This window comes from Saccopteryx bilineata, chromosome X (genome assembly GCF_036850765.1).
Source record: "Saccopteryx bilineata isolate mSacBil1 chromosome X, mSacBil1_pri_phased_curated, whole genome shotgun sequence".
In the NCBI taxonomy this organism is placed as follows: Eukaryota; Metazoa; Chordata; class Mammalia; order Chiroptera; family Emballonuridae; genus Saccopteryx; species Saccopteryx bilineata.
This window is the reverse complement of record NC_089502.1, coordinates 149793-293971: the sequence shown is the minus strand read 5'-3', so window position 1 is coordinate 293971 and position 144179 is coordinate 149793.

The window sequence follows — 144179 nt, the reverse complement described above, 5'->3', positions numbered from 1 at the left end:
TTTTCATCTCCAGTTACAATCACTCCCATTGAGAGTCTAGCTGTGGGGTTTTTCTAATTTGTGAAGACTGCATTGTCTTGCCCAGGAGCAAGAGTGTTTATCCCTGTGAACCATCTGGAAGTAGTGCTGAGAGCAGCAAGTGTCTGTAGAGATGTGTGTGCCTCAAGGAGACTTGAGGAGTTCAGTGCTTTCAAGTATGTGTTGGTATTTTAAGCTTGTTGTAATGGGGGGAAATGTGGGTGAAAAACTTGAGCAGTAAGAATAGGAATTTATCAAAGTTTTCAGTTGTTTGGTGGTTTGCATACACTTCTGAATGGAATGGATATTGGATAACTCAGAGGAACTAGGCTGAAAGTGGAGGTATGTGAAGTGCGTGGACACTGAGCCAGAGTGTATGCATCCAGCGCCATGATTTCTGTAGGGTGCATGTGATGGGACCTTGAAGAAGACATTTCTGGATAGAATGGTGGGTCTCCTGGGATGGATCTCTTGCCCGTTCTTTTTATGCAGCTTTTCTATTCCAGGTTGGTGAGCTAGGGAGGGAAGGAGAAGTTTTAGGTGCTCTAAGGAGCATAGGGTTAGCCATATAGGCTGCTAGGAAAAGGAATGGAAAATATCTCCAATCATTCCTTCTGTTTGCATTTGGTGAGTCAATTAGGGGAAAGAAGGACATGGATTGTATAGGTGAGGAGTTGAGGGATGTTTCGAGTAGACATGGGGTAGATTTCTAATGTAGAGGCCACAGTGCTCATGGTGAAGGTCTGTGTGATTCTAGAGTGAGGTTACATTGTACTTGGTCTTGGAGTGTCAGTCTGTACCTGTGAGCATATGTGAGGAAGGGCAAAAGAGGATTTACTAGCTCTTCCTGTTTTTACCATGAACCTTAAGCCTGGGTGTTGTCAGGTAGGTTTTCGTGCTTTTTTGATATTTAGTCTAGGTCCCATTTCCTGCTGCTGAAATGGACAGGAGAATATATCATTATGGAGTAGGGTTGGGTGAACACATGTGCAATCTACTGAGTGTGTGAGATTTCAGAATGGTGAAGTGTCCAAAGGAAACAGGAAGAAGTGAGGTGACTTGATAAAGAAAGTTGGTGTTGTGAGTCCTTTCATGCCTAAGTTAAAATGTGGTATCCTTCTTGGAATCCAAAGAGAGAGGTAGGAATTGGTTGTGTGGTGTTTCATAAGTCATGGCAAGATTAGTCACAGAGGATGTAGTCCATGGTGGTGATCTTAAAGAGTGGGCCACATGGCTAAGGTTTTAAGTTTGGAGGAGGAATGCTTTAGTCAATGAGGTGTGCAATGGAAACAGTGTGATGGAAAGGTGTATGGTGGTAAAGGTGTCACAGAGCCCTATGTGAGGTTTGAGAAGAGGCTGTGATTTTCTGATGTCTCTGGTTTGTCATTGTGTCACATACTGTCTGAAGAGACTGTGTTTATCTGATATCATCCAGTGATTCGAGTGTGACATCAGCCCAGAAAAGGAGTCCTTATCATTTTCAGGGTAGTGCAGACCTTGTTTTCCAGGTTTCAGCATGTGAGGTGTGTGCTGTAGGGGGAGATATTGTTTCCCATTATGTGTGTGTGATGATGCCTCCTTTGTATTCCAATGGACTCCTTTCCAGCTGTTCTTCACCCAGATGGTGCTGTAATTCAGGGATCATTTGCATTGTATTCAGTGATCATCATTCATTATTCCTGTCTCCTCCCTTAATGTTAGCCTTATGATAACCCCAAAAGGTCGGGGAGGAGTGTTGAATATTACCTGGGGGAAAATCAGGATTAATAGAGAAACATAGACTTTGATGTTTCCATGATTCCTACCATAGGATGTGATGTGGTCATGACATAGTGTAGTGTCACAGTGGTTCTGTGCAGTTATTATTAGAAATGTAGGTGTTATGAGTTTGTGGGCCATACTGAGAGGTGTGTGGCAAAGCTCTCCTGTTTCAGGAGGATGTCCTTGTGTTTGTCATGGATTTATGATTTCTCATCATCATTTCAAAGAGTAGAAGGAAGAGATCCATAAAGAAGTGTCATTTTATTGTCATACTAACTTTTTCAACCTAGTCGTGCTGTCAGCACTTGTTTTTTTCCCTGTGCCTAGAATTGATGACTTTGCCCATCTTTGGTGACATTGTTTGTTTTAGGCAGTTTGCCGTAGAATGTGTTAGTCTTGCTTGAGTGAACTCATCATTCACAGCAGTGAGTATTCTATGCGTGTTCAGTGAGAGGGAGATTTTACCGAGGAGTGCTGTTTCTGTATAAACAGTCCTTAGAAAAGGAGTCTCTTGATGCAGAAAATGGTGAGGTCAGTTAGGTTTTTAGTGTGCAGTGTGGATTGAGGTGATGTGGCTCTGTTATGCAGATATCTGTCTGCTTTCCTTCCCATTAGAGCGGTAGCAAGCAACGGGGCTGAACAGATTTCCCTGTAAGGAAGGTCTGCTGGACACTGATGTTCACCTTTTTACAAAGGTTTCATAAAGCGAGTGAGCCTCTGAACAGGCTCCTTTAGGCTGAACAGCATTGGCATCTCTGCCACCCTCTTGTGGACACATTGGGAAGGGCAGCATTTGATAGGGTTTGTTGGCTTATCCTTTGGAAAGAATTCTGGAAATTTCAAAGGAAGCTTTTGTCAGTGAGGAGAGAGGATGGCTTCAAGCTTTGTGGAGCATTTCCGTGTGTAGATGTGTCTTTCCTATGGCATTTCAGAGTTTGTTTTGTGCATTGCCTTGTCATAGATTCCTCAGTATTGCTTTGATTCCTGTGGATTGCTGTCTTTATGTTCCTTTTTGTTTATAACTGAATCAGCAAGAAACATGAGGTTGGAGGGGAGGCTGTCTCTCCCATAGTTAAAAAAGGCAGCAGACAATTTTTTTTAACAAAGACAGAGACAGAGAGAGGTACAGATAGGGACAGACAGACAGGAAGGGAGAGAGATGAGAAACATCAATTTTTTCTTGTGGCTCCTTAGTAGTTGTTCATTGATTGCTTTCTCATATGTGCCTTGATGGGAGGGCTACAGCAGACTAAGTGGTACCTTGCTTGAGCCAGCAGCCTTGGGCTCAAGCTGGTGAGCCTTGCTCAAACCAGTTGAGCCCACGCTCAAGCTGGTGACCTCAGGGTCTTGAACCTCTGTCCTCCACATTCTAGCCTGATGATCTACCCACTAACTACGCTACCACCTGGTCGGGGGCAGTAGACATTTTTAAAGAAAGAATTGTTACCTTGCTTGTGTGTTATTCTGTCTGTTAGGTGGTGTTGGGCAGATAAAATATCTTATGCTCACTTTGTTAAAGATGGCACTGCCCACTTGGAAGCCTATGCCCAGGTGATATTAATGTGTGTTGGGAGTGGGCTGTGGGCAGGCAGGATTCTTGTAGCCTGGAGCTTGCTTTTAGGACTAAACCTTTCCCACCCTTTTTGATGTGGGGTAGTACGATCCCAACATGCCTCAGATAAGTGACTTTGTATCAGAGACTTCCCTATTTTGTACATCGGATTAAAGGTTTTGATTTCTGCACTATAAAGTGGGGCAGACTGGGAGCTTGCTCTCTCTCAGTTTCTGAGATTAGCATTAGAGAGGAGAGCAGAGAAAGGCCACGTGGAGGAGGCCAGGAAAAGTTGCCAAGATATTTGAGTGCTGAAGAAAAAGCCAGTTTGTGCAGGGAGAAGGAAGGATATGGGGAATAGAGGTGAATAAGGCCGGTGAGCTAGAAACCTTTGATTCTAGAAAAACTTGGATAAGTCAGTAGCTTTGTGAGCACTGAATGAGTTGGGTTTGGAGCCCAGTGTTTTTTTTCTACTTGCCTGCCGGGTGCAAGCTAGGATTAAAGATGATGGCCCATCAGCTTTTGGTTTCATTGTTTTTTTACCCACTGTCTGAATCCAATGTGAACCTGCATGTGAATGGTCACAATGACAGCTCCTGGCTTTACAGGTGGGTTGTTCCTGAGGTTTCTTGGCATTGGCCACGAGATGAGAAATGATATGTACTGATGTCATTATAAGTATGTAATTATACTTGGTGCTATCAGGTGTGCAAGGTTTCAGTACATATTGGGAAATCTAACTGGCCGGTGACAGTGCTCTGTGTTCTTCCCATGAATGCTTCCTGTCTGGAGTTCTACTGAGTTACTTTGTGAGCTTATGGGAGGTGTGGATATTGCATATATTTTATTTTTCTTTTGTAGTTTGTGTATTGATTGGTTTTATGGATTCATGTTTCAGGTGTCTACTGATGTTTCCAGTTATGGGTTTCTAGTATAGTCTATAAGAAATTCACATGGGTGGATATTGTCATGATTGCTACAGTTTTCCTGTGGGGTGATCATTTGGTGTGTCATGGTAAAATTTCTTTTCATCTTTGGAGCTAAAATGAAATTTCTGTGGTTGATATTCTTCCTGATTCTTCCAATTCCATCCCTTTTTTACTTCCCAGGGTGGTCTGAATAGTATGGCTACTGTGCTCTGGTTTGAATCGCTGTTACCCTCCTGTGGATATGTTTAATTATTACATGTTATTGTCATTCAGCAGGTTTCTTGGTAGGTGGATGATTGAGCTGTGGAAATATGGCAGACAGTTATATTCCACTTACATTTTCCAGATAGTATTGTGTGAAACTGAGAAATACAGTTTCTTGGAGGTCCCTTGCAACAGTCTTCATAGTCTGGCATGGACTGACAATGCTTTGCAAGTGTGAGCCTGAGTTCTGCTCTCAGATCTGACAAGGTACCTATGAAAAAGCATTGCTTGCTGTCTCATTGCAGAGATCAGAGGACTTACCTTTGTGATATGGACAGCTGTGACAGTGCTGCCTCCTTGCCCTTCTGTACCTCTGAGATCATTTTCTAGCACAGGTAAGACAAGTTTTATTTACTTTCCCTAAATGTTCCTGTGCAGTATTGCAGGGTCATTCGGGATCAGGAGGTTTTGCAAGTCACAGCTCTAAGCTGTGTTTTCACCTTGGTTTTACAAAGTAATTCCAAAGGTAGGGCAGGGTAATCAGTTTCTGCCTTTGTTCCTTTGCTTTCTATTCAGCCTTAAAATAAGAGTGCATGTAATATTACATTATGGTTCAACTCCCATATTAGCCATGTGGTTGTCTTAAATGCTTCAATTTCCAACTTTTGAAGAATGCTGTCTTGGCTGCAGAGGTGGGTAATTTCTGCAGGGTCTTTGCTTTGCAGTTCTTTATGTTCTTAGAATATGTGTGTCTGGTGTCCTGTAAATGTCTTGGTGTGGTTTCCTGTCCTGGGTGTTTGTGTAAGCTGCAGATTTGGATGCTACTGTTTGCTGTGAGGCAGGAAGGTATGATGTCTCAGTCTGCCATCTCTTCTCTGTTTTTCTGGGTTCCTGATCTGGATGTTGTCTGTGTATTGTCTTTGAGTGAAAGGTACTTCAAGTTCAACTTCAACTGTGTTTTCAAGCATTATCAAGAGATAAGGGTATGTGCCTGGGTTCTACATGTCGGTTATGCTGTCTTGGTACTGCTAAACTTTCTTCATCCAGTGAGATGCCTCAAAAGTGGTGTGGCAGCAACCTCTCTTATCTCTGGGTGGTATTCTTGGTTGTAGGTTCTTGTTCTGCATTACTTTGAATATTTCTTGCCATTCCATTCTGGCCTCAAGTGTTTCTGTTGAGAAGTCAGATGTCATTCTGATGGGGACTCTTTTGTACATGATAGCCTTTTTTTTTTAATAAATTTTTATTAATGTTAATGGAATGACATTAATAATTCAGGGTACATATATTCAAAGAAAACATGTCTAGGTTATCTTCTCATTAAATTATGTTGCATACCCCTCGCCCAGAGTCAGATTGTCCTCTGTCACCCTCTATCTAGTTTTCTCTGTGCCCCTCCCCCTCCCCCTAAATCTCTCACTCCCTCCCTCCTGCGTCCTCCCTCCACCCACCCCTGGTAACCACCACACTCTTGTCCATGTCTCTTAGTCTCGTTTTTATGTTCCACCAATGTATGGAATCATGTAGTTCTTGTTTTTTCTGATTTACTTATTTCACTCCGTATAATGTTATCAAGATCCCACCATTTTGCTATAAATGATCTAATGTCATCATTTCTTATGGCTGAGTAGTATTCCATAGTGTATATGTGCCACATCTTCTTTATCCAATCTTCTATTGAAGGGCTTTTTGGTTGTTTCCATGTCTTGGCCACTGTGAACAGTGCTGCTATGAACATGGGGCTACATGTGTCTTTACGTATCAATGATTCTGAGGTTTTGGGGTATATACCCAGTAGAGGGATTGCTGGGTCATAAGGTAGTTCTATTTGCAGTTTTTTGAGGAACCACCATACTTTCCTCCATAGTGCTTGTACTACTTTACATTCCCACCAACAGTGAATGAGGGTTCCTTTTTCTCCACAGCCTCTCCAACATTTGTTATTACCCGTCTCGTTGATAATAGCTAATCTAACAGGGGTGAGGTGGTATCTCATTGTAGTCTTGATCTGCATTTCTCGAATAACTAATGAAGCTGAGCATCTTTTCATATATCTGTTGGCCATTTGTATTTCTTCCTGGGAGAAGGGTCTGTTCATGTCCTCTTCCCATTTTTTTATTGGATTGTTTGTTGTTGAGTTTTATGAGTTCTTTGTAAATTTTGGATATTAGGCCCTTATCTGAGCTGTCGTTTGAAAATATCAGTTCCCATTTAGTTGGCTGTCTGTATATTTTGATATCAGTTTCTCTTGCTGAGCAAAAACTTTTAATTCTGATGTAGTCCCATTCATTTATCTTTGCCTTCACTTCTCTTGCCATTGGAGTCAAGTTCATAAAATGTTCTTTAAAACCCAGATCCATGAGTTTTGTACCTATGTCTTCTTCTATGTACTTTATTGTTTCAGATCTTATATTTAGGTCTTTGATCCATTTTGAATTAATTTTAGTACACGGAGACAGGCTGTAGTCAAGTTTCATTCTTTTGCATGTGGCTTTCCAGTTTTCCCAACACCATTTGTGGAAGAGGCTTTCTTTTCTCAATTTTGTGTTGTTCGCCCCTTTATCAAAGATTATTTGACCATATATATGTGGTTTTATTTCTGGGCTTTCTATTCTGTTCCATTGGTCTGAGTGTCTATTTTTCTGCCAATACCATGCAGTTTTGATTATTGTGGCCCTATAATATAGTTTAAAGTCAGGTATTGTAATGCCCCCAGCTTCATTCTTTTTCCTTAGGATTGCTTTGGCTATTCGCGGTTTTTTATAGTTCCATATAAATCTGATGATTTTTTTGTTCCATTTCTTTAAAAAATGTCATAGGAATTTTGATGGAAATTGCATTAAATTTTATATTACTTTGGGTAATATGGCCATTTTAATTATATTTATTCTTCCTATCCAAGAACAAGGAATATTTTTCCATCTCATTGTGTCTTTTTCTATTTCTCTTAGCAATGCCTTGTAGTTTTCTTTATATAGGTCCTTTACATTCTTTTTTATGTTTATTCCTAGGTATTTTATTTTTTTTGTTGCAATTGTGAAGGGGATTATTTTTTTGAGTTCATTTTCTAATATTTCATTGTTGGCATATAGAACGGCTATGGAATTCTGTATGTTAATTTTGTATCCTGCGACCTTACTGTATTGGTTTATTGTTTCTAGTAATCTTTTTGTGGAGTCCTTTGGGTTTTCGATGTATAGGATCATATCATCAGCAAAAAGTGATACCTTTACTTCTTCTTTTCCGATATGGATGCCTTTTATTTCTTTGTCTTGTCTGATTGCTCTAGCCAGAACTTCTAGCACCACATTAAATAAAAGTGGAGAGAGTGGACACCCTTGTCGTGTTCCTGATTTAAGGTGGAAAGTCCTCAGTTTTACGCCATTTAATATGATGTTGGCTGATGGTTTATCATATATGGCCTTTATTATGTTGAGATATTTTCCATCTATACCCATTTTGTTGAGAGTCTTAAACATAAAATTGTGTTGTATTTTATCGAAAGCCTTTTCTGTGTCTATTGATAAGATCATGTGGTTTTTGTTCTTTGTTTTGTTGATATGGTGTATTACGTTAACCGTTTCACGTATGTTGAACAATCCTTGAGATTCTGGGATGAATCCCACTTGATCATGATGTATTATTTTTTTAATATGTTGTTGTATTCGATTTGCCAGTATTTTGTTTAGTATTTTAGCATCTGTATTCATTAGAGATATCGGTCTGTAGTTTTCTTTCTTTGTGCCATCCTTGCCAGGTTTTGGTATGAGGGTTATGTTGGCCTCATAAAATGTGTTTGGAAGTATTGCTTCTTCAATTTTTTGGAAGACTTTGAGTAGAATAGGAACCAAGTGTTCTTTGAATGTTTGATAGAATTCACTAGAATAACCGTCTGGGCCTGGACTTTTATTTTTGGGGAGGTTTTTAATAGTTTTTTCTATTTCCTCCCTGCTGATTGGTCTGTTTAGGCTTTCTGCTTCTTCATGACTCAGTCTAGGAAGGTTGTATTGTTTTAGGAATTTATCCATTTCTTCTAGATTATTGTATTTGGTGGCATATAGTTTTTCATAGTATTCTACAATAATTCTTTGTATATCTATGATGTCTGTGGTGATCTCTCCTCTTTCATTTTAGATTTTATTTATTTGAGTCCTGTGTCTTTTTTCCTTGGTGAGTCTTGCCAAGGGTTTGTCAATTTTGTTGATCTTTTCAAAGAACCAGCTCCTTGTTTTATTGATTTTTTCTATAGTTTTTCTGTTCTTTATTTCATTTATATCTGCTCTGATTTTTATTATCTCCTTTCTTCGGCTGGTTTTGGGTTGTCTTTGTTCTTCTTTTTCTAGTTCCTTAAGGTGTGAAGTTAAGTGGTTTACTTCGGCTCTCTCTTGTTTGTTCATATATGCCTGAAGTGATATGAACTTTCCTCTTATTACTGCTTTTGCGGCATCCCAGAGATTCTGATATGTCGTATTTTTATTTTTATTTGTCTGTATACATCTTTGATCTCTGCGCTTATTTCTTCTTTGACCCATCCATTTTTTAGAAGTATGTTGTTTAGTTTCCACAATTTTGTGGGTTTTTCCCCCTTTTTTTTTACAGTTGAATTCTAGTTTCAAGGCTTTATGATCAGAGAATATGCTTGGCACAATTTCAATTTTTTTAAATTTGCTGATATTGTCTTTGTGGCCCAACATATGGTCAATTCTTGAGAATGTTCTATGTACACTAGAGAAAAATGTACACTCTGTCGCTTTGGGATTAAGTGTCCTGTAGATGTCTATCATATCCAGTTGTTCTAGTATTTCATTTAAGGCCACTATATCTTTATTGATTCTCTGTTTGGATGACCGATCTAGAGCCGTCAGCGGTGTATTGAGGTCTCCAAGTATGATTGTATTTTTGTCAGTTTTTGTTTTAAGGTCAATAAGTAGCTGTCTTATATATTTTGGTGCTCCTTGGTTTGGTGCATATATATTAAGGATTGTTATGTCTTCTTGATTCAGTGTCCCCTTAATCATTATGAAATGGCCATTTTTGTCTCTGAGTACTTTTTCTGTCTTGTAGTCAGCATTATTAGATATGAGTATTGCTACACCTGCTTTTTTTTGGGTGTTGTTTGCTTGGAGTATTGTTTTCCAGCCTTTCACTTTGAATTTGTTTTTATCCTTGTTGCTTAGATGAGTTTCTTGTAGGCAGCATATAGTTGGATTTTCTTTTTTAATCCATTCTGCTACTCTGTGTCTTTTATTGGTAAGTTTAATCCATTTACATTTAGTGTAATTATTGACACTTGTGGGTTCCCTATTGCCATTTTATAAATTGCTTTCTGTTAGTTTTTATCTTGTTTGATTCTTCTCTTTTGTTTTTCTATAGTTTGTTTTTGTTTGTTTGTATTCCATACTTCTTTCCTCTGTTGCTACCTTTTTTAAGTCAAGTGTTTTTGTGGTGGTTTTTTCAAGGGTGGTTACCATTAAGTAATGAAAAGGGTACCTACCATATTCATTGTAGTACCTTTTCTTGTGAGTATTTCTGCGCTTCATCGTCCTTTGCTACTGTTAATCTTCATCCTTTCTCCCCCCTTTTTTTTCTTTTGTTGTCACAGTTTAAGTTTGGTTTTATTGTGTTCTTCGTGGAGCTGTTACTTGTGGTGTTGTTTTCTTTTGTTCTTTGAATTCGGTTGGAAAACCCCCTTTAGTATTTTCTGGAGTGGGGGCTTTCTGATGATAAATTCTCTCATCTTTTCTGTATTTGTGAATATTTTTATATCTCCTTCGTACTTAAAGGATAGCTTTGATGGGTATAGTATTCTTGGCTGAAAGTTCCTCTCTTTCAGGTCTTTAAATATTGGGGTCCACTCTCTTCTAGCTTGTAGAGTTTCTGCTGAGAAATCTGATGATAATCTAATAGGCCTTCCTTTATATGTTGTATTCTTCTTTTCCCTGGCTGCCTTGAGAATTTTTTCTTTGTCATTGGTTTGTGTCATCTTCATTATAATGTGCCTTGGAGTGGGTTTGTTATGGTTAAGAAAACTTGGTGTTCTGTTTGCTTCTTGAATTTGAGGCTTTAATTCTTTCTACAGGCTTGGGAAGTTCTCATCTATTATTTGTTTGAGTATATTCTCCATTCCATTTTCTTTCTCTTCTCCCTCTGATATACTTATTATTCTTATGTTATTCTTTCTGATGGAGTCAGACAATTCCTGTAGGGCTTTCTCATTTTTTATTATTTTTGAGTCTCTTTCTTCTTCTCTCTGTTGTGCCTCAAGTTGCTTGTCTTCTATTTCACTGATCCTGTCTTCTATCTGGGCTGTTCTATTAGCTAAGCTTGTTACCTCATTTTTCAGCTCTTGAATTGAGTTTTTCATTTCTGTTTGATTTGTTTTTATAGTTTCAATATCCTTGGTAATATATTCTTTGTGATCGTTGAGTTGTTTTCTGATTTCCCTAAATTGCCTTTCTGTGTTTTCTTGTATATCTCTGAGTATTTTTAAGATTTCTATTTTAAATTCTCTGTCATTTGGCTCCAAGGCTTCCAATATGTTAAATCTTTTCTCCATAGATTTTTCCACATCTATTTGTGTTACCTATCTTTTGTATCCATAATGTTTGATTTCCTTTTCTTATTGGCATCTGAAGGTGGTCTTGATGATAGTGTTAATTGGAATTAATAAAAAATAAAAAGGAAAAAAAAGGAAAAAAGGAAAACACTCCACAAATAAGTAATAATTTATTATTTCCCCCTTTTTTCTTTCTTCTCTTCCCCTCCTCTCACCTCCTTAGGGAAATATCGTGGTGACCTGTGAATTATATTACGCTAAATGGAACAAAAACTGTCTATAATGGAGGGCCTAATTTGGGGTGAAGTGTTCAAGGGGCAAAAAAGGGAGTAGGGACCTACTAAATACAAAAAAAAAGGGGGGGAGAAAATCTTAGACAAGCATAAAATGATTTGCTTGTAAGTGATGGTTGACTAAGAAATATAATGAGAGGGATGAGAGGGAAACAGAAAAAAGGAGAGAAAAAACAATAATTAAAAAAGAAAAAATAAATAAAAATAATAAGTAAAAATCTGTTGTATTAAGTGGAGCGAAGACTAAATACAATGGAGACTTTGGGTTGGGAGGAATGCTAGTGAGTTAAAAAGCAATGTAAAAAGTGCCCAAAATGTCACAAAAACAAACAAATAGAGAAAAACCAAGAACAAAAGCAGAAGAAAAAAAAAAGAACAACAACAACAACAAAAAAAACCCACAAAAACTTGAGTCCCAAATTAAATAATTTGTTCGTGATTGAGGCTTAAATGGGAGGAAAAGTAAAAGGAGAAAAGAAGAAATGAATAGAAAGGAAAAAATAAGAGTAAGAGATAAACGAAGGAAGAAAAAAAGGAAAGGAAAAAAAAAACAAAAGGGTAGAGAGTGAGAGTTAAGGGTTTTGGAGTGTAACCCTAAAGGAGAGTTAGGATGAAGAAAAGAGATAAAATGTATCACTCATGGGTAGTGTAGTTCAAAAAAAGTGTAGCATAAGATGGGCAGAGAGTAAAAGGACCGAGGTGGAAGAAATAGAAATAATAATAAAGGCAATAAGATAGAAGAAAGAAACAACAACAACAAAGAATTAGTGGAACAAGTTATAAAGTCTGTGGATTTTTCTTGATTTTGAGAGGTTAACTTCTTCCTTTTTTCTTTTCTCCCCCTCTTCCTGGTCGGTGACTCTGTACCCCTGGTTCTGCCCCTGTGTCACTCTTAGGTAGGAATTTGCAGTTGATGGTATTTTATGGCAATGTCATATAATTGGCTTTAGTCTCGCTGGTAGTCAAGGCTTGTTGGCGTTTGCAAAGTCCAACAATGAGAGAGTTTGCTTTCCTGGAGTCTCTTTCCTAGTCTCCCCTTCCTGAATTAGCAGCCTGGTGATCCAGCTATGAGGCTGCCACTGCTTTGTCTGGGGAGTAAGAGGCTCAAAGAGCTGGGAAATCCCCACTCTATCCTCACTCAGCGCTAGGCTCTGGGTAAGGTTCTGGCAGTCAGAGCCTCCAGCGTAATCAGGTGGGGCTGGGAGTCAATTGTTGTCAAGGTGACTGTTCAGCGCCTATCATTCAGTTGGACCACTCAACCCAGGCTTTCCACACTTGGTAGCCTGTTTTAGCTGGGAAGAAGAAGCACTAGTCGCTGTTTGCTTTATGGATCTTAATATCTGCCAAGTCCCTCTTGTTAGGTATATCCCTGAATATGGAGGCTCTGTCAATCAGAAGTTGCCCCCCGCCCCTTTAGTGAAAGACACTGAAGAATATCACGCCTCTTGTCTTGGATCACTGAACTGGGAGAGATCTTATCAATTAGAGCCCCGTGGGTGCGTAGATTTTGTGGGTTAAGCTAATTTCAGTGATTGGATCCGCAGCTGTGCTCCAGAAAGTATTTCAGGCTGTCTGCACGCCCCTCCCCCCAGCACTTGATTGTTAGCTTGAATGGCTGGGTGAGGTGCCCCGCCCACGGAGAGAATCTCCTGACTAGGAAAGACAGCCTTGGCGCCCCTCCCGGACCGCGGCTGGGGGGGGCACGCGCGCGCGGTTTCTCAGCACGCCAGTGGACGGGGACCGCGGCACGGGGCGCGCGCGGGGTTTCTCCACACGCCGGTATTTGGGGACCGCGGCACGGGGCGCGAGCGTGGTTTCTCAGCACGCCAGTGGACAGGGACCGTGGCACGGGGTGCGCGCGGTTTCTCAGGGTATGCTGGGGCGGCCGCCAGCGCCCAGGCTGCCGTCCCCGAGTGTGGGCGGGCAGCTGCATGTGTGGGTTGACTCACCACAGGTGTACTCTCTCCTCAGCAACACTCCTTTTGCTTTCAGTGTGTGTGTGGAACTCCGGAATGCTCCGATGATAAATTTCTCTGTTTCTAGTTGATAAATTTGTTGAGATTTTGGGGAGATCTGTCGGACGCGCTGCTCACGGCGCCATTTCCGTGACGTCACTCTGATATCCTTTTTTTTTTCTCTAGCAGCTTTTAATATTTTCTCTTTATCACTTAGGTTTGGTATTTTAATTATAATGTGTCTTGGTGTCGATTTCTTTGGGTTTCTCTTTAATGGAGTTCTCTGTGCTTTTTGAACTTGTGTGACTTATTTCATTAATTTAGGGAAGTTTTCAGCTATGATATGATTAAACAAAGTCTCTATCCCTTGTTCTTTTTCTTCTTCTTCAGGATTCCCTATAATGCGGATGTTATTTTTCTTCATATTGTCACAAAGCTCTCTAAGAGTTTCCTCAGACTTTTCGAGTCTCTTTTTTTTTCCCCCCCTCTGGTTCCATGCCTTCATTCAACTTGTTCTCCAACTTGCTGATTTGATCCTCAGCTTCATCCATCCTGTTTTTAATTCCTTCCATTGTGATCTTCATTTCTGATATTGTATTTGTCATCTCCGACTGATTTTTTTTCATATTTTAATGTCCTTTTTTATACTTGATATTTCTTTATTTAGGTGTTTGTGATGACATCCATTGTTGTGCTAAGATCCCTAAGCATCCTAAAAATCATTAATTTAATCTCTGCATCCGGAAGTTTGGTTATTTCTATATCACACAGTTCAATTCTTGGAGGTTTCTTTTGTGGTTTCATTTGGATTGCACTTCTCTGTCTTTTCATTATGTATGTGTGTTTGGGTGTATTATTTGTAGAGCTGGTTGAGTCTAGGCTTGGTGTTCTCTGCCTCCAGTTTTCAGTTGTGTTATTTCTAGGTCTTCTTGGGTTGGTATCAGCTGTTATTTGTAATCCACTGTCAGACTTGGCTTTTCTAGTAGAGCTAATTTAAAGTCTTGATTTTGTTTTCTTCTCAGTTTTTTTAACACAGGGTAGTCTTGTTTACTGATCTCAGCAGTGGGCTCATTTGAAACTGTATCCAGGAATTCAGTTGTTGTAACCTGAGACTCTGAAGAACTGATCTGCCAGTTACTCTCTCTGAGGGCAGGGTGTTTTCTCAGCATCAGTTGGGTGAGGTGTGTCTCAGATCTCCATAGAGACCTGAGTTATTATCCCTCCTCCCCACTTCTTGTTTTTAGCTGTGTCTTGCTGCACTGATTGGAGCTGGAGAGATTTCTGGAGATGGGTGGCCTGCAATCCTTTTAATCTTGTGTTATGTGGAGGGATCAACCCCTTCCCCAGCTATGGCCATCTCCAGCACTGGAAGGGTCAGCTTCTCAGTTCATCCCATGCATTCCTCTGCCCCTCATGTTATATTTCTTGCTCTTTCCTCTCCTTTTGGAAGACAAGCCTGCCCTTTTAACACACCTCATTTCCAGGTCCCCAGGCAAGTGGCTGTGAGTGATATTTTCTGCTCTTTTCTTCAGAGTGAGAGCTATTCTGGGCTCTCAGACTCAACCCCCTCTGTTTCTTTAAGCAGGTAAACTCACTGCTCTTTGGCACTCCCTACCAGGCTTGGTGTGGCTTCTTCTTTGCTCCTTGGTTTTTGAGAGCTGTTCTAGTAGTCCAGAGTTGGTTTTTCACTCTGATTGTTCTTAAATTAATTTGTAATCCAGTTTGGTGGTGTGAGCTTGGAGTCTGTGCATCTGCCTACTCCACTGCTATCTTCCTGTTTATTTTTCAAAACAGTATTTTGGTAGATTCAGTGAATATATCTGAGCAATCTTTTATTCATCAGGAATAGAGAAATTGGAGAACAAACAAAAATCAAAAGCATTATGAGTAAGTCTCTGAAGGAGAAAAGAGAATAATCTTCTTAAGTCCTCTTTCTCTCTCATTTTTTTATATAAGTGAATCAGTTTGCTAGTCTTCTCTTAGCCTCTGTATGTTTTTGACAAGCAACAATTTTAATGAGCCAACTCTGCTTTCTGCTCATCTTTTTCTTTGGTGTTGAGAGTCCAGCCTGTAATATGATGTCTAGAGACTTGTGGAGAAAATGAGGTTTCTGGCCACTCTAAGTATATTACAAATAGATAAAAGTTACAAGATAATTTGCCAAGGTTAAGATTAGACCCTAATGCAGTGGACAGAGAATTGGACTGTGATGTGGAGGAACCAGGTTTGAGACCCTGAGTTCGCCAGCTTGAGCGTGGGCTCATCTGGCTTGGGCAACAACAAAAAAAAGCTCACCACTTAGACCCAAGGTTGTTGACTCGAGCAAGAGATTACTCAGTCTGCTGAAGGCCCGTGGTCAAGGCACATACGAGAAAGCAATCAATGAACAACTAATGTGTCTCAACAAAAAACTGATGGTTGATGCCTCTTATCTCTCTGTTTCTGTCTGTCTGTCTCTATCTATCTTTCTCTGACTCTCTTTCTGTCCTTGTAAAAAAAAAAGATTAGAGCCTTAGACCTCTGAAGAATGGAAAGCTAACATTTTGAAATAAGAATTAGACCTGTGGCCTTAAATTAATAAAGCCCATATTTTTTAATGGGTTAAGCAAACTAGTTCAGAAAATAAAAGATCTTAGTCACAGGAGGTTGGATTGGTTTTTCCAGTTTTGATTCCTTTATCTCCTTGCCTCTAGAAAAGAGAAAATTAAGCCATACCATACAATTGATCATCTATATCTTTCTTCAAGTATTTTAGGACACAAAGTGCAGGAAGTTTTAGCTAGGAATCTGCTTCAATACTACTAATAAATTTTAATTGTTCACATGTTTCTTTAACATAACTTACATCACTGTTCTGACATTTTTAGTCTATTTCCTTGTCATATTCTTATGGAAGATGAAAGGCAATAAACATGTTCTATAAAATAGTCAACTATAAGATTAATTAACTATTCTTCTCCCACTTCTCTTCCAGTTTGAACAATACTTAAAAATAATTATTAAAAAATATGTAATACTTTGAAAAACATTTTATGTATCAATTTATTTTTAAACTAATTGATTTTATGCCTTAGGGCAGTTTTAGTTATATAGAGCAGTTTTAGAACTCTGTACTTCTAAGAAAGTATAGTGCATTCCCATTATTAACTTTTTTTATTTAACCACATAGTAAAACCTTACTCTTGAAAATGTCAGTAAATAATTTAAGTTACAGAATAAAAGTCATATGTATAGTAATACTGCATAATGTTATAAGTAAAAGAAGCTAAAAAAATGGGATGTTTATCTTCAAATAATAGTGTATTCCTAAATTGTACTACTTGACATTATTAAAGTCTATAAAGACACAGTAAAATGTTAAAAGATCTCCAATAACCTCACTAAGTTTTCAGAAAAATGTAATTATCCATCTCTATGTACAGCTAAAGGAAAATAAATTATATCTATGCTTATACATATTTCATAGAAAGAGTTGGAACTGCAGATATAATTTCTAACCTATACTTAAATATTAAGAGATATTGGAAGAAAAAAGGTTGCCAAATAAAAGCAGTCCATCAGGATATGTACTTTTCATGATTATGAGCTTTTTCAGCACAAATTTACATTTTATTATGTATGTATGGTGAAATGTATTTCTCTTTGATATGAAATAAATTCTTAGTAGAATTTGTATAAATTCTAGGTCCTGATTATACATTTTTGATGATGACTGATTTGCATTATAATCTCAGATGATTTTTATCTGGCACAACAGGCCAATTTCTAAATAGCATCTACAAGTCATTACCTGAATGGATTGTATAGTTAAATTTTATAAATCCTTAGAGAATTTGCATATAAATTAAAAATAAAAACATTTTATTTCTTGCTTTAAGACTTCTATCTTGCTTTTTCATTCTGAGACACCTTTGCTAAACACTGCTTTGATGGTGCTGTGTCTGAGAAATAAAATTTGTGCAACTGGAACAAAAATTGGAGTTTTCAGGTATTCTACCTTGAAGTAAATTATTTATTTCTTTATCAAAATTTTTATCTATTCAAAATAATCCATATATTTTAAAAATCCTGAGGAATAGAATGAGAAATAAGTCAGGAATGTGCATAAAAATAAGTGAAATGACAAAGCCATATCAAACTAAGCTGTTTTAGTAGTTTAGTTTTGGAATTTTTCTATGGAATTAATATTAGAGACATCATAAACAGTTATTCAGTCTGCTGAGGGCAATTCTGTGCCACTTTTAGACCCTTGATTTTGGTGATAAGGGTCAGCCACTCTAACATCAAAGTGAAAAGAACATGTAGAAATGAGAGAAAAGACCCAAATATTAGCCCAGTTGTGCCCCTCCATGATCATATGAGTTTGGGAAAATATTAATTGATTGCCATGGTTCAATTTTCTTACTGTCTTTAATTAACTCCATTTCCCACATAGATACACAGTGCTTTTATGGGTTGGATCCTGGCTACTTGGACTGGGTGGTAAAGGGTGTAAAAGGGTCTAGCTGTGGGTGGCTGTTCTTATTATTTGTGTTTTTTTCTCTCTCAATGAGAATTTTATTAATTTTAAAGTATTTTAAACTGTAAAGTAGAACAGGAGTATGCCCATACCTCCAAATTTATGTAATTGATTTAAGCATTTAATCATAACTAGATCCATTTCATCTCCAACAGTAACAACTTTCCTTAGCCAGGGATTCTGAACAGGGCCATGACAACTTGAATGTTCTCTACCTGTGTCTTCACTGTGATGTTAATACTGCTTCCTCTATATAAAAAAAACTTCAGGAAAAAAGCAATGAAGTGAAAGTCAAGTCTGTCAAGTTTGGTGTTATTATTAAAATAATCTTATCCTGATCTGTGGTGGTGCAGTGGATAAAGTGTCAACCTGAAATGCTGAGGTCACTGGTTCAAAACCCTGGGCTTGCCTGGTCAAGGCACATATGGGAGTTGGTGCTTCCTGCTCTTCCCTCCCCCCCCTCTCTCTTTCTCTCACTCTCTCTCCTCTCTAAAAATTAATAAAAGTAAAATTTAAAAAAATCTTAATACATGGTCATTAACTTGGGTGTTCATTTTTTCTATCCATGAATATGGTATATACTTCCACTTGTTTGCATCTTCCTCAGTTTTTTTTTTTCAATGTCCTATAATTTTCTGAGTAGAAGACTTTTACTATGTTGGTGAATGTATTCTTAGGTCCTTTACTTTTTGTTGCAATAGTAAATGAGATTGTTTTCTTAATTCTCTTTCTGATAGTTTATTATTGGTATATAAAAATGCTACTGATTTCTGAATATTAACTTTGTATCCTGCTACTTTACCAAATTAATTTATTGGGTCTTGTGGTTTTTTTAGTGGAGACTTTAGTGTTTTCTATGTACAATATCATGCCATCAGTAAATGACAGTTTTAATTCTTCTTTTCCAGCTTCCTTTTATTTGTTCTTTTTGTCTGATTGTTGTTGCTAAGACATCTAGTATTCTGTTAAATAATGGGCAGCCCTGACTTGTTACTGATCTTTATTTTTTTTGACAGAGACAGAGAGAGAGTGTCAGAGAGAGGGACAGATAGGTACAGACAGACAAGAAGGGAGAGAGATGAGAAGCATCAATTATTTGTTGTGGCATGTTAGTTGTTCATTGATTGCTTTCTCATATGTGCCTTGACCAGGGAGCTACAGCAAAGTGAGTGACTCCTTGCTCAAGTCAGCACCTTTGGGCTCAAGCCAGCGACCATTTGGTCAGGTCTATAATCCTACGCTCAAGCCAGCAACCTTGGTAAGTCCACACTCAAGCCAGAAACCTCAGGCCCAGGTTTTGAACCTGGGCCCTCTGTGACCCAGTCCAATGTTCTATCCACTGTGCCAACACCTGGTCAGGCTTATCACTGACCTTAAAGGCAACATTTTTTTCTCATTAAATATGATGTTGGTGATAGGTTTGTGATATATTGCCTTTATTATATTGAGGTACGGTGCCTTTCTTCCCACTTTTCTGAGAGTTTGGATCATAAATGAGTGCAGGAATTTATCAAATGCCTTTTCTGCATCTTTTGATTTGGTCAAATAACTCACAAGATGATTCTGTGCATGAAAATAATTTATGAATAAAAGACAGCTTGATTTCAAAGGATTGATAAGATTAGACAGAAAAATTCCATGGAAACTACAGTATGGACTGAAGAATAGTGAAAGAGTAATAACTCAAGATGATGGAAAGTTAGACATAAATCATCTTATATCTGTTGAGATTATACAGACCTGCCATTGACAACTTGAACTTCAGGTAGCATTAAAAAAGCTAGGAACAGTATATTTTAATTGCTAATCCATATTGAAATGTTGCACTTTATAAAATAAAAACAAATTATATAATTAACTAAATTAAATGTTCTTAATGCAGTAAGAAATCTTGATGTTAATGACAATCTAAATTTGAATAGATTTCTGTAGCATAATATCTTGTTCATCATTTAAATGTCTTAGAATTAGATTTAATGTTCTTTTCTAGATTTAAAAGAATAATACTATAGTCTCTAAATGTAAAAAACAGCAACAAAGCTAATATAACTGTTAGTTTTAATCTTTATATATAGAACCTGTGATATTAAATTTCTTCCATGTTCTTTCAAACACATATTTCTACACTATATATATTTGTTTGTCCTAGATCACTTTTTATAAGGAAAATTAGATGAATTAAAGAAAAAATTACTCCTATGAAGCAAAGTATAAAGTCATATAAACAGAATTATATTATACATACACTGCTCACAAAAATTAGGGGATATTTTATTGCTTCATATTCATTTTGAAATATTCCCTAGTTTATGTGAGCTATATATTATTTGATTTGGTAAGTGACCAAAGGTGACTCGATTATAATTGCATTTACAATGATTTAAGAGATAAGTAAACTTTGCAACTTAATTTTATCCCATTTCCCAAGAGAATTCTATGTGTTAATATTTTAGTAAATTTATTATTAACATTTTAAATAAAATTCAGAGTTGTTTTTGGAAATCTAGTAATATAGTATAAAAACAGCTCAGAAATACCATCCTATAAAGACATTCTCCATGAGATTAGACCATTAATGATTACATGATGGTATTTATTTTATGAATAAAATACTAAGCAATTAATGAATCAAAATCCATGTGTTTTTGTATTTTGTATTTTTTTTTTTTGAATTTAGAAGTAGGAGGCAGTTAGACAGATTCCCGCATGAACTTGACCGGGATCTGCTCTGCCCATCTGGGTCACTGCTGGTCATGGCCAGATCCATTCTAGCACCTGAGGCAGAGGCCATGAAGCTGTTTTCAGTGCCAGGCCCGATTTTGCTCCAATGGAGCCTTGGCTGTGGGAGGGGAAGAGAAAGATACAGAGGAAGGAGAGGAAAAAGGGTGAAGAAGCAGATGGGCGCTTCTCCTGTGTGCCCTGACTGGAAATCAAACCCAGGACTTCCACACACTGGGCTGACATGCTGCCGCTGAGCCAATCGACCAGGGCTTCACCTTTTTTCAATGTTCAATAGCCAGCTCATCAAATACTATTAACTCAGAAAATGCTCTTAAGAGGTGCATTCATGAAAAAAAATTTCACTTCAGAACAGAACCTAAATCCAGAGCATAAAAAGAAGAGTAATAAACAGTATGGTTGAAAAGTGATGAAATTGTGTTTTCCTGTTGCCACATTAATGCTGATCAAATAAAAACTTAAGATATTCTAAATGTTGACTTTTATGAAAAAACATTCTGGTTCTTAAAGTTTTATCTGTCCTTTCATAATGGTGTCTAAAGATCAAAAGTTCACATTATGAATATGGACAGAAGGAGTCACTGAGAAAAATGAAGTCCAAAAATAAAACGGGAAATTTTATTTATTTTCTCATTTCATGCCGTGTTTCTAAGAAAGATGGCATAAACTCTGTTTCATTCTCTGCTTAGCCAGAAGCCTATGGTTAATTCTCATTCCACAGTCACTTTCCATGGTATATATACTTTTATATCATGAAGCATGCCTAAAGCTTCATGGTCTAAAAATCTCTATGCATCAGTTTATTGGTTAAGTTGTGATGATAAATGCTTAGGCCATCAAAATATAGCAGATGAATTTAAACATTATATCTTTGAAGACTTTATTAATATTCAGTTTTCTTTTTCCTAGTAATTCTTTATAATTACCTATAATATTAATATAATTTTCACAGTATGAAACCTGAGCAGCTTAGATTGAATCTATCACCATGATTGTCACACAGGAAACAGTGCCTACTAGCTGTAGCTGTAATTATTAGTGAGCTTTGATTACAAGTACTTACTAATTTGAGTTCACTAGTAGGGCACCTGATGGGGATTATTTACTCAATAATATGGTCTAGAAGATGGTTAGGCTCTATTTATCAAAGTCATGATGAAATAAGTATATCTACACTCTTACCATATTACTTTAATAGAAGATGTGCGTTTTCTTTTTCTGAATAACAAATGATCCCACATCACTTCACTCTATACTTTATACTGCCATGTCCTTAAAATTAGTTCACAATTACAATTCTAAAAAAAGACAAGAAAAAATTCTAATTACACTAGAAATTATAGAATGTAAAGATAGTTCTGGGTATATAATGTGCTGCTATAATAGCTATAATACATAAAGACAACAAATAAACAATTTAACTGAAGTGCTAAAAATAATATTGCCATGATCAAAAAAAAGCTGAACAAAACCTAAATAGTTTAAACATTGCAATTTGCATTACATTGCCAACGGGCATGAGTATAAAAGATAAGTGAATTCTTAGTAACTGTTAAAAACCTTGGTGACCACAAGCTACTTCTCTGTCGCACAAGCATCCAAATAATTTTCAGTGGCATGAAAAGGGAAGTAGATACAGCATTCTCAATTCCTTTCAACATATATTTAATAAATTCTTTCTATTCAGGACATGGGGGAGGGGTCTTTAGAGCTTTAGGTATTTGATGCAAGACATACACATTCTGAAAGGATAGGTAGAGTTCGGTAGCACAAAAATTTAAGTATACAATAAACTATTAATCCATTAGTGATATTTAAATAAAAAATAAGTTTATTCCTAAATTATCCTGAAGAATCATTATTTGAAAGACATTTTGCTTATTTCCAAGACTATGACCTAAATATTTCTGAAAAATGGTCTGTGTCAACAGTTAGTTCTTTTCTTAACTTGGCATGTTAAAGAGAACAATCAAAATTAATTTTAAAAATCAGAAAGTTTCTCTCTATGTATATGGGTCTATGTTTGAGAATGGGGGATGGATGGGTGGGGATGCCCTGCTGTAGTAGAATCAGGCAAATCTGAGAAGAAATTTTGATTCTGGCATTTATTGTCCATAAGTCCTGGCAATTCCACCTGACCTCTTGGAATTTTTATTGTATTTTCAATAATTTTGTGAGATTAAATAAATATTATGAGAGAAAGTGGCTAGTCAAGTACATGGCATAATGAGAAAGAAATGCTCAGTAAATGTAATTTATTGTTTCTTATTCCAGATGTGCATATTTCACAATTTTCAGGTTAATGTCCATAATAGTGTATTCCTCGTCCATGTTCTATAACCAGGAATGACACTAGGTGAATCCCTATTAATGGCCACTTTGCATTTTTCTACTCTTTGATGCTTTTTTTTCCCCTTAATGTTCTTAACTCTGACAAAGGTAGAGGCAGTATGTCAGTGTGTGTGTGTGTGTGTGTGTGTGCGTGCATGTGCCAGTATGAATGCATGCAAGCATGCACACATGTCTTTGTTTATGTGTGTAATAAAAATAACAACATCCTTTTTGTATTCATGACCACAATACATATTTAATAAAATTATGCTGAATAAAAACCTGAATGAATGCCAGAAAAAAGTAAAAGTACTTCATACATTTGGACAATTATAATTTTGACACAATTCAAACATTTTTATGCATAGGACTAATGGTTTTTGGTGAGCAGAATAAAGTTGTGGAATTAATTATCTAAATAATTTTACAGTCTCATTGAAATGATCACTTCTCTGTACTTTCAATCTACAGATTAAAAACTTTAAGGCTCAGAGGATTGAAGTGAATTTCCATGATAAACAATGTTAAGTATAAAAGTATGCATCTGGATACTTTTTTTTTTTTTAATAATTTTATTTTTTTAATGGGGTGACATCAATAAATCAGGATACATATATTAAAGATAACAAGTCCAGGGTATCTTGACGTTCAATCATGTTGCATACCAATCACCCAAAGTCAGATTGTCCTCCATCACCATCTATCTTGTTCTCTCTGTGCCCCTCCCCCTCCCCATTTCACTCTCCCATTCCCCCCTCCCCCCGTAACCACCACACCCTTATCAATGTCACTCAGTTTTACTTTTATGTCCCACCTACGTATGGAATAATGCAGTTCCTGGTTTTTTCTGATTTACTTATTTCGCTTCCTATCATGTTATCAAGATCCCAACATTTTGCTGTAAATGTTCTGATGTCATCATTTCTTATGGCTGAGTAGAATTCCATAGTGTATGTGTGCCACATCTTCTTTATCCAGTCATCTATTGATGGGCTTTTTGGTTGTTTCCATGTCCTGGCCACTGTGAACAATGCTGCAATGAACATGGGGCTGCATGTGTCTTTACGTATCAATGTTTCTGAGTTTGGGGGTATATACCCAGTAGAGGGATTGCTGGGTCATAAGGTAGTTCTATTTTCAGTTTTTTGAGGAACCACCATACTTTCTTCCATAATGGTTGTACTACTTTACATTCCCAGCAACAGTGGATGAGGGTTCCTTTTTCTCCACAGCCTCTCCAACATTTGCTGTTACCTGTCTTGCTAATAATAGCTAATCGAACAGGTGTGAGGTGGTATCTCATTGCCGTTTTGATTTGCATTTCTCTAATAGCTAAAGAAGATGAGCATCTTTTCATATATCTGTTGGCCATTTGTATTTCTTCCTGGGAGAAGTGTCTGTTCATATCCGCTTCCCAATTTTTATGGGATTGTTTGTTTGTTTGTTGTTGAGTTTTATGAGTTCTTTGTATATTTTGGATATTAGGCCCTTATCTGAGCTGTTGTTTGAAAATATCATTTCCCATTTAGTTGGCTTTCTGTTTATTTTGTTATCAGTTTCTCTTGCTGAGCAAAAACTTCTTAGTCTGATGTAGTCCCATTCATTAATGTTAGCCTTCACTTCTCTTGCCTGTGGAGTCAAATTCATAACATGCTCTTTAAAACCCAGGTCCATGAGTTGAGTACCTATGTCTTCTTCTATGTACTTAATTGTTTCAGGTCTTATGTTTAGATCTTTGATCCATTTTGAGTTAATTTTTGTACAGGGGGAGAGACTGTAGTCCAGTTTCATTCTTTTGCATGTGGCTTTCCAGTTTTCCCAGCACCATTTATTGAAGAGGCTTTCTTTTCTCCATTGTGTGTTGTTGGCCCCTTTATCAAAAATTATTTGACTACATATATGTGGTTTTATTTCTGGACTTTCTATTCTGTTTCATTGGTCTGAGTGTCTATTTTTCTGCCAATACCATGCTGTTTTGATTGTCGTGGCCCTATAATAGAGTTTGAAGTCAGGTATTGTAATGCCCCCAGCTTCATTCTTTTTCTTTAGGATTGCTTTGGCTATTCGGGGTTTTTTATAGTTCCATATAAATCTGATGATTTTTTGCTCTATTTCTTTAAAAAACATCATTGAAAGTTTGATGGGAATTGCATTAAATTTGTATATTGCTTTGGGTAATATAGCCATCTTGATTATATTTATTCTTCCTAGCCAAGAACAAGGTATATTCTTCCAACTCATTATATCTTTTTCAATTTCCCTTAAAAATGGTTTATAGTTTTCATTATATAAGTCCTTTACATTCTTTGTTATGTTTATTCCTAAGTATTTTATTTTTTCTTTGTTGCAATCGTGAAGGGGATTATTCTTTTGAGTTCGTTCTCAATTGTTTCATTGTTGGCATATAGAAAGGCTATTGACTTCTGTATGTTAATTTTGTATCCTGCGACCTTACTGTAGGGGCTTATTGTTTCTAGTAGTCTTTTTGTGGATTCTTTGGGGTTTTCGATGTATAGGATCATATCATCTGCAAAAAGTGATACCTTTACTTCTTCTTTTCCGATATGGATGCCTTTTATTTCTTTGTCTTGTCTGATTGCTCTGGCTAGAACCTCTAGTACCACATTAAATAACAGTGGAGAGAGTGGACAACCCTGTCTTGTTCCTGATTTAAGGAAGAAAGCCTTCAGTTTAGTGCCATTTAAGATGATGTTAGCTGATGGTTTATCATATATGGCCTTTATCATGTTGAGATATTTTCCTTCTATACCCATTTTGTTGAGAGTCTTAAACATAAAATTGTGTTGTATTTTATCGAAAGACTTTTCTGCATCTATTGATAAGATCATGTGGTTTTTGTTCTTTGTTTTGTTGATATGGTGTATTACGTTAACCGTTTCACGTATGTTGAACCATCCTTGAGATTCTGGGATGAATCCCACTTGATCATGATGTATTATTTTTTTTAATATGTTGTTGTATTTGATTTGCCAGTATTTTGTTTAGTATTTTAGCATCTGTATTCATTAGAGATATTGGTCTGTAGTTTTCTTTTTTTGTGCCATCCTTGCCTGGTTTTGGTATGAGGGTTATGTTGGCCTCATAAAATGTGTTTGGAAGTATTGCTACTTCTTCAATTTTTTGGAAGACTTTGAGTAGAATAGGAACCAAGTCTTTTTTGAATGTTTGATAAAATTCGCTGGTATAGCCGTCTGGGCCTGGACTTTTATTTTTGGGGAGGTTTTTAATGGTTTTTTCTATTTCTTCTCTACTGATAGGTCTCTTTAGGCTTTCTGCTTCTTCTTGACTCAGTCTAGGAAGGTTGTATTGTTCTAGGAATTTATCCATTTCTTCTAGGTTGTTGAATTTAGTGGCATAAAGTTTTTCATAGTATTCTACAATAATTCTTTGTATACCTACGGTGTCCGTGGTGATTTCCCCTCTTTCATTTTGGGTTTTGTTTATATGAGTTCTTTCTCTTTTTTCCTTGGTAAGTCTTGCCAAGGGTTTGTCAATTTTGTTGATCTTTTCGAAGAACCAGCTCCTTGTTCTATTAATTTTTTCTATAGTTTTTCTGTTCTCTAATTCATTTATTTCTGCTCTGATTTTTATTATCTCCTTTCTTCGGCTAGTTTTGGGTTGTCTTTGTTCTTCTTTTTCTAGTTCCTTAAGGTGTGAAGTTAAGTGGTTCACTTGGGCTTTCTCTTGTTTGTTTATATATGCCTGAAGGGATATGAACTTCCCTCTTATCACTGCTTTTGCTGCATCCCATAGATTCTGATATGTCGTATTGTCATTTTCATTAGTCTGTATATATCTTTTGATCTCTGCACTTATTTCTTCTTTGACCCATTCATTTTTTAAAAGTATGTTGTTTAGTTTCCACATTTTTGTGGGATTTTTTTTCTCTTTTTTGCAGTTGAATTCTAGTTTCAAGTCTTTATGATCAGAAAATATGCTTGGTACAACTTCAATTTTTCTGAATTTGCTGATGTTGTTTTTGTGGCCCAACATATGGTCAATTCTTGAGAATGATCCATGTACACTGGAGAAAAATGTATACTCAGTCACTTTGGAATGAAATGTCCTGTAGATGTCTATCATATCCAGGTGCTCTAGTGTTTTGTTTAAGGCCACTATGTCTTTGTTGATTCTCTGTTTGGATGACCGATCTAGAGCCGTCAGCGGTGTATTGAGGTCTCCAAGTATGATTGTATTTTTGTCAGTTTTTGTTTTAAGATCAATAAGTAGCTGTCTTATATATTTTGGTGCTTCTTGGTTTGGTGCATATATATTAAGAATTGTTATGTCTTCTTGATTCAGTGTCCCCTTAGCCATTATGAAATGGACATTTTTGTCTCTGAGTACTTTTCCTGTCTTGTAGTCAGCATTATCTGATATGAGTATTGCTACACCTGCTTTTTTTTTGGATGTTATTTGCTTGGAGTATTGTTTTCCAGCCTTTTACTTTGAATTTGTTTTTATCCTTGTTACTTAGATGAGTTTCCTGTAGGCAGCATACAGTTGGATTTTCTTTTTTAATCCATTCTGCTACTCTGTGCCTTTGTATTGGTGAGTTTAATCCGTTTACATTTAGTGTAATTATTGATACTTGTGAGTTCCCTATTGCCATTTTATATCTTGCTTTCTGTTAGTTTTGTATCTTGTTTGTTCCTTCTGTTTCGTTTTTCTATCTTTTGTTTTTATTTGGTTGTATTCCATACATCTTTCCTCTGTTGCTATCTTTTTTATCTCATGTGCTTCTGTGGTGGTTTTTTCAATGGTGGTTACCTTTGAGTAATGAAAAGGGTCCCTACCCTGTTCATTGTAGCGAACTATTTTGTGAGTACTTTTGCACTCCATCGTCCTTTGCTACTGTTAATCTCCATCTTCTCCCCCTCTTTCTTTTTGTTGTTGTCACAGTTTAAATTTGGTTTTATTGTGTTCTTCTTGGAGCTATTACTTGTGGCTCTGTTTTTTTTTTTGTTCTTTGTATCTGATTGGAGAACCCCCTTTAGTAATTCCTGGAGTGGGGGTTTTCTGATGATAAATTCCCTCATCTTTTCTGTATCTGTGAATGTTTTTATTTCTCCTTCATATTTGAAGGATAGCTTTGATGGGTATAGTATTCATGGCTGAAAGTTCCTCTCTTTCAGGTCTTTAAATATTGGGGTCCACTCTCTTTTAGCTTGTAGAGTTTCTGCTGAGAAATCTGATGATAATCTAATGGGCGTTCCTTTATATGTTGTATTCTTCTTTTCCCTGGCTGCCTTGAGAATTTTTTCTTTGCTGTTGGTTTGTGTCAATTTCATTATTATATGCCTTGGAGTAGGTTTGTTGGGGTTAAGAAAACTCAGAGTTCTGTTTGCTTCTTGAATTTAGGGCTTTAGTTCTTTCCACAGGCTTGGGAAGTTCTCATCTATTATTTGTTTGAGTATGTTCTCCATTCCATTTTCTCTCTCTTCTCCCTCTGATATACCTATTATTCTTATGTTATTCTTTTTGATGGAGTCAGATAATTCTTGTAGGGCTATTTCATTTTTTTTAATTTTTTTTTTTTTATTTTATAATTTTATTTTTTTCATGGGGTGACATCAATAAATCAGGATACATATATTCAAAGATAACAAGTCCAGGTTATCTTGTCGTTCAATTATGTTGCATACCCACCACCCAAAGTCAGATTGTCCTCTGTCACCTTCTATCTTGTTTTCTTTGTGCCCCTCCCACCCCCTATCCCTCTCCCATTCCCCCCTCCCCCCCCGTAACCACCACACTCTTATCAATGTCTCTTAGTTTCACTATTATGTCCCACCTACGTATGGAATAATACAGTTCCTGGTTTTTTCTGATTTACTTATTTCGCTTCGTATCATGTTATCAAGATCCCACCATTTTGCTGTAAATGTTCCGATGTCATCATTTCTTATGGCTGAGTAGTATTCCATAGTGTATATGTGCCACATCTTCTTTATCCAGTCATCTATTGATGGGCTTTTTGGTTGTTTCCATGTCCTGGCCACTGTGAACAATGCTGCAATAAACATGGGGCTGCATGTGTCTTTACGTATCAATGTTTCTGAGTTTTGGGGATATATACCCAGTAGAGGGATTGCTGGGTCATAAGGTAGTTCTATTTTCAGTTTTTTGAGGAACCACCATACTTTCTTCCATAATGGTTGTACTACTTTACATTCCCACCAACAGTGGATGAGGGTTCCTTTTTCTCCACAGCCTCTCCAACATTTGCTATTACCTGACTTGCTAATAACAGCTAATCGAACAGGTGTGAGGTGGTATCTCATTGCCGTTTTGATTTGCATTTCTCTAATAGCTAAAGAACATGAGCATCTTTTCATATATCTGTTGGCCATTTGTATTTCTTCCTGGGAGAAGTGTCTGTTCATATCCTCTTCCCATTTTTTTATTGGATTGTTTGTTTGTTTGTTGTTGAGTTTTATGAGTTCTTTGTATATTTTGGATATTAGGCCCTTATCTGAGCTGTTGTTTGAAAATATCATTTCCCATTTAGTTGGCTTTCTGTTTATTTTGTTATCAGTTTCCCTTGCTGAGCAAAAACTTCTTAGTCTGATGTAGTCCCATTCATTAATTTTTGCCTTCACTTCTCTTGCCATTGGAGTCAAATTTATAAAATGCTCTTTAAAACCCAGGTCCATGAGTTGAGTACCTATGTCTTCTTCTATGTACTTAATTGTTTCAGGTCTTATGTTTAGATCTTTGATCCATTTTGAGTTAATTTTTGTACAGGGGGAGAGACTGTAGTCCAGTTTCATTCTTTTGCATGTGGCTTTCCAGTTTTCCCAGCACCATTTATTGAAGAGGCTTTCTTTTCTCCATTGTGTGTTGTTGGCCCCTTTATCAAAAATTATTTGACTATATATATGTGGTTTTATTTCTGGACTTTGTATTCTGTTCCATTGGTCTGAGTGTCTATTTTTCTGCCAATACCATGCTGTTTTGATTGTCGTGGCCCTATAATAGAGTTTGAAGTCAGGTATTGTTATGCCCCCAGCTTCATTCTTTTTCTTTAGGATTGCTTTGGCTATTCGGAGTTTTTTATAGTTCCATATAAATCTGATGATTTTTTGCTCTATTTCTTTAAAAAATGTCATTGGAATTTTGATGGGAATTGCATTAAATTTGTATATTGCTTTGGGTAATATAGCCATCTTGATTATATTTATTCTTCCTAGCCAAGAACAAGGTATATTCTTCCATCTCATTATATCTTTTTCGATTTCCCTTAACAATGGTTTATAGTTTTCATTATATAAGTCCTTTACATTCTTTGTTATGTTTATTCCTAAGTATTTTATTTTTTTTGTTGCAATCGTGAAGGGGATTATTCTTTTGAGTTCCTTCTCAGTTGTTTCATTGTTGGCATATAGAAAGGCTATTGACTTCTGTATGTTAATTTTGTATCCTGTGACCTTACTGTATTGGCTTATTATCTCTAGTAGTCTTTTTGTGGATTCTTTGGGGTTTTCGATGTATAGGATCATATCATCTGCAAAAAGTGATACCTTTACTTCTTCTTTTCCGATATGGATGCCTTTTATTTCTTTGTCTTGTCTGATTGCTCTGGCTAGAACCTCTAGTACCACATTAAATAAGAGTGGAGAGAGTGGACAACCCTGTCTTGTTCCTGATTTAAGGGGGAAAGCCTTCAGTTTAGTGCCATTTAATATGATGTTAGCCGATGGTTTATCATATATGGCCTTTATCATGTTGAGATATTTTCCTTCTATACCCATTTTGTTGAGAGTCTTAAACATAAAATTGTGTTGTATTTTATCGAAAGCCTTTTCTGTGTCTATTGATAAGATCATGTGGTTTTTGTTCTTTGTTTTGTTGATATGGTGTATTACATTAACCGTTTTACGTATGTTGAACCATCCTTGAGATTCTGGGATGAATCCTACTTGATCATGATGTATTATTATTTTTTTTTTTTTATAATTTTATTTTTTTAATGGGGTGACATCAATAAATCAGGATACATATATTCAAAGATAACAAGTCCAGGTTATCTTGTCGTTCAATTATGTTGCATACCCACCACCCAAAGTCAGATTGTCCTCTGTCACCTTCTATCTTGTTTTCTTTGTGCCCCTCCCACCCCTATCCCTCTCCCATTCCCCCCTCCCCCCCGTAACCACCACACTCTTTTCAATGTCTCTTAGTTTCACTATTATGTCCCACCTACGTATGGAATAATACAGTTCCTGTTTTTTTCTGATTTACTTATTTCGCTTCGTATCATGTTATCAAGATCCCACCATTTTGCTGTAAATGTTCCGATGTCATCATTTCTTATGGCTGAGTAGTATTCCATAGTGTATATGTGCCACATCTTCTTTATCCAGTCATCTATTGATGGGCTTTTTGGTTGTTTCCATGTCCTGGCCACTGTGAACAATGCTGCAATAAACATGGGGCTGCATGTGTCTTTACGTATCAATGTTTCTGAGTTTTGGGGATATATACCCAGTAGAGGGATTGCTGGGTCATAAGGTGTTTCTATTTTCAGTTTTTTGAGGAACCACCATATTTTCTTCCATAATGGTTGTACTACTTTACATTCCCACCAACAGTGGATGAGGGTTCCTTTTTCTCCACAGCCTCTCCAACATTTGCTATTACCTGACTTGCTAATAACAGCTAATCGAACAGGTGTGAGGTGGTATCTCATTGCCGTTTTGATTTGCATTTCTCTAATAGCTAAAGAAGATGAGCATCTTTTCATATATCTGTTGGCCATTTGTATTTCTTCCTGGGAGAAGTGTCTATTCATATCCTCTTCCCATTTTTTTATTGGATTGTTTGTTTGTTTGTTGTTGAGTTTTATGAGTTCTTTGTATATTTTGGATATTAGGCCCTTATCTGAGCTGTTGTTTGAAAATATCATTTCCCATTTAGTTGGCTTTCTGTTTATTTTGTTATCAGTTTCCCTTGCTGAGCAAAAACTTCTTAGTCTGATGTAGTCCCATTCATTAATTTTTGCCTTCACTTCTCTTGCCATTGGAGTCAAATTCATAAAATGCTCTTTAAAACCCAGGTCCATGAGTTTAGTACCTATGTCTTCTTCTATGTACTTAATTGTTTCAGGTCTTATGTTTAGATCTTTGATCCATTTTGAGTTAATTTTTGTACAGGGGGAGAGACTGTAGTCCAGTTTCATTCTTTTGCATGTGGTTTTCCAGTTTTCCCAGCACCATTTATTGAAGAGGCTTTCTTTTCTCCATTGTGTGTTGTTGGCCCCTTTATCAAAAATTATTTGACTATATATATGTGGTTTTATTTCTGGACTTTCTATTCTCTTCCATTGGTCTGAGTGTCTATTTTTCTGCCAATACCATGCTGTTTTGATTGTCGTGGCCCTATAATAGAGTTTGAAGTCAGGTATTGTTATGCCCCCAGCTTCATTCTTTTTCTTTAGGATTGCTTTGGCTATTCGGGGTTTTTTATAGTTCCATATAAATCTGATGATTTTTTGCTCTAATTCTTTAAAAAATGTCATTGGAATTTTGATGGGAATTGCATTAAATTTGTATATTGCTTTGGGTAATATAGCCATCTTGATTATATTTATTCTTCCTAGCCAAGAACAAGGTATATTCTTCCATCTCATTATATCTTTTTCGATTTCCCTTAACAATGGTTTATAGTTTTCATTATATAAGTCCTTTACATTCTTTGTTATGTTTATTCCTAAGTATTTTATTTTTTTTGTTGCAATCGTGAAGGGGATTATTCTTTTGAGTTCCTTCTCAGTTGTTTCATTGTTGGCATATAGAAAGGCTATTGACTTTTGTATGTTAATTTTGTATCCTGCGACCTTACTGTATTGGCTTATTGTTTCTAGTAGTCTTTTTGTGGATTCTTTGGGGTTTTCGATGTATAGGATCATATCATCTGCAAAAAGTGATACCTTTACTCCTTCTTTTCCGATATGGATGCCTTTTATTTCTTTGTCTTGTCTGATTGCTCTGGCTAGAACCTTTAGTACCACATTAAATAAGAGTGGAGAGAGTGGACAACCCTGTCTTGTTCCTGATTTAAGGGGGAAAGCCTTCAGTTTAGTGCCATTTAATATGATGTTAGCTGATGGTTTATCATATATGGCCTTTATCATGTTGAGATATTTTCCTTCTATACCCATTTTGTTGAGAGTCTTAAACATAAAATTGTGTTGTATTTTATCGAAAGCCTTTTCTGCGTCTATTGATAAGATCATGTGGTTTTTGTTCTTTGTTTTGTTGATATGGTGTATTACATTAACCGTTTTACGTATGTTGAACCATCCTTGAGATTCTGGGATGAATCCCACTTGATCATGATGTATTATTTTTTTAATATGTTGTTGTATTCGATTTGCTAGTATTTTGTTTAGTATTTTAGCATCTGTATTCATTAGAGATATTGGTCTGTAGTTTTCTTTTTTTGTGCCATCCTTGCCTGGTTTTGGTATGAGGGTTATGTTGGCCTCATAAAATGTGTTTGGAAGTATTGCTTCTTCTTCAATTTTTTGGAAGACTTTGAGTAGAATAGGAACCAAGTCTTCTTTGAATGTTTGATTAAATTCGCTGGTATAGCCGTCTGGGCCTGGACTTTTATTTTTGGGGAGGTTTTTAATGGTTTTTTCTATTTCTTCTCTACTGATAGGTCTGTTTAGGCTTTCTGCTTCTTCTTGACTCAGTCTAGGAAGGTTGTATTTTTCTAGGAATTTATCCATTTCTTCTAGGTTGTTGAATTTAGTGGCATAAAGTTTTTCATAGTATTCTACAATAATTCTTTGTATATCTACGGTGTCCGTGGTGATTTCTCCTCTTTCATTTTGGATTTTGTTTATATGATTTCTTTCTCTTTTTTCCTTGGTAAGTCTTGCCAAGGGTTTGTCAATTTTGTTGATCTTTTCAAAGAACCAGCTCCTTGTTCTATTAATTTTTTCTATAGTTTTTCTGTTCTCTAATTCATTTATTTCTGCTCTGATTTTTATTATCTCCTTTCTTCGCCTGGTTTTGGGTTGTCTTTGTTCTTCTTTTTCTAGTTCCTTAAGGTGTGAAGTTAAGTGGTTCACTTGGGCTCTCTCTTGTTTGTTCATATATGCCTGAAGCGATATGAACTTCCCTCTTATCACTGCTTTTGCTGCGTCCCATAGATTCTGATATGTCGTATTGTCATTTTCATTAGTCTGTATATATCTTTTGATCTCTGCACTTATTTCTTCTTTGACCCATTCATTTTTTAAAAGTATGTTGTTTAGTTTCCACATTTTTGTGGGATTTTTTTCCTCTTTTTTGCAGTTGAATTCTAGTTTCAAGGCTTTATGATCAGAAAATATGCTTGGTACAACTTCAGTTTTTCTGAATTTGCTGATATTGTTTTTGTGGCCCAACATATGGTCAATTCTTGAGAATGATCCATGTACACTGGAAAAAAATGTATACTCAGTCACTTTGGGATGAAATGTCCTGTAGATGTCTATCATATCCAGGTGCTCTAGTGTTTTGTTTAAGGCCATTATGTCTTTGTTGATTCTCTGTTTGGATGACCGATCTAGAGCCGTCAGCGGTGTATTGAGGTCTCCAAGTATGATTGTATTTTTGTCAGTTTTTGTTTTAAGATCAATAAGTAGCTGTCTTATATATTTTGGTGCTTCTTGGTTTGGTGCATATATATTAAGAATTGTTATGTCTTCTTGATTCAGTGTCTTCTTAGCCATTATGAAATGGCCATTTTTGTCTCTAAGTACTTTTCCTGTCTTGTAGTCAGCATTATCCGATATGAGTATTGCTACACCTGCTTTTTTTGGGATGTTATTTGTTTGGAGTATTGTTTTCCAGCCTTTCACTTTGAATTTGTTTTTATCCTTGTTACTTTGATGAGTTTCCTGTAGGCAGCATACAGTTGGATTTTCTTTTTTAATCCATTCTGCTACTCTGTGCCTTTTTATTGGTGAGTTTAATCCATTTACATTTAGTGTAATTATTGATACTTGTGAGTTCCCTATTGCCATTTTATATCTTGCTTTCTGTTAGTTTTGTGTCTTGTTTGATCCTTCTCTTTCGTTTTTCTCTCTTTTGTTTTTATTTGGTTGTATTCCATACATCTTTCCTCTGTTGCTATCTTTTTTATCTCATGTGCTTCTGTGGTGGTTTTTTCAATGGTGGTTACCTTTGAGTAATGAAAAGGGTCCCTACCCTGTTCATTGTAGCGAACTATTTTGTGAGTACTTTTGCACTCCATTGTCCTTTGCTACTGTTAATCTCCGTCTTCTCCCCCTCTTTCTTTTTGTTGTTGTCACAGTTTAAATTTGGTTTTATTGTGTTCTTCTTGGAGCTTTTACTTGTGGCTCTGTTTTTTTTGTTCTTTGTATCTGATTGGAGAACCCCCTTTAGTGATTCCTGGAGTGGGGGTTTTCTGATGATAAATTCCCTCATCTTTTCTGTATCTGTGAATGTTTTTATTTCTCCTTCGTATTTGAAGGATAGCTTTGATGGGTATAGTATTCGTGGCTGAAAGTTCCTCTCTTTCAGGACTTTAAATATTGGGGTCCACTCTCTTCTAGCTTGTAGAGTTTCTGCTGAGAAATCTGATGATAATCTAATGGGCCTTCCTTTATATGTTGTATTCTTCTTTTCCCTGGTTGCCTTGAGAATTTTTTCTTTGCTGTTGGTTTGTGTCAATTTCATTATGATATGCCTTGGAGTAGGTTTGTTGGGGTTAAGAAAACTTGGAGTTCTGTTTGCTTCTTGAACTTGAGGCTTTAGTTCTTTCCACAGGCTTGGGAAGTTCTCATCAATTATTTGTTTAAGTATGTTCTCCATTCCATTTTCTCTCTCTTCTCCCTCTGATATACCTATTATTCTTATGTTATTCTTTTTGATGGAGTCAGATAATTCTTGTAGGGCTATCTCATTTTTTTTAATTTTTGAGTCTCTTTCTTCTTCTCTCTGTTGTGCCTCAAGTTGCTTGTCTTCTATTTCACTAATCCTCTCTTCTATCTGACCTGTTCTATTAGCTAAGCTTGTTACTTCGTTTTTCAGCTCGTGAATTGAGTTTTTCTTCTCTGTTTGATTTGTTTTTATAGTTTCAATTTCTTTGGACATATATTCTTTGTGTTCATTGAGTTGTTTTCTAAGCTCCCTAAATTGCCTTTCTGTGTTTTCTTGTATATCTCGGAGGATTTTTAGGATTTCTATCTTCAATTCTCTGTCATTTAGCTTTAAGGTTTCCAATATATTAAATTTTTTCTCCATAGATTTTTCCTCATCTAGCTGTGTTACCTCTCTTTCTTTTGTATCCATGATATTCAATTTTCTCTTCCTTAATGGCATCTGAGGGTGGTTTTGTTGATAGTATTAATGAGATTTAATAAACAATAAAAAGTTTAAAAAAATAAAAAATCAAAAAGAGTTTTTTTTTTAAAAAAATAATGAAATAAAAATAAAATAAAATAATAATTTTTTTAAAAAGGAAATTATTCCCCCCCTCCTTTTTTCCTCTCCTCTCCCCTTTTTCTTGAGAAAATCTTGTGGTGAACTGTGAATTATAACAAACAATGCCTGTGATGGAGGGCCTGAATTGGGGAAATGTAATAAAGGGACAAAAAAGAAAGGGGGTGGTATGGACCCACAAAAAGCAAATAAGGAAAAAATTTGGGTCAAGAATAAAATGATTTACTTTTAGGTGTTGGTTGTCTAAGAGTTATGATGAGAGGAATAAGAGGAAAACAAAAAATGGGGGGACAAATTAAAAAAATACTATTGTATTTAGTGGAACAAGAACTAAATAAAATGGAGAGCCAGGGATGGGAGCACTGCTAGTGAGTTAAAAAGGTGAAGTAAAAACCCCCCAAAATGCCACAAACATAAGTTTGAGTCCCAGATAAGATAATTTGTTTGTTATTGAGGTTTGAATGAGAGGAGATGTAAAGGAGAAAGGAAGAAACTAATATAGAGGGAGAAAAGAAAGAGAGAGAAAGAAAAAAAAAGGAACCACTAAAAGAAGAAAAAAGAAAGGAGAGAGAGAGAGTTAAGGGTTTTGGAGTGCAACCCTCATAGAGAGAAAGGAAGAGGAGAAAAAAGATAATGAAAGATGTGACACTTATGGGTAGTGTAGTTCAAGGAGAGGAGAGAGTAAGACCAGCAGAGAGTAAATCGGCCAAATTGGAGGAGGAAAAAAAGTATCAAGAGTGAAGATAAGAGAAACAAACAAACAAATATAATAAAATGGGATAGGTTATAAAGTCAGCAGATTATACTTGATTTTGAGAGGTTATCTTCTTGCTTTTTCTTTTCTCTCCCTCTTCCTGGTCAGTGACTCTGTACCCCAGGTTCTGCCCCTTTGGCACGCTCAGGTAGAGGATTGCAGTTGATAAGTCTCTATGGCAATGTCATGTATTGTGCTTTAGTCTCATTGGGAGTCGAGGCTCATTAGCATTTATAGGCTACGACAGTGAGAGAGTCCATGTTCCTGGAGCCTTTCTCCTAGTCTTTCCTTCCTCAATTATTAGCCTGATAATCCAGCTATGGGGTTGCTTCTGCCTCTGCCTAGATAGTAAGAGGCTCAAAGAGCTGGCAACTCCCCACTCTATTCCCACTCAGCGCAGGGCTCTGGGTAAGGCTCAGTCAGTCAGAGCTGCTAGCATAATCAGGCGGGCTTTCCACCCACTCAAAGACCTCTGGCTCTGCCACTCTGACCGATAACACAGGCGGGTGCCCACTTCCGGGGCGCTTGGAGGAAACTCTCATTCACTATCTGCGCACGCAGACCAGGATATCCGGCCAGCAGTCTCACGCTCTGAGTGAAACCCCCAACTGCATGGAAAAGTTACAGCGTTGGAATTCGCTCTCGCTCCGTCCCTGTGCGCGGCTTTTGCAAGGCGCTGGGGCGGCCCGAGATTCCGCTTTTGCCCACACAAAGGCCCCTGACTCTGATCCTCTGTGCGATAACATGGGCGCGCACTGCCGAGGCACTCGGAGGAATCGCTCACTTCCTATCTGCGTGCGCACAACAGGATATGATGCCGGCCGCGTTTCCCTCTGAGTGAAACCCTCACCAGCGCGGAAAATTTCCACCATTGGAATTAGTTCTTGCTCCCTCCTGTGCGCGGCTTTCCCAGGGTGCTGGGGCTGCCCAGAGATTCTGCTTTCGGCCCACAGAAAGGCCTCTGACCCTGCCTCTCTGTGGGGTAACACGGACACCAACTTCCGGGGCTTAGGAAGAAATCTCTCGCCCACTAACTGCGCACCAACCAGGAGAACGGGTAAAATGGCTGCCCCGCTTGTCTTTCTTTGTTTGGGTTTGGTGCGAGTGTTAGCTTGTATTGCCCGGGTTGCCACAGGATCAGTTTTTCCTTGGCTAGGATCTCTGTGCCACAGCCTGGTTCGGCCCTTTGTGCCACAACCTGGATGTATTCACCCTCTTTGCCCGCCTCAGTTTCTATATTCACAGTTACCAGAGAAAGCCGCCCTGTTTAGGTTAGTGAGGAAGGCTGAGCATTTCTTACTCCCTATTTCCTTCAGGGTTTGGTTATATATTTAGCCAATTTTTCACTCGACCATACCTTCGGGTGTATTGCGAAGCATCTGGAGGCTCCAAGTATAGGTTTTTCTGTTTCTGGTTGAAGATCTTGTTGAGTTTTGGGGGAGATTTATCGGTATCGCTTCCTACTCCGCCATTACTCTGACGTCATCTCGCATCTGGATTCTTAACACAAGTTCTCAGTCTCTTTCTTATTTTTTTTTTCCAAATCATCTCCATGACTGTTTGTGAAATGTTTTCTATGGTGGTCTAACTGTATACCTTGAATGAAACAGACAACAACATATCAAATAACCTGGTTTTGATTTTAATTTTAATTTATTCTTTTTTATACCAATCAATCACCAGATTTGTTTATTTTTTACAGAATTAAGACACACATAAACAAGTTAATAAATTAGAGCAGGTTGATAAGGTGTAAAGCAAACACCTGCGTAACTGCCTCCACCAAGGTCAAGAAATAGAACATTGTTGGTACCCCAAAAGTGCTTATCCTTTTGCCACGTTGTATTTCTTCTAATCATTGCTCTTCCTTCTGGAGGTAACCGCAGTGCTAAAATTAATGGCCATTTGTTCCTTGTACTGCAATAGAGTTCTGTAAATTATGCATCTTTATTTTATTTTATTTTTTATTAATTTTACTAAGGTGACATTAATAAATCAGAATACATATGTTCAAAGAAAACATGTCCAGGTTATCTTGCATTCAGTTATGTTTCATACCCATCACCCAAAGTTAGACTGTCTTCCGTCAACTTCTATCTTGTTTTCTTTGTGTCCCTCCCCCTCCCCCTTTTTTTCTCCCACCACCAAACACCACACTCTTATCAATGTCTCTTATTCTTGTTTTTTATGTCTCACCTACATATGGAATAATGCAGTTCTTGTTTTTTTTTTACTTATTTCACTTTATATGTTATCAAGATCCCAACATTTTGTTGTAAATGAAGAGATGTCATAATTTCTTATGGCTGAGTAGTATTCCATAGTGTATATGTGCCACATCTTCTTTATCCAGTCTTTAATTGAATGGATTTTGGTTGTTTCCATGTCTTGGCCACTGTGAACAATGCTGCAATGAACATGGGGCTTTGCTGCATGTCTCTTTACGTATCAATGTTTCTGAGTTTTGGGGGTATATACCCAGTAGAGGGGTTGCTGGGTCATAAGGTAGTTCTATTTTCAATCTTTTGAGGAACCACCATACTTTATTACATAATGGTTGTAATACTTTACATTTCCACCAACAGTGTATGAGGGTTCCTTTTTCTCCACAGCCTCTCCAAAATTTGTTATTACCTGTCTTGTTAATAATAGCTAATCTAATGGGTGTGAGGTGGTATCTCATTGCAGTTTTGGTTTGCATTTCTCTAATAACTAATGAAGATGAGCATCTTTTCATATATCTGTTGGCCATTTGTATTTCTTCCTGAGAGAAGTGTTTGTTCATGTCCTCTTCCAGTTTTTTTATTGGATTGTTTATTTTTTTGTTGTTGAGTTTTATGAGTTCTTTGTATATTTTGGATATTAGGCCCTTATCTGAGCTGTTGATTTAAAATATCATTTCCCATTTAGTTGGCTGTCAATTTATTTTGTTGTCAGTTTCTCTTGCTGAGCAAAAACTTCTTAGTCTGATGTAGTCCCATTCATTTATTTTTGCCTTCACTTCCCTTGCCTTTGGATTCAAATTCATAAAATGCACTTTAAAACCCAGGTCCATGAGTTTAGTACCTATGTCTTCTTCTATGTACTTTATTGTTTCAGGTCTTATATTTAGGTATTTGATCCATTTTTAATTAATTTTACTACTAGGAGACAAACTGTAGTCGAGTTTTATTCTTTTGTGTGTGGCTTTCCAGTTTTCCCAGCACCATTTACTGAAGAGGCATTCTTTTTTCCATTGTGTGTTTTTGGCCCCTTTATCAAAAATTATTTGCCAATATATCTGTGGTTTTATTTCTGGGTTTTCTATTCTATGCCATTGGTCGGAGTGTCTATTTTTCTGCCAATACCATGCTGTTTTGATTGTCGTGGCTCCATAATATAGTTTAAAGTCAGGTATTGTAATGTCCCCAGCTTAATTCTTTTTCTTTAGGATTGCTTTGGCATTCGAGGTTTTTTATAGTTCCGTATAAATCTGATGATTTTTTGTTCCATTTCTTTAAAAAATGTCATTGAAATTTTGATGGAAATTGCATTAAATTTGTATATTGCTTTGGGTAATATGGCCATCTTGATTATATTTATTCTTTCTATCCAAGAGCAAGGAATATTCTTTTATCTCATTGTATCTTTTTCAATTTCTCTGAACAATGGTTTGTAGTTTTCATTATATAAGTCCTTTACATTCTTTGTTATGTTTATTCCTAGGTATTTTTTTGTTGTTGTTGTAATTGTGAAGGGGATTATTCTTTTGAGTTTGTTCTAAAATATTTCATTGTTGGCATATAGAAAGGCTATTGACTTCTGTATGTTAAATTTGTATCCTGTGACCTAACTGTTAGCTTATTTTTTCTAGTAGGCTTTTTGTGGATTCTTTGAGGTTTTTGATGTATAGGATCATATCATCTGCAAAAAGTGATACATTTACTTCTTTTTTTTCGATATTGATGCATTTTACTTCTTTGTCTTGTCTGATTGCTCTGGCTAGAACCTCTAGCACCACATTAAATAAGAGTGGAGAGAGTGGACAACCCTGTCTTGTTCGAGATGTAAGGGGAAAAGCCTTTAGTTTTGTGCAATTTAATATAATGTTAGCTGATGATTTATCATATATGGCCTTTATAATGTTGAGATATTTTCCTTCTGGCTGACCAGGCGGTGGCGCAGTGGATAGAGTGTTGGACTGGGATGCGGGAGATATTTTCCTTCTATACCCATTTTGTTCAGTGTCTTAAACATATAATTGGGTTGTATTTTATCAAATGCCTTTCATGCATCTATTGATAAGATCATGTGGTTTTTGTTCTTTGTTTTGTTGATATGGTGTATTACATTGATCATTTTACATATGTTGAACCATCCTTGAGATTCTAGGATGAATCTCACTTGATCATGATGTATAATATTTTTAATATGTTGTTGTATTCAGTTTGCTAGTATTCTGTTTAGTATTTTAGCATCTGTATTCATTAGAGATATTGGTCAGTAGTTTTCTTTTTTTGTGCTGTTCTTGCCCGTTTTTGGTATGAGGGCTATGTTGGTCTCATAAAATGTGTTTGGAAGTATTGCTCCTTCTTCAATTTTTTCGAAGACTTTGAGTACAATAGGAAGAAAGTCTTCTTTGAATGTTTGATAGAATTCTCTAGTATAGCCGTCAGGGCCTGGACTTTTATTTTTGTGGAGGTTCTTAATAGTTTTTTCTATTTCCTTCCCATTAATTGGTCTGTTTAGGCTTTCTGCTTCATCTTGACTCAGTCTAGGAAGATTGTATTGTTCTAGGAATTATGCATTTCTTCTATATTGTTTAATTTAGTGGCATAAAGTTTTTCATACTATTCTACAATAATTCTTTGTATATCTATGATGTCTGTGGTGATTTCTCCTCTTTAATTTTGGATTTTGTTTATATGAGTCCTTTCTCTTTTTTCCTTGGTAAGTCTTGCCAAGGGTTTGTCAATTTTGTTGATCTTTTCAAAAAACAATCTCCTTGTTCTATTAATATTTTCTATAGTTTTTCTGTTCTCTATTTCATTTATTTCTGCTCTGATTTTTATTATCTCCTTTCGTCAGCTCGTTTTGGGTTGTCTTCGTTCTTCTTTTTCCAGTTCCTTAAGGTGTGAAGTTAAGTGGTTCACTTGGGCTCTCTCTTGTTTGTTCATATAGGCCTGATTTGATGTGAATTTCCCTCTTATCACTGATTTTGCTGCATGCCATAGATTCTGATATGTCATACTGTCATTTTCATTTTTCTGTATATATATTTTGATTTCTGCACTTATTTCTTCTTTGACACATTCATTCTTTAAAACGATGTTGTTTAAGCAACATGAGGCAAAACAGAGAGAAGAAGAAAGAGACTCAAAAATTAAAAAAAATGAGATAGCCCTACAAGAATTATCTGACTCCATCAAAAAGAATAACATAAAATAATAGGTATATCAGGGGGAAAAGAGAGAGAAAATGGAATGGAGAACATACTCAAACAAATAATAGATGAGAACTTCCCAAGCCTGTGGAAAGAACCAAAGCCTCATTTCAAGAAGCAAACAGAACTCCGAGTTTTCTTAACCCCAACAAACCTACTCCAAGACATAATAAAATTGGCACAAACCAACAGCAAAGAAAAAATTCTCAAGGCAGCCAGGGAAAAGAAGAATACAACATATAAAGGAAGGCCCATTAGATTATCATCAGATTTCTCAGCAGAAACTCTACAAGCTAGAAGAGAGTGGACCCCAATATTTAAAGACCTGAAAGAGAGAAACTTTCAGCCATGAATACTATACCCATCAAAGCTATCCTTCAAATATGAAGGAGAAATAAAAACATTCACAGATACAGAAAAGATGAGGGAATTTATCATCAGAAAACCCCCACTCCAGGAATTACTAAAGGGGGTTCTCCAATCAGATACAAAGAAAAAAAAAGCCACAAGTAAAAGCTCCAAGAAGAACACAATAAAACCAAATTTAAACTGTGACAACAACAAAAAGAAAGGGGGGAGAAGATGGAGATTAACAGAAGCAAAGGACGATGGAGTGCAAAAGTACTCAAAATAGTTCGTTACAATGAACAGGGTAGGAACCCTTTTCATTACTTAAAGGTAACCACTATTGAAAAAACCACCACAGAAGCACATGAAATAAAAAAGATAGCAACAGAGGAAAGATGTATGAAATACAACCAAATAAAAACAAAACGTAGAAAAACAAAAGAGAAGAAACAAACAAGACGCAAAACTATCAGAAAGCAAGATAAAAAATGGCAATAGGAAACTCACAAGTGTCAATACTTACACTAAATGTAAACGGATTAAACTCACCAATAAAAAGGCACAGAGTAGCAGAATGGATTAAAAAAATAAATCCAACTGTATGCTGCCTACAAGAAACTCATCTAAGTAACAAGGATAAAGACAAATTCAAAGTGAAAGGCCGGAAAACAATACTCCAAGCAAATAACATCCAAAAAAACAGGCGTAGCAGTACTCATATCTGATAATGCTGATTACAAGACAGCAAAAGTACTCAGAGACAAAAATGGGCATTTCATAATGGCTAAGGAATCACTGAATCAAGAAGACATAACAATTCTTAATATATATGCTCCAAACAAAGGAGCACCAAAATATATAAGACAGATACTTATTGACCTTAAAACAAAAACTGAAAAAATACAATCATACTTGGAGACATCAATACAACACTGACGGCTCTAGATTGGTCATCCAAACAGAGAATCAACAAAGACATAGTGGCCTTAAACAAAACACTAGAGCACCTGGATATGATAGACATCTACAGGACATTTCATCCCAAAGTGACTGTGTATACATTTTTCTCCAGTGTACATGGATCATTCTCAAGAATTGACCATATGTTGGGCCACAAAAACAACATCAGCAAATTCAGAAAAAATGAAGTTGTACCAAGCATATTTTGTGATCATAAAGCCTTGAAACTAGAATTCAACTGCAAAAAAGAGGAAAAAAATCCCACAAAAATGTGGAAACTAAACAACATACTTTTAAAAAATGAATGGGTCAAACAAGAAATAAGTGCACAGAACAAAAGATATATACAGACTAATGAAAATGACAATAAGACATATCAGAATCTATGGGATGCCACAAAAGCAGTGATAAGAGGCAAGTTCATATCACTTCAGGCCTATATGAACAAATAAGAGAGAGCCCAAGTGAACTACTTAACTTCACACCTTAAGGAACTAGAAAAAGAAGAACAAAGAAACCACAAAACCAGCCGCAGAAAGGAGATAATAAAAACCAGAGCAGAAATAAATGAATTAGCGAAGAGAAAAACAATAGAAAAAATTAATAGAACAAGGAGCTGGTTCTTTGAAAAGATCAACAAAATTGACAAACCCTTGGCAAGACTTACCAAGGAAAAAAGAGAAAGAACTCATATAAACAAAATCCGAAATGAAAGAGGAGAAATCACCATGGACGCCGTAGATATAAAAAGAATTATTGGAGAATACTATGAAAAACTTTATGCCACTAAATTCAACAACCTAGAAGAAATGGATAAATTCCTAGAACATTACATCCTTCCTAGACTGAGTCAAGAAGAAGCAGAAAGCCTAAACAGACCTATTAATAGAGAAGAAATAGAAAAAACCATTAAAAACCTCCCCAAAAATAAAAGTCTAGGCCCTGACGGCTATACCAGCGAATTTTATCAAACATTCAAAGAAGACTTGTTTCCTATTCTACTCAAAGTCTTCCAAAAAATTGAAGAAGAAGCAATACATCCAAACATATTTTATGAGGCAACATAACCCTCATACCTAAACCAGGCAAGGATGGCACAAAAAAAGAAAACTACAGACCAATATCTCTAATGAATACAGATGCTAAAATACTAAACAAAATACTAGCAAATCGAATACAACAACATATAAAAAAATAATACATCATGATCAAGTGGGATTCATCCCAGAATCTCAAGGATGGTTCAACATACGCAAAACGGTTAACGTAATACACCATATCAACAAAACAAAGAACAGAAACCACATGATCTTATCAATAGACGCAGAAAAGGCTTTCAATAAAATACAACACAATTTTATGTTTAAGATTCTCAACAAAATGGGTATAGAAGGAAAATATCTCTACATGATAAATGCCGTATATGATAAACCATCAGCTAACATCATAGTAAATGGCAGTAAACTGAAGGCTTTCCCTCTTAAATCAGGAACAAGACAGGGTTGTCCACTCTCTCCACTCTTATTTAGTGTGGTACTAGAGGTTCTAGCCAGAGCAATCAGACAAGACAAAGAAATAAAAGGCATCCATATCGGAAAAGAAGAAGTAAAGGTATCACTTTTTGCAGATGATATGATCCTATACATCGAAAACCCAAAGAACTCCACAAAAAGACTACTAGAAACAATAAGCCAATACAGTAAGGTCGCAGGATACAAAATTAACATACAGAAGTCAATAGCCTTTCTATATGCCAACAATGAAACAATTGAGAACGAACTCAAAAGAATAATCCCCTTCACGATTGCAACAAAAAAATTAAAATACTTAGGAATAAACATAACAAAGAATGTAAAGGACTTGTATAATGAAAACTATAAACCATTGTTAATGGAAATCGAAAAAGATATAATGAGATGAAAGAATATACCTTGTTCTTGGTAGGAAGAATAAATATAATCAAGATGGCTATATTACCCAAAGCAATATACAAATTTAATGCAATTCCCATCAAACTTCCAATGACTTTCTTTAAAGAAATAGAGCAAAAAATCATCAGATTTATATGGAACTATAAAAAACCTCGAATAGCCAAAGCAATCCTAAAGAAAAAGAATGAAGCTGGGGGCATTACAATACCTGACTTCAAACTCTAGTATAGGGCCACGACAATCAAAACAGCATGGTATTGGCAGAAAAATAGACACTCAGACCAATGGAACAGAATAGAAATTCCAGAAATAAAACCACATATATATAGTCAAATAATTTTTGGTAAAGGGGCCAACAACACACAATGTTGAAAGGAAAGCCTCTTCAATAAATGGTGCTGGGAAAACTTGAAAGCCACATGTGAAAGAATGAAACTGGACTACAGTTTGTCCCCCTGTACTAAAATTAATTGAAAATGGATCAAAGATGTAAACATAAGACCTGAAACAATTAAGTACATAGATGAAGACATAGGTACTCAACTCATGGACCTGGGTTTTAAAGAGCATTTTATGAATTTGACTCCACAGGCAAGAGAAGTGAAGGCAAAAATTAATGAATGGGACTACATCAGACTAAGAAGTTTTTGCTCAGCAAGAGAACCTGATAACAAAATAAAGCCAACTAAATGGGAAATGATATTTTCAAACAACAGATCAGATAAGGGCCTAATATCCAAAATATACAAAGAATTCATAAAACTCAACAACAAACAAACAAACACTCCAATAAAAAAAAATGGGAAGAGGATATGAACAGACACTTCTCCCAGGAGGAAGTACAAATGGCCAACAGATATATGAAAAGATGCTCATGTTCTTTAGCTATTAGAGAAATGCAAATCAAAACGGCAATGAGATACCACCTCACACCTGTTCGATTAGCTATTATTAGCAAGACAGGTAATAGCAAATGTTAGAGAGGCTGTGGAGAAAAAGGAACCCTCATACACTGATGGTGGGAATGTAAAGTAGTACAACCATTATGGAAGAAAGTATGGTAGTTCCTCAAAAAACTGAAAATATAACTACCTTATGACCCAACCATCCCTCTACTGGGTATATACCCCAAAAACTCAGAAACATTGATACGTAAAGACACATGCAGCCCCATGTTCATTGCAGCATTGTTCACAGTGGCCAGGACATGGAAACAACCAAAAAGCCCGTCAATAGATGACTGGATAAAGAAGATTTGGCATATATACACTATGGAATACTACTCAGCCATAAGAAATGATGACATCGGATCATTTACAGCAAAATGATGGGATCTTGATAACATGATACGAAGCGAAATAAGTAAATAAAAAAAAAACCAGCAACTGCATTATTCCATACGTAGGTGGGACATAAAAGTGAAACTAAGAGACATTGATAAGAGTGTGGTGGTTACGGGGGGGAGGGGGGAAAGTGAGAGGATAAGGGGGAGGGGGAAGGGCACAAAGAAAACTAGATAGAAGGTGACAGAGGACAATCTGACTTTGGGTGATGGGTATGCATCATAATTGAACGACAATATAACCTGGACTCTTTATCTTTGAATATATGTATACTGATTTATTGATGTCGCCCCATTCAAAAAATAAAATTATATAAAAAAAGCAGTAAAAAAAAGATGTTGTTTAGTGTCCACATTATTGTGGGTTTTTTTTTCTCTTTTTTGCAGTTGAATTCTAGTTTCAAAGCTTTATGATCAGAAAATATGCTTGGTACAACTTTGGTTTATCTGAATTTTTTTATGTTGTTTTTTTGGCCCAACATATGGTTAATTCTTGAGAATGATACATGAACACTGGAGGAAAATGTATACTCAGTCACTTTGGGATGAAATGTCCTGTAGATGTCTATCATATCCAGGTGCTCTAGTGTTTTGTTTAAGGCCAATGTATCTTTATTGATTCTCTGTTTAGATGACCAATCTAGAGCCATCAGCGGTGTATTGAGGTCTCCAAGTATGACTGTATTTTGGTCAGTTTTTTTTAAGGTCAATAAGCAGCTCTCTTATATATTTTGGTGCTCCTTGGTTTGGTGCATATATATCAAAAATTATGTCTTCTTGATTCAGTGTCCACTTAATCATTATGAAATGACCATTTTTGTCTTTGAGTACTTTTGCTGTCATGTAGTCAGCATTATAAGATATGAGTATTGCTATGCCTGTTTTTATTTGGATGTTATTTGCTTGGAGTATTGTTTTCCAGCCTTTCACTTTGAATTTGTTTTTATCCTTGTTGCTTAAAGTATGCATCTTTAAATAGCATAGAATAGTTTTGCTGATGTTGAACATTTAAAAAAATAGAGTATGTATTTTTCTTGCTTGAATTCTTTTTTCTCCATTTTTAAAATTAAATTTAATGCAGTGACATTGATAAATTAAGGTACATATGTGAAGTGAAAACATCTCCAGATTATTTTGACATTTGATTATGCTGTATACCCCTCACCCAAATTCAAATTGTCTTCTGTCACCTTCTATCTAGTTTTCTTTGTGCCCCTCCTCTCCCCCACCCTCTTTTTCTATATTTGCCCCCTCCCCCCTTTCCCCACCCATCCTCCACCCCCATTGTCATCACATTCTTGTTCATGTATGTCTCTGAGTCTCATTTTTTTGTCCCATCTATGTATGGATTCCTATAGTTCTTAGTTTTTTCTGATTTACTTATTTCACTCCGTATAATGTTATCAAGGTCCATCCATGTTACTGTAAATGATCCGATGTCATCATATCTTATGGCTGAGTAGTATTCCATAGTATATATGTACCAAAGCTTTTTAATCCACTCGTCCTCTGATGGACACTTGGGCAACTTCCAGATCTTCACTATTGTGAACAATGCTTCCACAAACATGGGGGTGCATTTCTCCTTTTGGAGCCGTTCTATGGTGTTCTTGGTATATTACTAAAAGTGGGATAGCTGAGTCAAAATGCAGTTTGATTTTTAATATTTTAAGGAATCTTCATACTGTTTTCCACAGTGGCTGCACCAGTCTGCATTCCCACCAGCAGTGCAGGAGGGTTCCGTATTTTCCACATCCTCGCCAGCACTTATTCTGTGTTGTTTTGTTGATGAGCGCCATTCTGGCTAGTGTGAGGTGATATCTCATTGTGGTTTTAATTTTCATTTTTATAATGATTGGTGATGTTGAGCATTTTTTCATATGCCTATTGGCCATCTATCTGTATGTCCTCTTTGGAGAAATGTCTATTCATTTCCTTTTCCAATTTTTTGATTGGATTGTTTGTCTTCCTGGTATTGAGATTTACAAGTTCTTTGTGAACTTTGGTTATTAACTCCTTATCAGATGTATTGTCAAATATATTCTCCCATTGTGTATTTTGTCTTTTTTTTATTTTTCTGAAGCTGGAAACAGAAAAAGACAGTCAGACAGACTCCCGCATTCGCCCGACCAGGATCTACCCGGCACACCCACCAGGGGACAATGCTCTGCCCACCAGGGGGCAATGCTCTGCCCCTCCGAGGCATCACTCTGTTGTGACTAGAGCCACTCCAGCACCTGGGGCAGAGGCCAAGGAGCCATCCCCAGCGCCTGGGCCACCTTTGAACAATGGAGCCTTGGCTGCAGGAGGGGAAGAGAGAGACAGAGAGGAAGGAGAGGGGGAGGTGTGGAGAAGCAGATGGGTGCTTATCCTGTGTGCCCTGGCTGGGAATCGAACCTGGGACTTCTTCATGCCAGGCCAACGCTCTACCACTGAGCCAACCGGCCAGGACTAGTTTGTCTTTTTATTCTGTTCTTATTGTCTTTACCTGTGCAAAAGCTTTTCAGGTAAATAAAGTCCCATTTGTTTATCCTGTCTTTTATTTCACTTCCCTGTGGAGATAAATCAGCAAATATATTGCTCCAAGAGATGTCAGAGAGCTTACTGCCTATGTTTTCTTCTAAGATTCTTACGGTTTCATGCCTTACATTTAAGTCTTTTATTCATTTTGAGTTTATTTTTGTGAGTGGTGTAAGCTGGTGATCTAGTTTCATTTTTTTGCAGGTAGTTGTCCAATATTCCCAACACCATTTGTTAAAGAGGCTGTCTTTACTTTATTATATTTCCTTACCTCCTTTGTCAAATATCAGTTGTCCATAGAACTGTGGGTTTATTTCTGGGTTCCCTGTTCTGTTCCATTGATATATATGCCTATTCTTATGCCAGTACCAGGTTATTTTGAGTACAATGGCCTTGTAGTATAACTTGATATCAGGAAGCATGATACCTCCGACTTTATTCTTCTTTTTTAAGATTGCTGAAGCTATTCGTGTTTTTTTGTTTTTTTTGGTTCCATATAAATTTTTGGAATATGTGATTTATATCTTTAAAGTATGTCATTGGTATTTTAATTGGTATTGCATTGAATTTATAGGTTGCTTTGGGTAATATAGACATTTTAATGATATTTCTTCTTCCTAACCATAAGCACGGTATATGCCTCCACTTGTTTGTATTTTCCTTGATTTCTTTTATCAATGCTTTATAATTTTCTGAGTACAAGTCTTTAGTCTCCTTGGTTAAGTTTACTCCTAGGTGCTTTATTTTTTTGGTTGTAATAGTGAAGGGGATTTTTTCCTTAATGTCTCTTTCTGACTGTTCATTGTTGGCATATAGAAATGCTTCTGAAGTGAGGATGACGTCAGAGTAATGGTGCAGTAGGAAGTGATACCGATAAATCTCCCCAAAAACTCAATAAGATCTTCAACCAGAAACAGAAAAACCTATCCTTGGAGCCTCCAGATGTTTCACAATACACCTGAAAGTATGGTGGAGTGAAAAATTGCCTAAATATATAATCAAACCCTGAATGAAATAGGGAGTAAGAAATGCTCTTCCTTCCTCTCTAACCTAAACAGGGCTGCTTTCACTGGGAACTGAGAATATAGAAACTGAGGCAGGCAAAGTGTGTGAATAGATCCAGGCCGCGTCACAAATGGCCAAACCAGGTTGTGGCACGGAGATTCAAGCCAAAGAAAAACTGCGGCTGTGGCAACCCCATCAATACAAGCTAACACTCGTGCCAGACCCAGACAAAGGAAGACAAGCGGAGCAGCCATTTTTCCTGATCTCCTGGTCGGCGCACGCAGATAGTGGGCAAGAGATTCCTCCAAGCACTTCTGCAGTGGGCACTCGTATTACCCCACAGAGGGGCATAGGCAGAGGCCTTTGTGTGTGGAATCTCTGGGTCGCCCCAGCACCCTGAAAAAGCCGTGCACGAAGAGGGAGCGAGAGCCAATTCCAACACTGGAACTTTTTCATGCAGGCGGGAGTTTCACTCAGAGGGTGAGACTTTTGGCCTGATGTCCTCATCTGCACACAAACAGTGAGCGAGAGTTTTCTCCAAGCGCCCCAGGAGTGGGCATCTGTCCATGTTACTGAACAGAGTGGCAGAGCCAGAGGACTCTGAATGGGTGAAGCCCCACCTGATTATTCTAGCAGCTCTGACTGACTGAGCCTTACCCAGAGCCCTGTGCTGAGTGGGATCAAAGTGGGGAGTTGTCAGCTCTTTGAGCCTCTTACTATCCAGGCAGAGACAGCAGCAACCCCATAGCTTGATTATCAGTCTACTAATTGAGGAAAGAAAGACTAGGAGAGAGGCTCCAGGAACACAGACTCTCTCACTGTCAGAGCCTGTAAATGCTAATGAGCCTCGACTGCCAACGAGACTGAAGCAGAATTCATGACATCGCCATAGAGACTTATCAACTGCAAACCTCTATCTGAGCGTGCCAAAGGGGCAGAACACAGGGCACAGAGTCACCAATCAGAAAGAGGGAGAGATAAGAAAAAGCAAGAATATAACCTCTCAAAATCAAGAATATTCTGCAGACTTTATAACCTATCCCATTTTATTATATTTGTTTGTTTCTCTTATCTTCATTCTTGATTTTTTTTTCTTTCCTCCTCCAATTTGGTAGTTTAACTCTCTGCCGGGCTTATTCTCTCCTCTCCTTGAACTACACTACCCATAAGTGTTATATCTCCCATTATTTTTTCTTTCCTCTTCCGTTCTCTCTATGAGGGTTGCACTCCAAAACCCTTAACTCTCTCTCTCTCTCCTCTTTTTTATTTTTTCTTCTTTCTTCTTTTAGTGGTTCCCTCTTTTTTTCTCACTCTCTTTCTTTTCTCCCTCTATATTAGTTTCTTCCTTTCTCCTTTACATCTCCTCTCATTCCAACCTCAATAATGAACAAATTATCTCATCTGGGATTCAAATTATGTTTGAGGCATTTTAGGGGATTTTTACTTAACCTTTTAAACTCACTAGCAGTGCTCCCATCCCTGGCTTTCCATTTTATCTAGTTCTTGTTCCACTAAATACAATAGTATTTTTAATTCCCCCCATTTTCCTGTTTCCCTCTTATTCCTCTCATAATAACTCTTAGTCAACCAACACCTAAATGCAAATCATTTTATTCTTGACCCAAATTTTTTCCTTATTTGCTTTTTGTAAGTCCATGCCCCCTTTTTTCTGTTTTTTCCCCCTTTATTACTTCTCTCCAATTCAGGCCTTCCAGTACAGGCATTGTTTGTTCTATTTAGCACAATATAATTCACATTTTATCACAAGATTTTCTCAAGAAAGAGGGGAGAGGAGAGGAGAGGAGAAAGGAGGGGGAAATAATTTCCTTTTAAAAAAATTTATTTTATTTTATTTTTCTTTATTTAATTATTAATTTTTTAAAAAAACAACAACTCTTTTCTTATTTTTATCTTTTTAACTTTTTATTCTTTATTAAATCTCATTAATACTATCAACAAAACCACCCTCAGATGCCATTAAGATAGAGAAAATTGAATATCATGGATACAAAAGAAAGAGAGATAACACAGATAGATGAGGAAAAACCTATGAAGAAAAAATTTAATATAGTGGAAACCTTGGAGTTAAAAGACAGAAAATTTAAAATAGAAATCCTAAAAATATTCAGAGATATACAAGAAAACACAGAAAGGCTATTTAGGGAGCATAGAAAACAACTCAATGAACACAAAGAATATATTTCCAAGAAAATTGAAACTATAAAAACAAATCAAACAGAGATGAAAAACTCAATTCACGAGTTGAAAAACGAGGTTACAAGCTTAGCTAATAGAACAGGCCAGATGAAAGGTAGGATTAGTGAAATAGAGGACAAGCAACTAGAGCCACAACAGAGAGAAGAAGAAAGGGACTAAAAAATTTAAAAAAAAATGAGATAGCCCTACAGGAATGATCTGACTCCATCAAAAAGAATAACATAAGAATAATAGATATATAAAAGGGAGAAGAGAGAGAAAATGGAATGGAGAAAATAACCAAATAATAAATGAGAACTTCCCAAACCTGTGGAAAGAACTAAAGCCTCAAATTCAAGAAGCAAACAGAACTCCGAGTTTTCTTAACCTCAACAAACCGACTCCAAGGCACATCATAATGAAATTGGCACAAACCAGTGGCAAAGAAAACATTCTCGAGGCAGCCAGGGAAAAGAGGAATACAACATATCGAGGAAGGCCCATTAGATTATCATCAGATTTCACAACTGAAACTCTACAAGCTAGAAGAGACAGGACCCCAATATTTAAAGACCTGAAAGAGAGGAACTTTCCACCATGAATACTGTACCCACCAAAGCTATCCTTCAAATATGAAGGAGAAATAAAAACATTCACAGATACAAAAAAGATGAGGGAATTTATCATCAGAAAACCCCCACTCCAGGAGTTACTAAAGGGGGTTTTCCGATCAGATAAAAAGAACAAACAAACAAAAAAAACCAAAGCCACAAGTAAAAGCTCCAAGAAGAACACAATAAAACCAAATTAAACTGTGACAACAACAAAAAGAAAGGGGGGAGAGGATGGAGATTAACAGTAGCAAAGGACGATGGAGTGCAAAAGTAGTCACGAAATAGTGTGCTACAATGAACAAGGTAGGAACATTTTTCATTACTTAAATGTAACCACCATTGAAAAAACCAGCACAGAAGTACATGATATAAAAAAGATAGCAACAGAGGAAAGATGTATGGAATACAATGAAATAAAAACAAAAGATAGAGAAAAGAAAGAGAAGGATCAAACAAGACACAAAACTAACAGAAAGCAATCTATAAAATGGCAATAGGTAACTCACAACTGTCAATAATTACACTAAAAGTAATCGAATTAAACTCACCAATAAAAAGGCACAGAGTAGCAGAATGGATTAAAAATGAAAATCCAACTGTATGCTGCCTACAAGAAACTCACCTAAGTAACAAGGATAAAAACAAATTCAAAGTGAAAGGCCGGAAAATAATACTCCAAGCAAATAACATCTAAAAAAAGGCAGGCATAGCAATACTCATATCTGATAATGCTGATTACAAGACAGCAAAAGTACTCAGAGATAAGAATGGCCATTCCATAATGGCTAGGTGGAAACTGAATCAAGAAGACATAACAATTCTTAATATATATGCACTAAACCAAGGCACACCAAAATATATTTTCTCTAGTGTACATGGATCATTCTCAAGAATTAACCCTATGTTGGGCCACAAAAACATCAGCAAATTCAGAATAATCGAAGTTGTACCAAGCATATTTTGTGATCATAAAGCCTTGAAACTAGAATTCAACTGCAAAAAAGAGGAAAAAATTCCCACAAAAATGTGAAAACTAAACAACATACTTTTAAAAAATGAATGGGTCAAAGAAGAAATAAGTGCAGAGATCAAAAGATATATACAGACAAATGACAATGACAATATGACATATCAGAATCTATGGGATGCAGCAAAAGCAGTGATAAGAGGGAAGTCCATATCACTTCAGGCCTATATGAACAAACAAGAGAGAGCCCAAGTGAACCATTTAACATCACACCTTAAGGAACTAGAAAAAGAAGAAGAAAGACAACCCAAAACTAGCCAAAAAAAGGAGATAATAAAAATCAGAGCAGAAATAAATGAAATAGAGAACAGAAAAACTAAAGAAAAAAAATTAATAGAACAAAGAGCTGCTTCTTTGAAAAGATCAACAAAATTGACAAACCCCTGGCAAGACTTACCAAGGAAAAAAGAGAAAGAACTCATATAAACAAAATCCAAAATGAAAGAGGAGAAATCACCACGGACACCATAGATATAAAAAGAATTATTGTAGAATACTATGAAAAACTTTATGCCACTAATTTCAACAACCTAGAAGAAATGGATAAATTCCTAGAAAAATACAACCTTCCTACACTGAGTCAAGAAGAAGCAGAAAGCCTGGTCAGACTTATCAGTAGAGAAGAAATAGAACAAAACGATTAAAAATTCCCCAAAAATAAAAGTCCAGGCCCAGTTGGCTTTACCAGCGAATTTTATCAAACAGTCAAAGAAGACTTGGTTCCTATTCTACTGAAAGTCTTCCAAAAAATTGAAGAAGCAGCAATACTTCCAAATACATTTCTTGAGGGCAACATAACCCTCATACCAAAACCAGGCAAGGATGGCACAAAAAAAGAAAACCACAGACCAATATCTCTAATGAATACAGATTCTAAAATACTAAAGAAAATACTAGCAAATTGAATACTACAACATAATAAAAACATAATACATCATGATCAAGTGATATTCATCCCACAATCTCAAGGATGGTTCAACATACATAAAACGGTCAATGTAATACACCATATCAACAAAACAAAGAACAGAAACCACATGGTCTTATCAATAGACCCAGAAAAAGCTTTTGATAAAATACAACACAATTTTATGTTTAAGACTCTCAACAAAATGGGTATAGAAGAAAAATATCTCACCATGTTAAAGGCTGTATATGATAAACCATCAGCTAACATCATATTAAATGGCACAAAACTGAATGCTTTCCCCCTTAAATCAGGAACAAGACAGGGTTGTCCACTCTCTCCACTGTTATTTAATGTGGGCCTAGACGTTCTAGCCAGAGCAATCAGACAAGACAAAGAAATAAAACACATCCATATCGGAAAAGAAGAATAAAGGTATCACTTTTTGCAGATATGATCCTATACATCAAAAACCCCAAAGAATCCACAAAAAGACTACTAGAAACAATAAGCCAATACAGTAAGGTCGCAGGATACAAAATTAACATACAGAAGTCAATAGCCTTTATATATACCAACAGGTAAACATTTTAGAATGAACTCAAAAGAATAATCCCCTTCTCGATTGCAACAAACAAAATAAAATACCTAGGAATAAACATAACAAAGATTGTAAAGGACTTATATAATGAAAATTATAAACCATTATAAAGGGAAATCAAAAAAGATATAATGAGATGGAAAAATATTCATTATTCTTGGTTAGGAAGAATAAATATAATCAAGATGGCCATATTACCCAAAGCAATATACAAATTTAATGCAATTCCCATCAAAATTCCAATGACATTTTTTTTTTTGCATTTTTCTGAAGCTGGAAACAGGGAGAGACAGTCAGACAGACTCCCGCATGCACCCGACCGGGATCCACCTGGCACGCCCACCATGGGGCGACGCTCTGCCCTCCAGGGGGCGATGCTCTGCCCATCCTAGGTGTCACCATGTTGCTACCAGAGCCACTCTAGCACCTGAGGCAGAGGCCACAGAGCCATCCCCAGCACCCGGGCCATCTTTGCTCCAATGAAGCCTTGGCTGCGGGAGGGGAAGAGAGAGACAGAGAGGAAGGCACAGCAGAGGGGTGGAGAAGCAAATGGGTGCTTCTCCTATGTGCTCTGGCCAGGAATCAAACCCAAGTCTTCCACACGCTAGGCCGACACTCTACCGCTGAGCCAACCGGCCAGGGCCCCAATGACATTTTTTAAAGAAATGGAGCAAAAAAAAAAATCATCAGATTTATATGGAATTATAAAAACCTCGAATAGCCAAAGCAATCCTAAAGAAAAAGAATGAAGCTGGGGACATTACAATACCTGACGTCAAACTATATTACAGGGCCATAACAATCAAAACAGCATGGTATTGGCAGAAAAATAAACACTCAGACCAATGGAACAGAATAGAAAACCCAGAAATAAAAGCACATATATATAGTCAAATAATTTTTGATAAAGGGGCCAACAACACACAATGGAGAAAAGAAAGCCTCTTCTGTAAATGGTGCTGGGAAAACTGGGAAGCCACATGCAAAAGAATAAAACTGGACTACAGTTTGTCCCCCTGTACTAAAATTAATTGAAAATGGATCAGAGATCTAAACATAAAACCTGAAATAATTAAGTACATATAAGAAAACATAGGTACTAAACTCATGGACCTGGATTTTAAGGAGCATTTTATTAATTTGACTCCAAAGGCAAGAGAAGTGAAGGCAAAAATTAATGAATGGGACTACATCAGATTAAGAAGTTTTTGCTCAGCAAGAGAAACTGACAACAAAATAAACAGACAGCCAACTAAATGGGAAATGATATTTTCAAACAACAGCTCAGATAAGGGCCTAATATCCAAAATATACAAAGAACTCATAAAACTCAACAACAAACAAACAAACAATCCAATAAAAAAATGGGAAGAGGACATGAACAGACACTTCTCCCAGGAAGAAATACAAATGGCCAACAGATATATGAAAAGATGCTCATCTTCTTTAGTTATTAGAGAAATGCAAATCAAAATTGCAATGAGATACCACCTAACACCTGTTAGATTAGCTATTATTAACAAGACAGGTAATAGCAAATGTTGGAGAGGCTGTGGAGGAAAAGGAACCCTCATTCACTGTTGGTGGGAATGTAAAGTATTACAACCATTATGGAGGAAATTATGGTGGTTCCTCAAAAAACTGAAAATTTAGAACTACCTTATGACCCAGAAATTCTTCTACTAGGTATATACCCCCAAAACTCAGAAACATTGATACGTAAAGACACATGCAGGGAAGACCCATGTTCATTGCAGCATTGTTCACAGTGGCCAGGACATGGAAACAACCAAAAAGCCCATCAATAGATGACTGGATAAAGAAGATGTGGCACATTTACACTATGGAATACTACTCAGCCATAAGAAATGATGACATCGGATCATTTACATCAAAATGGTGGGATCTTGATAACAGTATAGGAAGTGAAATAAATAAATCAGAAAAAAACAGGAGCTGCATTATTCCATACGTAGGTGGGACATAAAAGTGAGACTAAAAGACATTGATAAGAGTATGGTGTTTTTGTGGGGAGGGGAGAGAGGGAGAGGGAAAGGTGGAGGGAACGGGGCACAAAGAAAACTAGGTACAAGCTGACAGAAGCCAATCTGACTTTGGGTGATGGGTATGCAACATAATTGAACAACAAGATAACCTCGACATGTTATCTTTGAATATATCTATCCTGATTTATTGATGTCACCCCATTAAAAAATAAAATTATTAAAATTAAAAAATAAAGATCTTTGTAAAAAAATGCTTCTGATTTCTGAGTATTGATTTTATATCCTGCCACTTTGCTGATTTCATTTATCATTTCCAGTAGTTTTTTGACTGAGACTTTAGGGTTTTCTATATACAATATCATATCATCTGCAAATAATGATAGTTTTACTTCTTCTTTTCCAACTTGAATGCTTTTTATTTTTTCTTGTTGTCTGATTGCTCTGGCTAGGACTTCCAGGACCATGTTAAATAAGAGTGGTGAAAGGGGGCACCCCTGCCTTGTTCCCGATCCTAAAGGGATTGCTTTTAATTTTTGCCCATTGCGTATGATGTTGGCTGTGGGTTTGTCCTAGATGGTTTTTATCATGTTGAGGTATGTTCCCTGTATTCCCACGTTGTTGAGAGTTTTGATCATGAACTGGTGCTGGATTTTATCAGATGCTTTTTCTGCATCTATTGAAATTGTCATGTGTTTTTTTCTCCTTTTTGTTTATGTGATGAATCACATTGATTGATTTGCGAATATTGTACCAGCCTTGCCTCCCAAAATAAATCCCACTTGATCATGGTGTATGATTTTTTCCATATATTTTTGGATCTGTTTTGCTAATATTTTCTTGAGGATTTTAGTATCTATATTCATCAGAGATATTGGCCTATAATTTTCTTTCTTTGTGTTGTCTTTGCCTGGTTTTGGAATCAGAATTATGCTTGCCTCATAAAAGGAGTTTGGAAGTCTTTTTTCCTCTTTAATTTTTTGAAATAGTTTAAGAGAGAGAGAAGTTAGTTCTTCTTTGAATATTTGGTAGAATTCCATTGTGAAGCCATTGGGCCCTGGACTTTTCTTTGTTGGGAGTTTTTTGATAACTGTTTCTATCTCATTTGTTGTAATCAGTCTGTTTAGGTTTTCTGATTCTTCCATATTGATTTTTTTGAAGATTGTATGTTTCAAGGAATTTGTCCATTTCATCTCCTTCTTGAATTCTTTAAGTCAACATAATGGTTTGCTCTGTGTTCATATTCCTTATTGCATGTATTCTTTTACATGAATATATTACATTTTATTTATCCATCCTACTACTGATTTATGTTTTGGTTGTTTTCTTAGTTTTTTTAACTAACGACCTTGACTTTTTATAACATCTTTTCTATAAAGAAAAACATAGCACTTCAGAATTTACTGACACCATTTTTATTTGAGGTGATCTAAAATCACCAAAGAAGAAAGGATGTTATTTAATACTTATTAATTTAAAAACATAAATATTGCTTATTTGACCAGAGTCTTTTCTAAGTAGATCTATTATTGTCTTATTTCTTATTTATTTGTTTTTTAAATTTTTAGTTAAAGAGGCAAAGGGAGGGAGAGAGAGTGAGAAACAGAAACATCAGTCTGTTCCTGTAGGTGCCCTGACTGGCAATCTATCTGACAACCTTTTTGTTTTGGGATGACACTCTTAACCAACTGAGCTATTCTTCCTAGGCTGTATTATTTCTAAATCATTGGTTTTCTCAGTCCATTCTGAAGTTTAATAAATAATAACATCATATCCAAGATATAGGAAGAAATCACATGTTCTAACACCGTGTTAGATTTAAAATATCCACTTATAAAGTTAATTTTGATATTTTTAATGTCTATTCTAGATTACTTAGTCCACGTTTCATTACTGGTTAGGTTATATTTGAAACATATTTATCAACGTATAACATAAAGTATATTAAGCCATGGCTCATTTTCATGTTTTCCATTGCTACTGCTCTAGGACATGGTTGGCTGTTCTAGCCCTGTCTATAACTAATGAGGGAGTAGAGAGAAAAAGAGAGATAAAGAGGTAGGGAAAAGGGGTGGAGAAGCAGGAAGCATCAACTCCCATATGTGCCTTATAAAAAATGAGTTTATATATTTTCTACCCATACATTTTAATATATTAAAATAAAAAAATTATTTTGTCAGCTGTGATATAATACTATCAAAATAAAAAGGCCTGACCTGTGGTGGCACAGTGGATAAAGCATCAACCTGGAAACTCTGAGGTTGCCAGTTCAAAACCCTGGGCTTGCGTGGTCAAGGCACATATGGGAGTTGATGCTTCCTGCTCATCCCCCCTTCTCTCTTTCTCTCTCTCTCTCTCCCCTCACTCCCCTCTTTATAATGAATAAATAAAATCTTTAAAAAATATTTTCAAGAAAACTTTATTGGTATGTGTATTGAATTATTATTTAAATCCACAGGTCATAAAATATAGTTCAATTTGCAGAATATTAACAAACTTGAGTAACAATGAACTCACAATTGTACTAAGTTTTTAAAAAATATAAGCTTGGATAATGAATTTAAATAACTTGATACATTAATCTGCTTGGCCCACTCCACTCATTGTAATGCATGCTTGCAGCATCCTATGTGACAGACTGGGTGCAAGATTATTTATTTTCTAGGGTATATTCAATATTCAGTTATTTTATTGTTAATATTTTTTCCTGTGTAATACAGAAAACACTGTAAATAATCATCTATCTCCAGGAGCAGCTTTCATATTTACAAATAGACACAACACAAAATCTCAGCGAAAGGCATGTAGAAAGAAAAAACACTCCAGGATAACAGCTTAAACAAAGCGATTTGCCAGACTTTTATCTCTAAACTAGTTGCTATTCTTAGTTCCAGATCTGGATAAAGTAATGGAAGCCCAAGATTGATCTGTAAGGGGGAGAAGGTAGTAATTTAGGAATAGTAATATACATACATACACGCATGCATACATACATACCTAGTTTCCATAAGAAAAAATATTATTAATAATATAAATTTTTAGCTACTCACTGAGGAGTTGGGGTCTTCAAAATGGCCAGCACATATGGCAGAAAAGAAAAACATTAAAGAGAGAAACTACAGCAACTGTTAGAATTCACCAGGAACAGAAGAGGAAGATGCATCATGTTAGAAAGGAAGTGGGATTATGCACAGTCAACATGTCTATCTCTGGGAGGCCAATGAGTACATACTGCAGTCCTGACTGCAAATGGAGTTTCAGCAAGAGTGGCAGGAGATAAGAAATATGTAGCATTTGGAAATAATAAAATAAAATATTAATATTGTTTGCTTTTATTTATTTATTTCTATCTTGTTTTGAGAAGTATTCTAGAGAATATTTGGAAGCAAATGTTAGAACAGTTCCCAATACTGACTTAAGCTTATAATTTTGACATTATTGAGACAGAAAATTACTCAGGTCATGATGTAAAGCAGTGGTAGTCAACCTGGTCCCTCCCACCCACTAGCGGGCATTCCAGCTTTCATGGTGGGCGGTAGCAGAGGAACCAAAGTATAAATAAAAAGATAGATTTAACTATAGTAAGTTGTTTTTTTAAGATTTATTCTGCCAAACTTAGCAAAAATCCAACATAAAGTACTTGGTATGTAATTATTATTATGTGCTTTAACGGTGCTTTATAAATTTTATAAAGTAAAGTTACTTACCTACTTTATAAATAACCATTACTGTGGAACCATTGGGCAGTTAGAAAATTTTACTACTAACAGAAATACAAAAGTGGGCGGTAGGTATAAAAAGGTTGACTATACCTACTCTACATAATGTCCCCATGGCTTCCTCTCCGGTTACCTCTGTAGAAAGAATTTGTTTTAGTGCAGCTTCATTCACAGCATTTTAGATTAATCAGCTATATTTTTTTGCAGGGTGTGAGAGTATGCCATCTTAAAATTCGGTTGAGAAATTACGTGTTGGAACTTGCCAGGAAGGCTATCATTCCTATGGAAGTCTATGAGTATTTAATATAGCACTTGAGAAGGTGAGGCTATGCACTTGGAAGCACACAAAAGCTGTTCATTTTTCGGTATGTGATCAGAGACAAAGTAGGGGTGGAGCTTACTTGTTCCATAGTCTTGAGCTTTTTGATTTACAGTGACATGAGTGCTCTGCAGTCCTCGAATTTTTGGTTTGTCTTGTGAGTGGTCAAAGTGGTGTCTAGAAAGCCTCCTTCCTGAGGTGCAGGCTCATGTATTCATTGTGAAAGAGTCTTTATGCAAGATGGAGTTGATGGATCGACCTAGTCATTCAGTGGGAGGAAAAAGAAGATGCAGATCAGGAGAGAGAAGATGGCAGCAGAGTAGGCGGATGCACAGATGCCCAGCTCTCACCACCAAACTGGAATACAAATCAATTTAGGAAAAATCAGCATGAAAAACCAACTCTGAACTGCAAGAACATCTCTGAAAAACCAAGGAGCAAAGAAGAAGCCACAAGAATCCTGGTAGGGAGCGCCTGAATCTCCTCTGCTTACATGAGTGGAGGGTGTGGGTGAGGTTGAGAGCCCAGAGGGTATCTCACATAGGGAAAAGAGCAGAAACTACTGCTCACAGCCACTTACCTGGTGACCAGGGAGCGAGGTGTGCTGAAAATACAAGCTTATCTCCCAAGTGGAAAGGACAGCGAGAGGGACAGACTGTGAGAGGTTGAGGAATGCAGGAAATGAACTAAAAAAGCTGTCTCATCCATGTTGGAGGCAGCCATAGCTGGAGGAGAAACTGAACCTTTCACAAAACAGAGCTGAAGTGCTTCCGGATCAGAGATCTCTGGACATCTATCCAGCCCCAATCAGCGCAACAAGATACAGCTAAAAACAAGAAGTGGAGAGAAGGGGCAGTAACTCAGGTCTCCATGGAGATCTGAGATACACCTCCCCCTACTGAAGCTGAGAAAACACCCTGCCCCCAGTGAGATTAGCTGGCTAAAGAGACCTTCAGAGTCTCAGGTTACACCCATCGCATTCCTGGATACAGTTTCAAGAAAGTCCCCTGCTGAGATCAGTAAACAAGACTATCACCTGTTAAGAAAACAAACAATTCAAGACTTCAAAGCTGCTCAAATCAAAAAGTGGATTACAGATAACAGCTGATACCAACCCAAGAAGACCTAGAAAAAACAAAACTGAAAATGGGAGGCAGTCAACACCAAGCCTAGACTCGACCAACTCTACCAATAAAACAACAAAAAACAGATGATGAGAAGACAAAGAAGTGCAATCCAAATGAAACCACAAGTGACACCTTCAGGAGATGAACTGAGTGATATGGAAATAATCAAACTTCCAGATGTGGAGTTCAAAATAATGATTGTAAGGATGCTTAGGGATCTTAGAACAACCATGGATGGTCACTACTAACACCTAAATAAAGAAATAGCAAACATAAAAAAGAATCAGTCAAAGATGACAAATAAAATATCAGAAATAAAGACCACAATGGAATGAATTTAAAACAGAATAAATAGAGCTGAAAATTGAATCAGCGAGTTGGAGGACAACTGGAATAAACGCATGAAAGCAGAGAAGAAAAGAGAAAAGAAACTCAAAAAGTCAGAGGAAACTCTTAGAGAGCTCTGAGACAACATGAAGAGAAATAACATCCACATCATAGGGGTTCCTGGAGAAGAAGAAAAAGAACAAGAAATAGAGATGTTGTTCAATCATATCATAGCTGAAAACTTCCCTAAATTAATGCAAGAGAAACTCTCACAAGTCCAAGAAGCACAGAGGACTCCATTAAAGAGAAACCCAAAGAAACCTACACAAAGACACATCATAATTAAAATACCAAAGCTAAGCGATAAAGAGAAAATATTAAAAGCTGCAAGAGAAAAAAAAAGTTATCACCTACAATGGAGCCACCATAAGGATGACTTCTGACTTCTCAACAGAAACACTTGAGGCCAGAAGAGAATAGAAAAAAATATTCAAAATAATGCAGAACAAGAACCTACAACCAAGATTACTTTATCCAGCAAGGCTATCATTTAAAATCGAAGGAGAAATAAATTAGCTTCCCAGACAAAAAACAACTCAAGGAATTCATTACAGCCAAACCAATGCTGCAGGAAATGTTAAGGGGCCTGATGTAAACAGATCAAAGTGGGAAAAGAATATAGCAAAAAAGAAATACACCATTAAAGAAGAAAATGGCAACAAACAACTACATATCAATAATAACTTTAAATATAAATGGATTAAATGATCCAATCAAAAGACATAGGGTAGCTGCATGGATAAGAAAACAGGACCCATACATATGTTGTCTATAAGAGACACACCTTAGAACAAAAGACACACATATATTGAAGGTAATAGGATGGAATAAAAACATTTCATGCAAACGGAAATGAAAAAAAAGCTGGGGTAGCAATACTTATATCAGACAAATTGGACTTTAAAACAAAGGATATTGTAAGAAATAAAGAAGGCCACTACATAATGATAAAGGGAGTAATCCAACAGGAAGATATAACTATTATAAATATCTATGCACCTAATAGAGGAGCACCCAAATATATAAAGCAGACTTTGATGGATTTAAAGGGCGAGAACAACAGCAATACTATAATAGTAGGGGATTTCAATACCCCACTAACATCACTAGATAGATCCTCAAGAAAGAAAATTAAAAAAGAAACAGCAGACTTGTTGGAAACACTAGATCAACTCTACTTAATAGATATCTTCAGAACCTTTCACCCTAAAGCAGCAGAATATACATTATTTTCAAGTGCTCATTGTACATTCTCTAGAATAGACCACATGCTAGGGTACAAAAGTGCTCTCAATAAATTTAAGAAGACTGAAATCATATCAAGCACTTTCTCTGATCACAACAACATGAAACTAGAAATGAACCACAACAGAAAAGCTCAAAAATTCTCAAACACATGGAAACTAAATAGCAGGGTGCTAAATAATGAATGGATTAAGAATGAAATCAAAGAAAAAATAAAAAATTCATAGAAACAAATGACAACGAGCATACAACAACTCAAAATTTATGGGACACAGCGAAAGCAGTGCTGAGAGGGAAGTTTATAGCACTACAGGCACACTTTCAGAAGCTAGAAAAAGCTCAAGTAAACAACTTAACCCGGTATCTAAAAAAATTAGAAAAAGAACAGCAAGTAAAGCCCAAATGTAGTAGAAGGAAGGAAATAATAAAGATCACAGCAGAAATAAATGACATAGAGGCTAAAGAAATAATACAGAGGATCAATGAAACTAGGAGCTGGTTCTTTGAAAAGGTAAACAAGATTGATGAACCTTTAACTAGAATCACCAAAAAAAAGAGGGGACTCAAATAAATAAAATTAGAAATGAGAGAGGAGAAATAACAACTGACACAACAGAAATACAAAATATTGTAAGAAAATACTATGAAGAACTGTATGCCACAAATCTAGACAACCTAGATAAAATGGACAAATTCCTTGAAACATACAATCTTCCAAAAATCAATCTGGAAGAATCAGAAAACCTAAACAGACCAATTACACCAAATAAGATGGAAACAATTATCAAAAAACTCCCAATAAAGAAAAGTCCAGGGCCCGATGGCTTCACAATAGAATTCTACCAGATATTCAAAGAAGAACTAACTCCTATCCTTCTCAAACTATTTCAAAAAATTCAAGAGGAAGGAGACTTCCAAGCTCCTTTTATGAGGCGAGCATAATTCAGATTCCAAAACCAGGCAAAGACAACACAAAGAAAGAAAATTATAGGCCAATATCTCTGATGAATATAGATGCTAAAATCCTCAATAAAATATTAGCAAACCGGATCCAACAATATATGGAAAAAATTATACACCATGATCAAATGGGATTTATACTGGGAAGGGAAGGCTGGTACAATATTCGTAAATCAATCAATGTGATTCATCACATAAACAAAAAGAAGGAGAAAAATTATGTGATAATTTCAATAGATGCAGAAAAAGCATTTGATAAAATCCAGCACCCATTCATGATCAAAACTCTCAGCAAAGTGTGAATTCAGGGAATATACCTCAACATGATAAAAGCCTTCTATGAGAAACCCAAAGCCAACATCATACTCAATGGGCAAAAATTAAAAGCAATCCCCTTAAGATCAGGAACAAGGCAGGGGTGCCCCCTTTTACCACTCTTATTTAACATGGTCCTGGAAGTCCTAGCCACAGCAATCAGACAAGAAGAAGAAATAAAAGGCATTCAAGTTGGAAAAGAAGAAGTAAAACTATCATTATTTGCAGATGATATGACATTGTATATAGAAAACCCTAAAGTCTCAGTCAAAAAGCTACTGGACCTGATAAATGAATTCAGCAAAGTGGCAGGATATAAAATCAATACTCAGAAATCAGAGACATTTTTATACACAAACAATGAACAGTCAGAAAAAAAAATTAAAGAAAGAATCCCCTTCACTATTACAACCAAAAAAATAAAGTACCTAGGAATAAACTTAACCAAGGAGACTAAAGACTTGTACTCAGAAAATTACAAAGCATTGATAAAAGAAATCAAGGAAGATTCAAACAAGTGGAAGCATATACCGTGCTCATGGTTAGGAAGAATAAACATCATTAAAATGTCTATATTACCCAAAGCAATTTATAAATTCAATGCAATACCAATTAAAATACCAATGACATACTTCAAAGATATAGAACACATATTCCAAAAATTTATATGGAACCATAAGAGAACACAAATAGCTTCAGCAATCTTAAAAAAGAAAAATAAAGTGGGAGGTATCACACTTCCTGATATCAAGTTATACTACAAGGCCATTGTACTCAAAATAACCTGGTACTGGCATAAGAACAGGCATATAGATCAATGGAACAGAACAGAGAACCCAGAAATAAACCCACAGTTCTATAGACAACTGATATTTGACAAAGGAAGTGAGGAAATACAATGGAGTAAAGACAGCCTCTTTAACAAATGATATTGGGAAAATTGGACAGCTACCTGCAAAAAAATGAAACTAGATCACCATCTTACACCACTCACAAAAATAAACTCAAAATGGATAAAAGACTTAAATGTAGGCCGTGACACCATACGCATCTTAGAAGAACACATAGGCATTAAGCTCTCGAACATCTCTCGGAGCAATATATTTGCTGATTTATCTCCACGGGGAAGTGAAATAAAATACAGGATAAAGAAATGGGACTATATCAAACTAAAAAGCTTTTGCACAGCTAAAGAAAACAAGAACAGAATAAAAAGACAAACTGCACAATGTGAGAACATATTTGACAATACGTTTGATAAGGGGTTAATAACCAAAATTTATAAAGAACTTGTAAAACTCAACACCAGGAAGACAAACAACCCAATCCAAAAATGGGCAAAAGAGATGAATAGACACTTCTCCAAAGAGGACATACAGATGGCCAATAGGCATTTGAAAAAATGCTCAACATCACTAATCATTTGAGAAATGCAAATTAACACCACAATGAGATATCACCTCACACCAGTCAGAATGGCGCTTATCAACAAAACAACACAGAATAAGTGCTGGCGAGGATGTGGAGAAAAGGGAACCCTCCTGCACTGCTGGTGGGAATGCAGATTGGTGCAGCCACTGTAGAAAACTGTATGGAGATTCCTCAAAAATCTGAAAATCGAACTGCCTTTTGACCCAGATTTCCCACTTTTAGGAATATACCCCAAGGACACCATAGAACGGCTCCAAAAGGAGAAATGCACCCGCATGTTTGTGGCAGCATTGTTCACAATAGCAAAGATCTGGAAACAGCCCAAGTGTCCGTCAGAGGACGAGTGGATTAAAAAGCTTTGGTACATATATTCTATGGAATACTACTCAGCCATAAGAAATGATGACATCGAGTCATTTACAATAACATGGATGGACCTTGATAACATTATACGGAGTGAAATAAGTAAATCAGAAAAAACCTAAGAACTATATGAATCCATACATAGAAGGGACATAAAAATGAGACTCAGAGACATGAACAAGAATGTGATGGCAACAGGGGTGGGGGGTGGGAGGAGGGGGGATGTGGTGAAGAAGGAGATAGGGGCTGGGGGAGGGGAGGGGCACAAAGAAAACCAGATAGAAGGTGACAGAAAAAAATTTAACTTTGGCGTTGGGGTATACAGCACAATCAAATGTCAAAATAATCTAGAGATGTTTTCTCTCAACATATGTACCCTGATTTATCAATGTCACTGCATTAAATTTAATAAAGAAATTAAAAAAAATAGAGGGTGCAGATCAGACTGGTCTACTGTTCATCAGGGTAGGAACGAATGCTGTTTGAAATGTCCAGTAGGGTCCACAAATCAGCAGAAATATAGGAATGGTTTGTGTTTTTGTAGTAAAGAAGGGAAGAAGTTGAAGGGAAATCACTGTGTAGAATGAGATGAAAATTGAGAAGGTAGTGGGATGAGAGATAGACAAACTTCAAGAGAAGGGTCAAGGATGGGGTAGAGGGCAGACGGGGCCATTGCAGCTCACAGTGAAAGCAAAGTCTGGTCACTCAACATGTACAGCAATCAGAGGAAGCCTGTTGTCAGTAGTGTGATCTGCGGTTTACCCTGTGGGCTCAGAAGAAGAGTTTCCATTTGTTGCAGAGCAGATTCCTGGAGTCTTAAAAAAGGGAGTTAAGTAGATCCAGTTTCTCTGGTTTCCAGTAGAGAAATGAAAGCAGTTTGCCACATTCCTACTGGGGTCTTAGGTCTACAACTGAAAAGAAAAGGGTCAGTCAAAGTTCAAGTAGAATATTGAAAGTGTTCATGTGTGGACTCACTGGCCATGTCCATCTAGTGTCTGCTGGGAATAGTACCATGGAGAAGAGCCTTTGGGATGGAGGTCAGATTGCAGTCCTGCCTCCTTGTTTTTGAGACCCATGGGGAATGGACGAAGGGTGTCTCCTCTAGTTTACAGAGGTTGAAGTCCAGGGAAAGCAGTGGTGGGTGTGGACAGCCTTTCGGGAGCATGGCTGGACGCTGTGTTCTGCAAACAGAGGATGGGAGCAGGGAGAGACTGAAGTTGTTTTGTTGAAAATGATTTTAGATTTTACTGGTTGTGGATTCATGTCAAGGGAATTATTGTTAGACTGTCTACTTTTGGAAGGGTGAAATGTTTTCTTTCATCTGGAAGAAACGTGAAGGTTGTGGCCACCAGAGCCTCGTGGAAAGTGTCAGTCAACCATGATCCTGGCTTGCCCTCCCCAGTGCCCTCCTAATCCCCAAGGGGCAACTTACTTTCAGGTGTGTTTTCCTAGGAGCGGGATGGTGTTGGGTGGAGGAAGTATACAGAGCAGAGAGGAGGTCTTTAGGAAAGGCTGCTGTCCCAGACCATCAGTCTCCTGCATGGCACTCCATGAGCTGGCGGGCTGGGGGTGGGGCTCCCATCCCTCTGCCGCCCCTGTTTTGGACATGTGCCCACCCACCCTCAACCACCCCAAGCTGCAACTGTGACTCTAGCTCGATTATAGCCTGGGAGGTCGATAAAAAAGAATAAAAGGGGAGGTCCCAAAGCTTTTTCTACTTATTCGGTTGCATTGAGGTATGCGATCTCCAATATCCTATCCTCCACACCTCAGCACCTCAGAATCTCAGAACCTCAAGTCCAATTATGAGTCCCGCGAAAGCCTGCCTGGCATGGAGGGGCAAGAGAGCAGTTGCAATCTTCTATTTTCCCAGAGTAGGGCAATACTCATGAACAGTGTTCAGTTTGTGTTCCATAGGGTTTTTAGGAACAAGGTGGAAAAGTTGGAATGGGAGAGAGGGTTAGGTCGTAAAGTTCAGTGATATGGTACTATCTGAATTTTCTAAAGGTTGGGCATGAGAAAGGTGGGTGATCTTACCTTCAGCAAAGAGGTTTATCCAGAATTGAAAGGAAACTCACCGGGTCCCATTGCAAGGGCAGTGGAGGAGTTCATTGGAGAGCAGGGCCCACCGACTGGAGTGAGTATATACAGGCGGGTGCGATCCCCCAAGCAGTGTCGGGTGGCTGATCTGTACACTCCATGGCCAGTGAACAACCTGGTCACATTTGTGAAAAAAGAAACAGTCTGCTTGTGGTGTTGAAAAAATGTTATTCAGGTTACCCATCCTCTCCTGTGTACCCCAGGTGTGCGGAGTGTTGCAGTGTTATTGAGTTTTAGAGGGAGAGATTTAGTAGTGTGAATTCAACAGAGACAAAGACAGTGTACATCTTTTCTATGACTGAATACAGAGGGAAAGACGGATTTAATATGTTGGAAGGAAGGGTTCCCCCCAGGCTGGGACCTTGAGAAAAAGAGGAGTCCCACAATGGGTAGTCTGAGAGGGAAGCACTGAGATGACCTGCAAACCTGTCCAGAGAGGGCTGAGAGGTAGCTTTGAGGTGACCCAGCCTGTAGAATCTTTCCAAATTCCAAGAAAGGCAGTAATTGTTTGTCTACTTATTTGGGTTCCTGTAAGAGGGAGGACGACAAAGCAGCCTATGAGGAAGCTGAAGTAATTGCAGCAGGGGGCTGGGGTGTATCAGTATAAAAATAGGGAGAGGGTTACATTCATGGAGAAGTGAAGAGGCCATTGGGTCAATAATTTAAATTTTACATTTTCATAGCATTCTCTTCTCCTTTCCTATATGCACTATTACCTCTTATCTAAAGGGATTCATGAGATTTTTAACATTTTTCTTTTCCTACATAATTTTCTCCATTCCCCCCTTTCTTTTCCAAGTGTGTGGGGGGGAGATAGAGAGACAGCCTCCCACAAGCGCCCTGACCAGGATCTACTCTGCAACCACCATCTGGGGTTGATATTCTGGCCCTCTCAGGTCATGTTCACAACCGAGCTATTTTCTAGCACCTGAGGTGGAAGCTCCACAGAGCCATCCTCAGTGCCTGGTTTGATGCACTTGATCCAGTTGAGTCACAGCTGTGAGAGGAATAAAGAAAGAGAAAGAGAAGGGAGAGGGGGAAGGGTTGGAGAAACAGATTCTTGCTTCTCCTATGTGTGTGACCTGACCAGAAATCAAATCTAGGACTTCTACACACCAGGTCAATGCTCTACCACTGATCCAACTGGCCTGGGCCTATCATTCTATTTTTTACCAGCTTTTTACAGATTTTTTTGGAAAGAATTTAGGTTTGGCCAATGTGCTGGTCTAGAAAACTGGCAGCAATCCTAGTCTAGCAATCCACTTCCACTTCCACAGGGTGGGGATACACACAATACACAAGTATAGAGCTAGTGTGCTTCCTTGAACATTAAAAATACAGGTGCATTTGAGGTGAACCAGAATTTTGGCAGATAAGATAAAGACACAACCCACTCCATCAGGCCCTTATAAAATCTGACATAAAGATTTAAAGATATAGTGACAGTTTCTTGTTTAGGGATCATCCCCGCTACTCACACCTGTGGGTGTTGCCCTCGTCCTGGGACCATTGCATCAGGTAAGAAAAAGAAATTGAGGTAATATGAGGAAGAATTTTAGAGTAATAGCATCTTCTCCTACCCTGTTCACCAGATTCCACAGAAATGTGGAGGAGTCTACCCAGCAGGTAAACTCTATGGGCCCCTTGTAGTCAAGTGTGAGCACATACTCATGAAGGTGTGTGAGCTAGCCTGTCATGCCTTAATTACTACCTGTTCCAATAATTTAATCAAATTATTTCTCAGAATGAAAATGTGATCCTTGCTCTGAAGAAATGGACACCATGGTTCAAATTGGTGCAACATCTTTTTTTTTTTTTCTGAAGCTGGAAACAGGGAGAGACAGTCAGACAGACTCCCGCATGCGCCCGACCGGGATCCACCCGGCACGCCCACCAGGGGTGATGCTCTGCCCACCAGGGGGCGATGCTCTGCCCATCCTGGGCGTCGCCATGTTGCGACCAGAGCCACTCTAGCGCCTGAGGCAGAGGCCACAGAGCCATCCCCAGCGCCCGGGCCATCTTTGCTCCAATGGAGCCTTGGCTGCGGGAGGGGAAGAGAGAGACAGAGAGGAAAGCGTGGCGGAAGGGTGGAGAAGCAAATGGGTGCTTCTCCTGTGTGCCCTGGCAGGGAATCAAACCCGGGTCCTCCGCACGCTAGGCCGACGCTCTACCGCTGAGCCAACCGGCCAGGGCTGGTGCAACATCTTTTATTTCAGTTTTTTATATGATTTAAAAATTGTTTTTATTAATTTTAATTGGGTGACATTAATCAATCAGGGTACATAGGTTCAGAGAAAATGTCTCCAGGTTATTTTGACTTCTTTTTATTTACAGAGATAGAGAAAGAGTCAGAGAGAGAGAGAGAGAGAGAGAGAGAGAGAGAGAAATGGGGAAAGACAAACAAGAACAAAGAAAGATGAGAAGCATCAATCATCAGTTTTTTTTGTGGCACTAAGTTCATTGATTGCTTTCTCATATGTGCCTTGACCATGGGGCTACAGCAAACCAAGTACTTCTTGCTCGAGCAAGCAACCTGGGGTCCAAGCTGGTGAGCTTTGCTCAAATCAGATGAGCCTGCACCCAAGCTAGTGACCTAAGGGTCTCGAACCTGGGGTCTTCACATTCCAGTTTGAAGCTCTATCCACTGCACAGTCACCCGGTCAGGCTATTTTGACATATTTATTTATTTATTTATTTATTTATTTATTTATTTATTTATTTACAGAGACAGAGAGTCAGAGAGAGGGATAGACAGGGACAGACAGACAGGAATGGAGAAAGATGAGAAGCATCAATTATCAGTTTCTCATTGTGCCACCTTAGTTGTTTATTGATTGCTTTCTCATATGTGCCTTGACCGTGGCCCTTCAGCAGACTGACTAACCCCTTGCTCAAGCCCACGACCTTGAGTCCAAGCTGATGAGCCTTGCTCAAACCAGATGAGCCAGTGCTCAAGCTGGCGACCTTGGGGTCTCAAACCTGGGTCCTCTACATCCCAGTTTAACGCTCTATCTACTGCGCCACTGCCTGGTCAGGCTATTTTGACATTTGATTATGTTGCATACCCATCACCCAAACTCATATAGTCTTTTGTAACCTTCTACCTGGTTTTCTTTGCGCCCCTTCTCTCCCGTACCCGCTCCCCACCTCCAGTAACCACCACACTCTTGTCCATGTCCCTGAGTCTCATTTTTATGTCTCACCAATGTATGGAATCATATAGTTCTTAGTTTTTTCTGATTTACTTATTTCACTCAATATAATGTTATCAAGGTTTATCCATGTTGTTGTAAATGATCTGATGTCATCATTTCTTATGGCTGAGTAGTATTCCATAGTGTATATGTACCACGTCTTCTTTATCCAGTTACCTATTGAAGGGATTTTTTGGTTGTTTCCATGACTTGGTCACTGTGAACAATGCTGCAATGAACATGGGGCTGCATGTATCTTTATGTACCAGTGTTTTTGCGTTATGGGGGTATATTCCCAGAAGAAAGATTGCTGGGTCATATGGTAGTTCTATTTTTAATTCTTAGAAGAACCACCATATTCTCTTCTATAATGGTTGTACTGCTTTACATTCCCACCAACAGTGGAAGAGGGTTCTTTTTTTCTCCACAGTCTCTCCAAACACTTGTTATTACCTGTCTTGTTGATAATAGCTAATCTAACAGGTGCGAGGTGATATCTCATTGTAGTTTTGATTTGAATTTTTCTAATAGCTAGTGAAGATAAGTACCTTTTTATATATGTTGGCCATTTGTATGTCCTCCTGGGAGAAGTATCTGTATAAGTCCTCTTTCCATTTTTCAGATTGTTTGCTTGTTTGTTGTTGAGTTTTATGTGTTCTTTGTATATTTTGGATATTAGGCCCTTATCTGTCCTGTTGTTTAAAAATATCTACCATTTAGTTGGCTGTCTGTTTTGTTGTCAGTTTCTTTTGCTATGCAAAAGCTTCTTAGTTTGGTGTAGTCCCATTCATTTTTCTTTGCCTTCACTTCCCTTGCCTTTGGAGTCAAATTCATAAAGTGCTCTTTGTAACCAAGGGCCATGAGTTTAGTACCTATATTTCCTTCTATGTAATTTATTGTTTAAGGTCTTATATTTAGGTCTTCAATTTATTTTGAATTAATTTAGTACAAGGGGACACACTGTAGTCAAGTTTCATTCTTTTGCATGTGGCTTTCCAGTTTCCCCAGCACCATTTATTGAAGGAGCTTTCTTTTCTTCATTGTGTGTTGTTGATCCTTTTATCAAAAATTATTTGACCATATACATGTGTTTTTCTTTTTCATTTTTTTTTCTGAAGCTGGAAACAGGGACAGACAGACTCCCACATGCGCCCGACTGGGATCCACCCGGCATGCCCACCAAGGGCGATGCTCTGCCCACCAGGGGGCAATGCTCTGCTCCTCTGGGGCGTTGCTCTGCCACGACCAGTGCCACTCTAGCACCTGGGGCAGAGGCCAAGGAGTCATCCCCAGCGCCTGGGCCATCTTTGCTCCAATGGAGCCTTGGCTGTGGGAGGGGAAGAGAGAGACAGAGAGGAAGGAGGGGGGATGGAGAAGCAAATGGGCGCTTCTCCTATGTGCCCTGGCTGGGAATCGAACCTAGGTCCCCCGCACACCAGGCTGATGCTCTACCGCTGAGCCAACCGGCCAGGGCCTACATGTGTTTTTCTATATCTGGGCTCTCTATTCTGTTCCATTGGTCTGAGTGTCTATTTTTCTGCCAATACCATGCTGTTTTGATTATCATGGCTCTATAATAGTATTTGAAGTCACGTATTGTAATTCCTTCAGCATCATTTTTTTCCCCTTAGGATTGCTCTGGATATTTAGGGGTTTTTATATTTTCATGTAAACCTGATGATTTTTGTTCCATTTCTTTAAAAAATGACATTGATATTTTGATGGGAATTGCATTAAATTTGTATATCACTTTGGGTAATATAGTCATTTTGACTAAATTTATTCTTTCTATCCAAGAACAAGAAATGCAGTGTGCCCCATGTTCATTGCAGCATTGTTCACAGTGGCCAGGACATGGAAACAACCAAAAAGCCCATCAATAGATGACTGGATAAAGAAGATGTGGCACATATACACTATGGAATACTACTCAGCCATAAGAAATGATGACATCGGATCATTTACAGCAAAATGGTGGGATCTTGATAACATTATACGAAGTGAAATAAGTAAATCAGAAAAAAACAGGAACTGCATTATTCCATATGTAGGTGGGACATAAAAGTGAAACTAAGAGACATTGATAAGAGTGTGGTTGTTACGGGGGGAGGGGGGAATGGGAGAGGGAAAGGGGGAGGGGGAGGGGCACAAAGAAAACTAGATAAAAGATGACAGAGGACAATCTGACTTTGGGTGATGGGTATGCAACATAATTGAAAGACAAGATAACCTGGACTTGTTATCTTTGAAAATATGTATCCTGATTTATTGATGTCGCCCCATTAAAAAAATAAAATTATTAAAAAAAAAAGAAATGCAGTGTGTCTGTAAAGTCATGGTGACCGGTCACAGGAAAGTAACAAAAGATAATAGAAACGTGAAATCTGCACAAAATAAAAGGAACACCCTCCCAGTTTCTGTAGGATGACGTGGCAGCATGTGCGCATGTGCAGATGATAACATAACACCATGTATACAGTGGTGCAACCCATGGCCATGCCATTTGAGATGTGGACAGTACAGAGGAAAGTTTAGTGTGTTCTGTGGTTTGCTAAATTTGAATCTGTGACCAAAATGAAACGTGAATATCGGCACATTTATAATGAAGCAGCACCAAATAGGAATAACATTACTCAGCTGGATAAACAGTTGAAGGAAACTGGCAGTTTGGTTGAGAAACCCCGTCCTGGTTGGCCATCAGTCAGTGATGAGTCTGTAGAGGCTATATGGGATAGTTATCTAAGGAGCCCTAAAAAAATCTGTGCCTGAGCCCACATCAAATTGCACTGAATAAGTATGAAACTGGGAGTGTTTTTCTTTTATTTGGTGCAGGTTTCACATTTCTATCTTCTTTTGTTGCTTTCATGTGACCGGTCAAAAGTGCACCATGACTTTATGGACACACTGTATTTTTCCATTTCATTATATCTTTTTTGAGTTTCTTTAACAATGCTTTGTAGTTTTCATTATATATAGGTCCTTTACATTCTTTGTTATGTTTATTTCCAGATATTTTATTTTTTTGTTGCAACTCTAAAAGGGATTATTTTTCTGAGCTCATTTTCTGATGTTTCATTATTGGCATATAGAAAGGCAATGGACTTTTTGTATATATAATATATTAATTTTGTATCCTGCGACCTTACTGTATTGGTTTATTGTTTCTAGCAGTCTTTTTGTGGAGTCTTTGGGGTTTTCAATGTACAGGATCATATCATCTGCAAAAAGTAAATCCTTTACTTCTTTCCCAATATTAATGCCTTTAATTTTTTTCTCTTATCTTATTGCCCTGGCTAGAACTTGCAGTACTACATTGAATAAGAGTGGAGATAGTGGACAACCTTGTCCTGTTTCTGATTTTAGGGAAAAAAATCCTCAGTGTTATGCCATTTAATATGATGTTAGCTGATTGGTTATCATAGATGGCCTTTATTATGTTGAGAAATTTTTTTCTATACCCATTTTATTGTGTCTTAAACATAAAATGATGTTGTATTTTATTAAATGCCTTTTCTGCATCTATTGATAAGATCATATAAACTTTGTTCATTGTTTTGTTGATATGGTGTTTTACGTTAATTGTTTTAAGTATGTTGAACGATCCTTGTGATTCTGGGATGAATCCCACTTGATCATGATGAATTATTTTTTTAATGTGTTGTTGTATTTGAAAGCTAGTATTTTGTTTAGTATTTTAGCATCTGTATTCATTAGAAATATTGGTCTGCAGTTTTCTGTGTGTGTGTGTGTTGTCCTTGCCAGGTTTCGCTTTGAGGGTTACATTGGCCTCATAAAATGTGTTTGGCAGTATTGCTTCTTCTTCAATTTTTTGAAAGACTTGGAGTAAAATAGAAACCATATCTTCTTTGAATGTTTGATAGAATTCACTAGTATAGCCGTCTAGCCCTGGACTTTTATTTTTGGGGAGGTTTTTAATAGTTGTTTCTATTTCCTTCCTGATTTATGGGTCTGTTTAGGCTTTCTGCTTCTTCATGACTCAGTCCAGGAAGATTGTATTATTCTAGGAATTTATCTATTTTTCTATATTGTTAAATTTGGCGGCATATAGTTTTTCATAGTATTCTACAATAATTCTTTGTATATTTATAATATCTGTGGTGATTTCTCCTCCTTCATTTTGGATTTTCTTTATATGAGTTCTTTTTCTTTTTTCCTTGGTGAGTCTTGTCAAGGGTTTGTTGATTTTGTTGACCTTTTCAAAGAACCAGCTCCTTGTTTTATTAATTTTTTTTATAGTTTTTCTATTCTATTTTTTATTTCTGCTCTGATTTTTATTATTTTCTTTCTTCTGCTGCATTTGGTTTTTGTTTTTCTTTTCCTAGTTTCTTAAAATGTGAAATTAAGTGGTTTACTTGGGATCTCTCTTGTTTGTTCATACAGGCCTGTAGTGATGTGAACTTTCCTCTTATTAAAGCTTTTCCTGCATCCCAGAGATTCTGATATATTGTATTGTTATTTTCATTTGTTTGAATGTATCTTTTGATCTCTGTGTTTATTTCTAATTTGAGCCACTCATTTTTTTTTCTTTCTCTTTATTCTCTAGTTAGCATTTACTGCCAGGCATCTCTGCCAAATGCTAGTACAGCTCCTTTTTTATACACTCACACCAAGTTACAATAACATGGTACTAATCATTGCTTCTGTTTCACTAGGTTTACATGTTTCCAGATAACAGTTAATTTATAGCTATAAACTACAAATCAGGTGGCAAATCATTCAAAGTACAACTAAATTTTATTGAAAGAGAAGATTTGCTAAATATGTCGGTCACATATGGCTGACACAGGGCATAGCAGTCCCAAACCTTGAGCCGAGCCACTCATTTTTTAATAGTATGTTGTTTAGTTTCCAGTTTTGTGGGTTTGTTTACCTCTTTTTTGCAGTTGAATTCTAGTTTCAAGGCTTTATGATCAGAAAGTATGCTTGGTATAATATCAATCTTTCTGAATTTGTTGATGTTATTTTTGTGGCCCAACATATGATCAATTCTTGAGAATGCTTCCTGTACACTAGAGAAAAGTGTATACTCTGACACTTTGGGATAAAATGTCCTGTGCATGTCATATCCAATTGTTCTAGTGTTTCATTTAAGGCCAATATTTCTTTATTGATTTTCTGTTTGGATGAACGATCTAGAGCCATCAGCAGTGTATTGAGGTTTCCAAATATGCCTGTATTTTTGTGGGGTTTTGTTTTTAAGTCAATCAGTAGCTGTCTTATATATTTTAGTGCTCCTTGGTTTTGTAGCATATATATTAAGAAGTGTAATGTCTTCTTGATTTAATGTCCCCTTTATCATTATAAAATGACTGTTTTTGTCTATGATTACATTTGCTGTCTTGTAGTCAGTGTTGTTAGATATGAGTATTGCTACACTTGCCTTTTTTTGGAGGTTATTGGCTTGGAGTATTGTTTTCCAACCTTTCACTTTGAATTTGTTTTTATCCTTGTATCTTAGATATGTTTCTTGTAGGCAGCATACAGTTGTATTTTCTTTCTTAATCCATTCTGCTACTCTGTGTCTTTTTATTGGTGAGTTTAATCCATTTACATTTAGTGTAATTGTTGACATTTGAGGGTTTCCTACTGACATTTTATATATTGCTTTCTGATATTTTTAAATTTTCTTTTGTTCTTCTCTTTTATTTTTCTATCATTTGTTTTTGTTTGGTTGTAATCCACACTTATTTTCTCTGTTACTTCTTTTTTCAAGCCATGTACTTCTGTTTTGTTTTTTTCCAGTGGTGGTTACCATTAAGTAATAGAAAGCATACATATCATGTTCATTTTAGTTCATTATCTCAGAAGTGCTTCTGTACTGCATCCTCCTTTACTACTGTTAGTCTTTGTCCTCTCCCCTTTTTTGTTTTGTTGTCACAGATTAATCTTTTTTTATTGCAATCTTGATGCAGTTCTTACTTGTAGTTTTGTTTTATTTTGTTCTTTGTGTCTGTTTGGAGAACTCCCTTTAGTATTTCCTGAAGTGGGGGATTTCTGGTGATAAATTCCCTCATCTTTTCTGTATCTATGAATGTTTTTATTTCTCCTTTGTATTTGAAGAATAGCTTTGATTGGTATAGTATTCTATGCTGGAAGTTCCTCTTTCAGAACTTTAAATATTAGGGTACACTATCTTCTAGCTTGTAGAGTTTCTTCTGAGAAATCTGTTGATAATCTAATGGGCCTTCCTTTATATGTTGTATTTTTCTTTTCCCTGGCTGCCTTGAAAATTTTTCTTTGTCGTTGGTTTGTGCCAATTTCATTATGATGTGCCTTGGAGTAGGTTTTTTAAGGTTAAGATAACTCAGTGTTCTGTTTGTTTCTTGAATTCAAAGCTTTAGTTCTTTCCAGAGGCTTGGGAAGTTCTGGTCTTTTATTTGTTTGAATATATTCTTCATTCTATTTTCTCTTCCTTCTCTTTTTGATAGACCCATTATTCTTATGTTAGTCTTTTTAATGGAGTCAGACAATTTCTGTAGGGCTATCTCATTTTTTTAAATTTGTGAGTCTCTCCTTTTCTGTCTGTAGTACCCCTGGTTGCCTGTCTTCTATGTCACTAATTCTCTCCTCTATCTGGCCTGTTCTATTGGCTAAGCTTGTTACCTCATTTTTCAGTTTATGAATTGAGTTTTTCCACTCTGTTTGATTCGTTTTCATAGTTTCAATTTTCTTGGTGATGTATTCTTTCTGTTCAATGAATTGTTTTTTTGAGTTCCCTAAATTGCCATTCTGTGCTTTCTTGTATATCCCTGAGTACTTTCTGGCCTTCAATTTTTATATTCTGTCATTTTACTTTAAGGTTTCTAAGCTATTAAAAGTTTTTCTATAGATTTTTCCTCATCTTTCTGAACTACATCACTGTCTTTTATATTCTTGATATTCAATTTCTTTTTCTTTAAAGGCACTTGAGAGTGGTATTGTTAATTACACTAAAAAGAGTTAATAATTTTTTAAAGAAAATTCAGTGAAAAACTGAAAATTCTATTGTGCTAAGTGAAACAAAAATACATAGAACAGAAGGCCTGGGTTGGGAGGGAGTGAGAACGAGGCAAAAAACAAGGCAAGAACCCAAAATATGCCACAAGGAAAAATCTTGGATCAAGAATAAAATAATTTAATTGTAAATGATGGTCAAATGAGAGAAATAATGTAAGAGAAAAGAAGAAAATACAGTATAAAATGAAAATTCTATTGTATTAAGTGGCACAAATACAATAGAATGGAAAGTCGGAGTTGGAGATAATGCTAAAGAGATAAAAAGCAAAGTAAAAAGCACAGAAAATGCCACAAAGAAAAGATTTGAATCCAGAATAATATAATTTGTTTGTGGATGATATTCAACTGAGAGAAAAAGTGAAAAAGAAAATAAGAAACAAAAAGAGAGAAAAAAATTGAGTTTAGTTTTTTGGAATGTAACATATAGGAAAAAAAAGAATGGAAAATGTAACACCTATGAGTAATAATGTTCAAAAAGAAAAGAATAAAACAGAAAGAGGATAAAATGACCAAGGTGGAAGAAAAAAAGATTGAAAATACAAGAAAAAATGAAAAAAGTTGTAAAGAATGTGGATTTTTCCTGGTTTTGAAAAGTTATCTTCTTCCTTTTTCTTTCTTTTCTCTCTTTTTGGCCAGTGGTGCTATACCCCAGGTTCGGACCCTGTGGCACTCTTAACCAGAGATTTGCTGTTGTTTCGATATGGTGATGACATAAATTAGCCCTCAGTCTCTTTGGTAGGCAGGGCTTGTTAGCATTTGCAGGCTCCAACAATGGGAGAGTCTTTTCCCAGAGCCTCTCCCCAAATCTCTTCCTGAACCAGCAGCCTGGGACCCAGGTGTGAAATTGCCCCAGCCACTGCCTGGAGAGCAAGAGGCTCTAAGAGCTGCCAAATCTCCCCCCTATCCCCACTCAACGCAGGGTTCTGGGTAATGCTTTGCCAACCAGAGCAGCCAGCATAATCAGGCAGGGCTGAGAGCAAATTGCCTTTCAGATGTCTTTCTATGAGCTTCCAGGCATGTCTAATATGCCTCAGCAGTCCACAGGTCTGTTCTCCAAAGGCTGTCTGCAAGCTACCTGTGTGCCCTTCCCCACACAACTTCCACAGTTCTCTTCACCAGGAGTGTGCTTTCCTAGCATGTATGGCTGGTGGAGGTGCCATGCCCAGACAGGTCCAGGTATAGGGAAGCTAGCTTTTGTGTACTTCCCACATGATGTTGTTTGGGAAGCTGGGATTATTCAGAAACTATGGTCACAGCCCACACAGCGGGTCACTACTGACAGTCTCCAACCCAGCCCTTCTGTCCAGAAATGTGGGCATCCATGCCTAAAGTGCCAAGTGGATTCACTCACACACTGCCCATGCTTGCTGACCAGGATACCAGAAGTAAATATGACAACTGCTCACCCACTTCTGCTAGATTCTGCTGACAGTGTTAGCTCCACATGGGTTGAGCCGGTTGAGCCATGGGCCCACTCTCTTCTCATCTTGATCATCTCTGCCCTATCCTAGCTTTATCTGTGCCCCCAGCCCTTGCTTTCTCACAGTTCCAAGTGAAATCAGTCCTTGCTCAGGTCAGTGAGGAAAGCAGAATATCCTGTTCTTCATCTTATTTCCTTTAGAGTGGGTTATATTCTCAGGCAACTTTTTGCTCAGTTGTACCTTTCTTTGATGTATGTGTATTTCAAATGCTCCTGAAATTGTTTTTCTGTCTCTAGTTGTTGAATTTGTTTAAGTTTCAGGAAGAGGTATTGGGAGCACTCCTTACAGCACTGTTTCTCTGATGTCAACCCCACTTGTCACAACTGTAGGTGTTGCCCTTGTCCTGGGAACACTGCATCAGGTAAGAAAGAAAGAAAGTTGAGGTAATATGGGGAATAATTTTAGAGTAATAGTATCTTCCCCTACCTTGTTCACCTGATTTCACAGAAATATGGAGGAGTCTACCCACCAGGTAAACTCTATGGGCCTCTTGTAGTCAAGTGTGAGCACACACTCATGAAGGTGTGTGAGCTAGCCTGTCATGCCTTAATCATTACCTGTTCCAATTATTTAATCAAATTATTTCTCAGGATGAAAGTTTGATCCTTGCTCTGAAGAAATGAACACCATAGTCCAAATTAGTGCAACATCTTTTGTTTAAGTACTTTTATACTATTTTGAATGTCCATCCTTACCATCAGGTATATGAAATCCAACCCAGTGTCAGTGTCTATGACCACTAGGATCCATTTTTAGCCTCTGCGGTTGACTGGCATCAACCTAGTGACAGCTATTTTGAGTCAGAATGGCAGTTTGTCAAAGAAGGTGCTGTCTGTTCAATTTAAAACTGCCACTCACAAACCAAGCAGCTCTCTTTTTTCAATAGAGAATTGTTTATGGGTCAACACCCATATGGCCATAGGGTTCAGTAGAACCTTGGGGGGTTTCCATGAGTCTTGTGAGAAAAGAGAATCTCTTGTTTGTCTTCATATTTCCTCAGGATTATTTTCTCTATAAATCATTTCCATATAATTATGAAACTCTTCTGATAACTCTCCTGCCCATTAGAATGCTTCTGTGATATCACCCACACATCATGTGTATTTCAGGGTTCAAGGTTATTTTTTTATGTTGCAGTCAGAGGGTAGTTTTAATTAACATTCCTTAGCTGGCTAGGTTACTCATTGTCTTTCGAGTGGAAATTTTCTGAAATTTTCAAATAAAAATCTGTAACCTAATGTGTGCATGTGTGTGTGTACATAGACTTATATGTAGCCTAGCAAAGATTAACTTATTGAGAATATTTAACTTTGCTTAGATTACCTGTAAACCCACTTAGATCACCCTAAATGTTAGAAAGTCTGTGTAACCTGATCCTGTAATTTTCTGTGAGTTTAACAGAAGTGCTGAAACTTAACTGGTTAAACTCCCTTCTACATTGCTTTCCAGATTTTGACATTCATCCAAACTCAAATAAATAAATCAAACTTGTTCAAGACCCTTCAGTGTGTGGGGGGGAGTGTTTGGAGGGGGTCAGCAAAGGCTCCTATCCATTCATTCAACTTCTGAGAGTACTACAGTAAGACCATTATTTTTATTCCATTGATGCCCACTTTATCCAATTATAACTACTTGAAGATTTTTACCCTGCTAAATGGGTCTCTTGACTCTCCCTCCCCATTATTTCCCCCCTCATTATCTTGCAAATCTTAGTGACCACTGACTTAAACCTAACTATTCACTTTGGTGGTCACTCTGAAGAACCTCAAAACAGCCTAAACCCAAGCTTGATTCAATCTCAAGATCCATGCTAACACTTTCCCTTTCATTTTGATTATCACAGATAACAGCCCAAAGATTGCCATTAGCTTGTTTCTTATTACTTTGCTTTCTAAACTCCTCAGGAGTTGCAGCTGTTGTTTCTAAATTCTTATGGTAATGGTCATTTCCAATAACTATTTAAAACACAGCTCCAGTCTTATACCACAGGTAACCTTGTGGATACCCAAAAGTCAGAGGTTTTTCATCCTCTGCTCTTTCAGCCTTAATTTTCTTTGAACCATATGTTTCAGTGAGTCAGTCAGGCTAGTGAATCCCACCCGTCACTGCAACTATGAAGTATTTGGGCCAACTGCCAAGTTAGAGGAAATAGTCTCCAAAATCATTCTTCTTTCTGATACCAATGACAAGGTCAAGAATCCCTAACATCATCCTTAGATTTGATGATTCACTAGATGGATTCACAGAACTTACTGAAAGATATTATACTCAGCTACAGTTTCTTTTCTCTACTACCATGCCCTCCCCACCTCCCTCTTTTCTTTTCCTTTCTTTCACAGGTAAGTATACAAATTTGAATTTGTCAAGAGAATAACAGGTGGAGTCCAGAGGAATATCAAACAGGATATCTGTTGTCTTCCTAAGGAGTCAGGACATGTTACTTTACCTACACAGGTGTTTGACAATATTCATGAAGTACTGCCAACCAGGCAGGTTCATCTGTGCCATAGGGTTATTATTGTGTTTTGGGTCCATGTGTGTGGATGTTACACATATGCATCCAAACTCCATCACCTCTCTCTCCACATGCAGTCTCCCCTTTGCCCTCAGAGTTGCTCAGGGAGAGAGGACTATACATGAACTGGAATTTGGCTTGGAGGGTGCAGCTTTGGGGGCACATAATATTTGGCTCTACAAATGTCTTCCCTGGGGAGAGACATAGCCAAAAATAGGGAAAATCAGCCTGTAGTTGGAACAGATCCTATTATTTAGGAAATCTCATTAACCTTTATCAAACTTTTTTTTAATGAGAGGAGGGGAGGCAGAGACAGATTCCCACATGCATCTTAACTGGATCCAACTGGCAAGCCCACTACCAGGTGATGCTCTGCCCATATAGGGCCCTTGCTACATTGTAACCAAAGCCATTTTTTAGTGCTTCAGGCAGGGGCCATAAAGCCATTCTCAGTGCCCTAGGCCAACTTGTTCTAATCGAGCTATGGCTGCAGAATGGGAGGAGAAGAGAAAGAGAGAGACAATAGAGAGAGAGAGAGAAGAAAGAGGGGGAGGGGTGGAGAATCAGATGGATGCTTCTCCTGTGTGCCCTGACCATGGATCAAACCCAAGACTTCCACATGCTGGGCCATTGCTCTATCACTAAGCCCATCGCCCAGGCCAATCATTATCAAATCTTTAACTAACTGTCTTCTTTTATTACTATAACTCTACCATTATTTCTGATTTAATTTTACCAGCTACCAGATGATCCAAAAGTTCTACCAAAGCATATTACAGTTACAAGACTAGGTACAGAACTCTAGGCAGAAAAAGAAGCTCTGATTTCATGTCCTTCCCAGTTTCTTAAGAAGCCTTTGTAAGAAGCTAAGGGACTGGGAGGACTCTCACAGGCTTGACTGCTGCAGCAGATTGTGCACAGTCTCTGTACCAGAAGCTGCTCTGTGTGGGCCAAAGTTTGCCAGAATCCCACATTTCCATTTTATGCTTCAGATAATGATCAGAACTGTGGATAATCTTACCAAAATGCCAACATCAATCACCCAGGATCTACCAGAAATCCAACAAATAGTCTGCAGCCATTGTCTAGCATTTAGCCTGACCCTGGCTTCCCAGGGGAGCACCTGTACAGTTGTCAAAAATAACCACTGTGCATGTAATTCTATCAATGTCTAATGCCACCACAAAAATATTCATCACAACCTGTAAAGGCATCGAGTTGCCACTGTCATTCTAACTTTGCCATATAAGTGTATAAGTGTGCTTCATGCCCAACATCTCTGAGCCTTCCTCACCAGCTCCTTCAAACTTCAGCTTGTGGCTTGCTTCATTTATAAATAATATTTCTTGTTCTCATTTCAAAGTTTACCTCTTGTGAAATCCCTTATCTCTAAGATCTTCTACACCTGTAAGTCCAGGAGCATGCTCAGCAGATGGTAAAAGCTAGCTTTTAAGTGCCCACAGAAATGTGGAGGCCAGCCCTCCTCAACAACTGACTGAACCAAGGTCATCCTCACTGTGAGTGTCCTTTCACCCCTAACAGTATTTATTTAATTATTTATTTTTAATAGATAAATTATTTTATGTATTTAATTAATTGTGTTTACATAGTATCTAGGGTCACCTCGAATGCATCCCCCCTCCTCATTCCCCTCAACTCCCTAAAGTGCCCTCCTCCCTTCCCTTCAGGATTATCCCATCCTATCACCCCATTTCTCTCTGTCCTCTTTTCCTCTGGAAATTCTGTTCCTCAGTTCTCATTATTCCTTGGATTCCTCAAATGAGTGAGGTCATATGATATTTTTCTTTCTCTGCCTGGCTTATTTTACTCAATATAATAGTTCCCAGGTTCCTCCATATTGTTGCAAAAGGTAATATTTTCTTCTTTTTCACAGCCCCATAGTATTCCATTGTACATATGTATCATAGTTTTTAATCCACCAGTCCACTGACAGACACTTGGGCTTTTTCAGTATCTTTGCTGAGTTATCTCCACAGGCAAATGAAATAAAAGACAGGATAAACAAATGGGATTATATCAAACTAAAAAGCTTCTGCACATCTAAATACTATATGAACAGAGTAAAGAGACAAACCACACAATGGGAGAACATATTCTACAGTATGTCTGATAAAGGAATAAATAACCAAAATTTATAAAGAAATTGTAAAACTCAACACCAGGAAGACAAACAATCCAATCAAAAATGGGCAGCACAGGAATGAATAGACACTTCTCCAAAGAGGACATACAGATGGCCAATGGACAAATAAAAAATGTTCAACATCAGCCCTGGCTGGTTGGCTCAGCGGTAGAGCATCGGCCTGGTGTGCAGGGGACCCGGGTTCGATTCCTGGCCAGGGCACATAGGAGAAGTGCCCATTTGCTTTTCCACCCCTCCTCCTCTTTCCTCTCTGTCTCTCTCTTCCCCTCCCGCAGCCAAGGCTCCATTGGAGCAAAGATGGCCCGGGCACTGGGGATGGCTCCTTGGCCTCTGCCCCAGGTGCTAGAGTGGCTCTGGTCGTGGCAGAGCAATGCCCCAGAGGGGCAGAGCATTGCCCCCTGGTGGGCAGAGCGTCAACCCCGGTGGGCGTGCCAGGTGGATCCCGGTCTGGCGCATGCGGGAGTCTTTCTGACTGTCTCTCCCCGTTTCCAGCTTCAGAAAAAAAAAAGTTCAACATCACTAATCATTAGAGAAATGTAAATTAAAACCAAAATGAGATACCACCTCACACCAATCAGAATGGTGTGAGTCATCAACAAAACAACACAGAATAAGTGCTGGTGAGGATGTGGAGAAAAGGGAACCCTGCACTGCTGGTGGGAATGCAGACTGGTGCAGCCACTGTGGGAAACAGTATGGAGATTCCTCAAAAAATTAGAAGTGGAACTGCCCTTTGACCCAGCCATCCCACTTATAGGAATATATCTCAAGAACACCATATCACCAACTGAAAAATAAAGAAATACATCCCCATGTTTATGGCAGCATTGTTCACAATAAAGAAGATCTGAAAACAGCCTAACAGTATTTAACAACAGATGTGTCTGTAAGAAACAATGGGGGTGATAACCCAATATGCACAATATTGCCCCTTTCTTAGCCTCTATGTTGCTCCACCAAATTTAATCTGGATTTTTTCAACTCACAAACCATGAATTTTGGCTTGTCCTCAAGTTTAAACAAGCACACAGGTGGACACTCTGCTCCTCAACAGTTCACACTGAGAGTCTGATGATGACAGAGCAAAATATTCCTGTAGCAGCAACTTGATTGAGTGCCAGCTTTCCACACCCTTGTTTTCTCCTCTCCAATCAAGTTCCTGCTGGTCCTGCTCAAGGCTCCCCCGAAAGAAAAGCAGATTCTACATGATTTCAGATGCTTGCCCGGTGTCTGAGATTAGAGCATTCTTTCTATTGTAATAGTCGTTATAATTAAAGTTGCTCCATATTAAAGTCTAGATATATATTTTTTGACAGCAAAGTCCCAGAGACTGGATGTTATATAATTAGCCTAAAACAAGCACCATCTGCACATGATAATAAATAATGCCAGTATGGCTCCCTGTCTCCCAGGTGGCAGGTGCCCATATTGGGATTACAGAGTTACCACAGTGGGTGAGGTAGGAGCAGGCATCCAAACAAAAACATGGTCCCCATTAGAACTGCCATGTTTCTCACCCCAACCTCCCCACCACCTTTCCTGTTGCAAATTCACAATGAACATTCCATTCTTACCCAGGCCAGCCCCATTCACTGCTCAGTCCTGCTTCCAGGTTGTTGCCTACCCACTGCCCTTCCCCACCCATCATCTGCTAAGCTCTGGCCAGCAGCCAAAATGGATAGCAGTGCAGTGGTGGTATTCAAATAATTTAACAACTCATTCTCTGCCCTAATGAGCATGTTAAGTTTAAAAAAAATGATATACTGAAACAGGGTGACACATGATGCCATGGAACCTTTGAGGCAAGGTCCAAATATCAAATATCAAAATGAAAAGTTCACAAGGACAAGAAGACATAAAACCCACATGGACATAGAGATAGTAATAACCAGAATAGTGTCACAATGCATGCTTGTCCAATGAGCACATGCCTTGTGAACAGAGGTAAGCTTCGCACCCAGGAAGACATAGCAACAGGGAAAATTTGGAGGTAAACAAAAAACTGAAGAAGACACCTGCAGCACTTCAAGGGCACACACACACTCTGAAAGCGAAAGTAAATTTGACCAATTTAATAATAAGTGAATGGGCAGACGAAAGAAAGGAAGTGGGTAAACATAGAAACTTACATATGTGCATATGTACATAAAAGCAAACACAAATAAAGACAACTTTAAACAGGAAATAAAAAAGCAATACATAAATTAAGAAATAATTATAGTAGTAAATGAGTGAGATAATTCATTGAGTACACAAGCCAAAAAATAGGAAAATAAATAAGCAAGGTAAATAATTAAACCTACTCAAAAAATCAACTCAGTATTTGAACAACACAGCAGAAAACACATAAACCAAAGTGTTGACCAGCCAAATCTGAGAACATATGATATGTCCAAACTAAGTTACACAAAAGAAAGTAACAAAACTAACAAAATCTCTCAGCTCCATCACTGTGTGCATTGCCAAATCCAAAAGGAATACAGGATAAACCAAAACAATCGTTCCCTTCCATGAAACATTGCCTCCATGTCTCTATCACACCACTTAAGAGGCAAAAATATCATACCTTTAAATCTTCATTAGACTCTCTCCTTCCTACCTCTGATGAGGAATCATAAAGCAGTTTCTCCTCAGCATAGTCCTCTTCTAAGTGAAGGACATTGGATCATCAAAGTATTGAATGTTTTAAAAATGTTTATTTATTAATTTTACACAGGGAGAGAGAGAGAGAAAGAGAGAGAGAGAGAGAGAGAGATGGGGAAGAGTAGGAAACATCAACTCCCATATGTGCCTTGACCACATGGTGCAGAGTTTTGAACCAGCGCCCTCAGCATTCCACATTGACACTTTCTCCACTATGGCACCAGAGGTCAGGAAAACATAAATTTTGACGTACTGACATCATTTTCAGACAGTTATTCTAGGAAAGCTTAACGGCTTATGGACATACTCATATTTTTATGCTAGGAGAATGAAAGAGATGGCCCCTGTAAAATGTGATATGTTTATGATGTCCACAACAGGGCACCAAAATAAGTTGCTACTAAACTCTAGGAATCCGCCATTCACCCGGGGACCCTAAGGAGCACAGTGACTGACAGCAGAACTGAGACCAGAAAAACTTTTCTGTGGGAGGGAATGGAGGATCCTGACACAGGACGTCTCTTTCCTAGCAGAATGTAAAAATGAATGGCCTCGGAAATGACACAACCCTATAATGTAAGCTTTCAGTCTCCCCAGAAAACCAGCATCCTTTCCCAAGAACCCAGAGTCCTAGGACCCATGCAAACAGGCCCATCTCAGTGAGATGCCACTCCTGTGATATACGAGCTGAGTCCCCTGAATTAGGAGAACACTCTGGGGCACGCAGACATGACGCCATGGGACCCTGTGAAATACAGCAGAACTTGATTAGATGGCGGCACACACAAGAACGCTCCCAGGAGGCGCATGCGCAGTCCCTACTCCGAGAAAGTGTTACGTGCCCTGTGCGCCTGAGGTGGGGGCATTGCGCAGGAACAGGGTCAGGCAAAGCAGGGATGGTGGCAGTACCCTGCCGCGGAGTCTCTGAGAGAAGAGCAACAATGCCACGCTCATGGGAGGCAACTGGGAACATGCCTCATGGGACCCCACTTTGTCTTCCGAATCCAGCCTATGTCCTAAAACCCACCGTCCCAAACAGGTGGGCTAGTTCCTGTTTCTTAGAAAACGTAAATCTCGTCCCTCACCACTGCCTTGAACCTCGAGTTACTGTACCTATAAACCTCAGGAAATAAAAAGTGTCACCTCTCGACTCACCGCTGCTAAAATTAGAGGGCTAGGGAAAACCCTATACTGTGCACTTATAAAAGATGCCCTTGGACAAAAAAAAATACCTACTTAAACACTGTGGAAAATTAGTACTAATGCTGACAATGCTCCCAAATGCAAACTGCAGTGGAAAAAACTATTTCTGTTGTAGCATCCCTCACCCATTCCTCAGCTCTCTAAGAGACATACCTGAGACTCCTGCTGCACCCAAACACAACTTGTCAGATCCCTTTCTTCACAGACTGAACCACAACTACCCAGAGTCTTCTGAGGCCTTTGCCTTTCCTTGCATACACAGGAAACTACACCTCTAACACAGTGACACCCATTAAGACATAAAAGAATCAATGAAGACGCTTTTTGTATGATGCATATGGTCCCCTCCCACCACCAGCATCTAGACACGCAAGGTGTGAGAATTTAAAGGGCTCCTTTCATAAACTTTCAGGTCTGCATGCAGTCAAGTCTTGTCTCCTCCCTTCCTCAGACCTCTGGACCCTCCCCAGTGACAGGCAGCTCCCACTCACATGACCTGGGTCATTGTTCCCATGCCTCTCAGAACAAGAAAATCCTTTTCCTCATACTGTGCCCCTGGGGTGCCAGAGGGCGAGGAAAATGAGTTGGAGGTGAGCTAAAAGCCTCTCACAGGGCACCCTCTTGGACCCCCTGCCATCCAGGATGCTGACTCTAAGGACCACCTGACTGAGTCCTCGTGCTCACCTCCCCCGTGAGAAGCTGAAAGCCTGGATATTAGACTTACCTGCGACCCAGGGCACTCCCCTCAGCTTTCTTGGCCTTTTCACCAACAAAGGGGAGACTCACCTCCAAACCTCCCTCGCTGCAGAGGTCCCGTATCTCATCCCCTTCCCTCCAAAAGTTTCTTTCAGGTCGGACTACTGGATCCACCAGGTACAAGAACAAACATTGGAGACTTTCAGGAGCTTAGATCGTACTTTATTGGCCAAGTTTAACCTGCACAGGGATGAACTCCCCAGTATCCTGAGACAGCATACTCACAGGGAGATGCAAATGGGAGTCACCCCTGCTGCTTACAGCCAAGTCCTTATATATCCTAAGTAAGCAAGCATTATACAGAAGCAGATGTGGCAGTTAGCTATTCGCTAAGGGGTTCACACGCAGCATAGCAACAGGGGCTGGGTTTAGCTTAGTGGTGAATTTCAAACATAAACTTCTGATAAGGGCCTCTGACCAATGGAATGCAAACGTTTTTCCTCCTTTGTGCTGATCTTCTTTGTTCTCAGCCTCACAGGGGCTCTATCAGCACCTCCCTGTTCTGGCTCCTTCAATAATTACATTCTGGCAGTCTCAGCACGCCTTCCTGAATCTAACATTTCCCCATCTCTTTGGGGCATAGATCAAACCCTTGATTCTTCATCAGTGGGAAGAATGGTATAAGATTGGGACAGAACCATTAACTTTACTACATCTATTCCTTCTTTAACATAACTGAGTAGCTTGTTGAATAAAATGGGCCCTAAACACAATAGGCACAAGAAACCTATACACGGACCTAGCAAAGGTAAGGCAAAGTACCGTTGAGGTTACTCCACAGGGGGCTTTCAAAGACCTCTCTTCTTCTCTTTACTAGATCTTGTAGCCTTTTGATTTTGTCTTACACTATACCAGATTTGTTGACATAGAAGCAGCAACGTTCCTGTAAAGCCAAACAAATGCCTCCCTGCTCTGTTGTAAGTAAGTCTAAGCCCCTTCTATTTTGCAGGACCATTTCTGCTGGAGAATCTAATTGACCTTGAATATCCTGGATAGTACTGGATATAGCTTGAATATCATCTATTAGCTTGTTAGAAATCTTAGTATAGGAATGAACGGCCACCCCTAGTCCAGCAGTACCAGTAGCTACAGCCCCAGTAATACCTAGGCCTACTAACAATGGAATGAGTGTAACAGCTCTCTTAGAGCGAACTGCGATATAGTCTAAAGTAGGGACGGGGACAGGCTCATCCCCAGGTATAATGTCTATATCTGGCAATAGAGTGGCTAGCACACAGACCTCGGTCCAGTTGGTGGGCAAATAAGAGAAAGCTAGATTACCTCCACATAACAACACTTGTCCCCTGCCAGGGCAGAGGGGAGAGCTGGAGTTAATGAATTCACTACAATTAGCAAAATCCACAAACCCAACGTCTATATCAGAACTGTTATTTTGTGGATGACTTAGGATGCAAGAAACATTGAAGAAGTCTATGGGCTGAACTCTAAAAGGAGTGTTAGCACTGCAATTAGGATGTTGGGTAAGCATAGACTCACTGAACACTGCTGGTAGAGCGATTGGCATGGGTGTGCCTAGGGTCATATAAAACCAGCAATCAGCAGCTAGAGTAGGATTCAAGACATTAAGTGCCTGATGGGTGGCTACGAGTATATCAGAGGACTGAGTGTCTAAGTCGACACCTCGTGATTTTGGCAAAGCCAAAGGATGATAATTAATTTTGGGGTACATAAGGTTAATAATTTCTTCAATTCTTTCTTGCACTATAGATTCGCTGATAGTATTTTGGGGTCCTCCTTCATCCGAAACATGTAGAGGGGATTTCTTAGACCAACATACAGGCTTGCCATGTGTCCCTTTGCATGAAGCCTGCATGCGGCCATGTGATCCTATCTCCGAGCTAATGCCCGCTTGAGTTCTCTGAAGGATGACAGTGAAGTACGTAGTATCATAACTAATGCATTCCTGAAATTCCTCGTAACAGGAGGAGTGCATTTGATCATAGAAACTAGTGCGCTCAGCAGGACAGGGTCCTGGCTTGCCTTGAATAGGGGGAATTATGCAGGGTTTGTTATTGCAGACCCACTCTTGGGTGATACCTCCCCCTATACCCGATGTCATGGCGAGGTACGCTATTTTGCTATTACAATCAACCTGCCTTGTGTATTTCTCCGGTCTAGTGGTAGTGGTTCCTCCTCTGCAGTCACAAGGGGAGCCATACAGTGTCCTGAGTAGCTCTTCTGCATTTGGTGCCTGCCCCAATCCTCTCTCTGTAAAATTTAATAGACACAGTAGTCCTCCTAGGACGTGGACGAGAACCACAACCTTAAGGGGTCCTTGGGATTTGCGTGGACTCTCCACTTTCTCAGGCCCAAGTCCTGGGCCCCTGATACTTCATCAAGCTGGGCTGGTTTTATGTGGGAGAGGTGGATCCAGTAAGGTTTTTCAGCTACCTTGATAGCTGTGGGTGTACTCAGGATCATCTGGAACGGTCCATTCCAACGCAGCTCAAGGTTTCTCTGTCTGTGGTTGAAAATCCACACCCACTGTCCAGGCTCTGGTGGCTCCGGTAGTCAGGAGCTGTGTTTTGCATTCGATTGGGCTGATCTCTGGAGGGCCCGCACCTTGCTTCTGATGTGCTGCAGGGCCTGCAAGGACTTGAGGAAATTATGATTAGAAATTTCTAGTTCCCCTCTAGTCAATCAAGGTACAAGGGGCACAGGTTGCCCAAATAAGATTTCATAAGGGGTCCACTTATGGAGATAGGGGGTACATCTGGTTCTAAAAAGGGCAAAAGGGAGAAGCTCAACCCAGTTTTCACTGGTCTCCCCTCTCAGCTTAATTATAGTTTCCTTCAGAGTCCTGTTCATTCTTTCTACCTGTCCCGAACTTTGGGGCCTATAAATGCAATGCAATTTCCAATTGATACCTAACTTAGTGGCTAATTCTTGAGATATCCTGGATATGAATGCAGGTCCATTGTCTGACCCTAGGGCTAGGGGAATGCCATATCTAGGTATGATTTCCCTTAATAAGACTTTGCAGACTGTGGAAGCAGCCTCTCCTCACGTGGGGAATGCTTCTACCCATCCTGAGAAGGTGTCTATTAATACTAATAGATACTTATAACCTGACTTCCCAGGGGTCATCTCTGTGAAATCTATTTCCCACAGTTCTCCCAGAGCTTTCCCCCGATACCTCACAAAGGGGGGTAGCTTTTTATTCTGTGCATTTACTCTGGCACAGATACTGCACCTCGAGACAATGGAGTGGACAATATCCCTGATGTTGGGCCCTACATAATACTTCCTCATAAGTTGTTCTAGATTATTCTGCCCTACGTGAGTGCTAGTATAAATATCTCCTACTATTTCTCTTACTATTCCCTGGGGTAAATAGAGCCAGGAGTCAGAAAGCTCTATCCATCCCTGCTGGTTTCTCTTTCCCTTCAATTGTATCCCTTCCTGCTCTTCTTCTGGGGAATATCTAGGATCCGGAGGTAGTGTTGGCTTAGGCAGCAATGGCAGAAGGCTTTCTTGTGGCCCAGTGGCTGCCCCTCTTGCAGCTGAGTCTGCTAGGTTGTTACCCTTTACAATAGGAGAGTCCCCTCTTTGGTGCTCTTTGCAGTGGATGATGGCAACTTTTGTAGGTAGCCAAATGGCATTTAGGAGGGCAAGAATTTCACTGCAGTTCTTAATGTCCTTTCCCCCTGCTGTCAGGAGGCCTCTCTCCTTATATATGATCACATGAACATGGGCGGTGGCAAATGCATAACGGCTGTCAGTATAGATGTTGGCAACTTTTCCCTCTGCTATCTGTAAGGCCCTGGTTAGTCCTATTAGTTCTGCCCTCTGTGCAGATGTCCCTGTGGGCAAGGCTTTCTTCCATAGGACCTTATCTCCCATGGTCACTGCTTCCCCTGCATACTGCTGTCCATCCTTGATAAAACTGCTTCCATCAGTAAAAAGAGTCAGGTCTGCCTTCTCATAGGTCTGATCCCTTAAGTCCGGGCAGGAGCCAGTCACCTTGTCAAGGATTTGCTTGCAACTGTGGGCCAAAGTGGAGTCTGGTATTGGCAACAGAGTCACTGGGTTCAGGGCCACAGTTTTGAGGAACTGAACAGAGGGAGGATTCAGCAGCTGAGCCTGATACTGCATTAGCTGCACATTAGATAGCCATGTGTCAGGAGGTGCTCCCAGCACTTGCTCTATGTAGTGTTCCCCAATGACTTGGATGTCCTGACCTAAAGTCAATTTATTAGCCTCCTTGACTAGTATGGAGGTGGCAGCAAGTGCCCTCAGACATGTTGGCCATCCCAAGGCTACAGGATCAAGTTTTTTGGACAGATAGGCGACAGGCCTCTTCCACGGCCCAAGTTCCTGGCTCAGTACCCCTAAAGCTACACCTCCCTTTTCTGCTATAAATAGCTGAAAGGGTTTGGCCAGATCTGGCAGGGCCAAAGCTGGGGAAGCCACCAGGGCCTCTTTAAGCACTTAGAATGCTTTCTTCTCCTTGTCTGCCCAAGTGAACTGCTCTTCCTTACCCCTGGTTAGTTCATGCAGGGGTTTAGCTAGTTCTGCAAAGCCTAATATCCACAGTTGGCAGTATCCTACTGCACCCAGGAATTCTCGTACCTGCTTCTTGCTAGTAGGCTTGGGGATCTGCAAGACCATCTGTATTCACTGGCTGGACAACATCCTTTGCCCTCCCAGTAAGTTATACCCCAAATAACTTACAGTTTGTGTCATAATCTCGCCTTCTTGGTGGAGACTCGATACCCCATTTGCCTGAGATCTTGAAGCAGGTCCGAGGTAGCTTCCTCACACTCTCCTTCATCCTTGGCAGCTATGAGAATGCCATCTACATATTGGAGCAGTACGATCGATGGATGGGAGGAGTAGAAAGCCTGCAGATCTTTGTTGAGGGCTTCATTAAAAATGGTGGGGGAGCCTGACGTGTAGTGGTGCAATGGATAAAGCGTCAACCTGGAAATGCTGAGGTTGCCGGTTCAAAACCCTGGGCTTGCCTGGTCAAGGCACATATGGGAGTTGATGCTTCTTGCTCTTCCCCCTTATCTCTCTCTCTCCCCTCTCTATAATGAATAAATAAAAAAAATCTTAAAAAATGGTGGGGGAGGCCCTGGCTGGTTGGCTCAGTGGTAGAGTGTCGGCCTAGCATTCAGAAGTCCCGGGTTCGATTCCCGGCCAGGGCACACAGGAGAAGCGCCCATCTGCTTCTCCACCCCTCCCCCTCTCCTTCCTCTCTCTTCCCCTCCCGCAGCGAGGCTCCATTGGAGCAAAGATGGCCTGGGCGCTGGGGATGGCTCCTTGGCTTCTGCCTCAGGCACGAGAGTGGCTCTGGTTGCAACAGAGTGATGCCCCAGAGGAGCAGAGCATCACCCCCTGGTGGGCAAAGCATCGCCCCCTGGTGGGCGTGCTGGGTGGATCCCGGTCGAGCACATGCAGGAGTCTGTCTGACTGTCTCTCCTCATTTCCAACTTCAGAAAAATACAAAAAAAAATTGTGGGGGAATTCTTAAACCCTTGTGGTAGTCTAGTCCAAGTGAACTGCCCCACCAGTCCATTATCTGGGTCATTCCATTCAAAGGCAAAGATCTCTTGGCTCTGAGGCGCCAGGGGAATACAAAAGAAGGCATCCTGCGCATTTATTTCTCGCAAGTCCTGGACCGGACGATAGTCTTCACTCCCTGGTTTCTGGATGGGAAGCAGCGGGATGTTCCAGGCTGATTGATACCTTCGGAGGATGCCTGCCTTTAGTAGGTGCTGCAAGTGCTGGGCCACTCCCTGTCTAGCTCTGGCTGGGACTGGGTACTGCCTGATCCTAACCGATCTAGCAGTGCTAAGCAGTTGCACCAGGACAGGCGATTGGTGAGCGGCCAAACCTGGGGGGTTGGTTTCCACCCAAACCTCAGGTACCCGGGCATGCAGGGTGTCTGGAACCCCATCCTCAGCCTCCTTACCTTCCAAGATGGTGGCAAGTAAGTGCTCTTCAGACAGTGGGACAGTTACTTCCATGCTGACCTCTGCCTCTTTGCTCCCCTTGGGGCTTTCCTCCCGTCAGAAGGTTATTGTTAATCCAAATTCGGAGGGACCCGAAATATGGAAGACAGGAGCAAGGTTCATCATTTACACATTAAAGCTTTCTTGTCTAGCTTGGCCAAGCAGCGGGAACTCCGACAGAAATCTCACGGAGGGTGTGCTGGCCCTTTGTTCTACTTAGTTTTTATAGTTTTGTAAGTGGGAAGTACAGAAGCAAAAATTGCAATTAGGAGCCCCTTACCGCTATTGGTTATAGGCATATGTCCTTTAACATGATAGGACCATGTTCAATTTGCAAACCATACATCATTTTGGAGAAAACAAAATTTACAAGCCAATGCAATGGTAGAAAGATGTCTCTTTACATATTAAAGGCATTCCTATATTATCTAGTGTTCATCTGCTATCTCTCTGTCCAGAGTCACACACGCATTTACATAGGAGAGGTAGTTTTGGTGGGGACAAATGCCTGCAAATGGCTCATTGCTATAAGAAAAGGTTTATTTTGGCTTTTGTCTTCCTGCACCTGGCTAGCCATTCACCCCTTTCCCCAAAGGTGTGGTGGAATGTCTGGGAATCCATGTTTTCCTCCCCTTGCATTTACAATACAATGCCAAGGGCCATCCTGGTTATGCCAATCACACAGTACAGAGACTATTCTCACAATTTCTCTCACACTTTAATCCAAATTAATAAAATGTTCTCCAAGCCTCCTAAAATATTAATATTAATTCTGTAGCCTTTGGTACTTTACAACACCTGCGGGTGAAATGGCTCAGTGACTCCTCAGTTATAGTGGCCTGAAGTTTCTGCAATAAGTCCCTTCCAAGCAGTAGGTAAGGACAGTCTGAAATGACTAGGAAAGAGTAGGTGATGGTGCCTCGACCTAAGTCAGTAATTCTTGCAGTGGCCCATGGGTAGCCTTCTGCTTTGCCCGTTGCCCCTATTATCTTAGTAGTTGCTTTCTGCATCTGGCCCTGTGGTTTCTTTAGGACTAAGTAGGTGGCTCCCGTGTTGACTAGGAAGTCTATTGGCTTTCCTTCGACTATTAAGGTGACCATGGGCTCCTGGGAGCTGACAGGAATGGAGCCCTGGCCCCGTCAGTCTAAGGTTTAAATCAAGACCTCTGGGGCTTGTTTTGGCCTCTGGCTGTCGACCCTCAACTTTGGGCACTCTCTCTTCCATTGTCCTTTCTCCTAGCAATAGGTGCATTGATCCTTGTCTATTCGCTGTCTTTGGCCCTTCCTCTGTCCCCCTTTTCCTTTGGGGGGAGGTTTCTGAGCAGCAATCAGGATCTTGGCTACCTCCTTTGCTCTGCCAACCTCCGGATCATCCCTGTTGATATTTACTTTCTGGGCTATTTCTTTTCTTTTTTTTAAATTTTTTTAATTTTTTTTTTAATTTTTTTTGTCTTTTTAATAATTTTATTTTTTAATGGGGTGACATCAATAAATCAGGATACATATATTCAAAGATAACAAGTCCAGGTTATCTTGTTCAATTATGTTGCATACCCATCACCCAAAGTCAGATTGTCCTCTGTCACCTTCTATCTTGTTTTCTTTGTGCCCCTCCCCCTCCCCCTCTCCCTCTTCCATTCCCCCCTCCCCCCCATAACCACCACACTCTTATCAATGTCTCTTAGTTTCACTTTTATGTCCCACCTACGTATGGAATAATGCAGTTCCTGGTTATTTCTGATTTACTTATTTCGCTTCGTATCATGTTATCAAGATCCCACCATTTTGCTGTAAATGTTCTGATGTCATCATTTCTTATGGCTGAGTAGTATTCCATAGTGTATATGTGTCTGGGCTATTTCTAATAGCTTACTCCTATTCTCTTCCTCGAACCCCTCAATCTTCTGAAGCTTTTTTCTTATATCAGAAGCGGCTTGAGTCACAAAGGCTATGTTTATTAGCCTCTTGTTTTCTTCCGCTTCTAGGTCTAAGGGAGTGTACACTCTATATGCCTCCATGAGTCTCTCTAAGAAAGCTTCCAGGGATTCCTCTCTCCCCTGGATGATCTCACTTACCTTGCTAAAGTTGGTTGGCTTCCTAGCTGCTGCCTTGAGCCACCTCAACAGAGCCCGGCGATACTGGAGGAGTGCGTCCCTTCCCTCAGTGGTATTAGGGTCCCAGGTAGGAGGTTGAGATGGGAGAACGTCTTCTACTTCCCTTCCTCCCTCCCGAGTTTCCCTTTCCTCTCCCAATACCACTTTAGCAGCTTCTCTCATTATTCTATCCCTTCAGAAGTGAAGAGGGTTTGTAAAATCTGCTGACAATCATCCCATGTAGGCTGATGGGTCCTAAAAATGGTCTCAAGGAGAGATATTAATCCCTGAGGTTTCTCAGAAAATGGGGGATTCTGATGCTTCCAATTGTATAAATCACTGGTGGAAAAAGGCACATAGATGAGGCGAGGAGGTGCCCGTGGACCAGCATCTGGTGCCGGCGGTGCCTCCCAGAGGGGCAAGATGGCTGCCCCTCCCCCTGAAGGAGGCATAGCCATGCCCCCTGCCAAAGGAGGAATGGCCACGCCCCCCACCAAAGGAGTAAAATTGTCCGTGCCCTCTGCAGAAGGAAGAATGGCCACTCCTCCTGCCAAAGAAGGAACGGCCACACCCCCTGCCAAAGAAGGGAAAATGGCCACGCCCCCTGCCAAAGGAGGAAAAATTGCCATGCCCTCTGCCAACGAATGACCATGCCTCCTGCCGAAGAAGGAATGGCCACACCTCCTGCTGAAGAAGGGGCGGCCATGCCTCCCACTCCATAGACCGCCCCTCCTTGGGTGTGGGGCGGACTCAGGAGCCTGCTCACGTCCTGCCGCTGATAGGGTGGAGGGGGATTCACCGGGTCTAGGTGGTCCTCTAGCAGTCCAGGCAATACAGGGTAAAGTCTGGACAGTTCACCAGACTTTACCCTGTATTGTCAGGGAATGGGCTTCTCCCTTTTCCTTTTCTTTGACCCTCCCAAATTTCTTATCCCCCGTAGTGAGACAAACCACTCGCCTGCCTCACTGGCTGTCCTTCAGACACTTTCTAATGTACCTAGTCTGCTTGGTGGCTATATCTACCCACATATCTATATACAGGTATTGGTCTGGGTGGGGTGCTCTATAGACAATGGCTCTAACAGCAAATAAAGTTGGAAGGTCAAAAGTGCCCTCTGTGGGCCATCCCATATTAAACACAGGCCAATCCAGCTGGCTCAAGGTTCAGAGGAAACCTGGACTCAGTGGTGGACCTCCGTACCCCTGCGCCCTCTTCTGGAAATTAGAAAAATTCTTCAACAGGCACTTGAGTGGGGATCCTGGCACAGATCCCTGTTGTCCCATCCTGGATGATTCAGGAATAATGAGAAAGGGCAGGATACAGGCAACATACTATTAACACAGGGAACACACTTGTTTCTCTTACACTCAACTCAGTCATTCAAGCTCAGACAAAACACAGCGCAGTGCAAAAAGGATTCCTAATGTTACCAGTCACTCCTAGAGTTAACAATTACAAATATCCAAATTTCAGAGGGAAGCACCCTGCCTCTGAAAGCCCTGGGTGGGTTACCAGCAGCGTCCCACCTACCACCTCAGGAATGTGTGCTCTAGAGCTCAAAAGCCAACCCAAATAAGGATCCTTGGTGAACAGTTACCCAGCTCCAGCTGTTTGAACTGCTGTCCCTCCAGTCTCCGACCCAAAACTCAGCCAAGGGAGAATCCTGGGCGAGCCTCCAAAATATTGGATCCACCGGGTACGAGAACAAACGTCGGAGACTTTCAGGAGCTTGGATCATACTTTATTGGCCAAGTTTAACCTGCACAGGGATGAACTCCCCAGTATCCTGAGACAGCATACTCACAGGGAGATGCAAATGGGAGTCACCCCTGCTGCTTACAGCCAAGTCCTTATATATCCTAAGTAAGCAAGCATTATACAGAAGCAGATGTGGCAGTTAGCTATTCGCTAAGGGGTTCACATGCAGCATAGCAACAGGGGCTGGGTTTAGCTTAGTGGTGAATTTCAAACATAAACTTCTGATAAGGGTCTCTGACCAATGGAATGCAAACATTTTTCCTCCTTTGTGCTGATCTTCTTTGTTCTCAGCCTCACAGGGGCTCTATCAGCACCTCCCTGTTCTGGCTCCTTCAATAATTACACTCTGGCAGTCTCAGCACCCCTTCCTGAATCTAACTCGGATCTCCTCAGGTCCAAGTCTCACACAGATGACTCGGCTGTCTCTCATTCTGCACCAATCCCCCCGCCCCTGTCTGCTCTGACCCCTTCTGCTTCTGAGCGCAGGCTCTACAAAACTCTTCCCAGAGCTTTGAGCTTAGCACCTCTCATGCATCCCCTCTTCCCAGCCCATCAAGGACAGTCCCAGCCAAATCTGACCATGGGCATGGCACCCTCACTTCTCAGCCTGGGCGTCAATCACTCCTACCTGCTCAGACCACAGCCGCGTTTGCTGGTGCCTCTTTAACAACCCTCCCCTGTCGCGTCTGAGGCCCTTCCTCCCTCTTCTGAGGGCTGCGCTTCCTCGCTCCATGTCCCCGTGACCTGTCACAGACCTGCTTCCTTCTCCTCAGGTGCTCGTGCTGCAGGTTACTTTGCCCTCCCCACAAGTGTCTGCCATGGAGACCTCTGCCTCAGCCACGCTGTCTGGAGTCTAACCTCTCCCAACTCGCACCCCGCAACGCCCACGTGCAGATGAGTCCAGGCTACAGCGAGACTCACTCTGCAGAGGGGAGGGGGAATGTGTGAGGGGCAGTGGTCCAGAGGAGCACCACAGCCAGGCCACAGCTGAGGAGGGCTGCCTGGCTGCAACATCCCAGGGGTGCAGAGAGCTTCTACCTGGCAGGAGAAGAACTGTACCCCACATTACTTTGCAACAGGCTGGCAAGGCTACTGTTTCTTTAAGGGTTTTACATTCCAAGCCCTGTTGATTGAAGTCTCTCAACTACCAAAATTATAACATTCAGTATCTAATGTCGGTACCGCCACAGACATACACACCAGTGTGCAGATGAATGCACAATACACACACGATTTCCTGTGGCTCATGGCTTAGAAGTCAAAGTAAGCAATAAAAAATTAAAGATGCCACTTCAGGTTCAGGCAGTTGCTATGCAGGAAAAGAACAGAACACTGACCACAACAGACAAGAATGATCCGGGAACACCTGTCTTGGAAAAAGCAGCCTGGAGGCTGAGACCTAAAGTGCAGAAACTGAATCCTGGATGAGTGGATAGCAGCACAAAGTGCTGTCCTGCCCACCCTAAATGATGTGGTCGTTCGTGACTTAAGGCAGGTACAAGAAGCAAATGATGGAAACACCAAGAAACAACTGCATGGAACGATTGCTCGCTTTTCCATGTCTTTCTCAATACTCTCTCTCTAAACACAATAAATGAAATATAAGCAACAACAACACAACTTTCCCTATAACGCCATCACCCTGCTGGCCTCCTGTTGATGAACAGTCTTTCTTCCTCAGCTTCTTTTCTCCAGTGTTCACACACGTCCTGTGCCACTAAAGATGCATCCTGATTGGCTTCTCAGGTGTGCTTCAGTAACAAGGGACTGGACCGTTTTAAGTAGTGAGCACTGTCTGGAAAACTACCTGACTAGATATCACTATCCTGACCATTCCATGACCATCATTGGCACGAGTGCCCCGTAGGTTATAGGGCAGATCAAAGAACCCCTGCCTGCTAAGGGAACAGCAAATATCTCAAACTTTGCCCCACTGAAACCCCTTTTGACAAGTATTATTGATTCATAAATCAAAATTTCCTCCTCATTCTGCAATGTACATAGTAATCCTGGCCAGGCCATGACAGAAAAGGGTCCTTAAAAAAGGTGGCATCAACATTCTTTCTCTTTTACTTTCCACAACCCACCACCTACAGACCTGCTTATTAACATGGTGAACAAATGCTAGACAGAGACTCTCTCAGATTATCTCAAGAGAACATGGTATCACTTACAGAATACTTCTTATTCTCAGAACACCGTGCTTCCAGACTTTAAATCACAAAAATATTATAAGTTCTCAGAAAAATTATTTTTCTTTTTTTTTAATTTTATTTTTTAATGGGGTGACATCAATAAATCAAGATACATATATTCAAACATAACATGTCCAGGTTATCTTGTCGTTCAATTATGATGCATACCCATCACCCAAAGTCAGATTGGACTCTATCACCTACTATCTAGTTTTCTTTGTGCCCCACCCCCTCCCCCTTTCCCTCTGCCTCTGCCCTCTCGCGCCATAGCCACCACACTCTTATCAATGTCTCTTAGTCTCACTTGTATGTCCCACCTATGTATGGAATAATGCAGTTCCTGGTTTTTTCTGATTTACTTATTTCACTCCGTATAATGTTATCAAGATCCCACCATTTTGCTGTAAATGATTCGATGTCATCATTTCTTATGGCTGAGTAGTATTCCATACTGTATATATGCCACATCTTCTTTATCCAGTCATCTATTGATGGGCTTTTTGGTTGTTTCCATGTCCTGGCCACTGTGAAAAATGCTGCAATGAAAATGAGGCTGCATGTGTCTTTATGTATCAATGTTTCTCAGTTTTGGGGGTATATACCCAGTAGAGGGATTGCTGAGTCATAAGGTAGTTCTATTTTCAGTTTTTTGAGGAACCACCATACTTTCTTCCATAATAGTTGGACTACTTTATATTCCCACCAATAGTGTATGAGGATTCCTTTTTCTCCACAGCCTCTCTAACATTTGCTATTACCTGTCTTGTTAATAATAATAGTTAATCTAACAGGTGTGAGGTGGTATCTCAATGCAGTTTTGATTTGCATTTCTCTAATAACTAAAGAAGATGAGCATTTTTTCAGATATATGTTGGCTATTTGTATTTCTTCCTGGAAGAAGTGTCTGTTCATGTCCTCTTCCCATTTTTTTATTGGATTGTTTGTTTGTTGTTGAGTTTTATGAGTTCTTTGTATATTTTGGATATTAGGCCCTTATCTGAGCAGTTGTTTGAAAATGTCATTTCCCATTTAGTTGGCTGTCTGTTTATTTTGTTATCAGTTTCTCTTGCTGAGCAAAAACTTCTTAGTCTGATGTAGTCCCATTCATTAATTTTTTGCCTTCACTTCTCTTGCCTTTGGAGTCAAATTCATAAAATGCTCTTTAAAACCCAGGTCCATGAGTTTAGTACCTATGTCTTCTTCTATGTACTTTATTGTTTCAGGTCTTATGTTTAGATCTTTGATCCATTTTGAGTTAATTTTAGTACAGGGGTACAGACTGTAGTCCAGTTTCATTCTTTTGCATGTGGCTTTCCAGTTTTCCCAGCACCATTTACTGAAGAGGCTTCTTTTCTCCATTGTGTGTTGTTGGCCCCTTTATCAAAAAGTATTTGACTATATATATGTGGTTTTATTTCTGGGTTTTCCATTCTGTTCCATTGGTCTGAGTGTTTATTTTTCTGCCAATACCATGCTGTTTTGATTGTTGTGGCCCCATAATATAGTTTGACGTCAGGTATTGTAATGTCCCAAGCTTCATTCTTTTTCTTTAGGATTGCTGTGGCTGTTCGGGTTTTTTATAGTTCCATATAAATCTGATGATTTTTTTTTGCTCCATTTCTTTAAAAAAATGTCATTGGAATTTTGATGGAAATTGCATTAAATTTGTATATTGCTTTGGGTAATATGGCCATCTTGATTATATTTATTCTATCTAACAAAGAACAAGAAATATTTTTCCATCTCATAATATCTTTTTCGATTTCCCTTAACAATGGTTTGTAGTTTTCATTATATAAGTCCTTTACATTCTTTGTTATGTTTATTCCTAGGTACTTTTGTTGTTGTTGTTGTTGCAATCGTGAAGGGGATTATTCTTTTGACTTCATTCTCAAATGTTTCATTGTTGGCATATAGAAAGGCTATTGACTTCTGTATGTTAATTTTGTATCCTGCGACCTTACTGTATTGGCTTATTTTTTCTCGTAATCTTTTTGTGGATTCTTTGGGGTTTTTGATGTATAGAATCATATCATCTGCAAAAAGTGATACTGTTACTTCTTCTTTTCTGATATGGATGCCTTTTATTTCTTTGTCTTGTCTGATTGCTCTGGCTAGAACCTCTAGCACCACATTAAATAAGATTGGAGAGAGAGGACAACCCTGTCTTCTTCCTGATTTAAGGGGGAAAGCCTTCAGTTTAGTGCTATTTATTATGATGTTAGCTGATGGTTTATCATATATGGCCTTTATCATGTTGAGATATTTTCCTTCTATACCCATTTTGTTGAGAGTCTTAAACATAAAATTGTGTTGTATTTTATCGAAAGCCTTTTCTGCGTCTATTGATAAAATCATGTGGTTTTTGTTCTTTGTTTTGTTGATATGGTGTATTACGTTAACAGTTTTACGTATGTTGAATCATCTTGAGATTCTGGGATGAATCCCACTTTATCATGATGTACTATTTTTTTAATATGTTGTTGTATTTGATTTGCTAGTATCTTGTTTAGTATTTTAGCATCTGTATTCATTAGAGATATTGGTCTGTAGTTTTTTTTTTTTTGTGCCATCCTTACCTGGTTTTGGTATGAGGGTTATATTGGCCTCATAAAATGTGTTTGGAAGTATTGCTTCTTCTTCAATTTTTTGGAAGACTTTTAGTAGAATAGGAACCAAGTCTTCTTTGACTGTTTGATAAAATTTGCTGGTATAGCCATCTGGGCCTGGACTTTTATTTTTGTGGAGGTTTTTAATGGTTTTTTCTATTTCTTCTCTACTAATATGTCTGTTTATTTTTTTATTTTTTATTTATTAATTTTGAGAGAGGAGAGAGAGACAGAGAGGGAAAGAGAGGAGAGAGGAAGAGAGAGAAAGAGAGACAGGGGGGAGGAGCTGGAAGCATCAACTCCCATATGTGCCTTGACCAGGCAAGCCCAAGGTTTTGAACCAGTGATCTCAGCATTTCCAGGTTGACACTTTATCCACTGCGCCACCACAGATCACGCATATAGGTCTGTTTAGGCTTTCTGCTTTCTCCTGACTCAGTCTAGGAAGGTTGTATTGTTCTAGGATTTTATCCATTTCTTCTAGGTTGTTTAATTTAGTGGCATAAAGTTTTTCATAGCATCCTACAATAATTCTTTGTATATCTATGGTGTCCGTGGTGATTTTTCCTTTTTCATTTTGGATTTTGTTTATATGAGTTCTTTCTCTTTTTTCCTTGTTAAGTCTTGCCAAGGGTTTGTCAATTTTGTTGATCTTTTCAAAGAACCAGCTCCTTGTTCTATTAATTTTTTCTATAGTTCTTTGTTCTCTATTTCATTTATTTCTGCTCTGATTTTTATTATCTCCTTTCTTCGGCTGTTTTTGGGTTGTCTTTGTTCTTCTTTTTTCAGTTCCTTAAGGTGTGAATTTAAGTGGTTCACTTGGCTCTCTCTTGTTTGTTCATATATGCCTGAAGTGAAATGAACTTCCTTCTAATCACTGCTTTTGCTGTATCCCATAGATTCTGATATGTTGTATTGTCATTTTCATTTGTCTGTATATATCTTTTGATGTCTACACTTATTTCTTCTTTGACCCATTTATTTTTTAAAAGTATGTTGTTTAGTTTCCACACTTTTGTGGGATTTTTTTTCCTCTTTTTTGCAGTTGAATTCTAGTTTCAAGGCTTTATGATCAGAAAATATGCTTGGTACAACTTCGATATTTCTGAATTTGCAGATGTTGTTTTTGTGGTCCAACATATGGTCAATTCTTGAGGATGATCCATGTACATTGGAGAAAAATATATACTCTGTCACTTTGGGATGAAATGTCCTGTAGATGTCTATCATATCCAGGTTCTCTAGTGTTTTGTTTAAGGCCACTATACCTTTGTTGATTCTCTGGATGACTGATGTAGAGCCGTCAGTAGTGTATTGAGGTCTCCAAGTATGATTGTATTTTTGTCAGTTTTTGTTTTAAGGTCAATAAATAGCTCTCTTATATATTTTGGTGTTTCTTGGTTTGGTGCATATATATTAAGTATTGTTATGTCTTCTTGATTCATTGTCCCCTTAGCCATTATGAAATGGCCATTTTTGTCTCTGAGTACTTTTGTTGTCTTGTAGTCAGCATTATCAGATATGAGTATTGCTACACCTTTTTTTTTGGATGTTATTTGCTTGGAGTATTGTTTTTCAGCCTTTCACTTTGAAATTGTTTTTATCCTTGTTACTTAAATGAGTTTCTAGTAGGCAGCATATAGCTAGATTTTCTTTTTTGATCCATTCTGTGACTTTCTATTGGTGAGTTTAATCCATTTACATTTATTGTAATTATTGACACTTGTGCGTTTCGTATTGCCATTTTATAGATTGCTTTCTATTAGTTTTGTGTCTTGTTTGATCCTTTTCTTTCCTTTTTCTATCTTTTGTTTTTATTTTGTTTTGTTCCAAACATCTTTTCTCTGTTGCTATCTTTTTAAAATCATGTGCTTCTGTGGTGGTTTGTTCAATGGTGGATACCATTAAGTAATGAAAAGGGTTCCTACCCTGTTCATTGTAGTGCACTATTTTGTGAGTACTTTTGCACTCCATCATCCTTTGCTACTGTTAATCTCCATCCTCTTTCCCCCTTTCTTTTTGTTGTTGTCACAGTTTAATTTGGTTTTATTGCATTCTTCTTGAAGCTTTTACTTGTGGCTTTTTTTTTTGTTGTTCTTTGTATCTGATTGGGAAACCCCCTTTAGTAATTCCTGGAGTGGAGGTTTTCTGATGATAAATTCTCTCATCTTTTCTGTATCTGTGAATGTTTTTATTTCTCCTTCCTATTTGAAGAATAGCTTTGATGGGTATAGTATTCTTGGCTGAAAGTTCCTCTCTTTCAGGACTTTAAATATTGAGGTCCACTCTCTTCTAGCTTGTAGAGTTTCTGTTGTGAAATCTGATGATAATCTCATGGGCCTTCCTTTATATGTTGTATTCTTCTTTTCCCTGGCTGCCTTGAAAATTTCTTCTTCACTGTTGGTTTGTGCCAATTCCATTATGATGTGCCTTGGAGTAGGTTTGTTGGGGTTAAGAGAACTTGGAGTTCTGTTTGCTTCTTGAATTTCAGGCTTTAGTTTTTTCCACAGGCTTGGAAAGTTCTCATCTATTATTTGTTTGAGTATGTTCTCCATTCCATTTTCTCTCTCTTCTCCTTCTGATATTCCTGTTATTCTTATGTTATTCTTTTTGATGGAATCAGATAGTTCCTGTAGGGCTAACTGATTTTTTAAAAATTTTTGAGTCTCTTTGTTCTTTCTGTTGTGCCTCAAGTTGCTTGTCTTCTATTTCACTAATCCTCCCTTCTATCTGGCCTGCTCTATTAGCTAAGCTTGTTACCTCGTTTTTCAGCTCGTAAATTGAGTTTTTCATTTCTGTTTGATTTGTTTTTATAGTTTTAATTTCCTTGGAAATATACTCTTTATGTTCATTGAGTTGTTTTCTGATCTCCTTAAATTGCCTTTCTGTGTTTTCTTGTATATCTCTGAGTATTTTTATGATTTTTATTTTAAATTTGTCATTTAACTCCAAGGTTTCCAATATATTAAATTTTTTCTCCATAGATTTTTCCTCATCTATCTGTGTTACCTCTTTCTTTTGTGTCCATGATATTTGATTTTCTCTTCTTTAATGGCATCTGAGCGTGGTTTAGTTGATAGTCTTAATGCGATTTAATAAAGAATAAAAAGTTTAAAAAATAAAAATATAAAATCAAAAAGTTTTTCTTAAATTAATAATTAAATAAAGAAAAATAAAATAAAATTTTGAAAAAAAGGAAATTATTCCTCCCCCTCCTTTTTTTCTCTCCTCTCCTCTCCCCTCTTTCTTGAGAAAATCTTGTGGTGAACTGTGAATTTTATTGTACTAAATAGAACCAACAATGTTTTTAATGGAGGGCCTGAATTGGGGAGAAGTAATAAAGGGGCAAAGAAAAAAAATAAAAAATAAATAAAAAAATAAAATTTAAAAATGGCGGGGTATGGACCCACAAATAGCAAATAAGGAAAAAATTTGGGTCAAGAATATAATGATTTGCTTTTAGGAGTTGGTTGACTAAGAATTATGATGAGAGAAATAAGAGGAAAATAGGAAAATGGGGGGGGGGAATTAAGAAATTACTATTGTATTTAGTGGAACAAGACCTAGATAAAATGGAGAGCCAGGAATGGGAGCACTACTAGTGAGTTAAAAAGGTGAAGTCAAAACCCCCCAAAATGCCTGAAACATAAGTTTGAATCCCAGATAAGATAATTTGTTCATTATTGAGGTTTGAATGGGAGGAGACGTAAAGGAGAAAGGAAGAAACTAATATAGAGGGAGAAAAGAAACAGATAGAAAGAAGAAAAAGAGGGAACCACTAAAAGAAGAAAAAAAAGGAGAGAGAGAGAGAGAGTTAAGTGTTTTGGAGTGCAACCCTCATAGAGAGGAAGAGGAAAGAAAAGATAATGGGAGATGTAACACTTATGGGTAGTGTAGTTCAAGGAGAGGAGAGAGTAAGACCGGCAGAGAATTAAATGACCAAATTGGAGGAGGCAAAAAAAAATCAAGAATGAAGAGAAGAGAAACAAACAAACAAATATAATAAAATGGGATAGGCTATAAAGTCTGCGTGTTATTCTTGATTTTGAGAGGTTATCTTCTTGCTTTTTCTTTTCTCTCCTTCTTCCTGGTCAGTGACTCTGCACCCTGGGTTGTGCCCTTTTGGCATTCTTAGGTAGATGTTTGCAGTTGATAAGTCTCTATGGCGATGTCATGTATTGGGCTTCAGTCTCATTGGCAATCAAGGCTCATTAGCATTTATAGGCTCCGACAGTGAGAGAGTCCATGTTCCTGGAGCCTCTCTCCTACTCTTTCCTTCCTCAATTAGAATCCTGATAATCCAACTATGGGGTTGCTGCTGCCTCTGCCTGAATAGTAAGACGCTCAAAGAGCTGGTAACTCCCCACTCTATTCCCACTCAGCACAGGGCTCTGGGTCAGGCTCAGTCAATCAGAACTGCTAGCATAATCAGGTGGGGCTTCCACCCACTCAAAGACCTCTGCCCCATAGAGGGGCAGCCTCTATGGGATAACATGGGCACCCACTGCTGAGGTGCTTGGAGGAATCTCTTGCCCACTCTCCGTGTGCATCGACCAGGATATCAGGCCGGCCACCTTACACATTGAGTGAAACCCCCGCCTGCACGGAAAAGTTCCAGTGTTGGAATTGCCTCTCGCTCCTTCCCTGTGTGCGTTTTTTTCAGGGTGCTGGGGCGGCCTGGAGATTCTGCTTTCAGCCCACACAAAGGCTTCTGACTCTTTCTCTCTGTAGGATAACAGGGACGCCCACTCCCGGGGCTTTCAAAGGAATCTCTCACCCACTATCTGCATGCCCCAACCAGGAGATTGGGGCGAATGCCTGCCCCGCTTGTCTTTCTTTGTCTGGGTTTGGCGCGAATGTTAGCTTGTATTGCCTGGGTTGCCATAGTTACAGTTTTTCCTCGTCTTGGATCTCCATGCGATAGCCTGGTTCGGCCATTTGTGCCACAGCCTGGATCTATTCACCGCCTTTGCCCACCTCAGTTTCTACACTATCAGTTCCACTGGAGCTCCAGTGGCGCAATCGGTTAGTGTGCGGTACTTATACACTCTCAGTTCCCAGTGAAAGCAGCCCTATTTAGGTTAGTGAGGAAGGCGGAGCATTTTTTACTCCCTATTTCCTTTGGGGTTTGATTATATATTTAACCAATTTTTCGCTCAACCATACCTTTGGTTGTATTGTGAAAAATCTGGAGGCTCCAAGGATAGGTTTTTCTGTTTCTGCTTGAAGATCTTGTTGAGTTTTTGGGGAGATTTATTGGTATCACTTCCTACCGCACCATTACTCTGATGTCATCCCAAATTATTTTTCAAACAAAGTAAAACTCATAAAAACAATTTTACAAGGGATGTCAATTTTCAAAAGATTACTATAATTTTTTTTTAAAATTTAAAACATCAACAACATGTTTAGTAACATGGTCTTATTTTCCCTTCACGTGTTGAAATAAGTGGAGGAAGAGCCTGACCAGGTGGTGATGCAGTGAATATTGTATAAACCTGGTACTCTTATAACCCAGATTCAAATTTCTGAGGTCACCATATAAGCACAGGCTCATTCACCTTGATTATGTGGTGACTGCCTGCAGCATGGCATTATGGACATAACTCCATGGTCTCTGGCTGCAGCCCTTCATCTGACACACACACATACACTGCTTACAAAAGTTGCAGTGGCCATTCCAAACTCTTTTTGCAAAACAGCAGTGGGGGTGAAAGAAAAGTTTCTCTTTCAAAATGCTTTTAATTCTCAACTTCCCCACTAGAGGGCAGAAGGAAAATTTATTCTTTCCATTGACCCCTTTCCAGGTGATATTCCCCATATGTAGAATGCATGCATCAGAGTGCGACGAAGGATACCACACTTACAGACAAGAGGATTCTGAGGTGACAGTTCTCATTCATCAGACTAACAGAATATATGCAGCGCAGCCAACGTCAGGACCACAGGTGCTCAATGGAGGCTCCTGAGAGCACTGAAAACCCCAATAAAGGACAGAGGGCTTCCTGGGTTCGATTCCCGGCCAGGGCACACAGGAGAAGCGCCCATTTGCTTCTCTACCCCTCCACCGCGCTTTCCTCTCTGTCTCTCTATTCCCCTCCTGCAGCCAAGGCTTCATTGGAGCAAAGATGGCCCGGGCACTGGGGATGGCTCTGTGGCCTCTGCCTCAGGCACTAGAGTTGCTCTGGTCACAACATGGCGACGCCCAGGATGGGCAGAGCATCGCCCCCTGGTGGGTTGAGCGTCGCCCCTGGTGGGCGTGCTGGGTGGATCCTGGTCGGGCGCATGCGGGAGTCTGTCTGACTGTCTCTCCCTGTTTCCAGCTTCAGAAAAATGAAAAAAAATAATAATAATTAAAAAAAAAAAGACAGAGGGCTTCCAAGATAAAGCTCTTGGTCAGACATGGGCCTGGCCACAAATACCAAACCCTAAAAACAAGAAAACCCACACTGAGATGCAACCCTTTATGTTAAGTTCCGTACATTATGTTGCAAAAATGGAAGGTCACATGAGCTGAAATCCATGACAACCTCAGACAGAACCACACCAAGAAATGCAGCACACAACAAAAAAGCTACCCTATACACTTTTTCCCAGGAAGCACATGCTCTGGGCAAAGCTCTCACCTCTCTAAACAAGATTTTAGCCACACATTAAAGACAGAGAAATGAACAGGAAAGGGCAGATCCCCCTGCAACAGATGAATCAGACCCAGTGTAAAGGGACACACCACTCCTTAAGAAGATAGCAATGGAATAACTAAAGGAAGACAATAAAAAAATTAAATAAACAGCTAAATAACTGAATAAGTAAATAAAGGAAAAACAATCAGATAAAGGGGAAAATGAATCAATACAAAAAAAGAAGCTACAAAAGTGAATGGAGAATGACTACAGAAACAAATAAAGAAGCCAAATAAAAGAAGTGATACTTGCAAGCAGCCACGTATAGGAACAGGTTTTGAAAGCCCAGCAAAGCCATGGACAGAGATAGATAATGATCAGAAAGACCCAGAGACCCAGCAAACTCTGTTGATTCACACCAAAAAAGAACAGAGTGACCCTAAGCATTCCTTCCCTTTTTCAGGACATTTTCTCCACGTCAGCACTACAGCAGTTTCTGAAAGTAGCAATCTCACAGCAATCAGTCTCCAATAACCTATTATTCCTACTTTTGGTAGAGAAACTGATGCTATCGTTCTCTTGAGAAATTCATCCATTTTCACAGTTGCAGTTTGGATCGTACATGGAATTGGAATATACACAGTGACACTTATACACATAATCACTTATTAAATATGGTGGAAAGCCTCAAGGATTTGAGATTTTGTATTCACACAAACAGATATCAGCCAACAGCAGACTTTTCGAGAAAGAGTGCTATTTGGAGGACGTCCACTAGAGGGCATCAGAAATGTTTCAATATTGCAGGTGCCCTCCTCTAAGGCCCTTTAGTCAAGATCCACAGTATCAGGTAACCGAGGTCAGAGCATGAGAAGGGATCACACTGTCAAAGACTACACAGCCTTGTCATGGGACTTTTGACTGATGTCAGTAGTTACAAAGAAATGACCTCAGAAAGTGCACAGCCCTATCACTTAACCTATGATTCCCAACCAGAGTGTCATGTCAATTGTCACTTTTACTTTGAATCCTAGAAATGAATGAAAGAAAACCAGCGTTGAATGCTACCACTTTTCTTTTTACATAGACAAAGGGAGAGTCTGAGAGAGAGAGAGAGAGAGAGAGAGAGAGAGAGAGAGAGAGAAAGGGAAACAAATAGAAAGCAGCTATTCTTTGTTAAGGCACTTTATCTGTTCATCGATTGCTTTCTTGTTTCTGCCATTAAGGGAGGGGACCTACAGTACAGCAAGGAACCTGGTACTCAATCCAACAACCATGATCTTCAGGCCAATGACCCTTGGGATCAATCCAGCGACCATGGAGTCAAGTTAATGATCACAACTTCAAACCAGAAAGCCTAAGGAACCCTCGTGCAAGGAGCATATGCCAGTGTTTAGACCAGAGATCTCAGGGTCTTGACTCAGGGTCCTCTGCATCTCAGTCTGACCACCCTTTTTTTTTAGAAGATTGACTAGAAAATTCCATATTGAGTTAACACGGAGGTGGTGCTGGAAGTGATACGTGCCAGTGGCTGGGTGAGACCAGGGGTGTGAGGCTCTCAGGTGGGCTCAGAGACCCCTACTCAGACATAGCGTGGGAAGTCTCAACCATTTATATTTTAAATGAAATGGTTGGAGGCAGGTATAGGGGTAATATGGGTGCTTTTTCACAGGTGAGATTTGTTTCTTTGAACCCATTTTCAATTGTAGCCACTGTGGCCAAAGACTTGGAAAGGATGTTAATAAAACCTTAAATAGAATTTCAATGTCATCCACCCAGAATTCTCAATGTGTGGGTAGCAAACTAAAGCTCACATGGAAACCTGATTTTCCTAGGAAGCATTCACATGGGAGAGTTTAGGTTTTCAGCAAGATATATGCAGGCTTCCAGCAAAATGCCACTGAAACCAGCTCTGAACCTTTGTAACTTGGTGGCGAGGCCCTGGAAATGCGTGTGAGGGCATCTGTGATGGCTCCATCACTCGTAGGCAGAGATGCAGCCTTCCTCATTTGCTCTTGCCAGGTTCTGAACGGCAGGCATTGTGTCCCCAGAAGCCATCATTTTCCTGATGTTACTAGGCTGACCACCTATTCATAGACAGGATTGGGTTAACTGGATGAAGAACTCTGTAGACACATCCTGCAATCATATCACTGTATCATGAGGGGGATAGGAAAACATGCTCTCTGGGAAAACATCAGTGACACATTATAACTGCATCCTTCAACTGTAAGTGTACAGACTACAGAAAGGCAGAGTACTGGATGATGCCACAGGACCTCAGTCATGCACTTCTAAGGGATAACAGAGAGAACAAGGAGATTTGCAAAGTTCTCAAGCACCACAGAATAAGCACATCAGCAAAGAAGCCATCAAACAGTGAGACAGAGGAAAAATTCAACAAGTGAAGCCAGGACCATATCTCCAAACAGCCAACCTGATGAAATCCTTTCTGAACTTTGGGAGAGAAAACAGTGGGAACACAGAACTCGGAAGGCCTCCGGTCTCCAACAAACCCAACACCAGTATAATAAAAAAGGGAACTGATCAAACAAGCACAGCACTTACAGGTCCTGGAAAACCAGAAAAGCAGTAATTTAGGCATGTACAACCTCTGCAGCCATCCATTTCACAATAACAGCTACTGGTTTCATCAGTGGTTTGTCATTTTTGGCATGTGGACTAGTCAACAGAAATGTACTGGAAAGGTAATCTCTGCAAGTTATTTTATGTTTCTGTTGATGGAAGAAATCTTAAGGGCCATTCCATGATGTCAAAACCCAGCACCAAGAAATCACAGTATAAGTACTGTGACAGTACTGCTATCCCCAATTTGCTCACTGTGTGACACCCCTTTTCTATTCCCCCGGGTGGCCTCTATTGAAAAGTGCTTTCAAAGGTACATTCACCTTGATGGCAAATGTTCCAGTGTCATAGTGATCAAACCATTACCATAAAGTATGGCCCGTAACGGCAGCTCTGGGTCATATGAAATGATAAACAAGCTGTGACACACAACCAGCACCAAAACCAATGTCAGAAAGCCACACCCACACCCTCAGCCAGTGGTCATTAGCATCCAACTACAAACAGGTGCCCAGATATGATACAGAACAGGACCCCTAAAGCAAAGATAGAAGATGGCAGAGACATATATCAAGCCCTTCTTAGCAGGTCACATCCATCAGAACTGAGTTCTACACCACTCACAGACCACACTCTGAAACACAGGACTCAACCGACACCCATACTGAGCATGCACAGATGACCATAAACCACATTTCCCAGCAAGGAAAACCCACTGCTGTTCAGCAGCTCACCAGAGGCAATGTAGACAGCCCACACAGCTGCCCTGTGCAGGACATAACCAGCTCCTCCTGTTTTATACACACCCAGGCTTCTGTAAACATCACATAAAATAAACATGTAAAGACATAGGGGAGGCAGTGACCCCATGTCAAGTTGGAAACCTACATCAACAATTATTGGTACCATGTCAGAGACACTATGTGAACACAGAAGTCATTGAGCTTCAACATTTTCTGTCAGCCTGCAACTAGACACAGAAAAGACCAACAAACTGAACACAGAGATTGCTTTTTCTAACTTAGTGGAACTCCTTCACGTCCTCTCACCTACAGCACCTTCAGAAGACATTAACATGACAGCCCTCCATCTCCCACAACCATCTGTTCTGAGTACGCAAGGAATAAAGGAGAGCCGATTATTTTCCTCACTACCTTCTCATCTCTGTGTCCTATATGGATGATCACATCAGAATGGCTGTCTACATCAGACATTCACCAGCTGAAACAAACATATTAAAAACCCATATGCAGACAACTACTGGAAACAGCATGGCACAATCCCTAATGTGAAACGTGATGAACTGAACTAACAAGCTCAGAAGTTATTGAGAAAAAATGGGCAACGGTAAAACTGGAGTCCAAAACAGTACTCAGATGAGAACATTTAACAGGCAAACTCCAAAACTAAGACAGGGAAGGCAAAAATAACAAGCCATTGAACTGTTGCTGAGAATGCCAACATAAACAGTGAGTGGACTTTGGCAATCTTGTCGCCCTGCAGCAGACCTTTGGATAGAGATGTTATATTATAGTAGCAGCAATAGCAATCATGGATGTCATCTCAGGCTGCTGTCTAAAAGTCAGATGTCAAGCAAAATAGAGCAGTGGTCCCCAACCTTTTTTGGGCCACGGATCAGTTTAATGTCAGAAAATATTTTCATGGACCAGCCTTCAGGATGGGACAGATAAATGTATCACTTGACCAAGACAAGTGTCAAGAGTGAGTCTTAGACAAATATAACAGAGGGAATCTGGTCATTTTTTAAAAATAAAACATCATTCAGACTTAAATATAAATAAAACAGAAATAATGTAAGTTATTTATTCTTTCTCTGCAGACTGGTACCAAATGGCCCATGGACCGGTACCTGTCCATGGCCCAGGGGTTGGGGACAACTGCAATAGAGCACAGAGAATACAGTAGTGTCACTGTTGCCACAGTGGATTTATCTCAATAAAGAAATAAGTCTGAAAGTGGAAGAAGCAGAATATTCCCTATCTCACTGACATCATCAATCATAAAGGAAAAAATAACTTGAAATAACTTCTTCTCCTGGCAGGAAATACTGGCGTTCACATACACGCAGAATATAACTAACCAGAAATAGGTCAGAACTTCCTCCTATCAAGAAAGAAATTTCCCTGTACTGCCAGTGATCTGTGAGCTGTAGTTATGATACAGGTGAGCATCAGGAATGACAGAGGAGGAGGGAATGACCCAAGTCTAAAACATTCATGTACATGGTGTCGTGTTTTCTACAAAAGCGTTGCATACCCCAACAACGAAAGGCACTGACACTTGCAACAGACAGCATCTGACACAATGAAAGACACCGATGCCTGCAGCCACGTGCTTAGCCTAAGAGTCCTTGTGAAATGCCATCAAAAGGTGGAAAAGGTTGCCTTCAGTGGTGCTATTACCAGAATGCCTACATGATGGCAGACAAAAACGTTGTTTTAGTCCCACTAGATATATCGATTTCCCCCCAAGTCACTGCTGAGGCAATCATGTGTTTAAATGTCATCTTGAAGTTTTTCCAGTGACCAATAGTGGCCTCCAAGAGAACTTGTAGCTCCCTGATCCCCTGTCTGACCATGACTTGGGCTCCAGGGACACAAAACCCAGAATCAAAATCTGTCTCCTCATTTAGTCCAGTGGAAGCTTTTTTTCTAAAGTGTTCCTTAAGCAAGATGCTCTTGTAAAATTGACTGAGAAAAACAGAGAAGCAAAAGGAGAAAAAGGGGGAAAAGGCCAATTATTCATTTTGAATAATCCTGTGGCAGTTGATGTATATATTATATATCATATATACTGAGTGTGTATAATACTTTAATTCACAGCTTTTATAATTATCTGATGAGGAATTATTTTAGCTTATGACTCAAAATGTATAAACTCAAGTAAGGTTCTTCTCTTACAGTGGCAGAATATTTAAGAAAAATTGAAGTATTTGGGGTGACAGTGGAACCCTGGAGATGGGACCAGCCATTCAGTAGTGGTGTTTGATGTCTTTGTTTGCATTCTTAAGGATCCTTAATGCCCTCCTTTGAACTCAATTAGAGCTGAAAAATATATGTGAAAATCTCCTCGGATTGTTTGAATTTCATCTATCTCTAGTAGACTGTTCTGCGTGCACAGTTGTTGTTTCTGAAAATCTTTCTACAGCATTCTTGTCTCAAAGGCTATTTAGCAAGAGATGTAATGTTCCAGAACATGACCTTATATTCTCAGGCTGGTTTGACTCTGCATTATTATTTTTTTATTTATTTATTTTATTTATTTATTTATTTATTTATTTATTTATTTATTTCATTTTTCTGAAGCTGGAAACAGGGAGAGACAGTCAGACTCCCGCATGCGCCCAACCAGGATCCACCCAGCACGCCCACCAGGGGCGAAGCTCTGCCCATCAGGGGGCGATGCTCTGCCCATCCTAGGCGTCACCATGTTTTGACCAGAGCCACTCTAGAGCCTGAGGCAGAGGCCACAGAGCCATCCCCAGCACCCGGGCCATCTTTGCTCCAATGGAGCCTTGGCTGCGGGAGGGAAATAGAGAGACAGAGAGGAAAGCACGGCAGAGGGTTGGAGAAGCAAATGGGCGCTTCTCCTGTGTGCCCTGGCCGGGAATCGAACCTGGGTCCTCCGCACGCTAGGCTGACACTCTACCCCTGAGCCAACTGGCCAGGGCCTGACTCTGCATTATTAATGCTTATTTGACAGGTCTAATGCACTGATTTCAAACTGGGGAGCAAGTCAGGATCTATTTTTAGAAGATCAAATGCAGGCAGAAGTAGTAGTTAGTAGGTTAATGGAGTCTGTGTTTTTCTGAGCACTTCCTCAATCCCGCTGCTCCATGTCAAGACTGAATCAACTAATAAACTGGTTAATTATCAATCTGCCCTATATGCAGAGTAAACCTTCCTGGATTCAAGGTTATTGAAAGAACAAAAAAAGGCACTCAAGGTAGGACTAAGAAACAATGTTGCATACTTTTATTTGGTTTGAAGAGAAACATTTAGTGATCCCCACCTCTGTATGATGAACTATGCCACACCTGTCATTAAGCAACTCTCCATCAAGTAGATGAAACAAATTAAAGGAATGACTAGTAATGTCAGTGAAGTGAGAAACCAGGTGAGAAAGATGAATAGGAGTCTTCCAGGCAGACAAGCGCATGAAACAGTATTTCTAGCAGAGGAAACAGAATATGTCAAGTAGTAGGACAAGAGAAAAAAGATGACCTTGAGACAGGTAGACAGGGGTCACACCATGACAGGCCTTGAAGACTTTACCTTTTCTCCTGCTTACAAAGGTTTTTAAATACCAGAATGACATAACCAGAATTATTTTTTATAGGGAAATCTCATGGTGAGGAGAAATTAGAAGGAGATACATTAGGACAGGAAGAAATTGACCAAAAAGACTTTTTTAGTCCCTGGAGAATACCTTAGCTTCATTTCTCTTATATTAGCTTCCTCTAAGCAGCTGAGCATTTTTTATACATTTCAGGTACAGGATCTTTTTTAATAGCAGCAGTTACTAAAAACAATAAGCTAATTAAGAAAATGTTTCTTAATCAGTCTAGTTGACAATGTTTTAATTTATGGCTATCTAAAAGAAATATTAAAAAAGAACATTTGTTGTTTTCACTATAAAGAGATCTACTTCCTCATGGATAGTATATATGCTTATAGTTTGGTAATAATATTTAAAAAAATTTCATGTAGAATTTAGTTCACTCAGGAAATACTAAGAGATGAACCTAAACATTTAACTTATTTCTAGATTTAGTTTGTGATAAGTATAATCATTCTCTGAAAAATATTTGTATAAGCAAAGGAGAATATAATCCACTTTTTACATATTAGGGAAAACATAGGAGGACAGGGAGGCAGCAGGCTCATGAAGAGAAATTTTTTTTAACAGTCCGTTTTCTAATGTGTTTAGAATTAAGTTAAATTGTGTTAGGTAGACTTTTTTAAAGCTGTCACTTTGAAAGAGTGAGCTGCCAAGTTTCTAGCTACAATCTCTCTAAAAAACAAAAGAGCAGCTTAGCAATGATTTGCTCCATTTTTTCAGGAACTGGGTTTGAACAGGGAGAAACAAATTTATTTCCTGTTTGTGGCAAATGGAGTGTGGGTGATTAGAAGGCTTTCTCCATTGAAACTGTGTTGTGTTTTGTTAAGTGATAAACAAAGCAAAAACCAATATGCCAACTGAACAAATGTGCATTGAGTGCCTGCTCTGTGGAAAGGGGTAATACTAACAAGAAAGAACAATAAAAAACAATAATGATATTTGTAAATCTATGCTTGACTTGATCCATGAGCAATGAAGGAAATGTTGCTTAATCAGTGGTATTGGGGGACTTTAGCTCATTCCCCGATATTAGGGCAAACCTAGCATATCTACAGACTTATTAGGAGATGACACTGATGAGAGGGCAACATGGCTGCCATTTCCTTCCCCTTCTAAAGAATAAACCAAGTGTCTTAGAAATATTTTTTCTTAGAAAGATTTATTTGTAATCATTGTATCACCGTAGTTCATATTGTATCATTAATTTTACTAAAACTTGTCTCAAAAAATCATTTGTTGCCATGACATTTTAAAAATGTGAGCCTGAAGGACCATATACTAATGTTATCTTGCACATTTTCAAATTCTTGGCAAGATCCAAATGCTTTCATATGCATGATCTTGATTCTTCTAAGGACCTTTCAATAGATAAGGCAACACAGGATCTAAGAGGCTGACAGTTCTAGGTCACATGAATAGTAAATTCTAAAGCTTGAAACCAAAATCTGAGCCTCTTTTACCTTGCCCACTGCTGTTTCCACCCTGTCATGGTATAAATGGATTTCTATATTAAGTAGAGCAGAGTAGGTAGAATATTATTGCTTTAAACTATTGACTTCTCAAGTATAGCATTTAACCATTCATATATTTTAGTCATTTTATTTTTTAAATGAAATGTTTTCCTTAGCTTGAATTTTTTTAATATAAAATTTTTAAAGAAACCCTCATGTAAGGGGATTTTCCTTATCATTGCCTTGGTTCTTCCCTATTTGCAGTGTTATTTCCTATGAAACTTAAGGCATTGATTTAGAGGGCTATTTCAATACAGAATAAAAAGGTTACTTAGAAAAAATAACATTTAGGGATGACGTCAGGGTAATGGCGGGGTAGGAAGTGATACCGATAAATCTCCCCCAAAACTCAACAAGATCTTCAACCAGAAACAGAAAAACCTATACTTGGAGCTTCCAGATTCTTCACAATACACCCAAAGGTATGATTGAGTGAAAAATTGGCTAAATATATAACCAAACCCCGAAAAAAATAGGGAGTAAGAAATGCTCCGCCTTCCTCACTAACCTAACCAGGGCGGCTTTCTCTGGTAACTGTGAATATAGAAACTGAGGCGGGCAAAGGGGGTGAATAGATCCAGGCCGCCGCAGCACAAATGGCTGAACCAGGCTGTGGCACAGAGATCCAAGCCGAGGAAAATCTGATCCTGTGGCAACCCGGGCAATACAAGCTAACACTTGCGCCAAACCCAAAGAAAGAAAGAAAAGCAGAGTGGCCATTTTACCCAGTCTCCTGGTCGGTGCGCAGTTAGTGGGCGAGAATTTCTTCCTGGGAAAGCCACGCACGGGAGGGAGTGAGAACTAATACCAACGGTGGAGATTTTCCGTGCTAGAGGGTGTTTCAATCAGAGGGAACCGCGGCCGGCCTCATATCCTGGTTTGCACACGCAGATAAGGAGTGAGCGATTCCTCCGAGTGCCTCGGCAGTGCGCGCCCGTGTTATCGCACAGAGGGGCAGAGTCAGGGGCCTTTGTGTGGGCCAAAGCGGAATCTTGAGCCGCCCCAGCGCCTTGCAAAAGCCGTGCATGGGGACGGAGCGAGACTCAATTCCAACGGTGGAGATTTTCCGTGCTGGAGGGTGTTTCACTCAGAGGGAACCGCGGCCGGCCTCATATCCTGGTTTGCGCGCGCAGATAAGGAGTGAGCGATTCCTCCGAGTGCCTCGGCAGTGCGCGCCCGTGTTATCGCAGAGAGGGGCAGAGTCAGGGGCCTTTGTGTGGGCCAAAGCGGAATCTCGAGCCACCCCAGCGCCTTGCAAAAGCCGCGCACGGGGACGGAGTGAGACTCAATTCCAACGCTACAACTTTTCCCTGCGGTTGGGGGTTTCACTCAGAGCGTGAGACTGCTGGCCAGATATCCTGGTCGCAGACAGTGAGTGAGAGTTTCCTCCAAGCGCCCCGGTAGTGGGTGCCCACTTGTGTTACCGGACAGAGTGGCAGAGCCAGAGGTCTTTGAGTGGGCAGAAAGCCCGCCTGATTATGCTAGCAGCTCTGACTGACTGAGCCTTACCCAGAGCCCTGTGCTGAGTGGAAATAGAGTGGGGAGTTGCCAGCTCTTTGAGCCTCTTACTATCCAGGCAGAGGCAGCAGCAACCCCATAGCTGGATTATCAGGCTACTAATTGAGGAAGGAAAGACTAGGAGAAAGGCTCCAGGAACATGGACTCTCTCACTGTCGGAGCCTATAAATGCCAATGAGCTTCGACTGCCAACAAGACTAAAGCACACTACATGACATTGCCATAGAGACTTATCAACTGCAAACCTCTACCTGAGCGTGCCAAAGAGGCAGAACCCGGGGTACAGAGTCACCGACCAGGAAGAGGGAAAGAAAAGAAAAAGCAAGAAGATAACCTCTCAAAATCAAGAATAATCTGCAGACTTTATAACCTATCCCATTTTATTATATTTGTTCGTTTGTTTCTCTTATCTTCATTCTTGATACTTTTTTTTCCTCCTCCAATTTGGCCGATTAACTCTCTACCAGTCTTACTCTCTCCTCTCCTTGAACTACACTACCCATAAGTGTTACATCTCCCATTATCTTTTCTCTTCTCTTCCTTTCTCTCTATGAGGGTTGCACTCCAAAACCCTTAACTCTCTCTCTCTCTATCCTTTCTTTTTTCTTCTTTTAGTGGTTACCTCTTTTTTTCTCTCTCTTTCTTTTCTCCCTCTATATTAGTTTCTTCCTTTCTCCTTTACATCTCCTCTCATTCAAACCTCAATAACAAACAAATTATCTTATCTGGGACTCAAACCTATGTTTATGGCATTTTTGGGGGTTTTTACTTCACCTTTTTAACTCATTAGCAGTGCTCTCATCCCTGGCTCTCCATATTATCTAGTCCTTGTTCCACTAAATACAATAGTAATTTTTTAATTTGTCCCCCCATTTTTCCGTTTTCCTCTTATTCCTCTCATCATAACTCTTAGACAACCAACACCTAAAAGCAAATCATTTCATTCTTAACCCAAATTTTTTCCTTATTTGCTTTTTGTGGGTCCATACACTCTTTTTTTTCTTTTTTCTTTCCTTTTTTTTTTTCTTTTTTTTTTTTTTTTGCCCTTTATTACTTTTCCCCAATTCAGGCCCTCCATCACAGGCATTGTTTGTTATAATTCACAGTCCACCACAAGATTTTCTCAAAAATGAGGGGAGAGGAGAGGAGAGGAAAAAAGGAGGGGGGGAATAATTTCCTTTTCTTTAATTTTTATTTTATTTTTCTTTATTTCATTATTAATTTTTTTAAAAAAAAAACAACTCTTTTGATTTTTTATTTTTTATTGTTATTTTTTTAACTTTTTATTCTTTATTAAATCTCATTAATACTATCAACAAAACCACCCTCAGATGCCATTAAGGAAGAGAAAATCGAATATCATGGATACAAAAGAAAGAGAGGTAACACAGCTAGATGAGGAAAAATCTATGGAGAAAATATTTAATATATTGGAAACCTTGAAGCTAAATGACAGAGAATTCAAGATAGAAATACTAAAAATCCTCCGAGATATACAAGAAAACACAGAAAAGCAATTTAGGGAGCTCAGAAAACAACTCAATGAACACAAAGAATATATGTCCATGGAAATTGAAACTATAAAAACAAATCAAACAGAGATGAAAAACTCAATTCACGAGCTTAAAAACGAAATAACAAGCTTAGCTAATAGAACAGCTCAGATAGAAGAGAGGATTAGTGAAATAGAAGACAAGCAACTTGAGGCACAACAGAGAGAAGAAGAAAGAGACTCAAAAATTAAAAAAAATGAGATAGCCCTACAAGAATTATCTGACTCCATCAAAAAGAATAACATAAGAATAATAGGTATATCAGAGGGAGAAGAGAGAGAAAATGGAATGGACAACATACTCAAACAAATAATAGATGAGAACTTCCCAAGCCTGTGGAAAGAACTAAAGCCCTAAATTCAAGAAGCAAACAGAACTCTGAGTTTTCTTAACCCCAACAAACCTACTCCAAGGCATATCATAATGAAATTGACACAAACCAACAGCAAAGAAAAAATTCTCAAGGCAGCCAGGGAAAAGAAGAATACAACATATAAAGGAAGGCCCATTAGATTATCATCAGATTTCTCAGCAGAAACTCTACAAGCTAGAAGAGAGTGGACCCCAATATTTAAAGTCCTGAAAGAGAGGAACTTTCAGCCACGAATACTATACCCATCAAAGCTATCCTTCAAATACGAAGGAGAAATAAAAACATTCACAGATACAGAAAAGATGAGGGAATTTATCATCAGAAAACCCCCACTCCAGGAATTACTAAAGGGGGTTCTCCAATCAGATACAAAGAACAAAAAAAAACAGAGCCACAAGTAAAAGCTCCAAGAAGAACACAATAAAACCAAATTTAAACTGTGACAACAACAAAAATAAAGAGGGGGAGAAGATGGAGATTAACAGTAGCAAAGGACGATGCAGTGCAAAAGTACTCACAAAATAGTTTGCTACAATGAACAGGGTAGGGACCCTTTTCATTACTCAAAGGTAACCACCATTGAAAAAACCACCACAGAAGCACATGAGATAAAAAAGATAGCAACAGAGGAAAGATGTATGGAATACAATCAAACAAAAACAAATGATAGAAAAACGAAAGAGAAGGATCAAACAAGACACAAAACTAACAGAAAGCAAGATATAAAATGGCAATAGGGAACTCACAAGTGTCAATAATTACACTAAATGTAAACGGATTAAACTCACCAATAAAAAGGCACAGAGTAGCAGAATGGATTAAAAAAGAAAATCCAACTGTATGCTGCCTACAGGAAACTCATCTAAGTAACAAGGATAAAAACAAATTCAAAGTGAAAGGCTGGAAAACAATACTCCAAGCAAATAACATCCAAAAAAAAAGCAGGTGTAGCAATACTCATATCGGATAATGCTGACTACAAGACAGGAAAAGTACTCAGAGACAAAAATGGCCATTTCATAATGGCTAAGGGGACACTGAATCAAGAAGACATAACAATTCTTAATATATATGCACCAAACCAAGGAGCACCAAAATATATAAGACAGCTACTTATTGATCTTAAAACAAAAACTGACAAAAATACAATCATACTTGGAGACCTCAATACACCGCTGACGGCTCTAGATCGGTCATCGAAACAGAGAATCAACAAAGACATAGTGGCCTTAAACAAAACACTAGAGCACCTAAATATGATAGACATCTACAGGACATTTCATCCCAAAGTGACTGAGTATACATTTTTCTCCAGTGTACATGGATCATTCTCAAGAATTGACCATATGTTGGGCCACAAAAAAACATCAGCAAATTCAGAAAAATTGAAGTTGTACCAAGCATATTTTCTGATCATAAAGCCTTGAAACTAGAATTCAACTGCAAAAAAGAGGAAAAAAATCCCACAAAAATGTGGAAACTAAACAACATACTTTTAAAAAATGAATGGGTCAAAGAAGAAATAAGTGCAGAGATCAAAAGATATATACAGACTAATGAAAATGACAATACGACATATCAGAATCTATGGGATGCAGCAAAAGCAGTGATAAGAGGGAAGTTCATATCGCTTCAGGCATATATGAACAAACAAGAGAGAGCCCAAGTGAACCACTTAACTTCTCACCTTAAGGAACTAGAAAAAGAAGAACAAAGACATCCCAAAACCAGCCGAAGAAAGGAGATAATAAAAATCAGAGCAGAAATAAATGAATTAGAGAACAGAAAAACTATAGAAAAAATTAATAGAACAAGGAGCTGGTTCTTTGAAAAGATCAACAAAATTGACTAACCCTTGGCAAGACTTACCAAGGAAAAAAGAGAAAGAACTCATATAAACAAAATCCAAAATGAAAGAGGAGAAATCACCACGGACACCGTAGATATACAAAGAATTATTGTAGAATACTATGAAAAACTTTATGCCACTAAATTCAACAACCTAGAAGAAATGGATAAATTCCTAGAAAAATACAATCTTCCTAGACTGAGTCAAGAAGAAGCAGAAAGCCTAAAGAGACCTATCAGTAGAGAAGAAATAGAAAACACCATTAAAAACCTCCCCAAAAATAAAAGTCCAGGCCCTGACGGCTATACCAGCGAATTTTATCAAACATTCAAAGAAGACTTGTTTCCTATTCTACTCCAAGTCTTCCAAAAAATTGAAGAAGAAGCAATACTTCCAAACACATTTTATGCGGCCAACATAACCCTCATACCAAAACCAGGCAAGGATGGCACAAAAAAAGAAAACTACAGACCAATATCTCTAATGAATACAGATGCTAAAATACTAAACAAAATACTAGCAAATCGAATACAACAACATATTAAAAAAATAATACATCATGATCAAGTGGGATTCATCCCAGAATCTCAAGGATGGTTCAACATACGTAAAAAGGTTAATGTAATACACCATATCAACAAAACAAAGAACAAAAACCACATGATCTTATCAATAGATGCAGAAAAGGCTTTCGATAAAATACAACACAACTTTATGTTTAAGACTCTCAACAAAATGGGTATAGAAGGAAAATATCTCAACATGATAAAGGCCATATATGATAAACCATCAGCTAACATCATATTAAATGGCACTAAACTGAAGGCTTTCCCCCTTAAATCAGGAACAAGACAGGGTTGTCCACTCTCTCCACTGTTATTTAATGTGGTACTAGAGGTTCTAGCCAGAGCAATCAGACAAGACAAAGAAACAAAAGGCATCCATATTGGAAAAGAAGAAGTAAAGGTATCACTTTTTGCAGATGATATGATCCTATACATCGAAAACCCCAAAGAATCCACAAAAAGACTACTAGAAACAATAAGCCAATACAGTAAGGTCGCAGGATACAAAATTAACATACAGAAGTCAATAGCCTTTCTATATGCCAACAATGAAACAACTGAGAAGGAACTCAAAAGAATAATCCCCTTCACAATTGCAACAAAAAGAATAAAATACTTAGGAATAAACATAACAAAGAATGTAAAGGACTTATACAATGAAAACTATAAACCATTGTTAAGGGAAATTGAAAAAGATATAATGAGATGGAAGAATATACCTTGTTCTTGGCTAGGAAGAAAAAATATAATCAAGATGGCTATATTACCCAAAGCAATATACAAATTTAATGCAATTCCCATCAAACTTCCAATGACATTTTTTAAAGAAATAGAGCAAATAATCATCAGATTTATATGGAACTATAAAAAACCCCAAATAGCCAAAGCAATCCTAAAGAAAAAGAATGAAGCTGGGGGCATAACAATACCTGACTTCAAACTCTATTATAGGGCCACGACAATCAAAACAGCATGGTATTGGCAGAAAAATAGACACTCAGACCAATGGAACAGAATAGAAAGTCCAGAAATAAAACCACATATATATAGTCAAATAATTTTTGATAAAGGGGCCAACAACACAGAATGGAGAAAAGAAAGCCTCTTCAATAAATGGTGCTGGAAAACTGGAAAGCCACATGCAAAAGAATGAAACTGGACTACAGTCTCTCCCCCTGTACAAAAATTAAGTCAAAATGGATCAAAGATGTAAACATAAGACCTGAAACAATTAAGTACATAGAAGAAGACATAGGTACTCAACTCATGGACCTGGGTTTTAAAGAGCATTTTATGAATTTGACTCCAATGGCAAGAGAAGTGAAGGCAAAAATTAATGAATGGGACTACATCAGACTAAGAAGTTTTTGCTCAGCAAGAGAAACTGATAACAAAATAAACAGAAAGCCAACTAAATGGGAAATGATATTTTCAAACAACAGCTCAGATAAGGGCTTAATATCCAAAATATACAAAGAACTCATAAAACTCAACAACAAACAAACAAACAATCCAATAAAAAAATGGGAAGAGGATATGAATAGACACTTCTCCCAGGAAAAAATACAAATGGCCAACAGATATATGAAAAGATGCTCATCTTCTTTAGCTATTAGAGAAATGCAAATGAAAACGGCAATGAGATACCACCTCACACCTGTTCGATTAGCTGTTATTAGCAAGTCAGGTAATAGCAAATGTTGGAGAGGCTGTGGAGAAAAAGGAACCCTCATCCACTGTTGGTGGGAATGTAAAGTAGTACAACCATTATGGAAGAAAGTATGGTGGTTCCTCAAAAAACTGAAAATAGAACTACCTTATGACCCAGCAATTCCTCTACTGGGTATATATCCCCAAAACTCAGAAACATTGATACGTAAAGACACATGCAGCCCCATGTTTATTGCAGCATTGTTCACAGTGGCCAGGACATGGAAACAACCAAAAAGCCCATCAATAGATGACTGGATAAAGAAGATGTGGCACATATACACTATGGAATACTACTCAGCCATAAGAAATGATGACATTGGAACATTTACAGCAAAATGGTGGGATCTTGATAACATGATACGAAGCGAAATAAGTAAATCAGAAAAAAACAGGAACTGTATTATTCCATACGTAGGTGGGACATAATAGTGAAACTAAGAGACATTGATAAGAGTGTGGTGGTTACGGGGGGGAGGGGGGAATGGGAGAGGGAAAGGGGGAGGGGGAGGGGCACAGAGAGAACAAGATATAGGGTGACGGAGGACAATCTGACTTTGGGTGATGGGTATGCAACATAATTGAACGACAAGATAACCTGGACTTGTTATCTTTGAATATATGTATCCTGATTTATTGATGTCACCCCATTAAAAAAATAAAATTATAAAAAATAAATAAATAAATAGTTTGAAAACTCAAAAAAATAGAAAAAATAACATTTAAAAGACTACATGTTTTGAATTGAATGATATCAAATGCATAACAATATAGTCGATTCTATTTTGAAACAAAATTTTATATATATTAATATATTATTAATATATTATTACATATGCTTGTTTTTACTGTAAATGAATATAAAAACATAAGTTTTATTGGTGAAGATTTATGTTTTTTCTTACTCAAAGAATTCCCTAACCCTCTTTTGCTACTCTGTTATAAGCATTATAAGTAGGGTATGAAGGTTTGGCACTTTCATTCTGATTTGAAACAAAATTGCTGGTCTGAAGGTCCAACATTAGCATCTTCAACAATATATGCATACAAGTCTTCAAACAGCCATATTTTGAGAATGAAATGTGTGATAAATGACTTTGAAAAAAGCCCAGTGGTTAACCCTATAGTAGATAAAATAATCTATCTTTTTGGTATTGAATTTGGTTAAAGTAAAAAGTGATATCAGGAAGTGTGATACCTCCCACTTTATTCTTCTTTTTTAAGATTGCTGAGGCTATTCGTGTCCTTTTTTGGTTCCATATAAATTTTTGGAATATGTGTTCTATATCTTTGAAGTATGTCATTGGTATTTTAATTGGTATTGCATTGAATTTATAAATTGCTTTGGGTAATATAGACATTTTAATGATGTTTATTCTTCCTAACCATGAGCATGGTATATGCTTCCACTTGTTTGTATCTTCCTTGATTTCTTTTATCAATGTTTTGTAATTTTCCAAGTACAAGTCTTTAGTCTCCTTGGTTAAGTTTACTCCTAGGTACTTTATTTTTTTGGTTGTAATTGTGAAGGGGATTGTTTCCTTAATTTCTCTTTCTGACTGTTCATTGTTGGTGTATATAAATGCTTCTGATTTCTGAGTATTGATTTTATATCCTGCCACTTTGCTGAATTTACTTATCAGGTCCAGTAGTTTTTTGACTGAGACTATCAAGTTATACTACAAGGCCATTGTACTCAGAACAGCCTGGTACTGGCATAAGAACAGGCATATAGATCAATGGAACAGAACAGAGAACCCAGAAATAAACCCACAGTTCTATGGACAACTGATATTTGACAAAGGAGGTAAGGAAATACAATGGAGTAAAGACAGCCTCTTTAACAAATGGTGTTGGGAAAATTGGACAGCTACCTGCAAAAAAATGAAACTAGATCACCAGCTTACACCACTCACAAAAATAAACTCAAAATGGATAAAAGACTTGAATATAGGCTGTGAAACTATAAGCATCTTAGAAGAAAACATAGGCAGTAAGCTCTCCGACATCTCTTGGAGCTATATATTTGCTGATTTATTTCCACGGGGAAGTGAAATAAAAGACAGGATAAACAAATGGGACTATATCAAACTAAAAAGCTTTTGCACAGCTAAAGACAACAAGAACAGAATAAAAAGACAAACTACACAATGGGAGATCATATTTGACAATACGTCTGATAAAGGGTTAATAACCAAAATTTATAAAGAACTTGTAAAACTCAACACCAGGAAGACAAACAACCCAATCCAAAAATGGGCAAAAGAGATGAATAGACACTTCTCCAAAGAGGACATACAGATGGCCAATAGGTATATGAAAAAATGCTCAACATCACTAATCATTAGAGAAATGCAAATTAAAACCACGAGATATCACCTTACACCAGTCAGAATGGCGCTTATCAACAAAACAACACAGAATAAGTGCTGGCGAGGATGTGGAGAAAAGGGAACCCTCCTGCACTGCTGGTGGGAATGCAGACTGGTGCAGCCACTGTGGAAAACAGTATGGAGATTCCTCAAAAAACTGAAAATCGAACTGCCTTTTGACCCAGCTATCCCACTTTTAGGAATATACCCCAAGGACACCATAGAACGGCTTGAAAAGGAGAAATGCACCCGCATGTTTGTGGCAGCATTGTTCACAATAGCAAAGATCTGGAAACAGCCCAAGTGTCTGTCAGAGGACGAGTGGATTAAAAAGCTTTGGTACATATATACTATGGAATACTACTCAGCCATAAGAAATGATGACATTGGATCATTTACAATAACTTGGATGGACCTTGACAACATTATACGGAGTGAAATAAGCAAATCAGAAAAAAAAATTAAGATGAATCCATACATAGAAGGGACATAAAAATGAGACTCAGAGACATGAACAAGAATGTGATGGCAACAGGGGTGGGGTGTTGGGAGAGGGGTGATGGGGTGAAGAAGGAGAGAGGGGTTAGGGGAGGGGAGGGGCACAAAGAAAACCAGATAGAAGGTGACAGAAGACAATTTAACTTTGCGGGAGGGGTATACAGCACAATCAAATGTCAAAATAATCTAGAGATATTTTCTCTCAACATATGTACCCTGATTTATCAATGTCACTGCATTAAATTTAATAAAAAAAAAGTGACACATTTGCTAAGGAAGTTTTGCACATTGCCCAAAGCTTAGTAACAACATGATGAGGGCATGGTCTGGCCCTCAAGGGGCTTACAAATCCATAGGTAAAATTAATTATATTAAGATGATGACAAGTGATTAATGATAATAGACTTTTTAAAAAGAAAAAATATAATGTAGGAATCAAAAGGAGAAAACTGTTTGATCCATCTATAGAAATTCACTCAGAAAACAACACTATTTTCTCATTTAATCCCCATACTACACCAGTTTTTAGAAGAGGAAACTAAGGCACTGGACATTTATGTAACTTGTCCAAAATCACAAAAGATAATAAATGCCAGAGTTGGGTTTTGAGTCCAGGCAGTCTGGCTCCGTGATCCATACTCTTATCCACTGTGCTTTTCTATCTCTCCTAAAAATAACAATAATTATTTAGTAAAAATGCCAACTATTTCCCTGTTGTTGCACACTGTGTTAAAGCATTTTACATATATTTTTTAAAAATTTAATGCTTACACCAATCTTGTGAGATATTTTGTTGCCTTTTGAAAAACAAAAATAGTAGGCTCAGAGAGATTTAAAAACTTTCTTGAGTTTGCACATTTAGCAAATAGTGAAGCATCTCCAAAACATATTCTCTAAAATACTCTACAAAAAGAAATAGTTTCCACAGTCATTTAAATTGGGAATGTACATTAGCATATTAAAATCTCCCATAAATCCTGCAAGAATCCTAATTAATCTTCCTTAAACCAGAACTTTCCAAATGTTTTTTAGCCATGGAACTCTAAATATTCCAACACCTATCAATATCCCACAGAACTAGAACTGCACTACACAACCTCAGGGATGGATGGGGTCATTAGTTGTTAAGCAGGTTCACTAGACTGGGGGATAAATCTTGAAAACCAGGGATTTTGTCTGCAATGAGAACTAGAACCAAAGGGAAGTAGGTTTCAAGGATATATTTGAATTTCTCTCTCCAGCTTTATTTTTTCCTGTAGGCAGAGTTACTTGATAAGCCAAGGTATTAAGCTAACCTACTTATTCTCAGGGACATGTCACTGCGGGTGTAGGTTTAGGAGGGTGAAACATATCCTGGTAGTACTCCAGACCAGGGCACTCATTCCCTCCCTATAGGCAGACTAGACTTACCTCATCCTGTGCTTAGAATGCTGCAACAGCCTGCTAGCTGACCTTCCTGCCTCCAACAGCCAGCATTCAATCCATTTTCCAATCTGTCACCAGAAGTGGTTTAAGTGTGTGTGTGTAATCATGTCAGTTTCCAATTTCAGTTTCTTCAATGGATCCCCAGTACAAGTCAAGTCCAAGCTCCTTTACATAGCCTGCAAGCCATGCATGAACAGCTTCTGCCTACTCTGCCATTGTGATCCCACCACTATACTTCACAACCAATTAGCTTTTAATTTTTTAAGTACACTGGGTATACTCTTACTTCAGTCTTCACTCACTCTCCTCTTTCCCTGAAACATTCGTCCCCACACCACTTTCTACATGTATAACTTGCTCTTCTTTCTGACCACTGCTTATACCTCACTTCTTCCAGAAAGCTTCCTGAATCCCCTCTAATCTGGGTTAGGGGTTCTCCTATACACCCCAGAAACTCTCCCTCACCCAATATCTTACATGGCCTTTATCAGAGTACTTATGATACTATTCCATAATTATCAGTTCACTTTTTAGTGTCTACCACTGTGCACTTACCTAGCTTGTATTAATTAGGCCATGACCCAAGCATTTATTTTCATATTTTGGATTTCAATATAAAATAGCACACACATAAAATTCCTGGAGGACAGAGAGTTAAGAAGAATATTAAACACATTGAATATCAAATTATATTAAAAACTTGGAACAATTAAGAATTAACATATCAAATTTATATGATAAAATTTAATATTATCGTATTTAATATTAATATGTATTTTAGTACATAACTAAAAAGGAGGAAACAATTGCATAAATAGATATGGCTAAACTAACATATTTAAGTGACTTATGAGGGTCTGGAATAAATTTTAATCCACTACTGGTAAAAGTGACATTAGAATGTATTTGTAAAGCTTTTGCTTCACCAGATACTTAATGTAAATCAACAGTAAAATAAAATTACTCAAAGCACTAATGATAACTTGGCCTAAACTAATAGAAATATACTATTTCTTTTGACAGAGATAGTGGTCTCATTGTTTTTCATTTAAAAAACCAGAACTAGCCTGACTTGTGGTGGCGCAGTGGATAAAGTGTCGACCTAGAATGCTGAGGTCGCTGGTTCAAAACCCTGGGCTTGCCTGGTCAAGGCACATATGGGAGTTGATGCTTCCTGCTCCTCCCTCCCCCTTCTCTCTCTCTCTCTCTCTCTCTCTCTCCTCTCTAAAAATTAATAAAAGAAAAATTTAAAAAAAAAACCCAGAACTAGAATAACGTATTTAATTCTAGGGTAAATATTACAAGAGATAAATACTACAAGAGATACATTCCACAAAATAGAATATATATACTAGAAAAGAGTAGTGAGTAAAAGTTATGGAAATAATTTCTTAAAGAAGAATATAAAAAATATTTCACTTAAAGAACCCTTACTTTAAATCTAAAGAGTGACAGGTGAAATAAATAAAGTATATTCTTTATTTATCCAGAAGTCAGAACCAAGATCCTTGGTTAGAAAATTACAGGGAAGCAAATGTCAGTTCATCTTAAGAGGATTTTTCAAATAATTATATTTGTTTAAAAATGAACTGTTCATTTTGTGGGACGGTGGGTTTCCTCTTCAGCTGAAGGTTAGAAGCCTAATTATTAGGGATTTCATGGAGATATTTTATGTAGTATGTAGCTGGTCTACAGATTATCTACAAAGTGTCTTTTGCTCTTTGAGATTCTATGAAGCTAAAATATCAGGATATTTTCCCTTGTCTGCTGAAAAATGAAGAGCTGACTGTAGTAATTTCTGTAGAATTGGGATTTTAGATTATTTTTTTAAAAGAAGCATTACTAAAGGGCCTGGCCAGTTAGCTCAGTCAATTAAGAGCATCGTCCCAAAACAACAAGGTTGTGGATTCAATGCCCGGTCAGGGCACACACAAGAAGCAACCAAAGAATGTAGAATTAAGTGGAACAATAAATGAATGCTTCTTTTTCTCTTCCCCTCTTTTTCTCTTTCTCTCTCTGTCAAAAGAAAAAAAAAGTTTGATGTGATTTTAACCTTCTTAAATTTATTGAACCTCGTTTTCGTGGCCTAATGTGATCTATACTGGAAAATGTTTCATCAACACTTGATAAGAATGTGTATTCTCCTGAATGTGTATTCTCAATGGAATATTCTGTATATATCTTTTAACTCAAGCTTATCCAATGTGTCATTTAAGGCCAATGTTTTCTTGTTGATTTTTTGTCTGGATAACCTATTTATTAATGTAAATGAAATATTAAATTCCTTGTTATTACTGTAACCCTAACCCTAACCCTAACCTCTCTCTTTATGTCTTTCAATATTTTCTTTATATATATAATATATATATAAATTATATATAATATATATTATTTAATATATATAAATAATATATATTAAATAATATATATAAATATATATAATATATATAAATTATACTTACATGCTCCTATGTTGGGTGCATAGATGTTTACAAGTGTTATATTCTCTTACTTATTAATTTCTTTCTCATTAAGTTATGCTCCTTTTTTTGTCTCTTCTTACAGTCTTTGTTCTAAAGTCTATTTTGTCTAATTTAAATATTGCTACCTTACCTTGTTTTTCATTTCCACTGGCATTAAAAATTGTGATTTTTCAGTCTGTGTCCTCAGGTTTGAAATGAATCTTTTGTAAATAACATATGTATGGTTCTTTTTTTTAATGCACTCAGCCACTTTATGTCTTTTGATTGAAACATCTAGTTAATTAACATTTAAGATAATTATTGATAGACATGTACTTAGCGCCATTTTGTTAATGGTTTCCTGCTTGTTTTTGTAGTTTTTTACTGTTTCTTTTTTTCTTTATTACTCTCTCCTTTGTGATTTGATGACTTGCTTTTGTGTTATGTTTTAATACATTTTTGTCTATTCTTTCTCTGTCTATTGTAGGTTTTTGGTTTGTGGTTACTATGAGATTCATATATAAGAAGTACTTATATAATTGTCTATATTAAATGATGGTTGCTTAAGTTGAAATGCATTATGAAAACCTTACCTTTTCTCTCTCCTTACTCGAAGTTTTATGTTTTCAATATCATATATTACATCTTTGTATATATGTATTTCTTAAATAATTATCATAGATATTAATGATTTTACTACTTTTTGTTATGACCATTATTCTAGCTTTATATGTGACTGATTCACTACATTTATACTTTATGTTTTCTCTTACTAGTGAGATTTATTTTCATATATTTTCTCCTATTTTTAAACTTTTTCTTTTAAAAAAGCTCTTTACCCTGTTCAGGTAGCTCAGTTGGTTAGAGCATTGGTTGTGTGTTTCACCTCCGTCAAGGCACACACAAGAAGCAAGTTAGGCACAACCCCTTCAAAAGCAGATTCTGGTTTCCCTAAAACCTTCCAGTTCTCCTGGACATACATCCCACAGGTTTTCCTAACCAGATGTTCTGAGGATTTCTCTCCTTGGTTTCAGTTCCTTCAGGCTGGGAGCTCCATGTGAGGCTCAGATTCATCACTCTTCAGGGGATACCTCCATGATGGTGAAATTGCTCCAACTTGTAGGAAGCCACACTGTGGGTGTTGGTTCTGACCAGACTCTCCTGCCCTTTTCAGTGTGGCTTTCTCTCTAAATCCTTAATTGTAGAAAATCTATTTTGCTAGTTTTCAAGTTATTCTCAAAGATATTTGTTCTGCATGTAGTTGTAGTTTTTTGGTATGTTTGGAAATGGGTGAGCTCAAGATTTTCCTACCCCATAATTAGGCCCCCTCCTGTTCAGCTCTTTCTGAGGCACTGGGGATTGTGATTTTCGTAAGGAAGATAACATAAGAAAAAGGCAGCCTGGAGGAGAGAGGTATAGAGAATTAAACATCTTTAGCCCATAACATAATGAAAGAAAGTGTTCTTGAGGGATTATGTATTGTAGCAGGGTTCTGAAATAAAATAAAAATAAAACTGCATCTTGCTCTTTCTGTTTGCTGGAATATTGCAGTCAGAATAGCCTATTGATCCCCCACCCTGTAAAATTGGCTACATCAGAGGTCATATTCAGTGAGCCACAGTAAGCTTATGGTCCCACTACGAGATGGGCCTAGTGCCAGACACATCATATTGTTATGTCATTGAATTTTCACAGAAATTATCAAGGTATTAGTATTCTCATTTCAAAGTTGAAAAAGAAAACCAGCTTCTGTGAGACAATGCTCCTTCCTTACTTAAGTCATTATGACACCTGAGATTTAGAATTAGGGTTATCTGAACTTTGAGTTACTTGAGTGTTTCAGGATCTTCAAGGACTAGAGTGGTGTTTCCCAACGTGGGCCCATGCCCCACAGGGGGGCAATTCAATAGTTAAGGGGGGCAATATGAAAATGGACTCGACACTTTAACTCTTTCGCCCCGGGCCATTTAAATGCAATGCTAGATATCAGTGCCAAATTTAACAAAAAATGAAATTCTTAAATAATTGCAGTAAATAATTATTAAGTATAATTTCGTTTGACGAGACCAAAATATCAACTGGGTGATTGGCGTCGTCAAGTAAACTTCATCCTGGGTTCACCGCGGAGCATGCCGTCTGCCGCGGGGAACCCAGGACATTTTAAAAACTCGCGAAACAACACAGTTATTCTCACCTAATTGGCCCATCGCAACTTCTGTAGTGTTTCACATCATTTAGTTGGTGTTAATTTGAAATAAGTGTCAGTCAAAACTGTTGTAAAACCTCATTGATTTAATAAATATACATATATATATTGTATAGATATAATTGGTAAGTATTTGATTTTATTTTTATCAATATTAAACTCTTTATTAAGTACTTCTTGCATCGGGGCTAGAAAGCACTAATATTTTATAAATATTATTGGGGCTATAATAGTGCATACACGACAATTTTAATTTTAGAAGCATAACTTTCCGGAAAATTTTGTCAAGTGGAAAAAATATAGATACCTTTTGATTTGCGGTGGTAGTGTAGTAAATGTGTTATATACATTTAAATAAATATGAATTTTTAGTATACGTTTACTCTATGTCACATTGAATATATTTTAACACATATTTTAATATTAGTTTTTAATTGATCTTATTTTTATTTCTTATAGCTCATAGTAAAATGAGTGGTGCAAGCAAGAAAAAAACTTGTCAATATTCGAAGGAATATTTAAAATTTGGGTTCATACCCACTGTTCACGATGAGCGGATTCCTTTTTCTCTTTTATGCCAGCAATGCTTGACCAACGAATCAATGAAACAAAGTCATCTTGAGGCGCATTTGAAGGCGAAACATAGTGCTCATATTAATTCAGATTTGAGTTACTTTAAAACTTTAAAGAAAAATTTTGAAAAAAGAACATTAAAGTCTCTATTTACTGCTCATATTTCAACTAATAATCGTGTTCTTGAGGCTAGTTATCAAATTTCTTTATTCATCGCTAAAACTGGAGAAAATCACACTATAGGAGAGAATTTAATAAAATCGTCAATATCAGCATTTCTTAAAACAGTTCTTGAAAAAGATGACAAAGATGTAAAAGCTATGCCACTCAGTGACAATACTGTTAGCAGAAGAATAGACGAAATGAGTGAGGATATTGAAAAACAACTTATTGAAAAGCTGAAAACAAGAAAATTCTCCTTGCAAATGGATGAATCAACTTTGAGAGACAGTGAGGCAGTATTGATAACTTACGTAAGATATATTGATAAAGGACATTTTGCTGAAGAAATGTTGTTCTGTAAAAGATTAGAAAGCACCGCTACCTCCAAAGATATATATAATAAGCTACAAAACTACTTAGATGTCAATGATATACCAATGAAAAATATAACATCTTCTGCTGCAGATGGTGCTCCCAGTATGATGGGCAAGAAAAATGGCTGCTTAAAATTGATGAAAGATGCAAATCCAGAAATGATTCTTGTGCATTGTGTTATTCATAGGGAAAACTTGGTAGCTAAAAACATCTCGCCTGTTCTGAATGAAGTATTACTGACAGTAATAAAGTGTGTTAACGCTATTAAAGCTAGTGCCAAATGTGAGCATCTTTTCAAGCTATTTTGTGAAGAACAAAATGAAGACCATGTGAGACTTTTACTTCATACTGAAGTAAGATGGCTATCTAAAGGAAACTGTTTGAAAAGATTTATGGAACTGTTTGATACTCTTAGTGATTTTTAAGCGACAAACCTGAAATGAAGTATCTGTTAACAATAGATGGTAAAGCATTTGTGAGTTATTTAGCCGATATCTTTGAAAAACTAAATATATTAAATAAGCAACTTCAAGGAACAAATAAAACTCTTGTCAATGCAAAAGCAAAGATATTTGGTTTCATTACCAAGATTGAGTTATGTCAGAAACATATTAACAACAAAAACTTTAAACAGTTTCATTGGCTCCAAAAATGTGAAGTAACTGATACCACTTTACTTGTTATTGTCAATCATTTGAATATTCTATCGGCTGATTTAAAAGAAAGATTTTCTGATTTAAAACAAATTGATTTCCCAACATGGATGATGCAGCCAATGTTAGTGGATTTGTCTGATATATATCAAATATGCAGTATCAAGAAGAACTTGCAGAATTGCAAAATGATGAGTCAGTTAAAGCTTTATTTAATATCAAAGGAGCGATGGCATGGCTTTGTGAGGAAACAGAAATCAAATACCCAAATTCAATCAAATGTGCAAGAAAACTATTGCTACCATTTCCATCTTCATTTTTAGCTGAATGTGGATTTATTGCTGTAAATGATTTACTGGTAAAAAAAAGAAATCGGCTGGATATAACACAACGTGGAGACTTGAGACTAAAGCTAACCAAATTGGAACCTAATATAAAATCTCTGTGCAGCAAGCATCAAGCACAAGGATCACACTAAATTAAATAATAAATTAATATAGAAAAATCTGTATTAAAATTATTTGGAATTTAAATTTCTGTTTTTAATTATATGTTTTGAAATTTTACTTACTGTGTTTTGTTAACAATTTCATAGTGATTTCTTCCTAGAACCTATCATTTATGTTTCTTAAGTGAACAAATCAATTTTTTAATGTTAAAAATTATGTATGTTACATAGGGGGGACATAAAAATTTTAGAAAGGTTAAGGTGGGGCATGGCACGAGAAAGGTTGGGAAACACTGGACTAGAGAGTATCTTAATGAGTTTAACATATTGGTTTTCCCCAATAAGAAATAAATGAGGCTGGAGAAAGCCAGATATCTTACACAGATTCCTATATACAAACAAAGGAAGTCTTTGGAGTCTTTCTGAGTGATACTCCAGCACCAGCTCAGCAGCTGAGCATTCTGTGCACACTGTGTTGTTCACTGTGAAGGCAAATTATGCAAAAGGCCAGGCAGGGAAAGGGAAGAGAGGCAAGAAGTCGGTACCTTCCCCACTCAGCCTCTCTCCCCAATGTCTCATTAGAACTGCAAATGCTCAGGCAGAAATCTCTCTCTAGACTAGATTTTCTAAATCACAGTGTAAATGGGTAGTTAGAATTAGCTTCACATTCAGTCATCATGTGTGGTGGAAATGGGGGAAAAGGTAGGAATATATCTAACCTTTATCCAGTGCTATCATGTCTCAGATAAATGTATTACTGACAGTTACACTCTCAACACTGAAAAAAATATGTAGATTTTGGCATCAGGCAAGAGTTTGCCTTCCAGATTGATTGATTAGTAGCTAATGAAATGTGAGGCTTGTTTTTTCATGTGCAAAGTGGAAGCAATCCTACCTAGCTCATAAAAACATTAGTATCTTTTTGCCACACCTGTTCCCTCTCTTTTTTGCCTTGGGACAAGATACACTTTTAGAATGACAAAAGAAAGGGTATTTGACACTTCATAAAGAGGAGAATTTTGGGTGAATGGCCAACTTTTTCCTTAGAATGGTTTTTGGGACTTTGTCATATTTTATTCCTCCCCTTCTAAAGACTAGCAAATTGAAGTGGCTGCTCCCTGCTTACCTCTAGTTAATGATGCAGTGGTGGTAGTCACAGTGAGAAGGTCGTGGCTTAAAGAAAACCAAGGAATCAAAGACTTCAACTTTGGTCCTGTTTCTCTGTATATAGGTGTATGCATTATTCACTATCAATACTGCTGCATCTGCCTCAAAGTCATTGCTGTGGTCTGAAATGACAATACAGTAAAAAAAGTTTTTTAAAAACCTCTCTTTGAAAGCAAAAATACCACAAGACATTGACCATCAGACATATCAGCACTCGATGTAAAGTTTTATTCAATAGCTCTTTCTGCTACAGAAAAACATGACCTTGTCATTTGAGCTTAGTTTAAACAAAGTTACTAAATGGTTTCCCTTGATTTCATGCATAGACTACCTTAATGTCACAAATGTTCACCTGTTTAAGGAGAAATGGGACAGCAACAAACTGGATCATCACACTGACAAGTATGATAACAGCAAGCTCATTGTACATAGGGGACACTCTTTCTACATCCAGATCAACTTTAGTCATTTAAACAACCCCAGAAGAGATGTCTTCCGGGTGGAATACATCACTGGTGAATGCCACGTGCAAGCCCTGGTTGTGATAATCCATCTATGTAATCATATCATGTTATTTGTGACACTCTGAGTCACAAAATAGAGAGTGGGTACAGGTTCAGTTGCATTATTTTCTCAAAGAACAGCATAATAACTGATATAAATGTACGATTTTATCTTTTTAGAAGACATTTTTCCACATCTAATAATATGGAAAAGACATATGCCTTTTGACCCAGCAATTTCTGCCTGAGGAACCTTTATCAAGAACATGAAGTAAGACCTGAAGATGGCAGCAAAGTAGGCAGATGCACAAATTTCCAGCTCACACCACCAAACTGGATTACAAATTAACATAAAAAATCAGCATAAAAACAATTCTGGACTACAAGAACAGCTCTCAAAAACTATGGAGCAATGAAGAAGCTACACTGAGGAGCAGTGAGTCTCCCCTGCTTAAAAAAAAACACAAAGGAAGGTGAGGCTGAGAGCCCAGAAGGGCTCTCACTCCAAGAAAAAGAGCAGAAAATCTTGCTCACAGCCACTTGCCTGGGGACCTGAAAACAAGGAGTATGGAAAGGGCTGGTTTGTCTTCCAAAAGGAAAGGGCAGAGAGAGAGAGACAGACGGTGAAGGGCAAAGAAGGCATGGGATGACCTGAGAAGTTGACTCATCCAGTGCCAGAAGTGGCCATAACTAGGGGAAGGGGTTAATCCTTCCACATAATACAAGAATAAAGTAGTTCCAAATGAACCATCTCTAGACATCTCTCCAGCTCCAATCAGCACAAAAAGACATAGCTGAAAACAAGAAGAGCAAAGGAGGGGCAGTAACTCAGGTCTCCATGGAGATCTGAGATACAACTCCCCCTACTGAAACTGAGAAAACACTCCACCCCCGGAGAGAGTACTTTGCAGATCAGGCCTTCAGAGTCTCAGGTTACACTCACCGCATTCCTGGATACAGTTTCACATAAGTCCTTTGGTTAGACAGTAAACAAGACTACAATGTGTTAAGAAAACTGAGAAGAAAACAAATCAAGACATCAAAGTGGCTCTACTAGAAAAGCCAAATCCTACAGGGGGTTACAAATAACAGCTGATGCCAACCCAAGAAGACCTAGAAAGAACACAACTGAAAATTGGAGCCAGACAACACCAAGCCTAGACTCAACCAGCTCTACAAACAATACACCCAAACACACAGACATAATGTGAAGACAGAGAAGTGCAATCCAAATGAAACCACAAGAGAAAACTCCAGAAAATGAATGGGGTGATATGAAAATAACCAAATTTCCAGATGCAGAGTTTAAAATAATGATTATTAAAATACTTACAGATCTTAGAACAACAATGGATGGTCATTATGAACACCTAAATAAAGAAATAACAAGTATAAAAAAGGACATTAAAATATTAAAAAAAAATCAGTCAGAGATGACAAACAATATCAGAATTGAAGACCACAATAGAAGGAATTAAAAACAGGATGGAAGAAGCTGAGGATTGAATCAGCGAGTTGGAGGACAAGATGAACAAAGGCATGAAAGCAGAGAAGAAAAAAGAAAAGAGACAGAAAATGTCTGAGGAAACTCTAAGAGAGCTCTGTGACAACATGAAGAGAAATAACATCTGCATCATAGGGGTTCCTGAAAAAGAAGAGAAAGAACAAAGGATAGAGACTTTGTTCAATCATATCATAGCTGAAAACTTCCCTAAATTAATGCAGGAAAATTCTCACAAGTTCAAGATGCACAGAGAACTCCATTAAAAAGAAACCCGAAGAAATCTACACCAAGACACATCTTAATTAAAATACCAAAGCTAAGCAATAAAGAAAAAATATTAAAAGCTGCTGGAGAAAAAAAGGCTATCACCTACAAAGGAGCCCCCATAAGGATGACATCCGACTTCTCAACAGAAACACTTAAGGCCAGAAGAGAATGGCAAGAAATAGTCAAAATATGCAGAACAAGAACCTACAACCAAGACTACTTTATCCAGCAAGTCTATCATGTAAAATTGAAGGAGAAATAAAAAGCTTTCCAGACAAAAAAATCTCAAGGAATTCATTACAACTAAACCAATGCTGCAGGAAATGTTAAGGAGCCTGTTGTAAACAGATCAAAGTGGGAAAAGAATATAGCAAAAGAGGAATACAGCTTTAAAGAATAAAATGGCAATAAAAACTACATATCAACAATAACTTTAAATGTAAATGGATTAAATGATCCAATCAAAAGACACAGGGTAGCTGCTTGAATAAGAAAACAACACCCATACATATACTGTCTACAAGAGACACACCTTAAAACAAAAGATGTACATAGACTGAAGGTAAAAGGATGAAAAAAATATTTCATGCAAATGGAAATAAAAAAAATAGCTGGGGTAGCAATACTTATATCAGAAAATATAGGCTTTAAAACAAAACATATAGTAAGAGATAAAGAAGGCTACTACATAATGATAAAGGGAGCAATCCAAGAGGAAGATATAGCCATTATAAATATCTACGCACCTAACATAGGAGCACCTAGATATATAAAGCAGATTTTGATGAATATAAAGGGCAATATCAAGAGCAATACTATAATAGTAAAAAATTTCAGTACCCCAATAACATCACTAGATAAATCCTCAAGACAGAAAATTAACAAAGAAACAGCAGACTTAAGGAACACACTCGATCAATTAGATTTAATAGATATTTTTAGAACCTTTCACTCTAAAGCACCAGAATATACATTCTTTTAAAGTGCTCATGGTACATTCTCTGATAGACCACATATTAGGGAACAAAAGTGGTCTCAAAAAATTTAAGAATATTGAAATCATATCAGGTACTTTCTCTGACCACAATGGCAGGAAACAGAAATCAACCACAACAGAAAAACTGAAAAATTCTCAAACACATGGAAACTAAATAGCATGTTATTAAATAACGAATGGGTTAACAATGAGATCAAAGAAGAAATAAAAAATTTTCTAAAAATGAATGATAATGAGCATACAACAACTCAAAATTTATGGGACACAGCAAAAGCAGCATTGAGAGGAAATTTCATAGCACTACAGGCATACTTTAAGAAGCTAAACAAAAGCTTAAATAAACAACTTATCCCTGCATCTAAAAGAACTGGAATAAG